Source organism: Daucus carota, chromosome 6, assembly GCF_001625215.2.
Source record: "Daucus carota subsp. sativus chromosome 6, DH1 v3.0, whole genome shotgun sequence".
Taxonomy (NCBI): Eukaryota; Viridiplantae; Streptophyta; class Magnoliopsida; order Apiales; family Apiaceae; genus Daucus; species Daucus carota.
In genome coordinates, this window is record NC_030386.2 from 20,571,284 (window position 1) to 20,693,179 (window position 121,896).

The window sequence follows — 121,896 nt, forward strand, 5'->3', positions numbered from 1 at the left end:
CCTGAACCATCTGGAGGAAGTATTGGCAACAATACAAATGATCATCATGGTCACAGTGGTCAAAGTGGAGGATCATCAAATAGGATATACATCAGCTCAGGGGGAGTAAGTCAAAGTGGATCCACTAGTCATCACACTCAACACAACTATGATTTTGGTGAATCATCAAGATTGAATCTGCCAAGACAAAGGGTATGGAGTAGAGACCATCCTGTTGAACAAATCATTGGTGATCCAGACACAGGAGTGCAGACTAGAAGAGCAACTCAGAATGAATGCAACTTTGCTGGATTCTTGTCTCAGATAGAACCAAAGAAAGTTGAAGAGGCTCTAAGTGATCCAGATTGGGTATCTGCAATGCAGGAAGAACTCAATCAATTCGAAAGGCAGAAAGTTTGGAAGCTAGTGCCAAGACCCAAAGGAAAATCTATAGTTGACACTAGATGGGTTTTTAGAAACAAACTGGATGAAGATGGTATTGTTACGAGGAATAAGGCAAGACTGGTTGCAAAGGGTTATTCACAACAAGAAGGAATTGATTATGATGAAACCTACGCTCCAGTTGCTAGGCTTGAAGCTATCAGGATGTTCTTAGCATTTGCTGCACACTCCAACTTCAAAGTATATCAGATGGATGTGAAAAGTGCATTCCTGAATGGTGATCTAGAAGAGGAAGTCTATGTTGAACAACCCCCTGGGTTTGAAGACAAAGAATTTGAAGACTTCGTATACTTTCTCTTCAAAGCACTCTATGGCCTGAAGCAAGCCCCTCGAACCTGGTATGACACTCTTTCCAAGTTCTTACTTGAAAATGGTTTCACCAGAGGTATCATCGATAAAACTCTTTTCCATAAAAAGCATAAGGATGATATAATTCTTGTACAAGTATATGTCGATGACATAATATTTGGTTCTACTAATGATCTTTTGTGCGAGAGATTTGCTAAGTTAATGCAGAGTAAGTATGAGATGAGCATGATGGGAGAATTGTCCTTCTTCCTAGGACTTCAAGTTATTCAGAAGCCTGACGGTATTTTTATCTGCCAATCTAAATACATCAAGGATCTTCTGAAGAAATATGGAATGGAAGAAGCATCTCCTGCCAAAACCCCTATGCCAACTGCTGTCAAACTTGATCAGGACAAATCTGGTAAGTCAGTTGACATCACGAAGTATCGAGGTATGATTGGCTCTCTCTTATACTTAACTGCTAGTAGACCAGATATCATGTTCGCAACTTGTTTATGTGCTAGATTCCAGGCTGATCCTAAAGAGTCACATCTTATAGCTGTTAAGCGTATTTTTAGGTATCTTAAGGGAACCCCCAATCTAGGGATTTGGTACCCTAAAGATACAGGTTTTAATCTAGTTGGCTATACAGATTCTGACTTTGCAGGATGTAAGATTGATAGGAAAAGTACTTCAGGAAGCTGTCAGTTTCTTGGACGAAGATTGGTGTCATGGTATAGCAAGAAGCAACACTCCGTGTCCACGTCTACAGCGGAAGCTGAATACATAGCTGCTGGAAGTTGCTGTGCTCAAATCTTGTGGATGAGGAATCAACTACAAGATTATGGACTCATGTTGGATAAAATTCCGATTCTGTGTGATAACACGAGTGCCATTGCCATTGCCAACAATCCTGTTCAACACTCCAGGACAAAGCATATTGATATCAGGTATCATTTCCTTCGCGAGCATGTCATGAATGGAACAGTAGAGTTACACTTTGTACCTACTGATCAACAAATTGCAGACATCTTCACTAAACCACTAGACGAATCCACTTTCTCTAGACTGGTTGGTGAACTTGGGATGTTAAATATGTCTAATTAATTAGACAAGAAATAACTGCAATTTGTTCGTAAGTTCACAAGTTTTAAAATGTACATATTTTCAGGACTTGTGAATTTACAAAGTGCATCCAGTATTTTACATAATTTTCTGATAATTAGTTTTAATTATTTGCCATAATTTATATGATTTGCATGATTCTATGTGAATATGTGATTAATTGCTAAATGGTAGATATTTAGAATTAATTTTCTTGAATTATTTAAGTGCTTATATTCAGAATGAATATTAGTGTTTATTTGATTCATATTTTAATTATATTTAATTAATGGATTTGAAGCAATTCAAATTATTTTAAGTTATCCATTGATTAAATCTTAATTAAAATATATGCAGCATTATTTATCAAATACTTGTTTACTGAATTCTGTTTAATTTAGTTAAAACCTTATTTGATTTAATTGTGATTTTCATTATCCTATTATTAAATTATTTTGAGTTAATCAGAATTCATTTAATAATATGGAAAATGTCAAATTTTTCTATGTACGCAAGTGTTCTCTGTTATATCTCGTAGCGCAAACTTTGACTTTCCCATAGTCAAAGGTTGCGCCACGGCTGATTCACTCTTGTGTATATGTATGTGACTTGGTTTTTCGACTAAGTCTAGACGAACTTGCGCCTCCACAGTGCTTACTATGGAGGGCAAGATCGTCATTTCACTGTGTGCGCCATTATCTTTCCTCTGTGTTATGAATTAGGGGCAAGTTAGTCATTTACTAACTTGCGCCCCGATCTCCTGTGGCTATATGTATATGACTTGGAGTTTTCGTTTGTTTCCTTTATTTCCTTCTCACCAGTCGTACACACATATACATACACAGACGCAAACCCTCTCTTCACTATTCAAACTGCCGAGTTCTTGAGTTTTTAAATCCACAAAACACACCTGAAACCTTGTCCATTTTGTGATTTGAGACCGGTTTTGAGATCCCCTTGCCGAGAGCTTTCTTTTCATACCAGAATATTAACGATCCGTCGTTACTTTTCGTAAGGGTTTTTTTGAGACTTTTAGACTTCTAGGCTTGGTTTGTACGTGATTCTTGTGTCGAAAATTTGCATAACCGATACCATAATTCTTAGAATTTCAAGGAGTATAACATACTGTAATTTCATCAAAATCTGAAATTCTTGAATTTACGGTTTTTCGGAGCGTTATTAATTAATTATTTTCGTGACATAAAGTGAATATTTGTTCGTGTTTATTCGTGAAACGAAATTTATAATCATTTTTAATTCTAAATTAAAAATGGCTGCAAATTTTGAGATTCCGAAAACAAATTTCACAATTGTTGAGAATAATAATTTAATTACGCAAGCGAATTATCGACGCTGGGTACGTTATATGTCTGAATTCTCGTATGCTAGGTTTGCTATGACAGAATCAGTTAACCTTAACAAATCTCTTCTACGAGAGTTTTTGTCTTCTCTTTCTGTTGTAAATGCAGGACAAGTACTCGGACTTACTTGCACAATTCAGGGACGTACACTTTCTATCACTGAGAATACCCTGAACACTGCACTTCAGCTACCTACAGAGAACTTTGAAGCTGTTCCTGACAGAGCTGAACGAACTAATTTTTTCTATGCTATCCACTGTCAGAGGGAGCCAAATGGTGATCTTCCAGCGAAGATGTATGTCAAGCACCTGCCTAGGGAATGGAATTTCTTCTTTAATTCCATCTCCCATGTGTTTGCCCCTAAAACTGGAGGATTCCATGGGATTACCAACTTCAATCAGGAGATTGGGATTGCCATTGCTCAAAACTCAAGAATCAATCTAGGACATCTGATTATGGGAGCTTTTCAGGACTCTCTGAGGAAGAACAGACATGTACTTCTATATCCTCGTTTCTTCCAGATTGTGCTGAATCAGATGCTGACACCTGCTGCACGTGCTGTCTATCCAAATATAGACAATGTCATCTGTTCCTTCATGACTACAAGGGTGATATCAATGCTGGAGAATCATCAAGGGTACACCAACAATGAACCAGTGGTGATCACTGAGGCCATGCAAGCATTTTTGAATCAAAATGTGCCTCCACCACCAATTCAACATATTGCTGCCCCTGTTGTTGCTGAAGAAGTCCCTGAAGAACAAGATGAACCAATCACTGAGCCACTCATTCAAGAAAACATTCCTGAGGCTCAAAATATTCCTGTAGAGGAAGAAGTGATTGTGGAAGATGCTGCAGATGACTCCTCTGAAGCTAATGATCAATCTGATGGAGAGGATTCACTACAGGACAACTCTACTGACTCTGAGGATGAAGCAAATAGTCCTGTACAATCCACTGTAGCTGCACCAACGGATGATGTAATGGTGGATGTTGATGAACTTTTCTCTAACACTTACAATCCACTACTACAGTCAGGTATTCCTTCTGACTCTGACAACTTGTCCTTTGATGCACCTGATTGGGTTCAGAATCTTTTGGATTCCAATCAGCTTTCACCACCTCTCACATGTGCCAGTGAATTTGAAATCCCCCAAATTCATAACCAAGGCACCACTTCCCAAACACTTGAAGCAGAAATATCTCAACCCCTCAGCCAACCACTTCAAATAATTGAGAGCGAGGGAGAAAGTGCCTTAGCTGCACCACATAAGGAGATTGTTTCTGAAACTGCAGCTCTGTCTCCTAGTCAAGAAAGGAGAATAGAACCTGAGACAACTGCAGATATGTCTATTTCTTCACCACCTCAGCCAAATACTATTCCAATACACAGTGAGGTTGCACACACAGTTGAAGAATTGACGGTTGCGAACACTTTGTCGTCCATGTCAGGGATAGACACTGTTGTTTCTGATCCTTTTCAGGGTCAATTGCCTTCACAGGCTTCTGGGGGAAACTTGGATGAATTGCCACATTCTACATCCTTGTCTACCCCCCTGGGAGGAACATTCCCAGATCCTTCAAAGGACTCTTCACCTCTCGAAGGTGAACGGCAATCTATTTCTGAGCCCTTCGTATCAGGAAGTGTGCCAGTTATAGAGGACTTGTCACAAAGTCTTTCGCCGTCAAAGGCAGTTGTGGGAAACCAGGGTGCTTCGCCAACTCAAGGATCAAATCCTTCGAGCCCTGTGTCTACCCACCCTGAGATTCCAACTCAGGATCCTTCAAAGGACTCACCACTTCCAAGTGGTCGGCAACTTGTTTCTTATGACTCAGATTCATCTGAAGAGGAAACCGAGGACGAAGGCTTACGAACCTTCATTGCACCTTCTGTGACCTCTCTAGAAGAGGCTAAGAAGATTTCACTTGCAGGTACATCAACAGATGCTGGAACTTCTTTGAGTGAGAGGGAAACACCAACAGAACTTGCTATACAGAAACCCTCTGACCCACTGAGTGTTCTAGCTTTGAGTGAAATGAGAGAAACACCTGCAGAACGTACTAGTGAGAACCCCACATCCCAACCTACAATTGAATCTGCCATTCCAACTGTATCTGTGACAGAATTTGAAGCTCTGAAATTCAAAGTTCAACACTTAGAAGCTGAGAATCTTGTTCTACGGGAGGAGTTGGTAGAAATAAAATCAACAATGGAGCAAAGGTTGGCTGCCCTGGAGGCTAAGTTGCTGGCATCTCAACCTTCCAGAGAGGATTACTCAACTGAGGGGGAGAGAGCAGCAGAAAAAGCAAAGGGAAAAAGGGTGATAACAGGGGTGTCTGAAGAACTGATTGATTCTGCTCTTAGGCATCAATTCAGTTACACTCATGATGAATACATCCCTGAGTTTGTGGATGACAGGGTGATTAGGATGGTTGGTGCTGAGAATGAAGATCTTGAAGAAGGAGAAATCCCAGACGCTGAAGTCTTTGCTGATGAACTTGCATATCACAATGACATCTTTCCTGCTGAAGAGTTTGAAATTGCAAATCCACAAGACATTGCTAATGTTGCTAGGGATTATGCTGAGCAAAAGAAAGCAAGGGAGAAGTTAGAAAACCAAAGACGGATTCGAAGGGAAAGGAGACTTGCCAACTTACATAAAGATGGAGCTGAATGGGATGCTGCTAGATCTGTGTTTGATTTTCCGGAGGTCACTCAAGACAATGATGATGACGAAGTAAAAGATATCTTTGACTCCTTCAGGAACAACTACAAGGATTTACATGATTATCACGAGGTGTTAAATGATATCATTTCTACTGTGTCTGTTGCTGTTCTTCCCAGGAGAGGATGGATGGTGAACATATCATTTGAGCTACAGAGAGAAGGCCATGGACTCAAGCATGTGTCAAGTCAATTTCTCAGAGATCTTTCTTTAACTGAGCTGTTTGTGGTAAGAAACAAGATCATCTCTACCGGCAGAAAACATAATGAAGTATTCAGAGATATGGTGGAAGAATGGATCACTGATATTGGAGTTGAAATTCATGACAAGCCCTCAGTTATTAAGTACTTCAAGGATGGTATGATTCAGAGTATAGGACTCACTGATGAAGCACTATCAACATACAATCCTCGTATACTGAAATATCTGGAAGCTCAAGTCAGAGAGAAGTGCTCAAGGACTAGCAAGGGAAGACTAACTGCTGAACTGCTATATGCCTATCGTCTGAACTTTGCTGCTCTGAGAGAATTAGACTTATCAGCCATCAATCGTCAACCACCGTATCCACTGCCTCCACTAGACCCTGAAGTTCCTGATATTCCAAATGCACCTGTTGTCACTTACAATCCTACATCTGTAATATTCAAGAAGAAGAAAGACTCTGAAGTCACTGCTATACCACTCACAGAGATTGGAAAACTCAATTCCAAAAGAATCACTCGTGCAGTTGCAGCTGTTAAGTGGTCAGTGGTAAAAGAAGACAAGAGTGTGCTCAAAGATTTGGTTGATCTTCTGGAGATAAGAAAAGCTGTAGAGACTGTCCACAACACTTCTAGAGTTCGTGCTCATCCATCAAGGATCATTATGAAAATTGAAGGAATGGAGATGAATGTCACTTTCAAGAAGTTGAAGAAGATGGTTCACCTGCAAACTTTAGAGAAGATGAAGAAAAATCTAGAGCAACCTCCACCTGAGAATACACTGGAGCAAGTGGCACTGAGTACCATTACAGCAAGGATTGAAGAGATTGAAAACAAACTTACTCAGAAGAGAGTAGAAGAAGCTGCAAAGAGGAAAGCTGAGCAGAAGCTGATTAATGCAAGAGCCAAGAAACCAAGGAAAGATTAGTTCAGGCTAGAGGAACAATGGCTGCTTGTATTTACTTTTGAATTCTGGAAATTGTAAGATATAATCCAGACTGTACTTAGTATTATTTTCTGTTTAAATTAGTATGCTTTTTCATTGTGTCAGTTGAGTTATCCTCTTAAAGGATTTGCTTGTCGAACTCTAACAATCAAATAGGGGGAGATTGTAAAGCATAATGTAACGTAACTGTAATTACGATAACTCAACACAACGAAAGACAGGAAACAATACGTAAGTATTATACAGGAATCTACAGGTTGGAGATTCGATACGAACAGACAAAGACAATCAAGATATCTGAGACGAGCATCCGTCCACTGGAAGAAGTTCATTAACATGTTCAAGCCTCAGTAAAGAATAAAGTTCAATATGTTTCTGCTATCAAGATTGCCTGAAGATCAAGTATCAAAGACCAGAAGATTCCAGTATATTTAATTTGATTATTTATAATCAAATTTATCGAAGCAACATCTAACCCGGAATGACTGATCAAGTAAATTATCAAGCAAAGGATTCAAGGAATTATTTCAGTTCGAGTCGTTCGTGAACCAGACCAATGCACAGGACGTCAGGACATACGAAAGTATTCAGTGGATTCGATCAACGAATTAATTGATCAAATCAATTAAGCTGATTCAGAAAGTGACTTCAAGGAATTGTATCTAAATGTATATATGTATATATATATATATATTTATATATGTGGTATTAATTGATCATTACTTGAATAAGAAATTAATTCAAGTAATTATTAAGTCAATTAATAATATATATAAATATATGTATATGATACACAAGACTACAAGGAGAAAAGGGGCGCAAGTTTACTACTTAGAAATATTTCTAAGTATCTATACTGTGAGGTGGTAGTACTCTGGAGGTCAAAGCGCAACCTTTGACTTAGTCAAGGTTTGCGCCTTTGACCCCCTAATGAAGAGAGGCGCAACTCTGGAATATTATCTAAGTACTCTACAGTTGGAGTCACCACAATATTGGGCGCAACCTTTGACTAGGTCAAAGGTTGCGACTCCCATCCTCTCTCAGAAATATTCTAAGTCACTTACTGGGACTCAGTGAAAGCTATAGTGAGCGCAACCTTTGACTCCAGTCAAAGTTTGCGCCTCACTCTCTCCTTGGGGCAAAGCACAAGTCTCTTCAAGTTTTTCTAAAGTACAGCTACAGGAAGACACTATATTGGCGCAACCTTTGACCAGTTGACCCCCTGTAAACAATGGATACATATTGGGCGCAACTTTCATGTATATATATGTGTTGATATATATGTATCTGAAAGTGGCGCCACTCCTTGTTTATATCTGAGTTAGTTTTATTTTTATAAAACGAATCCGTCCAGGACGAACTCAAGTCGTCCAGGACGAACTCGTTAACCATGGTTAGATTTTGTAAAGCCTATAAATAGAGGTTGATGTTTTCATTTGAAAACAACTACACACTTTGTAAGTGCACACACTATACACGTTCTCGAGAGTTCAATTAGAAGATCGTATTTATCGAGAGTTTGTAATAGAGTGATTGTAGTCTCTGCAGCCGACACTTGTGTTGGAATTTGTAGCACCCGAGGATTATTTCTAATACAAGAATATTCCCCGACTTGCTGGAGTTATTTATTTACGATTGATTTAACATGGACTGAAACAAAGATTATCCGCAATTAAATTAAATCGAAGAAATTGGTACGACGTATTCAACCCCCCCCTTCTACGTCTGATTGGACCTAACAATATATTTAAATATATGTATATATACATATTACTATATGTTTATATAAATATTATTTATATACATTTATATATATATCTTTATTTATACATATATTTATATAATATTATGAATATAATATAATATAAATATATGGATGGAGCATACTCAAGTCAATCTCAGTCAAAGGAGTGATAACAAGGAAAGCTCTTACTATGTGAGGAACAACATTTGACCGAAGTCAACAGCTCTTCCTCACTTAGAAAATTCTCTAAGTACCATCACAAGTGAAGACATGCACTCTTGAGGAGCAAACTTTGACCAAAGTCAAAGTTCGTCCCCAAGTGATGAGAGAGAACAAGGGAGCATCTTCACTATGGAGCTTGAATTGGACTTAGAATATTTTCTAAGTCACATACATACAACATGGGAGCAACTTCACTTGGAGAGCAAACTTTGACCAAGTCAAAGTTTGCGCCTCCAAGCCATTCCTTCAGTGGTACACTTTGGCTCATTTCTGGAAAATCTACTAAGGACATCTACACTGTACAAAGGCTTGGAGCGCAACATTTGACCCGGTCAAATGTTGCGCCTCCTATCTATCATCCATGGCGCAAGTTTGCCAATTCTTTATTTGGCTAAGTCACAAGCAACACAGTGGTGCTCGAGCGCAACCTTTGACCAAGTCAAAGGTTGCGACTCTGATTTGTCCAAAGCGCAACTTCAGCAATTTCTTCTAAAGCATGTATATGGAGCACTGTAGAGCGCAATGTTTGACCTGGTGGGCGCCAACTTTGACTCTCACAGGTGGAACAACTGTTATATACATTTACATGTATATAGAGCGCAACTTTCATATACATATACTTATATATATATATATATATATATATATGTATATGAAAGTGGCGCCATCTCTTGTGCCTATTGAAGTTAGATTTATTTTCTTAAAACGAATCCGTCCAGGACGAACTCAAGTCGTCCAGGACGAACTCGTTAACCATGGTTAGTTTATGAAATTCTATAAATATGTGATTGTGGTTCTCACAATTTACAACATCCTTCGGGATGGATGGCCAAGTGCTATGCACAAACTCTCTCAAATATACACATACCCTAGCCTAGTTTTGTACCATAAATATTTGTAGTGGATAGGGCTTGTAATATTTAGAGGAGTGGTCATTGTAGCCAACCTTCGGGTTTGGATTTGTAGCACCTTCGAGGTATTTATCAATATACAGATATACCTTGGAAAATATTGTGTGTTGGTTTAATATTTTCATATCCTCAGAAACCGACCTAATAATTATCCGGAACACGAAACCCATTACAGGACTGCAATTTGTTTATCCGCAAGATTCGAAAGAATTTTAAATTGTAGTGAGTATCGTATTCAACCCCCCTTTCTACGATACTTTGGACCTAACAGAGTCACGACTTATAAGTTATTAACGTGTTTGGATGTTGTGACTTGTAAATTTATATGTATTTTGATAATTTTACTTATATTTATTCTTTGTTGATTGTTTATAATTTGAATTTGTAAATTAATACTTTTCAAAATAAAAATCAACTTAGTTTAGACCAAAATTTTAGTAACAAATATATAATATTAAAAAATAATATTATAATATATATTATAAAATCGGGTTTATATATAAGCATCAAGACCTATTTAATGAATTAGTAGTTCTAGTAAACCCAGGGAGGCCTGACAAAAAAAAAAAAAAAAATTCAGGGAGGAAAAAAAAAGCTAGAAAACCTCACTTCCCAACTTCCCACTTCCGCTTATAAACTCTAAATAAACTTGCTGCTTATTTGTCCAGAGAAGTGACTTCTGAAGCTGATGAAAAAAGCTTCTACTTATTCTTATATGTAACCAAACACCCCCATAAAACAACACAGTCTAACATCCAACTATTATATAAGAAAATAATCAGTGTGTTTATTCAACAAAACATTTTTGATATTTACACTCGTTTTCATATGTATTAGATCAAGAGAATTTCCTGGATTCACGTCCAAAAGTTCACAAAATGAAAATTTCTTAAATTTATTTACGAAAGTTCATAATAAAACAAACTTGTTAATTTTTCAAAGTACATCAAACTCTTATAATACATACGTATCAAACTCTGCATTTTCTAATCCATCGCACCTAATGTCCTCAGAAAAATACCTTAGTCAAATATGTGTATAGCCGATAAAATAAATCTGCTTTGCATTGTTAAGTATACGGGGCCGATTTGACATGTACCAGGAACATTCCATGTATATGTTGGGTCATTGTGTATATCAGAGGACTTATATGATACTTCCTCCCTTTTAAAATGTTGGTCTTGTTAATCCCTCCGTTTTGAAATATAGGTCGCTTTTTAATATAATTTTTTAAAACATAATTTTGAACTTCTTTTTCCAAAATTGACCAGCTATAATAAATATTTAATGCTCTTTCTGAGATTTCATACTATCCGGTGAAAGTTGGTTTTAGAAATGTGTGCACTTCGTTATTTTTAAGGTTTACGATCAACAAAAAGTACTAAAAATAAAAAGAAAAACAAACATATTTAAGATACCTTAATATGTGTAAAAATAGCAAATAGGACTAACATCTTGAAACGGATGAAGTATATTGATTTGTAGATCGCCGGATGTATAATCAAATGGGTAAAATTATAACAAAATTTTATCATTTTCGATGTTTTTCTCACTGAACACATAACTATTTATTTCAGTGAAATTTGTATAGTATAATTTAGATAGCTATTCATTTGAGTGAAATTTCTACCGTCTAGTTAAAAAAAATATTTGAATAACTATATCGTTACTTTTTGGCATATTTTTTAAGGTTATCTTAAAGTATAGTTGCACAATTTTTTTAAAAAATTTCTTTTTTCCAAATAAAAATTTGATATTTAAACTTTTATTCGAAAATAGAAAATTTTAAAAAAAATATATTATGAATTATATTTTATTAGAGTTTCGAAACGCGTGCAAACAGTGAACGTATATATAGGATCGGGAGAGAGTATATTATATAAATTTGCCCGGATCAGATCAGTGACCCGTATTTTTTTATGCAGAACATGTCATGTTGTTAAAATGCTGGTACAGCTGAAAATGGAAAATCTTGAGATCAAAGTGAGCGAATCTGCAAGTAGATAGATTCGTGTTCAACTATTCTAGTCAATATTCTAATCAGAGAATAAAAAGTGATGCAAAATCAAACGCATAGATCTAAAACCCAACTTGGGCAAGCACAAAGAACCTGAAAAAGGGACTTTCATCGTAAAGGACCACCAACTCTAAAGTTTAAATTTTGTCTACAATTTAATCATTCAAAGATTCATAGATACATTTTTCAGTTTATCATTTGCTTTTTCTCAGAATAAAATAAAGACAGAATAAACAAAGTCCTCAGACCTTCCAATATCACCAAAAACCATGTTAATGTTTGGGTTTTTTCTTTCAGAAAAATAAATACGGTCTTTCTAATGTGTGCCCAAGGGCACACAATAAGCACCAACTTTTATGTAAATAGCTTATTTTGATTGGTGGAATTGATGTGAATGCAGAGGGGACATTTACATTTATTATCCATCTACCAATCAAAAGGTAGTATAGTCATGGATGTTAGTGACTATTGTGTGCCCTTGGGCACACCATAGAAAATTCGAAATAAATATACGGGTGACGAATAATATGAGATCGAATCCAATCATCTGTACAATTATTTATTTGTGACAAGTGGGTTTGGCATATCCTGCACGGCCACTCGAAGGATGCATATCTTGTGCAGTTGTGCTCCATTATTCTTTGAATAAAATACTAATTTATACATCATTCATGCATTTCAAAATATATATTTAAATTAAATGGATTAAAGAGATATAGTTTAGTTAAGATCAAATAGATTTAAAAAGATGAATTTTTGATATATCATCTAGATCAGGTTAAATATTGAGTAGGTGATTGGCTGTGTTTAAAAAATTGGGCTTTTTTTATTCATAACCACGTTTTCAATCTTATTTTCAAAAATACCATCTTCTCCAATCTTATTTTCAAAAATACTACCTATTCTAAAATATTTTCAAAAATACTGTGGTTGCATATGCAACCATGCAATTACAAATCCTAATTTCAAGTTACAGTTTTCAAATGTCATTTGACATTTGAAAAGTGGAACTTGAAATCAGGAATTCAGTTGCATATGAGGTTGTATTCAGTTGATTCTATTGTAATCTAATGGCCCCGCCAGGGGCACCCATACATCAGTTGCAACTTACAGTTTTCCGTTGCATATGAGGTTGCATATGAGGTTGCATGCAACCTCATATGCAATTAAATGCAACTGAAAACTGTAAGTTGCAACTGATGTATGGGTGCCCCTGGTGGGGCCATTAGATTGCAATAGAATCAACTGAATGCAACCTCATATGCAACTAAATGCAACCTCATATGCAACTACATGCAACTGAAAACTGTAAGTTACAACGGATGTATGGTGTGCCACTGGCGGGGCCATTAGATTGCAATAGAATCAACTGAATACAACCATATGCAACTGAATACAACCATATGCAACCACCGTATTTTCGGAAAATATTTTCAAAAAGGTAGTATTTTTGAAAATATTTTAGAGAAGGTAGTATTTTTGAAAATAAGATTGGAGAAGGTACTATTTTTGAAAATAAGATTGAAAAAACAGTATACAAAATAATTCCCCTAAAGAATTCAAATAGGCCACTCATTACAAATTTTATTTGAATTATTTATCAAAAAAATTAATTTGACCATTTTGTAGAATTGAGAATTGAAATTATCCAAATTAAAAAACAAATAGTAACATAGGATGATAGAGTTCATTTTGACCTTCAATATGATTACTAAAATTTGTTATTTTATTCATAAATTTTGATAAAATCCAATTTTATTGAACGTAATCAGTCACTTATTTGATTTCATATGTTTAGAATGTTCCGAATATATACAACAATATAAACATTATCTTAATTCCTTAATCTAATAAAAAAATATATTAAATTTTAATATAAATCCAATACTAAAAATTCTTTATAGATCGAATTGCACCGATATAAACTAAGGATAAGCATAAAGTAGGGAAAGCAAGTACTGCCTTACAAGAGTGCAGATTGCAGGGGTCAGTCTTTGTCCATGTAAGAAAGTGCGAAAAAACATAATATCTGATTTTCCATTGCACGATATCAATCCATTATAAAAAAATTGAAAAAATCAGCTTTCAAAAATCGACCATCATGCACATTTTCTATATAATACATATTTCACAAATTCATACTCCCTCCGTCCCCCTCATTTGTTTACATTGGGGGACGGGGGCTCGGCACGCATTCTAATGCTCTCATAAAACGTAGTTCGATAAATTATTTTGAACTTTTTTTTCTTCTGAATAAAAATTTGATGTTAAAATTTTTATACAAAAAAGAAAAAAATTAAAAATAACCTATAAAACTATGTTTTATATGCGTCTTAAAATGCGTGTCGAGCAGTGTGAAAAAACTGTAAACAAATGAGGGGGACATAGGGAGTATATTTCTACAAGATCCGTGAATTTGTACCCAGCTCCTAGATATATGCATCAGAGCATCAACGAACAGGGATCACTTTAATTTTCAAAACTGACATGCAGCTTTTGATTATGTAGTAATTTATCATTGAAGGGTCTTTTTCTTTGTAAAAAGTGTTGTACTTTATCATCAGCTTTATGTTTACGGTAGCTAGACCGGCTCTCTTTTTCGTCCTTGTATACATAGGAGTAAAATTTTATTGTCAGTTTTGCTTCCATCTGGTTTTTTGTAGTAAAAACTAAAGTGATGAGTCTGATTATTACGATGGAGGAGCAGAGCTGAGGGCTCCTTCACTTTTTTGGTCAATTTACTAAACGAGTTTGACAAACAAGTCGTGTGAATATGTACGCTTTTCGTTGATTAAATTGGTTATGTAAATTTTTTGACAAAAGATCAATGATTACTCAAATGCAATTATATATATATATATATAGAGTTAAGTTCTATGGAGTACATAAAAATATTGGAGTATTGGAGTACAAATCATAATTTTTTAGTTTGATCCTATATAATATTTTTGATTATCCAAATTTTGATATAATCTATCATTTATAAGTTGTCTTGCACATAATTGTCAATTAATCATTAATATCTTTCAACTTTAACAAGTATTAAGATTATTGTTCTGCTTATTAGTTATATTGTAGAACATAGATTCCTATGATTTATAAAAGTAATTATTCTACCATTTGAGCATGATGTTTATGTTGCAGAAGATGATGTGCAGGTTGTCAAATATTTATAAATATTATTGGACAAAAAAAATTGAAATTTAGATGACTAAATTACATTTTATCAAACTTTGTACTCCAATACTTCAATTTTTTTTGTACTCCATAGAACTTAACTCATATATATATTCATAATTATGTAAATTTATATTTAAAATCATTTTTAGATCAACAAATATAATCAACCAAACATGATTCATTATATTTTCGTTAAGAGAAAAGAGGGTTAGAGTTTTAAATTTTTTACATGATCTTTGAAAGTAACATGTAGAGTGCAGATGTCAAATAGACACCACATACATAATTTTAACTACGAATTTTTATCATCAGAGATCTCTTACATGTATAAAATATGACGAACACAACTTTTTGAATGGCCGAGTGATGATTACTAAAGAGCATCTCCAATAGTCTCCTTACACATTCTTAATTATAAACATGTGTTTGGCCGGGTTTAGAAGCCCGACTTCTGGGTTTATAAGTTAAAAACACTTATTTGTACTGTTTGTGTAAAAAGTCAAGAATCACTTATAAAAAGCTAGGAATGCTAGCTTTTGTTTCACGACTTCTACTTTTTTCCCAAACACTTTAATCACTTATAAGTCTTAACTTGCTTCTCACTTCTACTTCACTTCTTTACTTTAAGCAAGAAACACTTATTTTAAATTCAGCCAAACGCCCCCAATATAAAATATTAGACTCCTAGTAAGTTAATACAAATTTAAGAGTCTCAACTCTAATAATATTCTTTATATTTGCTCTTAAGTTAATATTTTATTCTTGTTTGGACTTGTATATGACACAAACTCAAATGTAATTGGAGGAAATGGATATTTTATTGTAAAAAATAAGTTAAGAACTTTGTAATGGCTCTTAACTTTGAGAAAAGAGGAGAGAGATCCAAGAGACTCTTAGTGATATTTAGAGATACTAAGAGTCTCTTGGAGCAAAAATTTCTTTCTCTCTCCTCAAATTTCAATTTAAGAGCATCTCCAAGAGACTATTCAATTAGGCTCTTAACTTGAGATTTGAGGAGGATGAGGAAAAACTTGCTCCAAAACACTCTTAGTGGTTTCTCAAATCACTAAGAGCCACTTATTTCTCTCTCCTCTCTCCTCAAAGTTAAGAGCCACCACATAGCTCTTAACTTAATTTTGCACAATAAAAAATTCCTTCACTTCCATTCATCTCCACCTTTCCCTCTCGTTTTGTTTTATAGTGGAGCCCAATATTAATAAAATATGAGATAGAGAAGAAATATAGAGAGTATTGTTAGAGTTTACGCTTTTAAATTTGTACTAAATTACTAAAAGCCACATTGTTTATATTATATTTAAGAGCCAACTAAGAGGTTCTTGGAGATGTTTTAAGAATCTATTGGAGATGTTCTAATGTATGTTGAAGACATACATGTCAAAAAAAAAAATGTTCAATCCTAACAAAAGTGAAGACAGTGTGGAATGCAAGACGTGTTCATCTCAATGAAGGGGCGAACACGTGGACTTCTTTTCTCTGTTTACACAGCTGCTTTCACCACATCATCACCGTTCAACATTTTTGCTAAACATTCAACCTCACCTCCAGAACTGATAAATACCACGCCGCATCTCACAGACGCCGTCAATCACCGTCGACGCGGACTGTCACCTCGCTCTGTCTGAGGTGTATTCTATTAAGGGATAAATATCAAGTTGGTGACTCGTTTCGTCCAAATGTATCAATTGAGTGACTGATTCCCAAATTGACTCAAATGAGACACTCATTAGAATAATTTGTATCAAAAATATCACTTTATCGTTAGTCGAAATTTTGAAAATATTATATATTGAGTTCCGCACATTTTTTATGAATGGTATTACATCCAAATGAAAGATTCTGAGTCCTACTATTTTTGCTAATATTTTTAGATTTTTAAAATTTTATCAACTATTTATTTTTAATTTTTTGATTGTTTTATTTGGTTTAAATAAAAATAAATAGGAGATAAATTTTTAAAAATCTTAAAATATTATCTAAAATACTAGAACTCGGAATCTTTCTTTAGATGTAATACCATTCATAAAGAATGTGCGAAACTCAATATATAATACTTTCAAAATTTCGACTAATGATAGAGTGATATTTTTGATACAAATTTTTCTAATGAGTGGCTTATTTGAGTCAATTTAGGAATCAGTCACTCAATTGATACATTTGGACGAAACGACTCCCCAACTTGATATTTATCCCATTCTATTAACCTCTCCGAAAACTCCCTCCATCCCAATTTAAATGAGCATTTTACTCATTTATGTATTAAATGATTATTCTTTTTTCCGCATCTGTTTATATTTATTATGTTGACTTTCTATAATATTAACAAAATGGTAGTATATTAGAAATGATAAATAAGAAAATGGAAGAACGGAAGACTGTTGATATATATGCATTGAAAAGAGAGGCTTTACTATTTTCGGACAAAGTTTTTTTCCGAAAGAATCATCTAATTTGGAATTAAAGAAATGATCCATACGAGCACGGTTAGATAGCTCAGTGGTAAAGAGCTTATCGTTTGTCGTCCCAAGTAAAACTATAAGCCATATTTGTCAAAAAAGATATAATCTATACGTATTAGAAAAATCATAAGTTTGACTCATTTTAATTAACTCTTACTCCATCTGATCCATTATATATGACGTTTGACTTTTTACACATAACTTTAATTGCTTGGACCGTATAACAAATATTAATATTTTTGTAATTTTTTTTTTCTAAATAAAAAATATAACATAAATGTTTTAATTCTGGAAAAAGAAAATTGTAAAAATACTTAGCATGTACTCGTTGACACACCAGACAAACCCAATAATCAATAATTAACCAATTTATATTTCTAAGTGTTGAATCAAGTTTCTCTAGCAAATTTTAGTCCAATTAAATTGATAATCACCCAAATAAATTTGAGAAAGGAGAAACAAGTCTGATATGGAAAAAACATGAAACTTCATATGTAATATCTGTATCTTTATTTCCTTTTTATACATCCCGACATCTAAAAGTAACCATATTCTGATATGATATACTAGTGCAATGCACCTTAATCAGGATGCATCTTCATCAGCAAGACCACGCGCGTGTTTCTCTATATTCCACAAATTTCGAATATAACCAAATTTACCGGTACTTGCCAGTATTTAGGCATGCAAAAATTATAAACTTATTGTCCCAGTGAATTCCTTTTTTCTACGTGAAGCTCTATATCCGAAAACCCAAACAATAATTTAAAATTTAACCCAGAATATGCTCTCGTATCAACCTCGATCAGTAAATTCAGTTAACTAACCGTTATTTTCGACCACTCACTCCCGCCCTACAAATAGCCCATCACAATTCACAACTCCTCACTCAAATCCTACCAACATTTCTAACCAAACCATACAACTCATTCCATAGCCAAGTATCAATGAGCAGCAATATCGAAAGCCTCTGGGTTTTTGCTCTAGCTTCTAAATATAAATCTTATACTAGTATCATCAATTTCTTGGTTCTTGTATCAGCTTCCGCTTTGGCTTGGCTTGTGATCACCCTTATTCACTGGGCTCACCCTGGAGGCCCTGCCTGGGGGAAACACAAATGGGTCGAGAAAAGGACTAATCATGGCTCGTGTTCTTCGGGCCGGGTGATACCTGGCCCGAAAGGCTTTCCGGTCATTGGAAGCATGAGTTTAATGACCGGATTAGCCCACCACAAGCTGTCTGCCATGGCTAAAGCCTGTGGAGCCACCAGTCTCATGGCTTTTAGCTTGGGGGAAACAAGGGTGATCATCACATCGAATCCTGATGTAGCCAAAGAGATTTTGAATAGCTCTGTGTTTGCTGACCGGCCTGTGAAGGAATCAGCTTACATGTTGATGTTCAACAGAGCTATTGGCTTCGCTCCTCACGGGGTTTACTGGACAAGTTTGAGGAGAATCGCGGCGAACCATTTGTTCTGTCCCAAGCAAATCAAGGCCTTTGGAAGCCAGAGGTTTGATCTTGCTCATCAGATGGTTAATATGTTTAGAAGCCAAGCAGACAAGGTGGTTACGGTTCGAGATGGATTGAGAAAGGCTGCTTTAAGTAACATGATGGCCTCTGTTTTTGGAAAAACTTATGGGCTTGATTCAGAGGAAGCAGAGTTAAGGAAGCTGGTTGATGAAGGGTATGAGCTCTTGGGCATGCTTAATTGGGCTGATCACCTCCCCTGGTTATCCGAATTCGACCTGCAGCATATTCGGGCTAGGTGTTCCTCTCTCGTGCCTAAGGTTGATTGCTTTGTCCGTCGGATTATATCACAACACCGCGAGAAGAACACCGGCTGTGACTTTGTAGACGTTCTGCTATCTCTACAAGGCCGTGAAAAGTTGTCGGAAGATGACATGGTTGCTGTCTTATGGGTAACTAACCTTGCATTCTACCATCATAGAATCACATTAGTTGCTACACTAAAATCTCGATTAATTAATAATTCATGAAAAATTAATATTTGAAGTACAGATTTTGGTCCTAACATAATAGGGACTGTACATATCTAATTTATAGAAAATTTAAAGGTCCCGACATTATTAATTTATAGAAGTTTTACTATACTCAGATATTAGAGCTTTTTTTTCTTGTTTTTTTCCGCTAAACGTTGAGTTTTGTATTGTTAATATACAGGAAATGATATTTAGAGGCACGGATACTGTGGCAGTTTTGATCGAGTGGGTGCTAGCGCGGATGGTGATTCATGCAGACATTCAATCAAAAGTACATGATGAACTCGACATGATAACGAGAAGGTCACGATCCGTGACCGAGGCTGACCTCTCCTCCATGGTGTATCTTCCAGCTGTAGTGAAGGAGGTGCTTAGGCTACACCCTCCGGGCCCGCTTCTCTCATGGGCCCGCCTGGCGATCACAGATACGATTGTTGATGGGCATCATGTTCCGGCAGGGACCACTGCTATGGTTAACATGTGGGCCATCACAAGGGACCCTCATGTCTGGGAGGACCCGCTGAGTTTTAAGCCCGAGAGGTTCCTGGACTGCGGATCCCCTGATGTGGAGTTCTCGGTTATGGGATCCGACCTGCGACTGGCACCGTTCGGATCCGGGAGACGGGCGTGCCCGGGGAAGGCTCTGGGGTTGGCCACAGTGACCTTCTGGGTGGCCACCCTGATGCAGGAGTTTGAGTGGTCTCAGGCTTCAGATTCGGGCGTGGATATGTCTGAGGTGCTGAAACTATCGTGTGAGATGGCTAAACCACTGGTTGCTAGAGTGGAGCCGAGGCGCGCAAACTATGTCTAGTGTGTCTTAATTTGAGTTCCTACACTAAACTTGTTCTTTTAGTTCTGCCTTCTATGTTAGACTCTGGATCTTCATTTGTATCTTTGTTTTGATCATGTTGTAGTAGTAAATACAGAAACCGTAATATGTTAATTATTTTTGTCCAATCTCGACCATGATATCCGGTATGACTATTAAAATATAACTTAAAGATCCATTTGACCATTCTCTAATACCTTAGGTTGTGTTCACTTGGAGTGAATGGAATGAATTTTGTACTCTAAAATGATGTTGATCAAAGAAAATGTATATAATTTTCATTCCTTTAATCATTTCAACTTTACTATTTTAACTATAACTCTAACCCACATGTTTTGGAAGGAATGCTCATTCCATTTGAACATCATGTTTCTTCACAATCTTTCTCACAAACAAATTAACTACTATATTCGTATTTTGTCATCATTATCTCATACTTTCTTCTTTCTCCTTAAAATTTTTATATAATTTTTTTCATTCCATTCTCCCCTCATTCCATTCCATGAAGTGAAAACAACCTTAGAGTTTTAGGTGGACTCGTTCTCAACATGACATCAAAGCTCCATTTGGAGTGGTTTTAGATAAACTCGTTCTCAACAAAGGCAGAAGAAAATCACAAACTGGGGAAAAAAATTGGAATTTAAATTTTTAAACAGGTTATTAACAAGAAAATCAGTAGTACAAGAGCCTTGAAGCCAGCAGATACAAATCAGGAGTCCAACAAGAGCAGGTTCTCTAATAGAGCCTTGCAAGCCTAATCCTTTTTGTAGATTTGAAATATACCGTAAGCTAATGCAATGATCAACAGAGGAAGCAAAACGCGAAAGATACCCACAGACTTCGACGTAGATATTTGTTTTGCTACTACTGAAATTGGATTGTACTGTTTTTTCGCAGGAAGAGAGGAGGTGTCAAGGTCACCAACATAGTACTTTTGCAAAATGCCTGTTGCCTCCCCACTATGGTTAACACCGTTATAATCTTCAGTGGCATCTCTTCCTACAAATAGTTCCACAAAGTTTCATTCCATTTAGCATCATTTAAATGATGTAAATTGAGCTTCATCAACAACGAGCCAAGTGTCTTACCAGTTGCTTTGAGTATGATATCCTCACCGCCAGGATGCTCATAGAGAAACGGGGTCACATCATACACCTGCAGTATCCCATATTTCCATACATTTAATCAGCTGGAATAAATAGAGCTTACCATTCATGTAAAAACAGAGAGCCCGAATCAAAATTATAACAGACAAGTACACATATGCTTAAAGAAGTACATATCCCGACAATCTCAGAGCGATAAGATATATCTATTACTAAATAAGTCACTTATTTCTGAAAAAATATTGACGATCCAAATATCCATTAAATACTTGATGCTAAAAAAATTATTTCTTTCGTCCAAAAATACATGTTTCTTTTGGAAAAAATATTTGTTCCAAAATACTTGTCCCTCTTCCTTTTCAAAGCAATTGTTTGAATATTTTTTCTTTGAATATCATTGAAATTCAATTTCTAATGTTTGACTAATATACACACGCAACTCAATTTAATTTATCACACATGTCAAGGATAGAAAAGAAAATTAAATGCTCAACTACCATTTTCCTAAGATGTGTAAATTTTCCAAAAGCGACATGTATTTTGGGACGGAGAGAGTATTATGTAAAGGTGAATTTTTTTTTCTAAAATAAGTCATTATTTTCGTCATTTAAGACGAAAATATTCAAGTAATTGTTTTGAAAAGGTAGAGGTATAAGTATCAATAGTAAATTAAATTGAGTTGTGTGTATATGTATATTAGTCGAACATTGAAAATTGAATTTCAATGATATTCAAAGAAAAAATATTCAAGTAATTATTTTGAAAAGGTAGAGGGACAAGTATTTTGTGATAATTTTTTTTCCTTAAAGCGATATGTATTTTGCGACGGAGGGAGTTACTACGTAAAGGTGAATTTTTTTTTTCCCGAAATAAGACATTATTTTCGTCATTTAAGACGGCCAAACATGCTCAAAGTAATGCATTGCAGATTTTAGTATGAAAGGCTGAAAAGTTCTTGCATAGATTGACGGTCTAGTATGGGTGTATGGCAGTGCAAACAAAATATATATGAAGAAAAGAATCACATTGATATGAATAAACACAGAGATAAATATGAGTCAAGCGATAAACAACCTTGTTGGAGATAATAAGCCAGCAATCAGACTTGTTGTTGTGGGTTGAGATATCTTGATAAGTTAGAAGTTTAGCTTCTGTAGTCGAACTCATATCTTCCCCTTCTCCTGCTCCCAAAAAACTAAGCGTGTCAAAACAAACTTAATAATATGATCACAGAAAGAAAATATGCACCGGATGCGATCAGAATTCCGAAACGAAGCAAAAAAGTACCTCTTCTTTAGTTGGAGATGAAGGGGGTCAGGAGAAGAAAGGAGCTGCTAAAAGTCTGTGGAATGAATAATTCTAGTAGTTGGTGAAATTGTATGAACTATGAAACCACAATTATATTGTGCTTGCACACAACATCACTACAGAGCTTACAATTTGTTTCTTTAAAACAAGTCCGACTTGACTGACTGTTAGGTGGTCAAATTTGTACACCCACGTGGACAATCTCCTTGTTATTGTGGCGGGCGGGGCTGGCTGGCGGGCTGCACTTTTACCTGTTTTATTCACGACTTGCTGTTGACTTTACCCAACTTATAAACTTTATTACTAAAACTTTATTTTTACCTAGGCAGTAAGACAAAAAAGAGAGAAAATAATATATAAAATAGTGGAAAAGAGAAAGAAAAGTGGGTAAAGTGGTGGAACTCATTGATTTTAATATAAAAGAGAGATGGTGGAGTTAAAATAGTGTGAAAAGGATGAAAAATGGGGAAAGTAGTGAGACTCATTAACTATTTTAGGAAAGTTTTGTAATGTAAAGAAACAGATGAGACGTAAAAAAAGAAACGGTAATGAATCTGATAGGAGTAGTTGTATGCCTTGTATTAAATGAATTTGAAATCATTCGAATAAGGTTGAAAATAATTAATTTGAAATATTAAAACTAAATTTTTTTGTCAATCAAAACGTCACAACATCAAATTACATCTTTTATCCTTTCTGAAAACAATTCCTTTAGCACTTCAAGTTTTTTATTAAACAATCTTGATTTACTGCCACGAGGGGGAATGACCATCAGTAGCCTAATCATACTTAAAATTTGAAAAGGAGGCTTCCTTCCTACTCGTTACTTATTGAAAATCGTCACAGAACTAAACCAAACCATCTAAGAAGATGTACTCATGAGCAGCAAAAGAGAAGTGTACAGTAAAGTGCAAATGTCATATCACTTATTACAGAAAATGATCTGCTGACATTTTTTAAAAAAAATACTATGGTTGACAATATTAGGCCCGACACTTCTACATATCATTGTTGTGTTCATCTTCAAACTCACCAGCTCCGCTTGTTCCATAATGATTCCATGGCAGTATCGATTCAAGTAGGACTGCCAATGCATTTCGGTTTGCTACTTCACGAGGAGCTCGTCCAACAGCAGGTGGGTTTATAGCCTGGTCTGCATTCTGCATTGCCATGGCCTGTGGGTCGAGAATAAAATTTTGTAAGTTATCAGGAGGCATAGTCTGCACAGAGTCTGAGAAATCAGACACCAGGAGATGGTCATACCTGCAGAAAACAAGATTTAGTTATATAAAATGTTCAACCGAGTAAAAACCTATTTTCATCATACATACTAGTAAAACAATTAGTGCATGTAGCACAAGTGAGTGCCGATTTCTAGGATACAAGTACGCACTCATTTTTCTCAGAAGAGAATGCTTCTTCTCTCACACAAGCCCAATCCTTAGCATCGCCTCTATTATGATCCAAGTCATCAATAACCTTCATTGCAGAATTCCTGAGAAACTTCTGCAGATCGGGAAGTCGCCAGATAATATAGCTCCTCTCAACATATATATTAATCAAATGGTCCAAGGATGGAACTCCTGTTCGATCAATAGAAAAAAACTTATGATTCAGTATGTTTGCCCACATCTGATCCTTCAGAGGTACTTTAGCTACTAATTTTTTTAACACTGGAGGATGAAGCATTAGTGCATGACACATGAGGTCAGTTGAGCTAGTTTTTTCAGCCTCGTTTGCATCAGTTGAGCCCTCAAGACAGAACCGGCTTATGGCAAGCGAAAATGAAAAATTTGGAAACAGCCATAGAGAATTATCGCTTTTGAATTCTTCTGAAAATCTTTCTAACCATGTATACTCTTCAGCCCTCAAAGCAAAATAGTCAATGCAGAACATAGCACCCATCGGATCATCTGAATCTAAAGAAAGCAGCAGTTTGCAAATTTCAAGTGCACAGCGATGGCATCCACGCCTATCCATGTTTTTCATGTGGGCAAAAAGAGTAGAAAAGAATGGCCTGTTAGTTTCATGGCTATATTTTAACTTACATTTGTCCTGTAAGGGACTGAACATGGGATGCCATGCACATTCCAGGGCATATAGACACTTAGATGTAGCATCAGCGGACATTTGATGTTCACCAGAGAATTTAAAATATTCGGCAAGAGTTATCAGTGAATCAACATGATAAGGGTGGTACAACAATATATTTGCTATGCCATTTAGATCATGTGTTGCTTTTGCAGATTCAAACGCAATTTGTGCTTGCTTGTAGGCAGATGATTGCACATACCTACATGAGATGAAACATAACAGATCAGACAATAATTAGGAAAAAGCAAAAACAGAGAAAGCAGGAACTACAGTATTGTCAAATCACAAACGTTACTATTGCAGCGAAAAAATAAGAAAGAATGTCATAAGGTGCAGGTAAACACATGTGTTCCCTTGCTAAAAAGAAAATCTGATAAGGTTGCATAGAAAGGGGCACTATTTTCTACAGAAACTTTTAGCCTGTTCTGATGTGATGGGGTATAAGCCATATATTAAACATTTAAGAGACATCGTTACTATAATGTCTTGTTCTAGGTATGTTCTTCACAGATTGCACTGAATCTTCATGCTTTCAAGTTATCCATGGGACACTATAGGGATCAGATGGATTATGAATAGAAGACATGCATAGAGACATTGAGTCCAAAGCATCAAAACAACTAAACGCTTAAAAGCAACATTAAGGGGAAGTGTGACAGTTTTGCAGCTTTGTCACCTAAAAGAAATATTTAGGGGAAGTGTGGCAATTTTTGCTGCTCAAAACAGCTATTTTAAAGCAAATCCCTTCTTGGGTATACGGCTCTAAAATTTGACACAGTGAATACCCAGGTTAGAATTAAGATATCCTCAAGATAATCTTGCTTCTTTCTATCATTTGTAATGCTTTTGAGATAATACAAGAAAAGACTTGATTTAGGGCTTACAATAGTATAGACCATATTCCAAGCTCAGGAAAGGGTGATATTTATTCTGGATGGTTTACTTGTGAAAGATCGAACTCTGGAAGATAACTTTTGTGCCGAATTAAAAAACTCTCAATCACATATAATTGGAACCACTTCCTCCCATAAACCCCAGATCAGAGAACCATTTTAGTAACCTACACTAGGTTAGGGAGGTTGCTCCATGGATATTACCCTTTATATCAACAACTGATCAAGCCAACCTATGTGCTATGTGAGTCCAAGTTTAATGGTTTTTGAGACACGATGTAGCATTTAACAGAACTCCACAAATTTATGACACCAACCAAATAAGAAACAAAAATTAAATGCTCAAATTAACAGTCAACAGGAAATTTTAGGTAAGCAAACCTAAAGTAATGATAATGATCTTTTGTTTCCAGATATTCCATGGAAAATGATCCATCCCAACGAGGCCAATGCTCTAATGGAGAGACAAGAATAGTCTTTCTGTGATTGTGGTTTCCACGTCTACCTCCACGGTTCTGTCTAGATGGTCCTGCTTGATGACTTCTTCCAAGAGAATTCACAACCTTGGAACCAAATATTCTTCGCAGCTCAGTTTCTGCATTAAGCATTTTTGGCTCAACTTGTAAAACTGACGATGACAAAGCACCAGAAGTTTCATTTTTTGGTATGGCTCCTGAAAGACCATATCTAGGACTGGAGGACTCCTCTCCAAACATTGACATATTTGACATCTTATAAGATGCACTCTCAATATTCTTTTTATCCAAAATTTTGTCCTCTTTCCCTTTCTTTTTTTTATTTTTCTTTGTTTTGGCATTAGATTGCGAAACTGTATCATTTAAAACTACTTTTTCCGTCAAGCTTTCTTCCACTTCAGGATATCCTGAACTGGAACCCCCTGCTATATCCAAATCATTCTCCTGCACCAAAAATATGATTATCAACCGACGATATATATGTATAGGCAAATGATCAAGTAGAAACAAATACTAGAATAGAAACTAGAAAAATCATTGATTAGCGTAGTTATAGTTAGTGATCATCACCAACTCAAAAGCCCCAACTACCACCACCACTGTCAACACCCCAACCCACCAGCCCCCATGGTGGTGATTGGAGATTGACTTGTATATATGCATTTATTTAAACATGAAAGCTGAAACAAAACATTAAATATTATTGTTCTAATCACTATATATATATATATATATATATATATATATATATATATATATATATATATATATATATATATATATATATATATATATATATATAAAAGGTATTACTCTAGTACAAACCTTCTTAAAATACAAATTACAAACTAAAATAAAAAAAATCTCCAAATCACATCGAAATATAGCACATATGGTATGCAAATTGATCGTTGGAAGACAAAGAAAATACAGTGAAATCAGATTTCAAAAAAGTTCCCCGATTGACGGGAAAATTCAAGTTAGAAACGGAGGGGATCTTGAGGGATCATGTATGGGAGGGTGTATATTAATTGTGTGTGATGAATTCTAGGGTGCTATTATATTAGATTCATCCAAGGGCTTATATTCTTGCCTTCTTATTTCTTATTGAGCCTTTAAATTGTGTGCTGAGATACGATAAAAAAGTAACTGAAGTAATGAAATTGTATGTATAAATGTACACCCTTATTAAAAATTTGGATTAGGGTTGCCTAGACACGTACTGAGCCTTTGTGGTGGATCGTTTTACTAGGATCGTCCACTTCATTCTTTGTAAAGACTGATTATGCTTTCAAATTGGCCTCTACATGCTATCCCTTACCATAGTTCTCGTCATGTTCATGAGCTACTTCTGGAGGACTCTCTGGAAGTTATTAGGGACTAGATTTAAATTCTACACCACAGATGGACGGATAGACTGAGGTCACTAATAAGAGCCTAGGTAAATATAATTAATATGAGTCTGGTTGGGATAAGGTTTGCCTATGGTTGAGTTTTGCATATTGCAGACGTCCTATTAGGGCCTAAAGTGGCATTCGGCCTAGTAAACCCATAGACTTGGTTCCTCTTTCACCATGTGTAAGTATTTTGCACATCACATTCATGATTTACATGATGAGATACTAGAAAAAATTAATTTAAACAATGAAAATTATAATTTTTCTTCACCCGTACATCCTTAATATGGATTTCAATATCATTTAACGGCTATCAAATATAATATGGATTTCAATATCAGTATCTTAATTCTTATATCAATATTGAAATGAATCTCTTTATTGGTGGATTGAGATCCATTACAATTCCCCCTTAGTAGTTAGTACCCATGGACTTGGACAGTCGATCGTCGCTGTTAATACATCCAATCAAGCATGCTTTTAGTATTTGCATCTCATATTAGTGTTATCAAGTTTTGTCCTCCGGAATTTACTACCAAAAACCAAGAGTTTGATTCATGAAAACTACAGGAGTAAAATAATATTAATATTGTAATTTTGTCACATGTCATGAGTTCAACTTCAATATTATGTCATTATATATAATAAGAACAAGGAGGATAATTTGATAGTTTGAAATAAAATGACAGAATAAATAACAATTGTCGGTTATTATTTAATAAAGGTTAAAATTATATGACAATAAATGATATTCAAATATAATATTTAAATACTACATATAATTTATACTTGTTATATCCTAAACTAAACATAAGTAGGTTTTTAAAATAGAATAGGATTATTTTTGGTTAAGATTATAAAAGATAGCTATATATAATATTTAAATACAAAATGCATTCTATATTTTTTATGTTCTAGATCAAATATAAGTAGTTTTCGTAAATAGATTAGGATTCTTATTATAAAATTCATAACTAATTTTCACTACTTTTTATTTTACTTCCTTTTTTTCAATTCAAATTAAAATATAGTTGTTTCATCATCACCAAGTAATATTATTTTTTAGTTTTATGTGTGGGTTGTAAAATCTTCTAAATCTCACATATAGAACTAAAGATATAAATAAAATACTACAGAGGACCTCTCAAGTCCAAGCTCTTTTTTTCTTAATTCAATTTTTCCTCTAATTAATTAATTAACGGTCTAATTTTAAAATTTTGATAACAAAATTATCTTGCGTTTCTTAGAAATTGCATTGTGTTTTCAGCTTCCCTGACAATGCAATAGAAAGATGAAACACACTTCATGTTGTTGCGTTTCTAAACACCCATCTTTAACGTAGTTTTGTTGTAATATTAAAGACCATTCTTATGACTTGTGATATTCAGGGCATAGCATTTTAACTTCAAATTGTGAGAATAAGGGCCAACACCTGTATTTATAAATGAAAAGTATAGCTGTATTTTTTTTGTGCTGGAAGAGACCTTGGTTTTGGACTCTCATTCCAAATTGTGCTTAAAATCTAGGATTCAAGTTCAAAAGTTTATGCCGCCGATAGCAAGCTCAAAAACGTGACAAGCTCAAACACACAAATATACAAACAAGTGAACAACATGTATGCTAAATAATTAAACCCTACTGAGAGAGAGAGAGAGAGACTGACATCCTGTGATTGGTCATCGAGGAGATCGAAGGGGTTGACGGAGGAGGCCAAGGGAGAGGTATTTGAAGATTCGGAGTCATCGTCGCTGTACAAATCCTTCTTCTCATGTTGTTGATTTGCTGCTTCTTGCTCCTTGAGAACTTTCTTCATCAACCGACCAGACATGTTTAACCCTGCCCAATCACTTCAATTTCGATCTGATTATCCCTCTCGTATTCTAGGGTTTGGTTTTTGTGTACCGTGCGCTTCACAATTAAAATCACCCCCGCACTCTAACCTTCGATCATCAATTATTCGATTCAATTTCAATACTCTCTCTTTTTTTTTGCTTGTTATAATAATAATAATAATATTATTATAATATTTGTTAACTTAATACATAACTATATAATAAATTATAAATGGTAAAGAAGGACTAACATAACACAAAAAAAATGGTAATTATATATTCTTATAATATAGTTTTTCTCAGAATAATAATGAAAAATATCATTATTGAGGAAGAATTAACCAATTTATTCATATTCAATATTTTTTATCATAGTCTCTGAATAGTTGATAATGTTTCAGAATAAATGATCGCATAGATGAAAGTGTGTTATTATATATGATAACAATTTTATAGAAAAGTGAAATTTTATGAAAAAATATATACTAAAAATATGCATGAGTACTCGTTCTGAAAATGTGTATTGTCAAAAAAAAATAAAATGAAAAGATGTATGTGATAGTGATATTTATTTCAAGAAGAAGAAAATTGGAATGGCCATATTAACCATGGGTTTCATAATTTTATATTCATCATCTACACAAAAATAGGGATTATAAAATGCAAATGGTTATTTCAATAATGTTTAATTAATTTTTAAGTTTCCTTTGAATAAGTAGAGAATAATTTGAAGTAAAATAAATTGAAATTTATTATTTTATGAATGAAAAAAATAAAAGTGAGTTCTTAAATTATAATATTAGAAAAGTTCCAAGTAAAATGTAGAGATGACTGGTCGACAAGTCAAGATGTTTATCCGAATATTGAATATCAAGAATTATCTTCACGTTTCATGTATATCATATTCTTAAATTATCGGAAACCCAATATTGTTGTCGAGTTTTCTCAAAATGTCTTATAAATTTCTACTGAGTTAAAACATCATTTTGATATATTTACTTTAACAACATGTCTGTCTTTTAAGCGTGTGCCGTATTATTAATAATAATTTGTTTGAATTAGTATCGGAGGAGAGTGAAAAAATAGGAGGAGAGATATATTGAAATAGAAGAAAGCTAATATTTTATTGAAAAAATTGATTTAAGACATGTCTAGTAGTGATTTAAGGTATCACCATGATATTGTTGGAGCACCACTTCACCAAATATGTTAGATTTGAGTTTAGAATATCAATTCAGGACATTGTTGGACACTTAGAGTTGATGTTATATGCTCATATGTGGGCATCAAAAAATGTTACAAAATTGGTTTGAATAATGCAATCACAGAATTGTAGTACCGAATTGTTATTTTTCCTACCTCAGTTTTTTAAAATAAGTTATTATGTGCTTCAACACAGCATTTCTAAAATAGACGAGATTCCCCGGCTTAAGCTAAAATAGAGTAATTTGGTCACACTGTAGAACATGTAAAGTGTAGAATGAATTTACTGACAATCTCGTTACAAGAAAAATGCATAATATTTATTTTTTAAATTTTGTTAATAGTCCCCATTTCTATTGTTTGTTACCTGTAAATTTGTCTTATATTAATTTTCTAATTTTGATGATCATCCATCTTATATTTAGTCTCAATTGGTAATACCTGTATTTGATGTCACTATTACACCTAATTTACACTTACATATATATTGATAAATACCAGGTATCATATTCCAGTTACAACTTCTTCCAACAATTATATTTAATAATTCCCTTTAGGATTAATCAGGTAAACTTTCAATATTTCTAGAAGTGTGCCTGAAACTGAAAGGGAAAAAACAACCCAAAAACAAGAGGATAATTGAGAGATTATTGTGTAAGCAAGCCGTGCAAGTATTTTACACATACACATAACTAAATAAGTTTGTGCAACATGGGTAGAAGAATAGTTATCAAAAATGAATTTCTCAGCACATTAAACAAATAAGCTCGTTTTCTCAATATTTTCTCTATATCCAAGAGAGAGACACTTCATCTCTCAGTATAATTGTAGACCACAATTCTGAGACCAGGTCATTACATCATAACTTTAGGATGACTAGCTCTATATACTGTAATACACTCGGGAAAATGAAGATGACTCTGTGTTTGTACTTATTTTAAAAAATTTAAATGTCTCCGCGGCAACATTGCTTTTCTCGAAAAATGAAACTAAACATAATTATGCATACCAATTGTTTAAAAGTTCCAAGAGAAGAACAGCAGCTGAATCTTTCGCTTTCTTGACACTTGGCATGGGCTCTCCTATACATTCATCAGTCCATCCCCTGTCTGAAGTGTTCACCCGAACAGCAAATGTAAACTTTTTAGCATGAGCTGGGCCACCCTCATTAACACACCTATATTCAAAAGTAGAGAGTACAATATAAATTGAACCTGATTAAAAAGAATGAAATAGCTCTCTATAGACAACAGGACTGTTGCAATTTAATGATGAACGACTTGTTAGTAGCTACATGTGGTATTAACCAAGTCTTTTCTTACCGATACGAAGGCATCGGCCAATTTCTGCGCAAGCATATATCATTTAATGTCTGCCTAGTAAATGTATGGCTTCCATTCCCCTTTTTCCCATCTTCGTCTCTTTTCTCGTCAGCTTCAATCGTTTCTTTTTCCTTCAGTGCGATAAGTGCATTCCTGGCAGCTAATTTTTGTGCCATCTTCTTTTGCTGATTCTGAGCAGCCCCAACCTGGACCCCATCAATATAAACTTCAACAGTTGCTACATTTCCACTTCGAGTAGCTTTGTACTCCAGACCTTCAGCCTGTTGCTGGCACCTTTCTTGCAGTTCTCGGACTGGATGCATGGGGAGTGTTTCTGGAGTGACCATTGGTTCTAATAATGGCTTGAAGACCTGAAACAAATTTGCAGAAATCAAAGGTTAGATGAATAGTTCTCCAAAAAGAGTTACATTGAGGAAACAAAAATCTTGAAATGCATAAGGTCCCACTTTACAGAAAAGGACTTCAGTTTCTGGATAAACTTGAAGTCAGGGTTTTTTTTACAGTTGTTGACAATTACTGTACTAGTTACTACTGCAGCAATATGTCATCCAATAAATGTAAAAAAATAATCCACGTGGGCCAACAGTTTTAAAAGGAAAAAAAGATAAATCATCCCATGTATGGTTTTACATTGGAATATTTTTTGCAAAGTACCTAGTCACATACCGTATTCACATCAACTGTAGCTCTATTTGCAGAAATTAGCAAGATTTTAGGGGTGGCAATGTTTAACACAGCTTAAAACACAACTTGAGCCCGACACCATACCCTATACAATTTACAAAGACAACCATGAAATGGTATGGACATATCCCGATTAACTCAAATATGACTTGTTTCCGAATAAATATCCTCTAAAGTTATGTTCATTTTATTTATTTTATATAAATTTTGGAAAGACACAGAATTGACTCATTTGCAAACACAAACATAAACGACGAATCCCGAAACTGCCATCCCTACCAGATGCCTGTGTTACAACCTCCAACAGTTGAAACTTGAATACTTGATCACCATGATTTACAAATTACAAGTTAATAAGGAAACATGTAAATTTACCTCTTCAAGTACACTATAAATATACACAGAATCAATTACATATTTCCATATCATATATTGTAAAGGAAATAAGATATCAGATTCTATGACAGAAACAAACCTGCCAAACAACTCCAGTATCATGTCCGCTATCTAAGAAAATGGAACCAGCAATTGACTCAACAATGTCGCCTAGAACTTTTGGTGCTTTGCAATCACCTAAGCCGAAACAGTTGAATCCTTGCTTTAATAGCTCATTTTGAACCTCTTTCACAAAGTCCCGTATCTGAACATGAAAGCAATATGTGATATATAACTATAACTGTTAACTATACCTTTGTCCCTTGTACTCATGACAAATAGAATTATATAGACAGAAAGTCAGAAAGAAATCAAAACCTGCTTTTCAAGCGCATTTGAACCGTGACGAAGGTGCACATGAAGATTATGTTTGACTGCAACACGAGCAAAGTTTTCATTGTTCACAGCAGCAGCTCGCAAGTCGGTTAAACGTCCAGGTGGGAGATCTGTATACGTAAAGAACAAGTGCCTTGTAATTAGATGATCTAGAACAGCATCTCCGACAAATTCCAACCGCTGATAACAAGATACTCCAGAAGATGGCCGTGAAGCATGAGTAATAGCTTCGATTAACAGGCCTCTGTCCTTAAACTTGAAATGTAATGCACCTTCCAAAGCTTCAAAGTTTACACTCTTAAGTACACTATCTGAAACATGGCTCACTTTACTTGAGAAATCTAACTCTTTGACATCAAAATCTACTTGTATACCGACCCATTTCATGAGATGGTTTGCAGCAATCTTCCCACCTTCAACATAATAGACTCCGATTAGTGCTTCAACAACATCAGCCAGTGTTTTGCTAGAGAGAACTCGGTAAGAGCTCAAATCACTCTCGAGTTCACCATCTTCCATTTCATCATCTTCAGAAATACCTTTAGAGGAGTCTATTCCTGATAAATATGTATCCAGCACCCTTTCTTGATCAGGAAAGGGCAGGTCTTCTTCCTTAGTATCCTCATCAAACACGGGCGGTACCCCCGGAGCAGACCATCTTGATGGAGCAAATCGATCTGCTTGAATATATGACTGAAGTCCCTTGTTTAATGCAAATTGGTACAGTACCATGTTACTCACCATCTGTTGTCTCATCCTAGTTAACTGGCCTTCATGCTTTTGGGGGTACTTAAGAAATAGGTACCGACTCACTACCCATTTTAGATAAGCATCTCCAAGTAGCTCTGCTCTTTCATAGCAAAAAGGCTCCTGACAAGAAGCTGCAGTCAAGGCTTCCAAGATCTGGACATAACAGACACAAACCATAGTTAACATATAAATATGTAAGCAGTGAAGCTAAGCTCTTATGAAAATCTTTACTTTTAAAGAAGGAACGGAATAGCCAATCATATTCTTGAGCTGGACTGCAAGCAGCATGCTCTCTACTCTTCTCATTATTGAGGGCAACCTTTGAGCACCTCGAACTAGTGAACCAGGAAGAGGATGTACGAAACATAACTCGGGAGGGAGGTAAACATAGTATGTTTTGTCCAAAGCCTCTTCAGATTCACCATCATGAGCTGTGAGAAGATAATAATCAGAATTTGTTTAAAATTATAGAATGAGGTAAGCTCAGAAGCAGACAACTACATGAGCAAGTTAAAAACATATAAAAACGGAAAGAGGGCAGACTGTACCTTCAGAATGTACAAATCGCGGGGAGAGAAGATTCTTGCAGTATGAAACACCTCGACATCTTAGCAGAGGTTGTTGCTTACACTTCAAGTCAACTCCATACCTGTTTGAAATGCGGACTGAATAGCTATAATGCACCATTGATGTGCATAGAAACATTTGAAACATATACAATCTTAAAGGTTTCACAAATCACCGAGACCCTTAAAATTGTTATAAGTTACAGTTTTCCATGCACATCAACCGAAGTGCACTGCAGCTGACCAGTCCTTTCATTTTTCATAAATAAATATTAGTAGCCGAACATGGAAATAACAATTTCTGTTCAAATAAGTAAGATATGTATCAGAATCGCACTTTTGCTTATAATAATCAGCATATGAGCTGTATTCTAGAGGACCAAGATATCCTTCTTTCCTTGGGAATGAGTTCTCCGCTGTCATATCAGAACGTACAGAATCGACATAAAACCTTTTCCCGGAATGAGCAGCAGTAACAATTCTTCCAACCAGATCTTCTGGAGTGGTGTACGAATCAGCCATCATCAACTTCACCTTGGTGAGATTCATATGATTTGGCATTTCAACAATACCTTGATTAGGAAGTAGGCCTGATGCTTTCACAACATCAAATTGTGCAACAGCTCCCCTTATACCATAGGTGGGATGATATTTCTGTCCAAATGCCATTCCATGGCGTAACTTCCCAAAACCATATTCCCTTCGATCTCCTCCAAGTGTTCGCTCATTTGTACCAAGGTAAACATCTGGCCGAGCTCTCTGAAGGGGATTGTTCCAGGCATCTGTCTTAACAATTTGTTCTACTAGATTCCAGTCGATCTCTTCACCTAGATTCCTACACTTGTTGCTCAATAATGGGACAAAAAGATATGCCTTGGCAGAATCCCATGGGGTGGTAGCCGGTTCAACATCCACATCCAGAACAATGCTCATTAGTCTTACATGAAAGCTCTTCAGAGATACCAACTACAAACAAACAAAAAATCTCCAACTTCAGAAAGAGCGGCAGAAAACAAACCATACAAAAGATGAAAGCAATGCAGTAACTGAACAAATTTTTAGGGTAACAAAAAGCCAACCTGGTTCTCTGTGATTTCTATAGGCCCTTGAAACACAAGAGATGCCTTGGTTATCATGGTTCGAGCAACAAAGAGATCCATTGACATCGATAACACCTAAAAAACATGAATAAGATTATGAAAACACTTATATGCCTGCTTTAGCTCTAAAATTATGATGATGAACACATTACCTCTGCATCCAGCTCTTTGCCGAAAATCACAGCAAACTCAGAAACATTGGTTATATGATTATCTTTTGAGGAACCAACATTTGAACATCTTAAAGCGTACATATAAAGGTGAACCAATTCTGAACTGTAACGGCCATCAGTGCCGGATAAGATCCATTGTCCCTGTATGCAAAAGTTGAATTTGCACACTTCATTACGATACAAGTATATAATTAAAAATATTCTAATGTTGTGTTTGGTTGGGGTGAATGAATAAAATAAAATTTGAACTATGTTATGCGCAGTTGTTTATAAATTCATTCCTTCCTCTATTCCATTCCTTAAACCCTATACTAGAGATCACACCCCTAATTTGGGAAGGAATGCTTCACTCCCTCCTATACTCAATTTCTTTTCGAATCTCATCATAACAATTTTGCACTCACTCAATTTTTTTCAAAACTTCCCTCTTACCTCTATTATTTTCATTTATTTTTAACCATTCCCTTCCATTCTCCCCAACCAAACACAACATAAATGTCCTAGCGTATTTTATATTTTTTTATAAAACAACGGAACTTGGTAATCATAGATCTAAAACTTGAAACAGATAAAGTGGGATAATCAAATTTTATTCATGTTCATTGTTAGCTGAAAGAGAGATGTATTGATGGAAAGACCAGCTCATAACTGCACAGAAACAGAGGTGACCAACTTAATTATGAATACAAGTTGGGGTATATGGGAAGGAGCACAGACCAGCCATTCCTGCCCAACACACCAAGAAATGACAAACAAGAGATTTAGAAACATGACATTATTTTAAATATATTTTTTCAGATATTTTAGGGAACATTTGGATTGAAAAATGTGATTCATATGAAGCACTCTTAAGGAAAAGATGCAAGATTTTACAGAAGAAATCTGCCTAGTTAATGTAGATAAACGGTCATATAATATGCCTGTCATATGACTAATCAACCCTACCAAGTATCTATCCAACAAAGAGCTTATAAAACAAAAAAGCACAAGGTTATCTTCAGTTCTTCAACCTATTATTCATCGAAAATTCAGGGGTCTATTCTTCCCCTATTGATCATTTTGTGAAACTGAAACTTGAAGGTATTTTACCTTCTTTCCATTACCCTACACATCTGTAGTGATAAACTCCGATGCAATTGGCTACTGTTTATATATGACATGCCGTTGAAACATGAGAACTATATCAATAGAAACGATCCTAAAAGAAAACGAGCATAGTTTACCAACATACGCCTACCAGGGTTCAGGTAGGGGTGTCATTATCAGATATAGGTGTGGATCCAATGACGGATACTAAGTGATAACTAATAAAAACAATATGATTCTTGGAAATGGATCCGGAATTGGACATAGTTCCAGGGACTCTACCCGTAAATCTAACATGTAACATGTTTCAAGACCCTAATTCACTGTACATACTGAAAATAGTGTCTGCTACCAATAAATAGAATACAATTAATTATATATGTCAAATTTATAGCATGAAATCAATAGGAGCTACAAAGTAGTAAAAAGTGTTCAATGACCTTGCTCTCTATAAACAAGTTGTCACGAGTCCTTACATCTAACTTTAAAATAATTTACTGAAAAATGCAGTGTCCAATTAAAATATGAAGGATCCAAGTCGGATCCCATACCACACCCATGTCATGTCATGTCATGTCAAAAGGGGTCTGGGGACAAAATTGAAAAGTATGGCTAGCGGAGCTCCCTATACAGCATACTAGCATAGACATAGAATGGGTTATTGTCAATGCAGAGAACTCTAATTACCATCAATATGAGCATGTACTAAAACATGATCAATTTTAAATAATAATGCATAGTTGTGTTAATCTACTGTACAGTAACATAATATAAAAAAGAAGTAAACCATCTAGCACTAGTAAAACTGACCTCAAGAATATTAGCTATGCCTTCAGGGTAGAATTCTCTATGCCTAGCAGTTCCAGGAAGAGCATCTTCATCATTTTGTTCTGGTTTTTCGCCATCTCCACCACTTCCCTTGTCGGGTAAGAGCATATCAGTAAATGCCCCCATCTCGTGGAGCTTCTTGCAAGCAAGCAGGCAAACGGCCTACATAGCAATCACCAAAAAATTAACAACTAATGCAAAATACCAAAGCAAATAAAAAAAAATTGTGCTAACATGCCTGTTGTGCAACACGCATTGAGATGCAAATAGGGCCCTCAAGGTTTTCAAATGGTGCATTGCAGGGGAGTTGAAGCCTGCAAGAATATTCAGGGGGACCTCCTAGCTTCTCATGACGCTCCATGATGAATTCTGGACGAAGTATTGAGTACCTGAAAACAGTTGTTTGTAAGTAAAGGACATATGGCAAAGGAGTATCAAATTCAATCTGACATTAGGTACATTATTACTAACAAGACCTGTCACTTGGCAGTTGGGAGCAGTAAAAATGGATAAGCCCAACAGCAGAATTCAAGCTTACGATGGCACCGGTAGATTCCACTTGGTAGAATGAACCTGGGGAGGAGTCAGCAGAAATTAATCTAGAGTTGTCTTTGAGATGACTGAGATCAGTTCTCTCGATTGCTTCTTTCCGTAAAGTCTCCTCACTGTTTCTGGCATTCCGTAGAAATGCTTCGTGTGACAAGTTTCCTCTAAAAAACAAAAGCAGTAAAATTAATATAAATTCATTATTCAACATCTCAAGTTGTAAAAGATAGTAAGGCTAAATACATATGTGACATGACAGCAGGTACCTCTCAGCCATCAATATGTAATCTGATCCGGGTTTTCTAGCACGCCCCCGTGATTGGATGTACGCCAAAACCGTTTTGGCAAGGTCAAATCGAATGACAACATTACATTGCCGAATATCAAGGCCTTCCTCAGCAACACTGGTGGCAACTAACAATGTCACCTGAATATAAAAATCAAAGAATTAAGTTACGATAATATTTAATCAGATGGCGCCTTTATTAGATAGAATTACGATAGCTACTCGTTAGATCACGATAAGACATACACGACCATCCCGAAATTTGGAAATAGTATCCTGCATCTGTGAAGTCCTCATCTCGTGACTATTGTTATGTCCAATTAAACTTGCTGACCTGATAAAACTTAAAGATGGAAGCTCTGCGAATACCTGCATATTTTAAACATCGGATAACAAAGTGTTCTAGAGTTAATCAATTTACAATTGGTTTTCAAATTAGAATCTAAACAATATGATGTACAACAATGAACCTTTGGAAGAACCAAGGCTGTAACTACACGCTCAACAAAGATGATTGCACGAAAATCGCCAGTGCTCTGATATCTATGAAGTATTTTAACTAACGACTGGACCTTTGGGGTTACTTTTCCATCAGCCACAGCACCTCCTATAATCACGTCTACATGCTCCCCACCAGAGACAACTGGGAACAGGAATGTAACAATTATATGTGAAGTCAAAGTACAGTATAAGCATAAAACTCGTAATCAAAAGATTTTAACAAATCTGTCAAAAATGAAAATAGACGATGTGAAAAACTTGTAACCAGGCCAGACTTGATTAACTACTAGTAAATCTGATAAAACAGATATACATTTATTAAGAATGCCAGAATACAAGTGTTTATAATACAAACATATATCAGGCAATAAGAAATTTGAATAGCACAAAATATCTATTTGAAAAAGCAAAGCGAAAAGAAATGGCCTAAGCCAAATAATTGAACACACCTTGAAGAGTAGTAGTCAGTAAGAGATGAAACATATGGTATATAATAATATGTCAGCTGCAGGTACATGGCACAATGTACCTGCTGCTCGTCACTTTAGCTAAATAAGTATTGGACACTACTCCAAGTATTAATTAATTTATTGTTATGAAAGGTCCAAACTCGCAAAACATACAAATTTACAAATTTACTGAAGCAAATCTGTTTCTGGTTCAAATAGTTAATGGCAACATCCCACATCCATAAATATCTTAGGTTTGAATGCATTCATAAGCACAAATCTATAATAAATGGGCACCAGAGATGCTAGCTTAGGCTAGTGTTGAGTTGGTCGAAGGATCCGGTACAGGTTTAACCCTCAGAGCTTGGAGTTTTGTTTCGTTAAATTTCGGGTCTTCAAAGTTTTAATCTTCCTCATCATCTTCATTTACAAGAGTAGGAATAAGCTTAATGGGATTACGCTTTGCACTGTGGAGAAAGGGAGACATTCTGTCCTTGGCTTTTTCTTTTGGGGACAATTCAGTAATTTCTGCATAAATTCACTAATTCTATGTAAAGGCAATAAGCAACAAGTAGTTAGAGGTCTAGAGTTGAGTTCAAGTAGAGTGCCATGGCAAGCACATCTTGTGAGCTTATGTGGAACAAAAATTTCTTTAACAGAGATGGGCTTTCGAAACTTAGCACCTATCCCTTCGTTATGACAAGTTGTTATCACACCCAATCTAGATTTGATGAACAAACAGAGCATATCAAAAGGAACAGTTACATTATCGGTATAATTATTCATGCCAAGATAGTTCTACCTAACATGTGCGTGTGTTGACTAAGTGGTCAGGTTGACATCAATACCTAGGAACTTCAACTTCACGGTAAGTATTCACAAGTGATGTTGTTTGGTTAACAAATCCAAAAAAAAAGAGGTTTAACTTCCCAGGGAGTGTGAATTATCATCCAACACGGGAAGTTGCTAGCCCACCCCATTTTGGTTACTTACACTTCCTAGAGACTTTTATAACTTAAATTCCTATATTCCAACCAAACAATTTTTTTTTATGAGTATAAAAAAGTCAATACTGAATACTGAATATCATACTGAGACATTGGGGCCGTTTGGGCAAGCTTAAAAGAAGTGACTTCTTGCTTAAACTAGAGAAGTGAAGCAGAAGTGAGAAGTAAATAAGTGAATAAAGTGTTTGGAAAAGAAGCAGAAGCTGTGAGAGAGAAGCTAGGATTCTCAACTTCTTAAAAGTGCTTCTACTTCTTTACACAAACGGGTCAAGAAAAGCAGAAGCCGCTTCTGGCAAACAAACAGGCCCATTGTTTTTGTTAATCTCCTTAAGAGCTTAAAGAAGTCAAATTAGCAACTTTCGGTATGAATGGATTACTAAATATAACGTTTTAACCTTTTGTACCATGTAAAGTCTAGAACACACTAGTGACTAGAGTTTCCTAAAATATAACAGAGGACAAAACTAAATGATTCTAAAAATGCAAGGACTCATTTGCAAATTTCAAAAGTTTGAGGACTTTTTTCCCAACTGTAGATTTTTGGGGACTGATCTCTAATTACTGAGAACAGAGTTGATCTGAAAGAGATGTTAATGTTGTGATTTGTGGAATCATTATTCTTCTCTGTACTATGTTTTTTTGCTCTTACCATTTCTCTTCTGTTTTCTACTCTTTTCTACAGTGGAGTTTGGTTTTTGGCTACCAAAGACTTAGAATTTGTATGATAATCATAATTTGGAGAATAAGACGATGCTAGATATAAAAAATAGGTACTTACTACAATCTACTTCTTCGTTCAATTACTTATCCCAAAACATTTTCTAGTTCTATAATACAAAGAGTAATCGCAGTATAATCTATTACAGCCAAATCATATAGGAACAATTTAATTACTTTACAAGATAATACATAAATATTTATATCAATTTAAACAACAGTAATGCCAGCCATATATAATTTTAACTACAAATAGAGGACATGTTACTCCAGATTTGACTAGCTGGAGAACTGAGGTTTCATAATTCTCTTTCATTATGTGATTTTATATTTATCTTAATTTCATTTGTAGACAGATGCAACAACTTGTTGCCATGTATATTGTAATTATTCTTCTACATATAATAGATCGAGTCCACAGAATCAAGAAGTTGAAAGTCTAGCCAGTAAACTGGGAATTGCTACAGAATTATAGCGAACCACCAATAGGGATAAAAAGAAGAGAAGAAGATGCATTGGATATTAAAATGTAACATCAAACTACGAAAAATCTAAAGAATCCAGCAACTTCACAGAATGTTCGCGACTTGTATTGGCATACTTAAGAATATCATAAATATTCATTACTCTAAACTTAATGACATCAAGTAGGGTAAATAAGTACTTGCCATGACTTGCAGGAAGCTCTCCTTCTTCTACCTCCTCATCAAGGCCACCTACATCCACTCCATTTTTAAGTGCATCTTCCAAGTTATCTGGTACAGCACCCTCTGATAGCTGGCACTGCAACAGAGAGACGACTTTGTCCAAATAAGTTTCCTGGAATTTCACATCAAGTTGGTAGTTTGCCCTTTCGTCATTTTGTAAAGCTGTCAAAAAAGATTGTGCGACCTGCAGAGATACTCACTGAGAAAAGAATCCATAAAAATATAGAATACCCAAAATATACAGCAACGGATGTCAGATATAGAACCTTAAAAGCACACCACTGCCCGAGTTCACCAAGTGCATAATTTATAGCTCTAAGCTTTTGAATCAAATTTGCAGCTCCATCACTCTCTGTTCTTTCAGAGACGCCATAAACTTGGCGAAGTTGTTCCTTGGCCCCGGCATCTCTTGCTCCCATAAATTGCCATTTACTTCTTCTGGAACTTGATAGAGCAGCTTGTTCAACTGCTACTTCCATTTGTTTTATTTGTTCATGGAGGTAGCACAAACTTGCTGCTTTGTCGTACAGCACTACAGTTTCTGAAGGCATCGGTACATGTTTTTCCAGCTCCTTGCGGTCTTTTATGGTGCACACAATGGAATCTAATTTGGTTTCAAGGTTACGTATTTTTATCGCACAATCCTCTTGGCTGGATACCCCTGCACAATTAGTAAAGAACATACAATACTGAATGCAGAAATAGCAAACTTATTACTTATAAAATGTTGTTGAGACAATAATACTATAAAAAAATCCATGCAACCAAAAAATAAAGAACAATTACCCTTCAAATTAACAGGAGAAGCAGTCATCCCAAAAACTGATGGCCTCTTCATCTTGGGTGTTGTGTGGTAGAACTCAGACATCACTAATGAATAGGGATGTTTCTTTACAGCATGATGACACTCGTCCAAAATCAAGAGATTAATAGACTCCATCTTTATTATGCTGTGCCTTAAAATATTCAAAAGGATCTGAGCTGTCATCACCAAAACCTGATAAAGCAAAGAAGCGACTATGAGTTAACCACACAGAAAATTACTGGAACGCTCCATCTTTAAACCCTTTCGTCATCTCAGTCACTAATAATATCAGTCCTTCACGAAACAATGTATTTCTAGGTAAACCGGGAATGTTAAGTCGGTAGATCTTTTGTCTAGATTGAGGACCCCATAAGTGAATGAGTATTGCTGATAGAGCATATATTTATTATATGTTTTTATATGATTTTATTCCAATAATTTTAGTATTTTGTAAATAATAGGGATGTTACTAATTGATTTTAAGTGTTTAATGGCAGGAAAATAAATATTCCTAAAGTTGAATTAAATCAAGTTTATTTGGGCTTAATCAGATGGAAATTCAGATTTTCAGGACAGCCTGCGAAGCAAATCTTGTTTGGGCCATAACTTGAGTTCTGGACATCAGAATTGGGCGATTCAACAGCCCGCGCGAAGATATCAGAATTTTCTACAAGTCTCAAGTGGTCCAGCAGTCAAAATCCAACTGGAACAGCCCAGAATCAGGCCTGAAAGTCAGCCTACGAATTTCTTTTCAGAATCCAACTTGTTTTAGGAAATTGGATTTGTTTTTCAAGGAAACCATTAAAAACACTATTATTATTAGGGTTGGTATTTTAGAGAGATATCGAATATTGTGTGTATTGAGAGAGAGAGGTAGAGAAAGCTTTGTGAGAGAACTTGAGCAAGGATTGAAGGGATTCGGTCCAAGTTCGAGAGATTTCGTCAAGTTGTATTTTCTTACTCTTGTACTCTTGTGACATGATTTCAGTAATATATATATTCGTGTTTTCTTTAATTGTTATGGGTAACTAATCCTCTAATCCGAGGATTGGGGAGTATTTGTTGGCTTAATATGTTTGTTTGATCGAATATTGTGATTTCTCTATTTATGCTAATCTGTCATTGAGCGCTTAACACAGTTATAGGAGTCGCGAACCTGTAATTGTATCTGTAGGATTTATAATGAATCGGGAGAGGATTTATATTTCTTGTACATGATATGACAGACATAACTCAATTAATTAATCGGGAGATTATTAGGCGAGTTGTGAAACAGAAAATCCTTGGTTCGTGATAGCTTATAATTTGGTTGATTGATCATGGGAGTGACTTCAAGGCTAAATTATAGGTATTATTTTGTATCTTGGGAGAGAACATTATAATCAATAGAAGGATTGTTTTTAGCATATCACGATTGATTGACATTCATTGTAGCCAGCAAAGAAACCTAATTCTTGGATTGCTTTTCTCATCGTTAATTCACACTTTTAATTGTTTTATTAGTTTAATTTAGTTGATAGTCAAAACACAACTTTTCTCCAAAACTTCTAAATAGAAAGGAATAATATACTTGAATTGATATTGTATTCAGTCCTTCCCTAAGAACGAACTTTACATAAATTTCACTACAACAATTGCCTCTGTATGAACATAATAAAACTTGAATACATATCTCTGCAAATGAATCTAACAGTTATACAGATTCCGATTCCTGTTGTCCAATTAATATAATGTACCCCGACTCTTTCAGTCCCGTTTTCATAACACAAAATCATTGATATAAATTAGCCAACAAACTGCTTAACAATAACAACAAGAACACTAAAATGGAATATACTCTTAAGTAAACTACATTACTACATTAATATGTATAATACTACTTTTGCAGTTATTGTTGCATAGAATTCATATTATAACTAATACATTTAATAGCACCAGTTATAGTAAAGGATGAAAAAATATGCAATATATAAGCACATTTGTACATATCGAATTATTTTAATTGTCAAAATTTCTACGCAATTGTATACTAATATGTATATTTGTGTGTAGTTATGAATCACAAATTGTAATCAGTGGTGATTATGTTGAAGTTGAACTACTAATTAACTTCATTTGTGTTTCTCTGTCTCTCCAGTGATTCCAATTTTCAAATTACCACACCATTATATAATTAGGGTCTTCTTCCGAAACAAACTAACAAGACGAGAATCCCTAAAGTTCAAAGAAATTATTTGGCGTTTTCACTACTACCTTATGTAACATTCAGTTTAAAAATCTATCGTTTGAAATAACTGTTCTTTATATATTTAGATATAATTTGTAACTGATATCTATCCATAATTACACAAACAGTAAAGAGATTCTACTTGTCGGGGTAAAAATATTTTTATCCAAGCGCCTTTAAAACACGGTTTTAGTGTTTTTTACACGCATCCAACCATACAGATGAAAAATATTACACAAAACTAAGGATACATACAAAATTTTGTAAAATTTACACGTTAAGTTAAGAATATAATAATTTAACATTGTAAATTGTATATATTTCAAAATAGTAATTTAAGGGTTCCGATTTTATGTTCATATGTGATTTAAAATTGCATCGTATATAATACCAAATACTATGTAACTTAGTATACTCACCATTTTTACGTGATCTATTTAGTTTTACAGTTGGATTTGCAAATAAATCATTGGATATGTGAATTTTAAGAGCACTTGGGTAAAAAAGTCGTCTACTTATAGTACCTCCAACCTCGAAAATTGATGATTTACACTTAACAGTAGAGAGCGTGCACATAAGATCAACTGGCAAAAGAGTAACTAGTCTAACATAAAATATATAACAGAAAAGGGAAAAACCACAAAATTACCTGTTTTGTTTCAAATTCATGCTGCCACCTACGTGCATCCCAGAAATCTTGACCCATCTCACCACAGTAATGACCAACTTGGTACCCAGTTCGGTCACGAATGACCTCAGCTTGCTGCAAAAGGATAAACAAATCTATGAATTCATTGGGATCAACTAATAGTGTGCAATGCCCAAGGAAAGTGAAATTTGGTCATGAATACACTTCACTCCAGCAAAACTGCTCAAGTTATTACCTGATAAACCAGAGGAACCTTGGGAACCAAAAATACTGCAAGAAATTTCTTGTTTATCTTTTGCAGTCGGCTGCAAAGGCTTTTGATAAGTAGTACAGCAATGAGGGTCTTACCGGCCCCAGTTTCCAAAAAAGCTATAGTATTCCTATTTTCAGCTTGTTGAAGAACATCTAACTGGTACTTGCGGGCATGCTCCTCTATAACTTTCTCTTTGGGCTCTATAGCTTTCTTGACTTCTCCACTATTGTCATGTGTTTTATTTGAGAGCGCCTTAAACTCTCTTGTTTGATCGGGTTCCCATGAACCAGGGCGATAAACCATCTCACCAGAACCCTTGGACCGATCCCTTTCCCAATAACCCCTGTTCTCCCTAAAATCCTTTTTGCCATTAACAGATCCATTGTTTCTTTCACTTCTCCGAATTCGAGACCTGTCTCTCCTATCAGATTCTTCCCAGTCACGGGACCTTTTCCTCTCTCTAGGATTGTGGTTATTATTTTTATTCTTTCTGGCCAGGTAGTGATCCTGCTGATGGTGAAGCTGGGGCTTTTTGTCAATTCTGTCCGCGCGGTGGATGATACCAGAGGAACGGTGGTGAGCTTCATCAGTCTGCCACTTGACACAATTCACATCTGGGGGATGAGTTGAAGAAACTTTATTATGGTCATTGTTTAGTACAGAAGAAGAATAACTTTCATGTGTTGATTTAACCGGCAGTGCCTTGCTTGTTGCAAGTGCATTATCATCGGGTAAGAAGCTGTGATTTAAGTGTATGATGGTTTCATCATTACTGTGAAACGACTTGTCCACCTCCTCCATCTCCAATTCATTGTTGAATTGGGATTGAGGGGGAGGAGGGGTAAAGCCAGCACCTTTCCTAATACTGTCAAGAATCCCATCTATGCCACCAAAGAAGCAAGGATCGAGAACGGAATCTTCTGGTTGCTGGTCTAAAGAAGAAGAGACAGGTGGAGGGGGAGGATGAAAATCACTAGGAAAAGTAATGAGATCATCACAACACATGTCCTCCTCGCAAGCATCTAGCCAGTAAGAGGATGATGCTATCTTCCTATTACTATTACTAGCTTCATCACCATTATCATCCATGATGTAAGAAGCAAGCAATTATCGTTGTTCCGTAGCCACACCACTTGATAAGCAAACTAATAAAAATGAATTGCCAAATGCATATACTGTATTAAGGTCAATAATGTAGACACCAATATCAATAAAAATCAATGTATATACATAAAATTAACCAGATAAGCAAATGGCAAGCATTAATTAATATATAAATGCACATATGAGTGTGTGAATGTGTGTACACTTGAGCATCAGCAAAAAAAATACTCATTTTATTCTTTATTGAATATTCATCAATTGTGTATTTGTGTGTGTGTAGAGAGAGAGAGAGGGAGAGGGGGAGGGAGGGAGGGAGGGAGGGGGGGAGAGAGAGAGAGAGAGAGAGAGGAACCTGTGAATAGAGACGAGGCAAGAAACAAAGATGGAAGTAAATGGGAAGGAGATTAGCGTTGGATAGACCGTAGAAAACACGCAGAAGAAGTGAAATTAGTAAGGCTGGGTGGGTGGGGCTTGTTGTATAGGGAGAATAACAGAATAAATAAAAAAGGAGAAGAATAGTTGGTAAAGAAGAGCAGAAAGCTAACAAGACACAGAAACAAAATCAAAACAGCAATTTGTGTGTGTGTGTGGAGATTCTTGATTCTGTACGGTCTATCTTACGCTATTCTGCCCCCCTTTTCTAACCTCCGGCTTGCTTTCCAGTCTCTCTGTCTGGTCTCTCCTCTCTCTGTGCCTGCTTCCAAATAATAATTCTAAGCTCTCTAACTATCCTTCTTTTATACTGCCGCACGAGGCCACGAGGGGAGCTAGGGTAATTTCATTGCATCTCTATTTTCCTTTAATTCTTTTTTCTTTGATATATAAGTGACGTGGTTTAGATGAGCTCTAAAATAACAGGGGTGTATTGGATTGGGATTTTAAAGCATTTTTTTGCATTCATGAATTCCGAGGGTATTCGATTGGGATTGTTTGAAATCCATTAAAATCTCGAGGTATTCAATTGGGATTTTAAATTATGTTACAAAATCTGGTGGTATTCAATTGAGATTTTAAATTATGCTTTAAAATCCGATGGTATTCAATTGGGATTGTTTAAAATCCATTAAAATCTAATGGTATTCAAATGCTGATGGATTTTTTTTCATTTCATAAAATGATGGATTTTGTGGCATTCTTCGGTGTATTTTAAGTTTTTTGAAATCTCACCAAAATCAATGGGATTTTGAAGCATTTTACTTAAATCCTATCAACTCTGCGACAATTTATCAAGAATCCACACAAAATCAAAATCCCATACAATCCATTAAAATCCATAGACTAAAAACAATCCATTAAAATCTCAATCGAATACACCCCCGTAAGTGTTTCTTGCTTAACGTCTGCTTCAATAAGTATTTCTTGCTTAACGCCTGCTCCCGAGTTATATAATTAGGGCGGAAAGCAAGTGAAAGGGAAGTAAAGTCGGAAAGCAAGTGAAAAGGAAGTAAAGTTGCAAGACTTTCACTCCTGTTTGTGCTCCCGAAGTTTTTAAAAGAAAGAAAATAAGTGGAAGTGTATGTATATATAACATATTTTCACTCTAATATTGGGAAGAAAGTGAAAGCATATTTAGAAACAAGTGTTTTCTCTCCTAAAAAACTCAGGAGTAAGGCCTAAGATAAAAAGTGAAGTAGAAATTGGAAACAAGTTAAGATTTATAAGTGATTAAAGTATTTGGTAAATAAGTAAAAGTCATGAAACAATAATTACTATTCTCAACTTCTTTTAAGTACTTCTTGACTTTTTATACATACAATACGAATAAGTGCTTTAAACTTATAAATTTAGAAACCGGGCTTTTACGCCGCGACCAAACACCCCTGTAATCTCCCCAAAATGGAGTGTTTGGCCGGGTTTAAAAAATCCGGTTTTTGGATTTATATGTTAAAAACAATTTTTTGTGCAGTTTGTGAAAAAAAATAAGAAGTATCTAGGAAGCTAAAAATACTAGGTTTTGTTTCATGACTGGTCGACTTCTACTTCTTTCTCGAACACTTTGATCACTTATAAGTTTCAACTTACTCAAACAAAAAACACTTAGATTAAACTCACTCAAACGGCCCCGTAATACTGTAACGATTTGAATAATAACTAGTAACTAAATATAGTCTTAACTTGCTTCTAACTTTTGTTTCATTTTTTTTAACTTTAAACGAGAATCGCTTAAACTCACTCAAACAATCCCTTAAATATCATGACATATTTAGTGATAACAACTAACCAAATATGTGTGTGAGAAGCTCAATAATGACAGAGGTAAAAATTTAATGGGCTTTTTTCATAACCACCTGACCTCTTAAAATTTTTTATAAAAATATCTTTGCAAACTTTCAATATTTTAAAAATATCATTTTTTTTTATAGATTATTTACAAAAATACAATTTACAACCTCAAATGCAACAACATTTTGCGATAGTTGCTAATAGTGGCAAATGAGAAATTAATTTGCAACAAATACAACTTGAAAATTCCGCAATCTCGTTTGTAAAGCCATTTGCAACAGTTGCAAATTAGAAATTTCATTAGCAACTTATGCGACTTCATTTGCAACCATTGCAAACTGATGTTGCAAATGAAGTTGCGGAAGTTGTAAGTTGTAAACTGATGTTGCAAATGAAGTTGCGGAAGTTGTAAGTTGTATTTTTGTAAATAATTTGGAAAAAAATTGTAGTTTTAAGAAAATCAACTTGACATTATTTTTATAAATAATTTGTAAAAAGTTGGTATATTTATAAATATTCCAAATTTAAATATGCCAAAAAAGTATATTATATTGTCAACATTGACGTTGACATAAATATATGATCATCATGGTGAAACATGAATACGATTTTGTTCATTCTGAATGATACATCATCTAATTACACACTATAAATTTGTTCACAAATATTTAAATAATATATTTTTTCCGTTCTCTTTTACATGTCTTTTTGGAGGAAAAAATTTGTCCCAAAATACTTGTCCTATTTCTCTTTTCAAAAGAGTTTTTAAAATGTTTCTCTTAAAGAATATCCTTTGAATACAAGTTTCCATATTTGACTACAACACATATACACATAAAATCAATTTACTAAAGTGCATTTGTCAGGAGTAGACAAAAAACTAAAATACTCAACTAATTTTTCCTTAAGATACAATTATAGTAGAAAATACAATTACTAATATACCGATTTAGTGTTGTTTGATTAATATTTAATAAGTAAATGGTCAAAATTTCAATATTATGTTGCTTTAGGTTAGTAGCATTTTTTTTTTTTTTGAAACAGGTTAGTAGCATTTTTTTGATATGTATAAGTCATAATAACTTTGAGCGGATGCGTGAGTACATCCTAAATCAAGATATAAAGAACATGATCAAAAATTGAGTTCCAAGAGGCTCTTAAAAAGCTTAAGAGCCTCTTCTCTCTCCTCTATTTTAGGAGCCATGTAGTAGCTCTTAACTTGTTTTTAATAATAAAAAATCCATTCCCTCCGCTACATGAATTTGAATCTTTGACATAGTGGGTTTAGATATGAATAAAATTTACAATATTGATAAGATATAGAGAGCATTGTTGGAGTTGTCACTCTTAAAATTACACTACATTACTAAAAGTCATATTTTTTATATTATATTTAGGAGCATATTAGGAGACTATTGGAGATGCTCTAATTAATTAAAATTTAACTTTTAAATTATGAAAGTTTATGAACTTTAAATTTTAGTATTTGATAAAATTTATGAACTGATATTTCTAATCATATCTTCTTACATAATCAATATCATATAAAATTTCAAAATTTTAGTCACTGATAAAATTAATGAACTGATATTTCTAATTATATCTTCTTACGTAATAAATATCATATAAAATTTCAAAATAAATTATGAGGAAAATATTATTTTAAATAAAATTACAAGAATATGTAGCATAGTAGTACAAAAATCAAACCAAACCTCCTCGGTGCATATAGTGTCTGAGGAGGGTAAACTGTAGGTATAATATCGAAAATCTAATTACCTAAATTTAATATCTTCAAATTAACAATTGTATTATTTTTTTTAATTTGACTAAGTACATACAATAAGAAACAAATTTTATACTTAACTTTATTAGAAGATTTTTCTTCAAAAAACTTTATTAGAAGATTTTTCTTCAAAAAACTTTATCAGAAGATTTTTTTGAATATGTTTATTAAATTTATACTTAATTAAGGTAAAAAGAAAAATATACAAAACCAGCACACGAGATATCGATTTGAGGAAGAAGAGAGTTCCGGTGTGGTTCACTCGCAGATAAATGAATCCTAATTGCTCTGTATTGTGTGTGTTTACATAAATCAGAGTGTGTGTATAGGTGAGAGAGAGATGGAGATGGCGTCGCCGTCATCCAAGCCCAACAACAACGGCCAATTGGAATCAGAACAAGAAGACGAATCATCAAGCGTGAAATTCGGGAACAGAGAAGCCGTGGAAGAGGTGCGCAAGCTAACAGACGTGGGAGCAATGACGCGTCTCCTCCACGAATGCATCGCCTATCAGCGCGCTCTGGATCTCGATCTCGACAACATCCTCTCGCACCGCTCAGATCTCGATAAGCACCTCTCGCTTCTTCACAAATCCTCCGATGTTCTCGATTTCGTCAAATCCGACTCGCATCTCATGCTCTCAAATGTGCGGTCTACTTGCGTTTTGGCTGATCAGGTTAGCGGTAAGGTCCGTGAACTCGATCTCGCTCAGTCTCGTGTTAATCACACTTTACTCCGTATTGATGCTATTGTTGAGCGTGCTAATTGTCTTGATGGTGTTAGAAAGGCTTTAGTTTCGGAAGATTTCGAGTCCGCTGCGCAGTTTGTGCAGACTTTTCTTCAGATTGATGATAAGTATAAGGATCCAGGGGGTTCTGATCAGAGAGATCAGTTACTTGCTGCTAAGAAACAGTTACAAACTATTATTAGGAAGAGATTGTCGGCTGCTATTGATCAGCGGGACCATCCGGTTATTCTCCGGTTTATTAAGCTGTTTTCGCCTTTAGGTCTAGAACACGAAGGATTGCAAGATTATGTTTCTTATCTCAAGAAAGTTATTTCTATGAGATCGAGACTTGAGTTTGAGCAATTGCTCCAGCTTATGGAACAACAAATCAGTCAGACGCCCCCGCCTGTTGTTAATTTTGTTGCTTGCTTGACTAATCTGTTTAAGGATATTGTTTTGGCAATTGAAGAAAATGATGAGATTCTCAGGAGTTTATGCGGAGAAGATGGTATTGTGTATGCTATAATTGAGCTTCAGGAAGAATGCGATTCTAGAGGTTCTCTCATTCTTAAAAAGTATATGGAATATAGAAAGCTAGCTAGATTAACTTCTCAAATTAATTCTTATAAAAGTGATCTGCTACCTGTTGGAGGAGTCGAGGGTCCGGACCCTAGGGAGATTGAAATGTTTCTGGAAGAGATCCTCACACTTACACAATTGGGCGAGGATTACACTGAGTACATGATTTCAAAAATTAGAGGCTTGAGCTCTGTTGACCCTGAGCTGGGTCCTCGAGCTACCAAGACTTTCAGAAGTGGTAATTTTAGTAAAGTTGCTCAAGATATCACTGGTTATTATGTTATTCTCGAGGGGTTCTTCATGGTGGAGAATGTTAGAAAGGCTATCAAAATTGATGAGCATGTGCTTGACAGTCTCACAACGTCGATGGTAGACGATGTGTTCTACGTTCTTCAGAGTTGTTGTCGTAGGTCAATATCCACTTCAAATATGAATTCTGTTATCCCTGTCCTCAGTAATGCAGTGAGTTTGTTGGGCAACGAGTATAAAGAAGCTTTGCAGCAAAAAATTGGAGAGCCTTACCTTGGTGGGAAACTATTCTTAGGTGGTGTTGGTGTGCATAAGATTGGGACAGAGGTTGCTACTTCACTTAATAACTTGGATGTCAGCAGCGAATATGCCCTCAAACTTCGACATGAGATTGAAGAGCAATGTTTAGAGGTGTGTGGCACACTGTCATTTAAATTACATGCTATTTTTTTTACACGAAGATGCATTGGGTCTTAGTATACTGCATTTAAGTTTTAGAATTCCTTTCAAAACTGCAAAAAGAAAGGCTTTAATTAATCAGGTAAATGGCCATAAGACTTGTGCTTTTCTCTGATACACGTGCTGCATGAAATGTTTTATATGCGATTATTTGACGTCTCTCGGTGACTTTTTGATGCCTCAACTGCTAACTATGATGTCATTCTATCTATTCTTGTGACCATATTCATAAATTTCTAGGTTAGAGAGTAGAATGCACTTATGCTCGATCTGCTCAAGCTAAGCTGATTCTTATTATATTTCACATGCGTTAGACATTTAGATTTTTACATATTTAAAAACAATATATGATAGGGTTAAATTGTATGAGGTTGTTTGGATTATCGATCAAAAATGGGAATCAAAATTTGGAATAGAATATATGAGAATGAGGACAGACGAGGATTACATTGATTTGAAAATCATAAGGATTATGTAGAAAATGATATGCCTAAGTGATGCTAATGAAGTTCTTATTGCATTCAACTAAATTACTCAGCCTAACACTGGCATGCAGAATTATGATTTTGATTCCTGTTAACCGAGCCATCTGTCACGAACCATCCGTTGGTCATGTGTGCCAATTGCATGGAATGTTTCAGATCGAAATAAATTGTAGCTAATAGACAGCCTATATGGAGTGAGCAAGAGTTTGTTACAATGAGTTAGTTTGTTTCTCAACTTGCTGCCGTGACTGAAGATTGTAAGATGCAGAGAACTCCTTGTTCTTCATTAATCAATCTTCAAAAAGAAAAAAAATAGTTTTACTGTAGTAGGTGTGTGCTTATTAATTGCATCAGTCTTAACTTAGAAGCAGTGCAACATGTTTGTTTATAAATTATATTATGGGTCTGGGTCTTTGGCAATTGATTGTTGTAGCAAACTATCCGCGTTTTTTTTTTCTGCGATAAAAAACCACGTATAGATTGTTGTTAACGATCACTTGTCGTGGACCATCTCCCTTGTAATATTGTGTTGTAGGTTTCACTTGATTTAGTGGATTTTGTAAACAGAAGGATTTAGTTGGTGGTCTTTCTCAATTAGTTAAAATCAGGAAATATTTGTTTTTTTTTTGCTAAGTAACCATGAAATATTTGACTGGGTACTGTGTGGTTGTTATATACCGATGAATTTGTTTCATACCCCCCCCCCCCCCCCACCCACCCACCCACCCACCCACCCACCCACCCACACACACACACACACATATATGTATGATATGTGATAATTCAAGCTTTCATGTTACCTGAGATAAATGGCATTTCGGTTAACTGAAACAAATGTTGTTATTAGGTTTTCTCTGCACCAGCTGATAGAGAGAGAGTAAAATCCTGTTTATCCGAATTGGGCGAGATGAGCAACAGTTTTAAGAAGGCCTTGAATGACAAAATGGAGCAGCTTGTTGCATCTGTGACACCTAGAATCCGTCCAGTGCTAGATAGTGTGGGAACAATCAGTTATGAGCTATCTGAGGCTGAGTATGCAGACAATGAAGTAAACGATCCATGGGTGCAGAGTCTTCTTCATGATGTTGAGACCAACATTGCATGGCTCCAACCTCTGATGACTGCCAACAATTATGATTTATTTGTTCATCTTGTCATCGACTTTATTGTTAAAAGGCTTGAAGTTATTATGATGCAAAAACGATTCAGTCAGCTGGGAGGTCTTCAACTCGACAGAGATGCTAGAGCTTTGGTTAGTCATTTCAATGGCATGACTCAAAGAACTGTCAGAGATAAATTTGCTCGCCTCACTCAAATGGCCACTATCTTGAACTTGGAGAAGGTATCTGAGATTCTGGATTTCTGGGGCGAGAATTCAGGACCTATGACTTGGAGATTAACACCAGCTGAGGTGAGGAGAGTGTTGAGTCTGCGAATTGATTTTAGACCTGAAGCCATTGCTGCATTAAAATTGTAATTTGTTTAAGTAATCTATAAGTTGATTTTGCTTTAATATTGTTGTAATTTCTATGACAAAATTTATGGGTTCTTTTGGTTATTACCGTCGAAGATTCAGAGATTTTTCTTTACAGGTGTTAGTATTTTAAGACTTCTATTACGAGTAAAGCAGCGTGAAGATTAATCAACCCAACTGATTTAATTGGCTAACCACTGTTTGCCGCGATTTATATCTAATCCCCTGCGACTTTGAATCATCCCCTTCCACTTGCTGAATAATAAACATCATTGTCTTTACTTCTATTTCTAGAGGATATCAAATGATTTTTTTAATATATAATTAATCAATATCATAAAAAGTGCTGATAAAATTACGACATAAGAATTAACTGAAAATTAACTAAAGCTGATCAAAATTTAACCGAATAATTAATAAACAATCGGAATTTTCAGAAAATACCACTTATCAAATATGAAAAGGAAAAATAAGTTGGTTGATGAAGATAAAAAGAATTGTTCCAACAACTGTCTGAATAAATTAATGTCAACAGACACGTCATCACCTCCTTTTTCTCCACACTAAACTCCAAGTCCTCTCCATCTCCTTCCAGCAATTCTTCAATCCAAGTCTGTGATGATCTTCAAAACTTGTACACATACATAAACACATCACAACAACAATAATAATGTCCGTCTCGGAGCTGAAAGAACGCCACACAGCAGCTACACAAACTGTTAATTCACTCCGTCAACAATTGAATCAGAAGCGATTGCTCCTGCTCGACACTGATGGTTCGTTAATTTCTACTCAGCAATTTGTTTATGAACTTGTGTTTGATTACAATTCATCTCTGTTTGTTTGATTTTGCAGTGGCAGGATATGCTAGGGCTCAGAACAAGGTTCCTGTTACTTTTACGCCGACGGATCTGGTTTGTTGCAGGACTCTGCAAGGCCACTCTGGAAAGGTTGTTGCTCCTTTTCGGTTATGTCTCGTATTCGTAGTCGTATATGTGTCTTTGATTTTAGTTGTGTGTTTATGTTTATATTTATACATGTAGTTTAGGTTGTAATTCTTATCATTTCATCCGTGAAGTTTATGTGTTTAGGTAATAATTTCTTTGTTGCGTGTATGATTTGGGTTGTGAATTCGTGTAGGCACTATTGTAATCGTAAATGGAAATGTAGAAGTTGTGTTATGTATTTCATTGTTATGCTTTCATGTGTTTGTGACAAGGCATTGATTAATTGTATCGATGTTGTATAATGGAGTTTCTGATTAAAATGAACAGGGATCGTAGGAATGTTATTTCATCCCTAAATTTGGTAGGAGCGAGTTCAGTTTTTAAGTTTACTAGTGGAATGTAAGAATGAATGGAAATTTTATACATACATACATACATATATATATATACATAGGATTGCACTCCAGAAAGAACACTTTAAAAAAAGAACAACAAAGAACACTATCATAACACTTCATTTTTTATAAAAAATGATTTGTTAAGATTATAATTACATGGTTAAACACCAATTAAACTTTATATATGAAATCTAACACCCCAAACTCATCCAAATTATTACTATGAAATATTATAGAATCCAGAATAGAATCAAGAACAGAATCCAGAATAGAATCATGTAGATATATCTTTTTCACGATTATTTTACATAGAATCATGTTATTTTTAATTTATATTTATTGTTAAACATGGTGGATACTGTTTTTATTCATAATAAAACGTTAATCACCTTAAAATTTGAATTTAATTCAAGTTTTTGATGAGATTCTACATTTGATTCTAAAGTGTTCTGTGTTGTTCTTTTTTTAAGAGTGTTCTGTTTTGAGCAATGGCCTATATATATATATATATATATATATATATATATATATATATAGGGTCTTACTCCAGTACAAACTCCTTACTGTACAAACGTACAAACCAGTGATTATGGCAATAATATTTAGTGATTAGCAGATTTTAATATAACAAATACATACATACATCCATCACCACCACCCCACCCACCACCACCAACCACCACTGCGCCTCTCTCTCTCCACCAACCACCACTGCCCAGCGCCTCTTTCTCTCACCACCCACCACCATCACCACCAGCGGCTCTCTCTGGTTGTTCGCTCACCGACCTGTGCTATACACACACATATTCACCACTGCTTTTCTCATCTCCCTCAATCGTGTCTCTCTGTCTCAATCGTGTTTCTAGCACTGCCCTCGCACCGATGTCGCGGCTGCCGCCGGCCGCGCTGCACCAGCACTCGGTTATGTCGCCCCGTAAGTGCTCCCCTCCCCTTATCTCTCCATCACACCCCCTGATAGATTTAGTGATTTTGTTCAATCATTTAGTGATTGTTTGTACGTTTGTACACTAAGGAGTTTGTATTTGAGCACTTGCCTATATATATATATATATAGGTCATTGCTCAAAACAGAACACTGTTAAAAAAAGAACAACACAGAACATTTTAGAATCAAATATAGAATCTCATCTAAAACTTGAATTACATTCAAATTTAAAGCTGAATAACGTTTTATTATGAATGATAATAGTATCTACCATGTTTAATAATAAATATTTATTAAAAATAACATGATTCTATGTAAAATAATCATGCAAAAAATATATTTATATGATTCTATTCTGGATTCGATTCTGGATTCTGTTCTGGATTCTATAATATTTCATATCAATAATTTGGATGAGTTTGGATGTTAGATTTAATATATTAAGTTTAATTAGTGTTTAGCTATGTAATTATAACTTTAACAAATAATTATTTGTGAAAAATGAAGTGTTATGACAGTGTTCTGTGTTGTTCTTTTTTTAAAGTGTTCTGTGTGGAGTGCAACCCTATATATATATATATATATATATATATATATATATATATATATATAGGGCATTGCTCAAAACAGAACACCCTTAAAAGAAGAACAAAGAAGAACACTTTGGAATCGAACATAGAATCTCATCTAAAACTTGAATTAAATTCTAACTTTAAGCTAATTAACCATTTATTATGAATAATAATAGTATCTCACATGTTTAACAACAAATATGGATTAAAAATAACATGATTCCATGTGATATTAATCATGGAAAGAATATATACATGATTCTATTATGGATTCTGTTCTGGATTCTATAATATTTCATATTAATAATTTGGATAGATTTGGATGTTAGATTTCATATATTAAGTTTAGTTAGTGCTTAACTATGTTATTATAATCATAACAAATCATTTTTTATGAAAAGAAAAAGTGTTATGATAGTGTTCTGTGTTGTTCTTTTTTTAAAGTGTTCTGTGTGGAGTGCAACCCTATATATATATATATATATATATATATATATATATATATATATGGCATTGCTCAAAACAGAACACCCTTAAAAGAAGAACAAAGAAGAACACTTTGGAATCGAACATAGAATCTCATCTAAAACTTGAATTAAATTCTAACTTTAAGCTAATTAACCATTTATTATGAATGATAATAGTATCTAGCATGTTTAACAACAATTATGGATTAAAAAATAACATGATTCTATGTGATATTAATCATGTAAAGAATATATACATGATTCTATTCTAGATTCTGTTTTGGATAATTTGGATAGATTTGGATGTTAGATTTCCTATATTAAGTTTAGTTAGTGCTTAACAATGTAATTATAATCATAACAAATCATTTTTTATGAAAGAAAAAGTGTTATGATAGCGTTTTGATAGTGTTCTGTGTTGTTCTTTTTTTAAAGTGTTCTGTGTGGAGTGCAACCCTATATATATATATATATATATATATATATATATATATATATATATATATGTATATGGTACAAATTTGTTTGAGCTCTACCTAATTTTATTTCTTTACAACCAAATGGAGCATTAATGTTTATACTATATTTTCTAGTCAACAACTTTTTATTAAATTTAAACTCCATGCAGTTTATCCTTTACGCCATGTTTGTTTGAAATTATCCTCGGACCACTACATTAATTTCTTTAAATTTCAAGGATTATAATCTTATCAGATTGTGTTGCAATCACCTTTTTAATTCATTTCTGTGTATTATAATGCTTTCTCTCCCAAGGGATTATAATCCTATGAAAATGAACTAAAAAAAGATTGAGATATAAATATATGAGATTATAATCATTTATATTTGAGATGAATAAGGTAATAATCAGGGAATTATAATCCTCTCAAACAAACATGGCCTTAGAGAGATCAATAAGGTTTGAATTTATGCAAGGAACAACTTTTAAAAATTAACAATTGTTCAGGTGTACTCACTAGACTGGACGCCTGAAAAAAATCGTATTGTCAGTGCATCTCAAGATGGGAGGTTGATAGTTTGGAACGCCCTCACCAGCCAGAAAACTCATGCCATTAAGTTGCCCTGTCCGTGGGTCATGACGTGTGCTTTCTCTCCTAGTGGACAATCTGTTGCATGTGGTGGCCTTGATAGCATTTGCTCCATTTTTAACCTAAATTCTTCCATGGACAAGGATGGAAATGTGCCTGTATCAAGAATGCTAAGTGGTCATAAGGGATATGTATCTTCATGTCAGTATGTTCCAGATGAAGATACTCACCTTATAACAAGTTCAGGTGATCATACATGTATTTTATGGGACATTACTACGGGCCTCAGGACTTCAGTTTTTGGTGGTGAATTTCAATCCGGGCACACTGCTGATGTACTAAGGTGTGTTATCTGTATTCTATTGTGCTAGCTACAGCTTTTAACTCTGGTTTTTCCATTTTTTGTACATTGACAGGAACACCCTTCTTTTGCTCATAATATTATACGTAATGTGTAGTGTGGAAGGAAATGTCTTCTAGTGGACTTTCTTCACTCATTGTGACTATTAAAAATCTATCTAGCTTGTCAAATCTGAATAAATCAAGTTATCTAAAAGGCACTACCAACCTCAATTGTTTTTATTTGAAAAAATTACTGCAAATTTGAGACTGAAATAAAGTCAATTTGATTATTAAAATAAAAAATGTGCGAAACCAATTAGCAATAAATAATATAGAGAATAAATGATCGTATCTTGGTTTCCTAAACCATAAGTATACCGTAAAGAGGTTCACATGCGACAAGTTCAAGGATGTTTGTATGGTGTTGGTTTAGTACATAAAGAGATTTGTATGCGATAAGTACATAAAGATTGTATCTTATTGTTGGTAATATATTGCTGACGTTACTGTGAGAAAAGGTCAGATATTGACATCTGTAACAGTTTCATGCATAACTCACTGTTTAATCTAGTGGAAGGTTTCGGCTTAGTTGTTGAAGAGAAAGTTGTTCAATAGTCAAGGCTCGTCTGTGAAGATTAATGCAGAGTCCACTAGGGCTAACCTCTTTTTAGTAATAAAGGCCATAATGCATTATACCTGCTTAACCTCTTGTGTCATGTTACAGAAGTGTAGTTTATGGTCCACGTAGTTAGATCGCTTATAAAATGATAGCTCTTTTAAAAGTATAAATGTATTCTATAAATGCGTCGCAACTCTGTCTGACACATCTAAATTTTTCTCTTTCTTAATAATGTTTTATTTTCCTCAGCGTTTCTATTAATGGGTCAAACTCAAGAATGTTCGTCTCTGGTTCTTGTGATGCAACTGCACGTCTGTGGGATACTCGTGTTGCAAGTCGAGCAGTCCGTACATTTCACGGTCATCAGGGCGATGTTAATTCTGTAAAGTACTTTCCAGATGGCAACCGATTTGGAACTGGTTCAGAGGATGGAACTTGCAGATTATTTGACATTAGAACGGGTCACCAACTCCAAGTATATAATCAGCCAAATTCCGATACTGATTTTGCACCAGTGAAGTCAATTGCGTTTTCCATATCAGGCCGACTTCTCTTTGCTGGTTATGCCAATGGCGATTGTTATGTATGGGATACTTTGTTGGCGCAGGTATATACTTATCTTCGTAGGGTTATTATTTGGATTGTATAAGGTTAGTTTGGTATCCTTGTGCATATTCTTTCTGTTTGTTCCGTCTGTCTTCCACTCTTAGAATAGATAAAGTCTATTCAGAGAAGTTATTATTAAATATATGGTAGCTGGATTAGAATTGAACTATGTGAAATCAAAACAGAATGCTGTTGGTTGATTTTGAATCGCTGCCTCCACCTTCTTACTACTGTTCCTTTTTCTTTTTTCTTTTTAATTATTATTTTGAATATTCATGTTTGTGTGTGTAGTCACGTCTTTATTTTACGATAATTCTGGTGGGCTAAATTCTTATTCATTTTTGTATTGCAGGTGGTTTTGAACTTGGGCTCTCTCCAAAACTCGCATGAGGGTCGGATCAGCTGTTTGGGCTTGTCAGCTGATGGGAGTGCTTTGTGTACGGGAAGTTGGGACTCAAACCTTAAGGTTAGTCAAATGTCTTGCTTGGCTTGAATCTTAGGATTAGAAGTGTGTGTGTGTGTGTGTGTGTCTAGAGGCTTGCTTGGCTTTTATCGTACAAAGTTACAAGTAGAAGTTTATATTGAAACTGAGTTATCTTCTATTTGGTTATTTCAGTTTGCCTGTCAAACAGATAATGTATAACATATAAATTATCAGAAGTAAAGAAATGAAAAGTTTTTGGAGTTACATGTTGTGAGGATAATATTGAATTTTATCCAATAGAGTACAATTGAAAAAAAGTCCAAAAAAACTACCTTACAGCCAGTGTGGCGCGTGGAGTCGCAAGATCCCACTAGATTTTCTAGTTTTTGTTGCCTACATATTTGTACTCCTATGTATTTGCTGTCTGCTGACCAGAGTGGGAGTTAAGAGAGTGCACAGTTTATAATTTCTTCAGTGATTTTTCATTTACTTTTTCTTCAGGTATAAATTCCAAGTCCTAGTGTATATCGATACATTATCCTTTTACTATCTGTGAATTACAACGTTTAATTGTTTTTGAGTGATATGTCAAATAAAATAATGTATGAAGATGAATAGAAATTATAAATGACTGAGGCAATTATTTATACACCTCTGTTTATTTGTATAATATATATTTTAAAAAATATAATAAACTATATTTTTGGGAACCTATATTACAATAGCTTTTAAAATGTTAATTATTTTCTAGTTTTTGATAGGTTTTTTTACTTGCACAACATTTTATTGAAATTTATAACTTGTAATATTTTGCCACAAACATATGAGCGATGAAAATGTTAATGCATAAATTATATGAATTCTAATAGGCTTGGTTATTAGTCCATATAATATTATCATATTTGAATAATATAAGTGCCCCCACTAGCCTTTCAGGCTAGATCCGCCACTGTAAGGCTGTTAATAACCCCAGCCACTCATGTGGTACGGCATGAGCTCAATAAAAGTTTGGTTCAATTTGGTTCATTTGTAGGTTAGCCGAGCAACTCAATTCACTGATGAGCTAACACTGAACATGTTTAAACTTCGCTTAATAGAGCCTGTAAGCTTGCTTATATGTATGTGAACAACTGAACGAGCTTGTGAGCAGGTTCAATTATTAGGCTCATGCAACATATTGAAATGTTCTATGTTTACCAGTAGTCTCTGCACTGGAATACTACAGTTGAATTTTTAACACCTGCGGTAGAACCAAACCTAACGTTGATGATGCAAAACAATGGTTATCAAGAGTGAAAGATAAGTTATATGAATTTATATATTATGTACAGAGGATCCTTCAATTTAGCTCGTAATCCCCTAGAAACTAGACTAATATGAGTAGTTGGGACTTCATTGCATGAACCTTTGAAGGGTTTATTGAGATCATTACCTTCAATTATACTACGTTTGTAATTAATTTTCTATTGGTAGCCTGGCAAATTTTTTTTAGATTATGATCACATATGCTATATGTGTGATATTCTTCAATATAAGATGATTTTAAAATATAGATTCTAATACACAGTGTGCAACTCTTTTGCAATCACAGATTTGGGCGTTTGGAGGGCATAGAAAAGTGACATAAGTATTCAGTCATCAGCTATATTCGAGTTCCCTTGCTCTTCAAGCCAGGGTATCTTGCCTTTTATTGTGCATTCCTTGTATCCCTGCTAGATGTAGTTTTGGTTGAGAGCTGTGTAATAGATACTGTTTGGTGCAATGCCAACAATTTATCTATGAAATTATGAAAGATTTTTTTAACTCTCAAGTCTTATCAACTCCTATATGGTTAATTTTATTATAATTGAATAATATTGCAACTTGATAATTTGAAATTAATATTCTCTTTAATCTTGAGACAAAACTTTAATATTTGGCTCTCTCTTTTAGTTGCATATTTAATGTTCAAAAATGTAAAAATTAACACCTCTCTTCTTTATAACAAAACTAGTTGAGAAACCGCGCGTTGCGGCGGCATATAAAATTTATATTAATGATTCAATTTTAATATTTGTAGAATAAAATAATTTTGTGGTTGTCTATAAAAAGTATATTAATGTTTCAAAATTAATATTATTAGGATAAAATAAATTTATATTATAAAAATCTTGATGTAATACCAATACAAATATATGAAATTGCAAAATTGGACTATAATTCATGGTGAAAAATGAAAATAATTTTATACACGTAATTAATAATTTAAAGCATGACGAATCTTAATTTTATTTTTTTTACATTGTTACCTTCCTCCAATTTTTTTTGGATTAATTGTGCAAAAATACATCTAACTTAAATCTGTGAGATAGCGGTCTATAACTACCCTTGCTTGTAACAACCTTTATTTTTTAATATTGTATAAAGAATCTTTATTTAAAAGTTGCTTGAATGGAGCAAACAGATAATGCATGGATAATTTTTTCCTGTATACAAAGTAAATCATATAAAAATTAACAACAACAAACATGTCCGATCATATAAAAATTAACAACAACAAACATGTCCGATGAACAAAACAAATATTATAAAAGAATAACCAACAAACATACATAACTAATAGTTAATTTATTGATATCAACCATCAATATCATGTCAAGACTATATTCTTTTGTCGTGTTTGGATTTGTCGACTCCAATATAGCAGTCTATAACTACATTTGCTTGCAACAACCTTTATTTTTGTAATACCGTATAAATAGCTTTCACTTATCGTTGCAGAAGAACGGCACCTCCGAGTTAGAAATCGAGCAAAAAACTATCATATCATCAGAGAGAGTTAGGGTTGTGGTATTAAGAGAGAAGATGTTGTGTTTAGATGATCCAAACCCTACAATCTATGGGAGTATTTATAGGTGCAGAGTGACTTGTGTGCTACTCTTTCCCATAATTAAATAATCTCAAACAAAATCAGATTAAAATTTTCAAGCTACTATATTTCATAAATAATTTGTCTTTCCCATAATTAAATAATCTGAAACAAAATCAGATTATAACTTTAAAGCTACTATATTCCATAAATAATTTGAAACAAAATCAGCTTCTGAAACTTGCTTCTAATATACCCGAAACTTAAAAAGGTAGTTATAATTTTTGATATTTTTCATCCAAAAATTCCAAAAAATTAGAAAAATAGAATGGAGCGATGTGAGAGGCGCCACATACACGCCCCTCGCTTCTCCTTTATATAAGTATATTATCTGAAACAAAATCAGATTATAACTTTAAAGCTACTATATTCCATAAATAATTTGAAACAAAATCAGCTTCTGAAACTTGCTTCTAATATACCCGAAACTTAAAAAGGTAGTTATAATTTTTGATATTTTTCATCAAAAAATTCCAAAAAATTAGAAAAATAGAATGGAGCGATGTGAGAGGCGCCACATACACGCCCCTCGCTTCTCCTTTATATAAATATATTGATTATTGATACTTGAGATAAATAGAGGGTCTTTTAGCAAAGTCTATATTCCGTTTCTTCCATTTTTAAAAGCAAACATTCATCAAGAAAGTTCCGCCACAAGTGACATAAATCTTTATTATTAGCTACCAAATTTATCAAAAAAAAAAAATCACTCACCAATTTAGGGATGATTTATAAACCTATTGTCTTTAATACCATTTACACCAGAATATTTTTATCATTTTGATAAAATATATAAAATGAAAGTGAGATCATAAATCATTCTTATAATGAGGGTGGTTAAAATGATGGTAGTGAGCTTTCATGAATAAGTAGTATGTATGATGTATATGAAGATTTGGTCGGTTTATTACATTAACCTGACTAGACAAAAAAAAAACTAAATATAAACTAAAAAGGCGCAAAACCAACTCTTCTGATAACTCGAAACTGGGTTAGCAATCCATAAACACAAGTAGGCTTAGAATTCCATAAACACCTTCTAGGATTGTTGGTTCAAGATTAATGAGCTCCATTAACAGTAAGTAGTATAACATCAAGTTTTTATATTTATATTAACAATTTAAGAGTTTCAATATTGTATTATGTATAGACTAGATACACGTGTATACTTTATACTATACACATAGTGAATTTAAATCTTCCTTTTTCTTCATATCATTCATGTGCTCTGCATGGTGCTTGGATGGATTATTTTTTGGAAAAAATCTATTCAGATGAGTTATAGGCTGGGTACAAATTATTATAGATGAGGATGATTTAATCTGATATCTAAAATACACACATGACTCAAGTTAGAACTTCATCTCATCAGCTTTTGCTCATAAACAAACTACATAAGATTTATTTATACACTAATTAGCAGCGTAGGATTCAGACCCAAGATTAAATTTACCGTTCTAAAATTTATTATGCCTAAACTCATTGAAACATCCATAACAATAAAACCAAATATTAACAATGAAGTAAATAGATTTGGGAAAAATATCAAGTTGGTCACCAGTTTAATCTAAATATATTAAATACATCATTACATTACAGATTATCTCAAGCTAATCATTCATTCCATTATTTTGTACCAGAGTATGAATCTTATCTTTTTTTTAGTCAATTACAACATTAAATGTTAATATTTTCATCAGTATTCAAATAAGAGTTATCATTACCACGTAGACTATAAAGTTGTGTTCACTTAGATGGAATGGAACGGAGGAGAATGAGATGAAAATTATAAATAAGTTTTATGGAGAAAGAGGAATGGTAGAAAATAATGAATAAATACGAGTGAGTCTAAATTTTCAATGATGAAGATTGTGGGGAAGCATGATATTGAAGTGGAATGAGCATTCTTTCCAAAACACGTGGGTTAGATTTTTAGTTCAAATAGTTTGGAATGGAATGCTTGAAGGAATGACAATTATATACATTTTCTTCGATCGCCACCAATTTGAAGTACAAATTTCATTCCATTCTCGCTCCTTTTCATTCCATCCAAGTGAATGCAGCCTAAGAGTCCATACTGGGAGCATATAATTTTTTTAAAGTCTCCATATGCATGTCACGCTACACTATTCACTTCCACATAGTACCACGTCGAAAACTAACAAAAATATTACTACTCCGTCCCATTAAATTATATACATTACTTTTTGGCACGTTTTTAAGACTCCTTTAAAGTATAGTTCCATAATATTTCAAACTTTTATGCAGATATTTTTTATAAATATTATGCAACTATACTATAAAAGAGTCTCAAAATACGTACAAACAGTAAACGTATACATCCCGATGGGACGGAAGGAGTATCGTTTAATGTTACTAAAAAAGAGAGTTGACTCTAGCAGCATGTGCAAAATAACAGAAAGAATGATTAATTTGAGTCAAATTGAAAGATAATGATCTACCTAATATATTTGGATGAAACGAGTGATTAATTATGTTTCCCAAATAGATTTATGATGAATTACTATCAAAGAGGAACTGCTATAAAAGAGCAACGTGAGAAGTTTATCCCAAGAAAGAGTGCTTGAATCTTATAATTGACCTTCATATTGATAACCAAGTAGTTCAAATTATAAATATCAGATCACCAAAGGTGTTACATGCACAACAGAAACTTTTGTATATCCAAAGAAAAATATATTTCGTCTTGAATTTAGGTGTTCCAGACATCTTCCTCTGAAACTAATTATTTGTGCTCAAAACTCTTCATAATTCACTAGGCATGAAATTACCCGTTAGCTCCATGTGCATATAGGTAGAGGTTAACTAGAGCAATTTCCGGGATCAACATCACCAGCTAACCGCTGCCTACTATTTCATGAATGGCATCACTGACAGAAATATCATCAGATCTAACAGCGAGCTTCATTGCCACCTCTTTATGTCCAACAATGCCAAATGACAATCGAACTAGTACCTTCACATTTCCTATGTATATGCCAGATAATAAACATGTGTGTGATCTAGCATTGTTTGGAATGACTTCTGTACCCTGTGAAGGACAAATAAGAATATAAAGCATAACATACAACAATCAAAAATCATTTTCAAAAGCAGGTGGAATGACTAAAAAATGCCTTGAGAACGGCTGGAAGATGAGGACAAAACTTGGAAGTGGTTCAAGGGCGTATCAAATTAAACAAATTTGAAAACAAAATTGCAGCTTAAATCACTCTGCTTCCCAGAAGGCCAAAAGCAATAGCAAGACAAGTTTTTAAGAATAAGATGAGCCACGATTAAGGTAAGCTACTGTATACAGGTAATAATTAAAAACAAAATGACATACCTCGCAAGGCTGCAAACCGAGAAGGTCCATCACAACACTAACAGCTTCTCCTAAGCTTTCCCGTGTACCAAGACCGTACTCCTCAACTCTTTCTGTATCTGGGTCCATGCTTTCCCAGGCATTTCTGAAATTGGAGACCCCCACTTTTAGTATGTAATCTGCTGCAACAACCTCAAGGTCTTCCAACTGGTACTCGTCTTCTACACCATCATCATCCACTTCTTCAGAAGAGGGATCAACCTGGGATAACCAAAATAACAAAGGGAAATCTCAAACACAACAAGCATCTTAACCACATTGATTATATTTCATATATAGAGTTATAAATGACAGCATCTCATCATAAATTAATTTCCTTTACCATTCAGTTTCACCAGTAAGAATAACACAATAAAATTAAAAGATATTTGGACAGGTAAAAAATCTCAGTATCTGGAAATTTGAAGTATAGCCAAATTTAAGATGACAAAAAACACAAAAGATGCCTCTATATAAATCTACCCAAAAATACCTCTTTGACAATAAATCTCAAAACGTTTGAAAATTTTCCAACAGAAGTGACACCTTCCCGTTTCTCAAACGCTACAAATGTCTGCCCTGGTGAATTGTATGGAAGGGAACTTAAAGGCTTGACCCCTACTTCAGAAAATTGTTCAGCTTCAGAAGCATCCACAATAACCGAAACCTGGCAACACACCCCTGTACTTGAGAAACTTCAATATGTTTGTAACTTGACAATATTAGTTGAGTAGTAAATCATTACATTTTCCAATAGCTGCTCAGGGATTGTATTCGTGCAATTGTATTGAACTACCACATGCCTGTCATATATGTGCTTAACTGCATTAACTGCATACTCCGTTTCAGCTTCTGTCAGCTCCACTGGTGCTGAGGACTAGTTTATAAGATGACAGATAACTAAACATCACCAAACAAATCATAAAAGAGATGCTTATAAGAGCATTGTATTGTGGAATGACCTTGAAAAGCTTCCCGAAGCCAGAAAACTCTGGGATAGAGGACAGTAGCTTTTCATACGTATCAATTGTGGATGTAGGAGCCGGTGGTGCATCTAGACCAGTGACCCTTTTTCCTGCTGCTTTCTTCTCTGCAAGTTGCTGAGATTTAACCTCCTTGGGAACAGAATTCACATCAAAAGGTTTTTCAGAAGGTTCCTGTAATAACAAATATATATGAGCCAGTCATAAACGATCCAGAATGATCAGAAGAGATCACTGAATCAAGAACACTAACATAGTTCTTCAAACTTAATTCCAAGTTGACAAGTGGTACATCAAGTGATCCAAAGAGAAATTCCTTCACATCTTTATCACTTTCAACAACTGTGCCATCACCTTCAAGTGTGCTGATATACAGTGTAGCTCTATCACGAACCTAATGAGGAAATATGAGGCTTTTCAGATGTTATATGGCATATTAAACTATTATCCATAAAATATGAAACACCTGTGATGCTAATGAATCTGAAATTCTCATCATAAAACCTCAACTATGAAGTTTAAGGTTTAGACACAGATAAGACAGAAGACAATGACATTAAAATAAATCAAGTACAGTATAAGTGCCAATAAGAAGAAGGTTCATATTCAAGGTACACAACGGCTAACACAAACAGTTGCTATCAATACTTCCTAATCTAATACAAATATACAAGCAACTACTTGATATCAATATCATCCTTTTGATACCCAACACAAAAATTATTCTGCTGCTAAGTGCAGACCCAATCAAAATAGTAGAAGAAAATGTTGTCAAAAAATAATATTTGACAATATGGATTAAGATTGTAAATTTTTGTCACGTGTATCTGGAAATACACATATCATTCCATGGTCAATCTAAAAACAATGACAACATATGCATACTTCACCATTCAAATTATGATAAGGAAAAAAAAGAACTCATATGATAATGCATAAAAATTACATGCTGGAAACTCAAAATGAAGTACAACCACTGACCTCATCATCACTGTCATAAAGACAGCGCCTCAACAAAGTAAAAATGCGTGGCTGCAATATAATGTGGAAATAATCATCTTTAGGTTTGTAGCTTTTATTTAAAAACAATTGACTGCAACAAAGAGATCAGAAGAAATTATACTTTAAGGGAATCAACCATAGCACCAATCTTAGCCAATGTGCTTACAGCACTGGCCCGAACAGTTGCATTTTCGAGTATCACTCTGTTGTAGATATACCTAATGTATTTGCTTGGGTCGGAGGTTTTTGGACCCTCATTTCCGAGAAAGTGTAGAATCTAACAGCAAATTGTATGATGAAATTTTAGTAAGCAGGTAGTTTAGACTGTTGTATCATGCTATAAGTCTATAACAGGAAATACATCAACGACAGTATGGGGAGAAACCAAGAACCTGCGTCGAAAGATATGTAAATTCACAGTCCTCAATAAATTCACAAAGGTGAAGCAAGCCACTTTCTTTTGCATCTGGGATGTCCCTTATTACGATCACGATCGAGTCAACTATAGCTTTCTTATACTCAAACCCACCTTCTTCCCTTAGTATATTGCTCAAGAAACTCATCCTTGTGTTCAGAAAAGAAATAGAAACAATACGCAATCACTCAATTTATTACCATTTGCTAAGAAAAGAAGCATGTTAACATATATCACAAGAAAGAAAAAGGAAAAGAAAAAACAGCATACTTACAGAGCTCTGTACTTTAGAGGGAACTTTAGACACAGAGACCTAATAGATTCCACTACAACTATCTTGAATTCATCAGCAATGTCGGACATAAAACTAGTTATTTGTTTCATTAAACGATCAACACTTGATTCATTGCCTGTTTTTAACAGCGTGGTGATAGCAAGAGTGGCAATGCTTCTATTCTGGTCAGAAATCAAGCTCTCCATATCTATATTACAGTTAGCCACAGCAAGAGGACGGGTCATAGCCACCTAATATTGTGTAACCAATAAAGACAGATAAGTCATTCATAATGGCCAAAACACTAATGCCTAGATTACACATAGCGATAGTGTTTCCATTACAAGTCACCTTGTTTAAAGTACGGACAGCAGCAAATCGAAGTACTGGCTTGGAAGAACTTAAAAAGAGTTGTATAACAGTAATTGCTGGAGTTAATTCCCGACTACTCACGTCATTCAACTCTGTTATTGCCCTAGCAGCTTCAAAGATAACCATTTCTGCTTTGTGACGAAGACAACTTTCAAGGTAGTCATAGAAAGGTCGATCACCAGTTTGGTTATTCACAGTTGCTTCTCTGATGACCTAAAGATTTTTTTACCTCATTGCTTGGTTAAAATATTTAAAGGCAAGTGCAGGAAAATATATTATAAGCCCAGGAAAACACCTGACTACTATAACGAATTAAGAGGCACTGGGCCAAAGGTGAGCGGACAGTTCCCCTAGTTAAGCTTGTAACCAGCTTGCTTGCAGCCAATCGATCATTTTGTCGTATCTAGATATAAGCAACATAAACATGAAATCAAAGCAATGTTGCATCATGTAAATGAATGACATTGCTATTAAACACATACATATTTTTATAGCAGTATAGTATAAAATTAATACTTTCGGTGCCGAAGTAGGTATAAATTTATTTCTTAGTTGTAATAAGTTAGATTTTAGATGGAGAATAAGAATAAGTAAATTTTAGATGGAGAATAAGGTGGTCGTCCTAAAGATACCAGCAAGTCAAAACTATGACTAAGCAAAGAGATTCCACTACTTCATATATGTATGTATCTTTCAACGAGTTATATGTTACCTTGTGGAGCAGTGCAAGTGCATGAAACTGTACAAGAGCAGCCCTTGATTGAACCGCCTCCTGCACCTCATTAGTCCACCTTTTCACAATTTCTGGGTTAGTCTGACAAATTATGGAAAATACAAAAACTAATATGTTAAGAACTTCAACCCAGACAAAATTAAAATAATTAATATGCTATCTTCTTAGAAGTACAGAAACCTGCAGCAAATGGATTCCACTAACAAGGGCTGCACTTGCAACTACAGGGTTTTTGTCAACAATAGCTTGCTTCAGGTATCTCTCAATTTGTGTGAGAAGAGGGCCATCAGTGATGCGACAGAGAACACGGATAGCATTTGCCCGATACATATCAGTCTTACTGTTCATGTCCTTCATAAGAGAGCTAGTAACAATAATAACCTTCAATGCAGCATAAAGGGTAAACATGTCATACAAATTCTTTAAGAGGCGCTGTATATAAATATGTAAAAGTATGGAAGTGTATAGATAACCTCGTCAGCTGAGGGGGAGAGTTCCTTTATCATCAAATATACCATTCTCCTTAAAACAAGATCTTTTGACTGGAATAGCTTAGTTACAGCAAAGAAAACATCTGTGGCTTCAAACTACAAAATAAGAGTATATAAAAATTAACTCATGGCAATCCATAAATACTAGAATATGTATGTTAACTGTTTCAGACATGTATACAAGGATTTGTGATGACAAAGAGGAACCAAGCTGGTCCAAGAAAAGGATGGATATATAAGCTTGAAAGGACATGAGCATGGTTTGCAAAGTTGACTTGCTTCTGAACAATATTTATAAATTTTCTTACAATAATACTTGCTTTGCCTAATCCTGGAAAACTATGGACAGATAGGAAACTCTGGTAGCCCACACAGTCTCTGGATCATCTGGTATATGCACCACATCAAATGCATTTTTATTGTTCTTTTTTCACTTTTTTTAGTATATTGAATAGAGACATAGGGCGTAAAGTTCACCTTTGTAAATGACTCCCCCTGATTCAGAAGATAGAGCAATTTTGTGATGACCTGAAAAAATGTAATGAAAAAGGCATGTATGTTGTTAACCAGTTCCTGAAAACATTGCTTATGGGGAGTGGAGTGGCTAAAGCAAATTATTACCTGCGAACATCTTCTTGGATCCAGCTGAGGGTCATTAAAAACTCTAGCTTCTTGAAGAACTGCTCCCTTCTCAAGTCCATGAAAAGGGGAGTACTCACCTGTGAGAAAGGAGAGTCCAGTATTAATATAAAGAACGTGCATGGGTACACCAATTATACAAAATGCAACAAACAAAGTCAGTTAACATTAGTCATGTTTGTACTGATATAAGGTTGTAGAATGTAAATTTTTTTTCAAGGATTCAAGGACTCAGTTATAGCTTTATAAGAAACTCCTTCTTGGATGAAAACTTTTGCTTTGTTGCAGAGGAAAAAAGAATAAAAGTAGGAAGAACTGCATTTTATTAGTCTTCTTATCTATGCACGAATTTTGAATCTTTCTAGTTTGTTAACAATTTTAAGTGGTTTATATGCATTATATTGTATGAGTAGTCAATACTTCAGATAATTTTGTATGCTTTATTATATTGCACAACATGACCATTTATTGTGGTGAATATTTGATACAACAGTGGTGTGTATTTTGTAATTGTGAAGAATAGTACACACTCCCTCCGTCCGACTCACTTATATACAGTTCTATAACTTATTTTTTAAATTTTATGTTTCTAAATAAAAATTTAAACATTATATTTTTATTCGGGAGATTTTTTTTTTCCAAACAATTTATGAAACTACATTTTATAAGAGTCTTAAATTGTGTGCCGAGTCCTCTCTTCCAAACGTATATAATTCACCGGGATGAAGGGAGTATTAATTATCAGTCACAAAATTAGTGTTAATGCTAGTAGGTGGTATATGAATATACAATATTAGAATATTACTAACTTAAAACCATGCGATGCACATGCCACTTTTAGAATTAAATTAAATAGAGTAATATGTAATTAATGATATTTGAACCCTCTTCAATTGTTTATAAATTTGAAAATAACAATATAAATATTTGATTTTAATAATGTCGTTCACAAGATTTAAACATGCAAAGATTGATAGTATCTTAATTATTATATATGGAATATTCTTTAGTATAATAACAATTACAGTTGTTATCTATTTAGCATGAAGATCCAACAACTAATATCACGGACTACTGACAACTAGACAATTATTATAAGGGACGAGTTATTAACCAAAAAACCCGGCGAACTTGTCTTTTTTTTGCCGAAAACCTTTATTTAATTAAAAAACTATTTTAACAAGAATATTAATTATTATATCTTTGTTTCATGTATAAAATAATAATATATAATATATACATTTTAAATTCCCTATAATTATTGATATATAAATATGTATCATAATTAAAAATTATAAAATATCAATACAACAAATTAACAATATATATATATATATATATAGTATTATTATTATCAATACTATTATTATTTTTAAGGTTAAAATAAAAATTAGAAATATAGTATTTAGTTACAAGTAGCTGTAAAAAGCGGGAATCAAGCTCAATCGGTGAAGACATGGAACAAGGATTACTCACAGATTAATTGAATTGATCGGATATTAGTCAGATGATTAATTGAATAATCAAAAATTTAATCAGTTCGGCGAGTTACGGAACAGGGTTAGGCGATGACTAATCGTGATTAATCACCGACTTTTAGAACAATGGACTTACAAATGTAAACCTCATATATTTAATTTTATAAATGTTACTTTATTTTTAGAATATAAGTAATACAAATGTAACTTCTTAACATCTAAATCACAAAACTATTTTAAAATGAAAACAATAATTAAAATGCCTCGTGCACCGTATATATGACCAAAAAAGTTCTAGAAGGTAATTAAAAATTAAAAATAAAAATATAATATATATATTTTAAAATAACATTCCAACTTAAAAATATATTAAAAAAATATAAAACATCTTAATAGAATAATGTTTAAACATTCAACTCTTTTAATAAGCAATAAAACAACTCTCTTAATGCATGATACTTTAACAAAAAAATTGAATATGATATATTATAATTTCATATTTCAATGACTTTATAATTGAGTTATTAATGATAAATTCTAAAAAAATATTTCAATTCTTGACAAATTCATGAAAATATGATAGGGCAGATTCATTAAATTTTTTAATTATTTGCATTACATATAATCAAAAGTATGTGGAAGGACCTTTATATTCCAAATACAAAAGAGTATATTTAGTACAAAACTACTAATATATCCAATTTAGAATTTCAATATTTAAAAAATTTACCTTACAAAATTATACAAACATATCTAACTCTAATCTACGATTGGATTCATCAAAGCGTAGGCCTAAGACAATTTGATGAAAAAAGACTACTCGAATAAAAGGTACAATTAACACTTCTTGCTTCACACTTTGAAAACTCTAAAAAGCACGAGAGGGACCAAACGACGTATATTTAGTGACTATATTATGTCATGGTGTGTCTTAAAATATTCCAGGTACACATTTATATATTTACTAGAATATCATCGTGTCACTAAAAACTTCAATTACATGAATTAATATAAAAAAATATAAAAAGAATCTAACTCCAACGATATTCCTCTGACACACCAAATCCAACAGACAAATAACAAAAAAGAATCCAACATGTTAACACGATATACAAAATAAAAAGAAATGTAAATTGTTATGTACAAGTGATCTAGACTGTAGTGAAAGAAAGAGCATACAATTGTAAACTGTAAATTAAGGAAAGAACATGATAACTTTAAAAAGAACATACATGGCTAAGTTAAGTTTATATATTTACTTTTTTTAGTTTGTACATCCCAACCCAACCCAAAGTATAGATATGAAGGTTGGGTTAGTGGATAACTTTTTTTTTTTATGACGGGTTAAAATATTATAAACCCGACCTAAATGGATTGGGTTGGTTAATTACAGGTAACCCGCCCTACCCGACCCTACAGCACCCCTATAATTAAGACAGATACATATCAAACTAAAGATATTAGAAAATTGAGGAGATAATGATCAATAATTAGGATTCCTAAAAATAAATAGACTCAAAATTTACATTTCTTCTAACATCAACAAAAAAATATGAGGTTACATTCATTTATGTTGATATCTAAGAATGTTATTAAAAATTCGAATTGCTCTCATAGTTTTGCAATATTTTAATTAAATCTAACATATATTTTAACATAATTTGAAACATTTTGCATGCATTATTTGTAATTATAATATTACCTAAACTAAAAGCTATTTACGAAAAAAAATTCTAACCTAGTCATGCAATTATTCAACACAAAATTTCAAATATTTTTGAAAAAAGTCTTGCAATAATTCCTCACTAGCCTCTGGATCATATCCACCCGCCCACAACAATAATAATACACAAATCGATATAGGTAAATTAAGTAACATACATAAAATCAAATCAAATAACACACACACACACACATTAATAAAAATATCTATAATAGAATTAATTTATATGTTAGCACGTAATTTGCTAATGATAACATGTAAACAATGTTGAAACTCTGAAGAACATATGTTAAACAAAAGATAATTATGTTTTATCTATGGATGTCTTGAGCAATAAATTTATTCAAGCTGATGCACAATAATGGAAATGTTAGAGCATCTCTAATGCTCCAATGCTATCAGGTAAACTGGTTAGCTAAAATATTACTCCCTCCATCCCACCTAAATGTTTACATTTGGGTTGGGCACGAATGTTAAGAAAAAATGTATAGCAGAGTGAAAAGTAAGAAAAGTGAGAGATAGTGGTGGGACTCGTTGATATTTAAATGTATAAAGTAAGTACAGTGGAGAAAATAATGGGGTTAGTTTTTTATATTATAAAATTTTACTATATTTGGTAAGTTTTGAAATGTAAAAATTGGATGGTACATCCAGAAAAAAATGTAAAAAAAATGGTTGGGACAGAGGGAATATATAATAGTAATTAGCTATATTATAGATAATGCAAAAGTGATTTTGCTCCAATTCTTTTAGTTATAACTGTTAGCTATATATGAAAAGTAATATGTTATTATTATAATTATTGGAGGGATATGAGTTAGATATGTAATAAGTATAAAATATTAATATAAAGTTGGAGGGAGATGAGGCATACATTTAAGATAACGAGAATGGATCAACAAATATAGAAGACCAAGTGAGGTTAGCTAAAAAATTTATTGCTAACAGATTATAGTTGAAGAAAGCAATTATGGCCCTGTTTGGAAGTTAGAGGTTTGAGGCAAAATTAGAGGTTTGGGGTGATTTAGAGGTTTGACCAATAGAATCCGCTAATATAAGTGTTTGGTAGTTAGCGGATTGAAATAGAGATTTGGACCCAAAAAGCTAATTTTGAAAAAGCTACTTTGGGGAGCTTTTTGGGTTAGAGGTTTTGGTTTGTGTCAGAAAAAGCTAATCAATCAGCTATTAACCAAACAGTTTTACGAGAAACAGCTAATTCAATCCGCTAGTCAAAACATCTATTTCAATCCGCTAGTCAAAACATCTAATTCAATCCGCTAACAGCTAATCCCCAAACAGGGCCGTATATTGGTTAACTAAATGAGGTGCCAACTAGGATTTAGCTAACATGTTTGTATGGATTGGAGAAGCTCTTAGCTTACAATACAGAGAAGAACATATAACAAGCGAATCAATAAACAAGATGGGAAGATCAAATTACTTGAAGAAGAAGCACATTAGCCGAAATTGCACTGAATCTAAAAATCATCAAATAAGGAGATAAAACAGTAGCAGTATTTTAACCTCAAACTCATGAAATCAAATATATTAACCAAAATTACTCGAGCGAAATTCACAAAATATAAATGAGCGATGGATCGCAATAGCAATTAAACAATGCAGATTCATGTTCAGATAATCACAAGTGTATATATGCTAACCTTCCTCGTCGCGATCATCATCTTTCTTCACAACGAGTGCCATTAGTGAAATTAATAATTACACCACCTCTTCCTCTGGTTTCGATTTACATATATGTATATGCAGTTGTGTATTCTCGTATCTGCGTGTGTCCAATGCAGATCTCCCCAAATTTTGAGTGAATGTCTTTCGAGGCTGGCAACAGAAATACGAAAATCAACCGAGGACTAGGACACGGACACTACTCAGAGTGCTCGGATCACAAATGAGCAACTCTCTCTTTGTATTAAAATTTTTAAGAAAAATGTCTATAAAATTAAAGTAAAATATTTATAAAATTATTAAAAGTTTAATGTGCAAATCTAATTATTTAACAGGTGAAGTTTATATAATTAATATCTTAATAGTTTAAATTAATAAAAAATATATTAATATATCTAAAATTTTATCACCGTACTTTTTACTTAGACTCCATACTCATTATGTGGAGGGGTCAACTTTAATAATTATTTAAAATTTCCGTATAATTCTTTTAACATTAAAAATATATTATTTTTAAGAACAAATATATATGATTTATCATTATGATTTACAGATCCATTTATCTCAAAACATATTTTAACTTATAATTGCCTAATTAAAGCATATTTAACATAATTCTATAATGTATTTATTTTTAACTTTATTTTAATAAGTCTAATTGTTAAAAATTCATATAGCAAATAATTTAACATAATTCCACAATTTCAAAGAAGGATTTTTATCTTTTATTAAATTTGGTTAATTGGTTTGTTTTTCTACATCTACATTATCGGGGCTTCCGGTTTATTTTTTTTATTCAATTCAATCGAAGTTTATCGGATTAGAGAGTTAATAGCCAATATTGTGGTTTGGACTATCGGAACTAAGGTTTTTTTTTTCAGTTTTTTTTTTCAATTTGTTTTTAGTTTGCTTTTATTTCGATTTTCGGATTGCATTTTCATGTTGTTTTCACTTGGTGAGACCTCTGTAAACGGGGTGTCTGATTTGGTGATAAAAATCTTGTATGAAATCGTAGTTTTGGTCGATAGTAAAGCATACGATGAAGAGGGTACCAGTTTAACGAGAATACATGAAGCCGATACTTGTATATATACATTATCTTCAAAATATCTTTTAACTGTCTCCTCAGGAAAACAGACGATTGCAACTTACTATTTGTTTGATTCGATCACTGTGGTAGATGCCCTATAATTTTTTTTTTTACTGATATGACTTATAGCATTACAATTTAAGTATATGTTCTAAGATATTGTCGAGATGAGCAAGAGTCGAACTCAGATTCTAGGCCAACATTAGGCTATCCAATTTTTTATTATTACATTAACACCTTTGTTTTAAAGAAAAACACATTAAAAATCCCTAATCGTTCAATTTCTTTCCTTTTCTTTTCTGGTAAAAAAACTCAGAAGCGGCAGCATTAGACAATTAGACCAGAAAGAAACTATATCCAGATACACACAGTCAGTCCTAATTCCTCTCTATATCTGCTGGTTGAGATCAGAACAAAAAACGAGCGAACAGCAGTCTAAAACATATAAGCTACTTAAGATACCATATACAATATTTCATTAATAAGAAATTATACAAGTTCACATAGAGTAGCATAAATTCCCACAAATTTCGAGTCCACTTGTGATCAATGTCCCAAATTCACCAGCCAATAGTCGCCTTCACCTTCATCTGTTTAAGCTCAGGCACATCTATACTAAGTGCACAGATACGTGCTCGTCGGATGATGATCAGATCATTGCTGCACTCGTACTCCTCGTGTATATAGCAGCTGAGATCACTTCTTTAGAAGACCGAATGTTTGTCAGTCATCAAGTTGCACAATGTTGGAAATTTAAGGTGAAACATTAAGCTCAAAGGGGAGGCATCCTGCTCCTGGACTCGCCACTCGATTGTCCACTCATATCACTGCTAGAGTACTCCTGACTTCCTCCGGCCTTTCTGAATTTCTTAATGTCAACACTGTATGAACCATCATAGTCAGAGCTGGCATTTGAACCTGTCAGTGGACCGTGCCCCGTTCTCACTCCTTCGTGCAAGTCCTCCAATGAGACGTCGCCTTCTAATGCACGAACAATCTGTTTTGTTTATAAACACAATCAGACAATTTAAAAAAAAATAAAAAATCTGACATTAGTAATGCTATAGATGAAACTGTTGTGTTGGGATTTTTTTGTACCTGGCTCATCTTTGGGCGTCTCCTAGCCGAATGTCTAATGCATGCAGCAGCACATGCCACCATCCGTAGCATCTCGTCAGGGTCATAGTTGTCCTGCAGGTGAGGATCCACCAGCTCGTTATAGTCGCCACCCTCCACTGCACGCATTAGAATAGGCCTCGCCTGTACATCCATAATAGCATTCATCAACAATCTTGATTTATAAATGCAAACAACCACATGCTTAATTTGGACTTGAACTCAATAACTGAAACTTGAAAGAGGGTGTTGGGGGCTTGCTTACCCAGTCAATCAAGGTATCATTCTCATCATCATCCATATCCACAGGGCGCTTTCCACTTATCAGTTCCAAGAGCATAACACCGTACGAATAAACATCAGATTTCTCAGTTAGCTTGCCACTTGACGCATACTCAGGTGCCAAGTATCTGCATCATTTACAAAATATTATCATTTATATTATCTAGTTAGGAAGTGCTAGCTTGTACTAGCAACTTATGTAGGAGGACAATCATAGTGGTACATATATTACCCAAATGTTCCCATGATTCGTGTAGACACATGAGTATAGTTTTCATTGGAGAGCTTGGCCAAGCCGAAATCTGCTACCTGTAAAAGTTGCATTCCAGTGTTATCAGCTACTTGAAGTGTATGATCTTCAACTTAGGTTTTTATACAACAAAATAGAGGGTAAAAATACCTTAGCTTCGTAATGATCATCAAGTAGAATGTTTGCAGTTTTAATGTCTCTGTGGATAATGCGAGGATGACCTGCAAATGGCAAACAAATACTCATTGATAACTAAAGGATTAGCATCATCTCTCTCTCTCTCTGTATATGTTCAAATCTAGAATGGGATAAATTTCACTAACAATCTTCGTGAAGATATGCAAAGCCTTTGGCTGATCCCATGGCAATTCGCATTCTTGTAGACCACTCCATCACTGGAACACCTTTACCTGCATATTTGACAAACTTCTCATGATTAAACCCTTAAATAATCATGACATAACAACAAAACAGAATACTAGTATCTAAATTAATATATAAATTAAGTTTGAGAAGAAGTGAAGTACCATGCAGGTGGTGCTCAAGGGTTTTGTTGGGAACAAATTCATAAACTAACAACCTCTGAGTTCCTGCAATACAATAACCAACCAAAGATACAAGGTGCCGATGATGGACACGGCTAATAATTTCAACCTCGGCTTGGAATTCACGTTCCCCTTGGCCACTATTTAATTTGAGACTTTTCACAGCAATCTCCTTCCCATTTGGTAATACACCTTTATGAACAAATCCAAAACCACCCTGTCCCAACATCTTAGACTGTGCAAATCCTCCAGTTGCAGCTGCTAATTCTTCATAAGTGAACGTGCTCTTGTTGAATCCAAGGGCTAGTGCTGGGTGGGGAGGTGGCATAGGAGGCTGCTGTGGGCCAGAGTAAGCAGAGCTCATGTCACTACTGTATCCCATGGGGGGTGGCGGTGGTGGAGCTGCCCAACCGTATTCAGAACTAACTGCACCACCCTGAGGCATCTTAAGATGATGTTCAGTAGATTGGTTGTTCATCCCATAACCATTCGGTCCACTATTGTAGTAGGCATTATCTGTGCATGTATGAGTGAATATGTTGTTAAAATGGAACAAATGAAAGGCAACGAAGAAGATGCATGAGCTTCACTCAAGAGAAAGATTTGAAGCAGAAAGGCAAAGTATCCTATATTACATATCTTAACAAGAATTTTCTCGTCGTATTGAAAAACCTTATAGCTAATGCAATTAAATTAATCAGAAGTTGCAGAGTAAACAAGACCCAGAAATTAAAAGGTATCAATCAGACAACATGTAGTAAACCTTTCATAGAGATGAACCAAAAGATATTAATATGTAACATCACAAGAAAACTAGTAATAGAACGATGTTGTAACTTTTTGATGTAGAGGAAATTTTGAAGAACCATATTCAACAGAGCATCTTGGCATATGCCTTGGATTTGTAGAATTAATATCATGAAAATAGTTACTAAAAACATCTCAGTGATATGAATTAGACTCAAAATGCAATTGGCATACACGAACATGCACAAACACAAACAACCAAAGATCTCATAAGTATTACTTTGGTTCCTTGGAGGATTGTCTGGGAAGTAATCAATAGTATCATGAGACTTTCTCTTCTTCTTTCTGCAACAACAGCAGATGCAAGCTATGACAAATAGGAGCAACAATACTGCCCCTCCAATAACTCCTCCCATGATGGCTTTCTTAGTAGTACTGTCCATGCCGCCTGAAGATTTTGCTTTATGATGTGGGGGTGAAAGTGCTTTTGAATGGGACTTTCCTGATGACGAATGTGATGGCGGTGAATTGTATGATTTTCTGTTAGGAGAAGGTGGTGGGGGCGGTGGTGGTGGGGGTGGGGGTGACTTATTATTGCTCCCATTTTGGTTATTTCCACTGTTATTGTTGCCGTTTTTGTTATTATTATTGCTGCCGTTGTTGTTGTTGTTGTTGTTGTTGCTGCCGTTGTTGTTGTTGTTGTTGTTGTTGTTGTTGTTGTTGTTGTTGTTGTTGTTTTTGTTGGAAGATGATGAGCCAGAATCTGAAGCCATCTTGTTAGCAAATTTTCTGGCAATGTTCCACGTGAAACGTGACTATGATCTATGTGAATCGTCTCAGCAGACCCTGCCACTCCTCCAAATAATAAAGCCTGCTGCTGATAATTCACAACACAAAATCAACTTATGAAAAAACAATTCGTTTTCAAAGAGAACACGCACACACGCGCATCACATTTTATCAACCTATCCATGCAGACTTTTAACAATCATTAAATTGCTACATTGATAATCTTTCCTCATATCTCCAAGCATCAAATTTAACTAAAAAAGAAGCAATTTGATGTCTATGTTAGGTAGAAAGAGAGAACAAATTAGGCGGGATAGAGAGAATGAGAGATGTTGAGAGGTTACCTGTAGGAGAAGGGCAGGGAGTACTCTGAAAGAAAGGAGAGAAAAAGAATGGTGCATTGTAATTATTTTTTTTCACACAGAAACCAAAAGCTACAATTAAGCGCCAAATTTTTGTACATACCATTTTTAGTAAACCAATGCAGGTCTCAACCTTTTAGTCATATTTTTAGCAAATCAGATTCCTCAAGGGTCTCTTAACAGATCATGCTTCATACATCAGAATTGTTATCTTAGATGCATTTTTATTACTCTCTTATCGTCTTTATACCACGACACTTTTTCTGTTTTCCTCTGAACATTTCATGTTTGCCGAACTGGCTCTTCCTGATCGATGGTCAGAATTACAATTCCTATCAATCTAATCAATTGATTGGTCTGCATCAGAGTCTGTAAGTGGCAGTTCCTCAACTCTGTTGATCACAGACTTGTTTGGAGAACTGTCTAGGCATTGCAAGGTTAAAATGTTAAAAGATACAGTATGTAGCTTTTGTACTAAAATGATAGTTAGGTAAGAATAAATTTGCAGTATGTTGGACTTTATTGCAAGAATTTTCATGAAAAATTCAGAAATACAGAAGTGTAGAACTAACTATCATCAGAACCCAAATTTCGCAAAGAAATAAAAAATCATCAGAACCCAAATTTCTGCATGGCGCATTATATAGATCTGATATCTAATGTAGTTATGTTACTGCTGCTAAATCGTCACTTGTAGAGCTTTCAACTTGATAAATCTTGAGAGAACGATATAAACAAAATAGAACCATATGATTATGACATGACCTAGAATACATGTCTATAGATTTTTAGTATTTGAAGTTTCAGATTCATACAAACAGTTATATTACGAACCAATATGGTGGTTATGGCCAGCTGCAGTGCTCGTCAACATCAAGTGTTGCAGACAAGGTGATTTGGGAATTGGGATAGTGATAGGGGCCTCCTAAAATATCAGATACTCCGCCCCGGAGACCACCTAGTACCCGCCAACTTCGTCACCCATTCCGCAGCCCGCTGTCCGGGACCTTGAAGCGGACATCAGCCTTGGACGCCCGCCATCTCCTCCCAACCGGGGGGCACGACACAGATCACATGAGGCTAGGCAGAAGCCGGGTTGAGGCCAGCAAGTATAAAGAAGAGAAGCGAAAGAGTAACCAAGTAAGTCCAAGTCTCTGGTCTAATTCTCTTCTCCTAAAAAGCTAAGACTAATTGTCACGCCGGAGGCGCGAATCGGACAACACCACCGATCGAGCGTTGTTTTGCAGGAACCCCACCCTGATATGTCCACCACACGATGCAAAGAAGAGGAGCAGTAAAGAGTCACCTGGGAGATACAAAAATGGCCTTATCATTTGGCGCGCCAGGAAGGGGTTTGGTCTGAGAAACTCTCTCCCGTGCCTCGTATGGTTTCTCTGAATGTTTGAGACTCGTTCAGGGAGCAGGAAAAAAGTGAATCCGTTCGGAAAGATGGCAAGACCAAAAAGTTCTAGATCTGAAAGAAAAAATCAAGTCAATTTGTAGCCAGCTCAATCTACTATCTAAATCAAGCTAGCACCGAAGCAGAAGCATAGCATATTCAGTTTTAAAGCCTGCATCGGAGCAAATGTGGACAAAAAAAGATGGTGCCTAGTTTCAATTAGGGTTCCAACCCGGGAACTCGGTTCCGACTCAGTGAGTCAACCCGGCACTAGAGGGAATTCAACGAGTACCATCGGGTTAACTCAGTAACTCTCTCCCTTTCTCCCTCTTTCTCCCCCTCACTCTCTCCATCTCTCCTTTATGAATTTACGTAATCCTATGATTTGTTGCAACTGGAGACATGATTTGTTGCACCTGGAGATTGTTATTTGCTATGCAAATATAATTTGACGTGTCCAACTTGCTATTTAGCTCTTCAAATAAACTTCTAGAAAAGAGATTACTATATATATGCTGTCTAATTTTATTTATATATGAATTACGTCTGAAGCTGCTTATACGCATATTGCTATCTTGTTTCTGTCTGCCCAGTTTGAATGCTTTACTTTTATAATTTGTGCTACTATAATTGAATCAAGCTAGATCTTTCTTAAGCAAGCAGTCAGGCAATACGTAATAATTTCCGAGGCGACGTAATATTTTTGAAAGTTTCAGAATGATCTCAACGAGGTAATATTCAGTTAGCTGACAACATTTTTGTGGGCTCGGCTCTCAATTAAAAGATACCAGGATACTAGGAAACAACTCTGTAATCCTGCGGTTACAACTCCAAGATGTATTTTAGTTACCGCGAGCATTAATCTCAAAAGCATGTTAGTCATTTTGACTTGCAATTTTTATTCATCTGTCCATGATTATACAATTTTATCTTTCCATCATCATCATGATAATTATTTCTTCTAACCAATTGCGCTTCTGTATTATCTCCTGGCTCTTGCTTTGTTGAGGGAAAAACAAGACAAAAGCTAAAATTCACACATCTAGGCAAGAGTATTCCAAGCTTCCTGGACTTGTCGAGGGAATTGCAAAGAGTCGACAGGGAGTCATGTGGTACAAGCAAACTCAGCTGATAAATCAAGAAGTCAGCTAGAGTTTAATCAAGATGGCAACAACAGCACTTTATGTTCTTAACTTGAACCGCTTATAGCATTCTGGAATCTGGACTCCCTGCACAAACAAATTATGGCATGACAACTAGCCATGGACACCAGGCTCTCATTTCCCGGCAGCAAGATGAATCTAAAACGGCTCCATTCTTCTTCCTAAATCTGTCAACAACAAATAATCAAGGGAGAATTGTATGACAAATTATACTTGCAGCCTCAAAGCCAGTCGATCATGGTAGATAGCTCAGAATTCCTCGCTATGCACCTAAGATGGCTCAGACTATCTAAAAAGAAAAAAGAAGAAGAAGAGCACCACATGAGCTTTTTGTCTGGAACAAACAATCCATCGGGTATTCTAAATAAACGGAGCAACATACATTGAGCCAGATGCAAGTTTGATAATGACATCGTGCAAATTCGAGGACTCAAGTCTCATCGGAAGATTACCAGGTCACTCTATCCTCTGCAAACAAATAAGATATACTATAGTCCGCTAAAGTATCCCTTTATAAAGTATTTTAATTGCTTAGAATCAGTCCTGCATGCTTCAATGTCTTGAAACAACCAATACTCTAAATAGCAAATGAGAATTTTGACAGTTTTTTTTAACTAGATAAAAGCATCAACTCTTGCGTTAACGTTAGTTACATGTGATTTGCAAAGACCTCATATAAAAATTCATATCTACAGCAAAATACGACACTGCTACACCAACTCACGTGCTATACTTGCTCTCGCTGAATTAATGTGCCAGACTATATATCTTTCTGTGAATATTCTTACTGCTAACTGTGCACATCACACTTGAAGTAGTATTTGTCCAATATATGATCTTACAATAAATCCGAGATAAATTCTGTAATCTCCTGATACTAGCTACAAGATTCTTCTAATTTACTCTTGCAAATATGGTTTTTATATGTCTTTAACCACTTAAAATTAATCATGCATGCCTATAAGTTGGTCCCTTCACCTACATGATGTCTTTGAGGCTATGATTAACATCAGCAATTGCAGAGACAAATTAACTCATAGTTACTGACTGATAATTTGCTTATATTGCGTACTTAAGAAAAACTCTTCATGATTCATTGCACTGTGGATTTTGCGTTATAATTGTTTTAGCAGAATAATTGCCTAACTTGGCGGAATAGATGATTTAGAAAATTCTCCTGTAATAAGTGAATGAAAATCTGATAAACTCTTTACCCGAGCTTAATACCAGTCCTCGCTCATTCTTTACATGATTAGTAGACTCTGAAAAATTATAATTAAAGTGCACACTTCTACAACTCAATATATATGCAAATTCATTATATATGTGCAAGTAAATGAGCATGAACAACGTGCTTCTACTGGAAATGGGTTCTCTGTCCTCTTTTTTCTTAAACACATATTAATGCTATTTGTTTATATGGCGTATATGTTGACACTGATATATGATGAAATATTTGAAAATTTGTATAAAACCAAGCAAAACAATTTGCAAAGGCCAGTCTGGTACACCTTCTTATCAGAATAACAACATTCTGCACTCCTGCAAGCACCATCTTTGATGCATTTCAATGCCTCTGACTACTTTTTCATGTCTAGCTATATCCCTAATTGTCATATGGCATCTATTTTTCCTTTGCTCTGCTTTATTTCAAGTGTTCAGAAGTGGCAGCAGAACCATATTGTCAAGGCGAAAAGAAGTACTTGTATGTTCAATTTCAACTCTCAGCAAATGAGAAAAGATAAAAGAAAAATCTACTGAGCCTCAGCCTCCTTGGTCCCAGGAGCTCCATTGCTTTGATGGTCGTTAAAGGAACTTCAATGCTTTGTGGATTCTTGGATATATTCACATCCCTTCTTTGTAGTGGCTTAAGTGACTCAGGATCTATCTGAATTAAAAGGCCCTCGTTTCAGGGAGTGTCAAATACTATGGATCTCTAGGATTGCTTGATTTACATGACGGATGATGACTTAGAAAAGCTTCAGCATGACTCCCATTCTTGGACAGCAAGAAGTCTTGTCAGTCTCCTCAATCTGCCCGACAAGAATCCTGCAGTACTGCTTCATTGACGATTTTGCTTCTGATTTCTTTTCAAGTCTTCAAAAACCTGGTTACTACTTTGATGCCAACTTGAGCAATAGATAATAATCAGCCTGGGACGACCTAACAAATATTACAGTACGAGTGATCAGTTTGTGTAACAGTGGGAATCAAGTGACACGAACCGAGACCAAACAATCACCTACAATTATTAATAAAAGGAGCAACATATAGTAAGCCATGGACAAGCCTGAGGATGACATTCAACACAAATTTGAAGACTCAAGTCTAGTTGAAAGAGCACCGGATGCAATGACAAGCGAAATGGAAAGCTTTACAGTCTCGAAAAGCTCCACCAAATCATATCTACAGGAATGGCCGAAATCGAGTTGTAAAATTATGCATCAAGTCCTAATTAAATCTGTGCCATCTCAGAAAGACTTTGTTGAATCAACTTATGAAGAAAACTGAAGCCCAAACCGGATACTTCATCTAATGGAATCAAGCCAACAAGAAAGGAATTGCGGATTTTTGAGCCCCCGTTTCCAAAACAACACAGATAAAGAAATTAAAGTTCTAGGAGCATCTACCAACTATTTAGAAAACAAGCCTCATTCAAACCCTCCGAGGTCGAGATAAAAGGAAAAAGAAGAAGAAGAAGGGAGAAGAATGACAATACTGCAGTAAACTGATGGATAACTTCTGGCGGAGAAACGACACCCGACAAAACTATCTCTCCAGGATCATCAACGACTACTCAGGCCAGATACAACATTTGTCGAGCTGCTGATAGAGCTTCGAGCATAGTATTCTTGTTGTTATAAGATAAGGAAAAAAGATTTCAACAAGTCGGAAGCTAGAGACGGAATTCAACAGCATCAACACAACATCCCAGAAAATAAGATGTGGAGCGGAACTGTTGGTTGTTAACTACAATCTATAGCGAAAGAATTGTGTTTGATAAATACCAGAATGACACATGAGTTCCAAATTAATGTCACGTCAGGTGATCTCGTAAGACATGGCCCCTGCAATTTTCTATGGGTTATCTGGCGTTATAATAAAAGCACCATCAGAGCATAAGTCTGAAGACAGGATCTTGCAAATCGGAGGGCTAAAATCTCGATAAAAGTATATCAGGCGACAAAGTCATCAAAAACAACAATGTCATGAAAGTCACAAGGTAACAAAGTCAAATAATATGGGACTTCAACCCCATACACAAACACAACACATGACGGACTATCCCGTTACTATCAAATAATATGGGACTTCACCCCCATACACAAACACAACATATGACGGACTATCCCGTTACTATCAAATAATATGGGACTTCACCCCCATACACAAACACAACACATGACGGACTATCCCGTTACTATCAAATAATATGGGACTTCAACCCCATACACAAACACAACACATGACGGACTATCCCGTTACTATCAAATAATATGGGACTTCACCCCATACACAAACACAACACATGACGGACTATCCCGTTACTATCAAATAATATGGGACTTCACCCCCATACACAAACACAACACATGACGGACTATCCCGTTACTATCAAATAATATGGGACTTCACCCCCATACACAAACACAACACATGACGGACTACATCCCGTTGGCACCTGCCTCCGCAGATCTTGTACTCAAAATTCGGATCAAAGCACCAAATCTAATTGCTTCCTTGAACCACTAAAGTAATTCAAAGAAGCAGGGGGGCAATGCTAGTACCTGCTATCATGAGTACCCGCTAACAGCCACCTAAACAATGGATTACGGAAACTATGCCCACCCGGAGACACGACAAGAATGCTTGAGAGCACGCGCCTATTAGCAACGGAGGTCATGTTACAACAGGTATCAATATCTACTATATATAGACATGAATCACTACACACCAACACAAACAATATTCTGGACAACATTATAATTATCTGCTTTTTACTGTTTTAAGATTTGCACAAAGCAGGGTAAGTTAAATGGTCAAGTCACACGTACACTTTTGACAGTATTCGTGATCAAGAAAAAAAAAATGCTAAAACACATCTTAAGTATCTTATACTCCTCCAACTCACTAAAGCAAGTTAAAGTAGTGGGGGGCAATGATAGTACCCCGCTTCCCCGTGGTCTTTTACCCGGTTCCTTTATATAATACCCGCCTCTCAGTCTGTTATCCGTTCTGCAATGCTTTTACCGTTACAATATATATATATTCTATCACACAAATAATGGGACAGAAAGATGACGAGACGAGATAGGCACTTTTTGTAAAAAGAATTCTCGAATAAAAAACGTATCCAAAGCAAGACCCGGAGTCCAGAAAAATTGTCCGTGATCCCCCTTCCGCTGTCACTAAAAATCCAACTTAACACATTATTTATACTTCCCCGTACCTATCAATAATAGCCAGGAGAAGCAGGGGGGCAATGATAGGGGCCTCCTAAAATATCAGATACTCCGCCCCGGAGACCACCTAGTACCCGCCAACTTCGTCACCCATTCCGCAGCCCGCTGTCCGGGACCTTGAAGCGGACATCAGCCTTGGACGCCCGCCATCTCCTCCCAACCGGGGGGCACGACACAGATCACATGAGGCTAGGCAGAAGCCGGGTTGAGGCCAGCAAGTATAAAGAAGAGAAGCGAAAGAGTAACCAAGTAAGTCCAAGTCTCTGGTCTAATTCTCTTCTCCTAAAAAGCTAAGACTAATTGTCACGCCGGAAGCGCGAATCGGACAACACCACCGATCGAGCGTTGTTTTGCAGGAACCCCACCCTGATATGTCCACCACACGATGCAAAGAAGAGGAGCAGTAAAGAGTCACCTGGGAGATACAAAAATGGCCTTATCAGATAGTTTGCGTGATGAAAAGATTAAAGTTTTCTGGGGAAAACTTGTTTGGTTCTCGAACTGCATCCCCAAGCACGCATTTCTTTTATGGTTAGCTGTCAAGAGGAAGCTGTCAACTCAGGATGGACTTCAGCTTTGTCAAGTTTATTCGGAATACTTATATTATTTGTTGGTTTCTATGACCTGTAACATAACATGCACAGGGTTCGATTGTGTTGCCTGTTAAGATGGCTGGATTGCGTTCCCGACTTGCGTTGATTTTTGTTTGTTTTCGGAGGGTGTTCTTTCAATTAACATGTTGAATTGAATTCTGGATTTGAGTTGATTTTTGTTTGTTTCTTCGAGGGTGTTCTTTCAAACTTGTACTCCATCAAACTTGTCGCACACTAGATTTGTTCATTCACTTTAATTTAATGTAGTTTTATAATTAGATTAAAAAACGAATAGTAAGTGGACAACATAAAATTGGGATCTTAACAAAATAAATAAGATGAAAAAAAATAGAATTATTCTACAAATTTGGAAACAATGAACACAAAAATCACAAAAACAATTAGGAAAAAAAATCACAAAAACAATTTATTTATTTACAAACTGGAAGTTAGATTTATAAAAATAAATAGAGTAACTTAGAAAAAAAACAAATAAAGTAAAAAAAAAGAGAGGCATAATTCAACACCAATCATGAATGACTGAGTTCTGTAAAAAAAAAAAAATCATGAATGACTGAGCAGTACAAACAGTTGTCTAGAAAGATCTTGCAACCGAAAAGTTGAAAACAGCACACAAATTCACATTAACAAACACAGTTAACAACACGACATAAAAATCATCATCAATAATTATAATCAAACATACATACACACACATACAGCCCAAAGACTGAAAAAGAGCGTAGATCCATCGATCGATCCAGGCAGGCAGGTTTTCAATTTGCAAAATCAAATCGATCATGCCTTCCCGTCGACGAACGCTTTTGAAAGTCATCATCCTCGGCGATAGCGGGTATTTGATCTATCTATTTCGTTACAACTCTCGATAAATAATAATTATTTAGTTTAATTTTTATTCGGTGTGATTTTGCAGTGTTGGCAAGACCTCGCTGATGAATCAGTATCCTTACAATTTTGATTATACAAGTTACTGTTAATTTTTGATTTTTTGAATTTATTACGAAGTTTTTCAAATTTAACTTGTTTAGTTGTTATGTGAATCTTCGTGCTGTCGTGTTTTTTCTTTAACGATTTGATTATAGATATGTGAACAAGAAGTTTAGTACTCAGTATAAGGCTACTATTGGAGCTGATTTCTTGACCAAGGAGATTCAGTTTGAGGATAGGCTCTTCACTCTTCAGGTTCTCGTTTCGGTTATTGTATATATTCATGGAATTGTTGTTTCTTCGGAAACGATTTTTTAGTTGTAGTATCTTTTATGTTACTCCCTCCGTCCCATTTTATGTGACCTTTTTTCCTTTTTGGGACGTCCCAAAAAGAATGAACCTAGAATACTTACTAGTTTTGAACACTACTTTTCACTATTACACCCACTAACTCTATATTTTATACTCTCTTACTGTTAAATAAACACTATTACACCCACTATTTTTCTCCACTATCTCAAATCTATTATTAAATATTGATAGGTCCCACCACTTTACCCACTTTTCAACTACATTTACTATCTTTTCTTAATCTCCGTGAAAATCAAACCCGTTCACATAAAATGGGACGGAGGTAGTATAAGATTGTAGTTTTTGGTGAGAGAACTGATTGTGAAATTTTCAGTTTACGTTGATATGACCTTCATTTAATTTGTTTATTCTTGGAGTTTTTGAGATTAAGACTTTTTAGCAGTCGGATTGTGGGCTTCTAAGTGAATATCTATGACTGTATTTGTCAACCACATAGTTTGGTAACGGAGATAATCCAAGACAATTTGCAGTTGATTGAGATGTTATTTAAATGCTAGCAGTTCATTTATGAATTACTGCTTGGTATTAGTATATTGTTCGTATGTTGGATTACTGTACCTTTTGGCTACTTTATGAATGTTCAGGATAGGCACTAGGATGGGCTGCTTTTTTCCTTTTTCTTTATGCATATGAATTGGGAGACAGACAAACCAAGAAGTGAGTTATTTATACCAAGCATTCTTCTTACGGCTAGATCCAATCTCCTGGTCCCTGCGGAAAGGAAAAATAATTTCAAGTATATTTAAGTATATAAGGGCTCTTGCGGTCTTTACACAACTAAACTGCTAATTTAATTAGCCCCTTTAGGTTCTTTAAATTCCGTGGGTGGTGTAGCTACCGAGAACTTTCGATCGATCCGGATACTTGGGATGCTATGGATGAAGACATGGTTTCTTTGGATCCCATTGAATTTCATTCGGATTATGAGAAGACAAAAACTTACAAAATCATCAAATTGCCAATTCCTCTCCATTCAACCTCACAACCCCTGTCCATCAGTCGTCGATGGAAGCCTTGAATTTCCTCATTGAAGCTGTCATTCTTGCAACTACTTTTAGTTACTTATGCAATCTCAATCTCTTGCCGCCACAACTGCCCTTTGTTGGAAGCCTGCACCTTTCCAGAAACCTCCACCACCTCTCCCTTGCCTGAAGCCTGTGCCACAGGTCACCGTCTCTCTTACTCCCAGCTCCTCAGGCAATTTTAATTCCTTGGCGCCACCACTACCTCACTGGTAAACTTCACTTTCTTCATCAACGCTGCCATGAGACAGTCTCTCACATTTTCTCCGGAAATTTCATTCTTTTGTCGCCATCACCACCACCGCCTCCAGTCCAGAATCCTCCACATTCCCCATTGCAGCCACCACTAGCTCTCTCTTCTCCTTCCATATCCTCTTGCAATCCCAATACTTCCCAGCTTCTTTTTCAGTCTCGCTTCCCTTCTCTCTCCAACAAAATACGAAACAGAGTTAATCTCATTTCTTTGCAATTTATTGGGTATCTAGGATCCGGAAGTTGTAGCACTGGAGTTAGGTTTGCAAAGAGTGCTTTTTATGTTTTCACCAAATGTTATTCTGAAAGTCTATAATCACAGCCAAATATGGAAAAACCAATATTTTTTGGGAAAAATATTTTCTAGAAGCTATATTCTGAAATCAAAGTAGTTTTACTTTATATAGTTTGCCAGTTTCCTGAATGTTGCATGATATTGGCTATGTAGGTGATCTGATCGTACTTTGTGTTATGTTATGGCCCTTGTGGGATAGTTTGGTGTCTGTTGTGAAGAAAGATCGATTGCTTGAGCTATTCTTTTTATTCTGCAGATCTGGGATACTGCTGGACAGGAACGCTTTCAGAGTCTTGGTGTTGCTTTCTATCGTGGTGCTGATTGTTGTGTTCTTGTATATGACGTAAATGTGATGAAGTCATTTGACAACCTAAACAATTGGAGGGAAGAGTTTCTTATTCAGGCACATTTCTTTCACCCTTTTGTATTTCTTAAAATTAACTTGATAATTTTGTTGGAAATTGGAAGTATGTTATCATTATTTTCAAAAACGCTCCCACAAGTTATATATCAAATGGAGTACATAGTATATGACATGATGTTTCTTTCTTCTTTTTTTTTTTTTTGGCAGGCAAGTCCTTCGGATCCAGAAAATTTCCCTTTTGTTGTTCTGGGAAACAAGACAGATGTAGATGGTGGAAACAGCAGAGTGGTATGGCTTTCTTTAAATTCTTCTATCACTTGCTTACAACCCGTGCTATGCACAGTTTTTTTTATATCCCATTGATATTTATATTGGTTATGTACTTTATTATTTTATTTATACAAATGTAATCTCTTTTCTTTCAACAATAATATTTAGTTACCTTTTGTTGTGTGGATCGAGCCTATGTTACATGATAATATTAATATTTTTTGACGATTTTACCCATGCCAGTAAGACGAACAACCATATTAATTCTCTTGTGCTAATTATATATATAGGATATAAATATATTTAAGTTTTTTTGCGAAATATATTGATTGGTCATTGTTTTTCTCTCTTTTGTGTTCATTGTCCTGGTCTGTTCAATTCATTACAGGTTTCTGAGAAAAAAGCAAGGGCGTGGTGTGCCTTAAAGGGTAATATTCCATACTTCGAGACCTCTGCTAAGGAGGGCATCAATGTGGAAGAAGCATTCCAATGCATAGCAAAGAATGCACTGAAGAGTGGAGAAGAAGAGGAAATGTAAGTTGCATTAAAGATCTTTTGTAATACATGCATAATTGGTGCTTTCTTTGTTATCAAAAAAGGGTATACATCTACATAATATATATTCTAACCTCTTGTTTTAAACAATACTTGAAGACTTTGTCGTCTATAAAGGTATATTTTGTGCTCTTATAATTGTGTGACGAGTAGTTTATCGTGAAGTATACAAGTGCGGAGGGGTTTGATTGGTGAATGCACAAATAAGAAACTTAAACTTCTAGTGGACATAGTTGCGTCTCAAAAATAAGATTTCCATTGTTAATTATTTTTAGCATACTAGAATTTATTAATTGTTTCTTTTATTAAATATAGTAGTAATAAGTATTAGGTAGTGGTTTTCACTTTGCCATTCTTTTAGGATTCCACTTGTTCTCTAAGCATTAGAATATATTTAATATAAAATTGTAATCATCTTTAATTATTAGAGATGAATTTATATCACTGAAGAAACTTGATAATTTATTTGTCGCGTCATATATCAAAGTGCCAACCTTTCTCATCAAAAACTATCAAGTGACTCCCTTCGGGGACTCATTTAAACCACTACAATAACTATATATATCACTCTGTTAAATCTTGAAAAAATATTAATGAAAAAGTTAAGGGAAAATTAAATTGCAGGTCCCTGAACTATTGACGTTTTATTGTCTAGGTCTCTGAACTAAAGATTCCGTATTTCAGGTCACTTAACTTTTTTGTTTTCTGATCTAAGTCCTTCCGTCAAAAAGATTCTAACAGTGTTAACTAGGGTTCTTGAGTTTCATACAGATCAAAGCAATTTTGAAGGTGTTAGTGATATCCAAATTCAAAGTTCAAGTAGTCAAATTGAAGTTTGTGTCGCTGGCGACACTCATATGACACCAATTTTCAAAAATTATGTTCAATTTAAAATTTTATAAATTTAGGTCACTAAATTCGATAAAGAACCCTAAATTTATGGTCAAATTTGGGGTTTTTTAAAATTAAATCTAATTTGTGAAAATTGTTGTCATATGAGTGTCGCTAGTGATTCAAGCTTCAATTTGACTATTTGAACTTTGAGTTTGGATATCACTAACACCTTCAAAATTGCTTTGATCTGTATGAAACTCAAGAACCCTAGTTAACACCGTTAGAATCTTTTTGACGGAAGGACTTAGATCAGAAAATAGAAAAGTTAAGTGACCTGAAATACGGAATCTTTAGTTCAGGGACCTAGACAATAAAACGTCAATAGTTCAAGGACCTATAAATTAATTTGCCCAAAAGTTAACAAACATATGATGTGTTTACTACAATCATTTCATCTATCTTTGTAATCTTCGGTTCTAGTTTTTTTTTAAAATTCATGTGGCTCACACATCATCTGTTGATTGGGATTCCATTAAGTTTTCAGTTAATTATTTTTCAAGATTTAACATAGTGATATATATAGTGATTTTAGTGGCTAAAATGAGCCCCCCTGGAAATCGGGTAGTCACTTGATAGTTTTGGCGAGAATGGTGGGCACTTTGATATAAAACCCTTTATTTGCCTAAATCTCCGCGGATATAGGTATCTATCTAATCTTTAAATTCTTTTTGTTAACTTGTTCTGCATCACCTCCCCTCACCCACTTCGACTTGATTCACCAGATATGTGTTTTCTGCCCAACCTGTATGATGTAGTATCTATATTACATTGGGTTAAATATTTGACCGCTACATATTTAGAAAAGTTTCAAATTTACCGCCAAAAAATTTGGGGTCTCAAATTGACCATTTTTAAGCCGGGTTAATTGTAACTCATCACAGAGGTCGTTCAATAATACCATCACTGATTTCCACGGGGACTCTGACTACTAATATGAATTAATGATATCTGGTCATTGTCGTTAAACTTATTCAAATTTCTGACATAAAACGTAACCAATGAGCCATGACGCTAACATGTGGCTTATATGGTGTGTGATGTGGTGTTGAGTTGGATATTGGACAAATAAAGACGGGAAATACATACTTGAAAATTAGTTAGGTTTTTAACACATTTACAAACTATAATCACATCAATTAAATGCTTTTTTTCTAGTCAAAATGCTTTTATTTTTTATGACAGAATGCTTTATTTTCTGTGTTCATTTGTCAAATATCCAACTCAGCACCAGATAACACATCATGTCAGTGCCATGGCCCATTCGTTACATTTCCTGTCTAAAATTTGAATGAGAATGAAGTTAACAAAGACCTATTTGGTATTATTAATTCATTTTAGTGAGTCGAGTGAGATACTGTGGAGATTAGTGACCTACTTGATGTTATTGAACGATTTTAATGATGAGTTTGATAATTGACTCTTTGAAGTTGGTGTTAAGCTAATTGACCACTTTTAAGTCGGTGTTAAGCATGAAGAATCTCAAACTTACCACTGAATATTAGCAATTTGGCCTTGGAAGTGACCAATTTGATAACCCAAATTTGTCGGTGGTAAATCAGAGACTTTTCTAATTATATAAGGGTCAATTTGATATTTAACCCATATTACATTAAACTTACTGTAGGTTATGAGGAAAACTAATTTTCACATGCTAATATTTTTTTGAATGTTTAAATATGTAACTAGTTTGACCAACATGATTTGACAGTTTTTTTTTTTGTTTTGTGTTTTTTTTAACTTTCAGATACTTGCCGGACACCATCGATGTTGGAAGCAGCAGTCAGCAGAGATCTACTGGATGCGAGTGCTGAAACATTAAAAAATTCAAACAAGTTTCTTTTTGATTCTTAATGCATTTGTGTATTCTGTATCAATGTAGCCACAAGGAGTATCTGGTGGGTTTATAGAGTTTCATCTGTACTTTGTCTGTTTGTGAAATCCTTTGATGATCATCTAGTGGTGGTTAAATTGTAGACTCAATTGTATAATTTGTACAATGCACTATATGTGGAGATGTTATCTTTGACTGCAAAAGGAAATGCTGAGATCGTATCTTTGATTGCAAAATGGAATGCATTTTTCATGATTGATATAAATTCATGAGCGTTCCCATTTTGGGGCAAGTCGGTGTCAAGAACTAAATTTCATGAAATGCTTGGTGTTCCAATTTTTTTTTTTTTTTTTGACATAAAACACTATATGTTTGTGGGAAAACCATTGCTTGCAGCTTGAAACACGAAATTTTCTAAGAGTTAGGTATGGAGACTTATTTATCATTCAGTGTTCGCATATGAATTGTCGCAGGTCCTTGGAATAATAATCGAAAATATATTTGGTCTTCGTTCAAAAATTTTGGAGCAATGTTTGATGTAAGCTTGAGATGTGAGGAATGGGAGTGATGTAAGCTTAAGATGTGAGGAGTGAGAACTAGGATTTTTTGTGCATCTTTCTCAACAAGATTGTTTTTATTTTTTGCAGTACCTTCTCAGTATGGCAATTGGTTTTATTGTCAAAATCATGCATATCGAGAAATTAGAATCACGTGAAAATATTAGTTTTTGACAACTTGACAGCATGAATGCTTATCTAAGCCTCCAGAGCTGGGCATATTGTCTTCTTTCAAGTGAAGGAAGAAAACTTTAGGATAACAATGCTAATAATCTGTCAAAGGATAGACCTCTCTACCCCTCCCAACAAGTTTTAGTAGGCTATAGAGAAATTTTCCAAGACCTGGATAATATAATGTTGATTCTAGTTTTAGCGGACTATATACAAAATTTCCAAGACCCGGATAGTATAATGCTGACACAATCAGTTTCTTATTTGAGTAAAGAAAAGCATATATTATCACTGTGCCATGTTATAATTAAAAGGATACCACCGAATTTTGAATATTAGCAACCCAGGAGTTATGTATCAACGAATACGTGTTATTTTATAGCAACTCAGGAGAGTTATGTATCAACGAATCTGTGTTATTCTATAACAACTCAAGAGTGATGTCTCAACAAAACAGTGTTATTCTATAACGCATAGCTTATAGCGACATGAGTTATTCTTACTACTCTAAGAAGGGCACATGACACATACAGCACAAAGACAACCATCTTATTTGTATTTCGCAGAGCTTTGTGGTCAACAAGGCTCATGCTTACACTATCCGTATTAAGCCACGGTGATCAGTAAAATCTGGTTATGGCTTAGGTTTACCCCCAACCTTCTTCTCTGCCCCAAAAAGAGGACCACCATATATGGGAAAATCTGGTCCAAATTCATCAACAGTCCTATTTTCCTGACCACCATATATGGGAAAATCTGGTCCAAATTCATCAACAGTCTTCTTTTCCTTGAAAAGAGGATCATCATACTCCTCGGTGAGACGCTGCTCTGGATAATGCACATTGGCCTCACCAAGTTTTTCTTTAGCATCACTCGTTAGTTTCTTGTTCAAACCAGAATTCCTTATCTCAGTGAGGTTTTGCTGCTTCAGCATTGCCTCGCCTTTCATCACATGAAGATAATGTTCCGGAGCAGGCCTGGCATATGAAGTGCTTGCAATCTGCATAAGAAACAAATAAAAAATTATAAAAAAGAAGCATCAAATGAAAATTACAAAGCTGAAGTATTCTTTATACTTACAAAGAGGAAGGCCAGAAGAGCCAAAAATGCAAGATTTGGTTGCATTTCTAGTTGAAAGAATGTATAATAATTCTTGATGTCTTGCTAGCTTCTAAGTTGCAAGGAAGCTTATGATCTAACAAGCTACTTATAGATGAATGAAAGCTCATTGTTGTCTTTAAAGAAGAATGAACAAGAATGAGAACATACATTTTCAAGAAATGAAGGAAGACTATCTACAGTTTCTATTGAAGAGTCTAGCAATTCCATTATTAGTAAGGTATTACTGTAGCTCAGTAGTTAATATTTTTCACCATGGTAGAATTAGAGATTCCAATTTTACCTTTTACCATTAATAGCACAACATGATTAGTAAGTTGTCACATCTAGCTGGAAGGTGAGAATTCTCAGAGATCAATATGGTCTCACCTTCAACAAAACACTGCTGGATCAAACCGAAGTTATCTAGTAGGATCTAGAGAGACTAAGTTATGGTTTAAATTTCGTGAAATATAATTGTTATGATTTTATATGTCTTATGTGGTCTATTAATTTCGAAATGAGACTACTGTTTTTACAAATTGCACCTGCATTGAGCATCATGTACTCAATAAACAGAATGCTCCTCAGTAAAAAAATTGAATCCAACCGTGCGAATTTGTTCCTGAAAATTCGGCCAATTCAATCCGGACTGAATAAAAAATTTATCTAGTCCAGTTCGTAGAAAAATAAACACAACTTAAAATATCTTTTTACAGAAAACAAAATACACGGATGTAGAACATGTGTTTATACAATTTTTAAATTTTTTTATATTTTCACGAAACACGCACGTGGAACATGCGTTTATGCAATTTTTAAATTTTTTATATTTTCACGAAACGCAATTCATACATGCATTATTAGTACATTCTTATACATAAACACATCACATAATGCTTTTTTCCTAAGCGTATGATACTTTTGCATTTTCATGTGATAGAAAGGATCAATTTTTCTGAATTGTATATTTTTGAACTTTTTTCTTGAAGTATGATAAAAAGGATCACTTATGTCTTCTTGTAAGTTGTTACTTGTAATTAAAATTAACTATGTGTCTGCCATGTCATTTGGATAAAAAATTTGGTAACAGTATTTAGGATCCGTAACATTACTCTTTATTTTCATATGGATAAAATGTATTTTTGGCCCTATAAGACAAATTTAAGAATGCTAAGGTAAAAAAAAAAACAGATTCACTGAATTCAGCTAAAACAAGAATCACACCAGAATTCAAAGTCAGGTACCTTAAGCACTTGAGTTTATGTTTTAATGATACAATGTCCTCACTAAATTCAGCCCATGGAGAGAATATTTACTCCTGTCCAAAATTATAGAAGCTGATCTAGAATCACTAACCACCTTGAAAATAAACTTCAATAAAAATCTTCATGAGGACCTCATTCAAGTACGTACATAGTTCTTGCTACTGCAGTGTCAAGCGAAGCAGCACGACATTGCCAGAGATGTTTTACCAGATCCGGATACAAAGCAGAATGGTGCATCATTATTCGCAGAACATAAACAAGTTCAGTGAATGTAAAACAAACTAGTTTAAATATATTAGATTACGTGTTTTATTAACTGAAAAATATACAAGTACAGATAAAATTCAAACCTTGTTCCAGTTTATAAAATCTACAGTAGGGTCCTATATACTAAATTGCCTATATTCACCCAGATTTATGACACTTAACCCAATTTAATGTATATATTTTGACTAATATAAAAAAAACCCTTGGTTAGAATCAATCAGTTGGACTCTTTACCAGTTTAAGCCTCCTCTTGTATATCTGCCGCTTCTGGCTAGCATACTCCCAGTAGTACCATCCAAAAGCATGATTCAACTGCTCCAAGAACTCCTTCTCCAAACCACCAGCATAAAAAGGAAATGCCTTATTATCAAAACTAGGATAGAATGTTTTCCTGACGATACTTCCATCTCGTTCAAAAGCAAGAAGTAAACATTGTTCAATCGGACGACAATGACGATTATTAAAATAAAAAATACTACTTTCCAACTCCTTTGAAAGTGAATAACCTTCACCATAATAATGCACCAACCATGGCATATCTTTAACATGCTTATTACGGGATGGTGATTTCTTGATGTGAATCACTTCAAACTCATCATCTGTACCTTTGTTTCGCAGATATATATCTTTCATCAACTGTAGTTTCTCTAAGTGGTTGTAATACTTACCCATCTCAAAATATATTAATAGTCTCTTCCCGTCAAACTGGGAGAATGGAACCTTTGTATCAGGAATCGTAAGTTTGAGAAGCGGATAAAAGTTGGGAAGAAACTGCAACATATATTATCCTTATCAGTACTGAATCCCTGGTTTGAAAGTAAATTTTTTAAAAAGTAAACTTATTTGCAACCAAAATTACAGCGGCGTACTGGGTTTTTGTCAATGACAGGTATTTTAGTTTGAAAGAAAGTAGTGAACGAAAAAAATTCCTAGATACAAAGAGATTTAACACATTTATTAGTGACAAAAAAAATCTCACCTCCGGCACATGTTTTACTATGACAAACATGAATGGATCCACGAGCATCTCCAGCTTCGATTTCATTATCTTTGACCTGTCTCTTTTTACTTTGAAAAAAGTGTTTGGATCGAAGAGCATCTCCAGCTTCAGTTCCTTTACCTTTTTAGTCTCTAACTTGGTAAGTCTATTCCGAGTGAACGGGTATGCAGAAATTCCGAATTCCATCAAGATGTCAGCGCCACAGGGCTCAACGACTTTACCATGAGGCCCAAAAATAACGAGTGTAGGAACTGGTTCTGGCCCGTGTAAGCTATTTGGATAACCGAAAATCCGTTTCAACTTCTTATGATTTGGGTCTTTAAACGGAAGGGCTAACCAAGGCATAGTTTTAAATACATTCCAAAATGATTCTTCATTTGTACTATGTATAGTACCGAGAGTGTCATAAAGATAAAGGAGTACAACCTCAAAATTTTCCTTATTTTTCGCCAACTCCTTATAAGCCATCTTAAGTTTTACAGTGAGCTCTTCATCAGTAAAACCATCTTCATAGAAATACAGAGCTACCACTTTATCTTTAAGGGTGTGGATAGGTACCTGTCAATTACAAGCATCAGAACGTCTATTGTAATCTGACTTCACCAGAATGCGCAAATGAAATTACATTATTTATGGGTAGAATAAATAATCATTTCACGAGTAAAGTTATCATAATCACATAATGTGCTCTTAAACTTTTAAGACATTACCCTTTCCTCCTTGTTTGAGATGACATAATCACGTACAGGAGAGCCAAGGAGTGTTTCCAAAGAGGGTTGCTTAGCTGCTCTATCATCTCCAGACTCCAGGTCTCTTATTCTTTCTTTGGTGAACGGATAACCTTGAGTACCATATCTTGTAAAATATGGACAAGCATTGCATGTCAAAACAATACCTTTTGAATCAAGAAGAAATGAAACAGTGCAATAAAAATCAAATTCTGAGATGCTAAATCTTCTTGCTATGCGTTTCTGTGATGCTATATCTGAGAACGGTATGGCAGTCCATGGCATTTGAGAAAACATTTCTTCAAAATTCTTTTGAGGGTCGCTTTGGAGATGAGACCTACTATAGCTAGCACAAAGATTATTAACTGCGACAAGGATGACTTCAAAATCATTGTTTGGCAGTGAATCATAGTATATGTCGACCAAAGATGTTGTATACTCCCTCTCAAATTCAGTAAGCTCAGAACATATTGGTACAAAGTATAAAAGTATAGCCTTTCCTACCAAGTGCTCAGCTTTTACCTACATAGAAAATACGGTATGTATAATCAAAAACAGATAAACCAGTCTGGCAATTCTTATATAAAGTAAAAAGATTTCAGAGGAGAGAATGTTCATGGACCCTAGTTCCAAGTATACAAAAAGGTAATATTCTTCAATTACTTTTGACGAGATGACAAAGAATGTTGAACCTAGACGCATCACATTATGAGAACAAAATGGCATCCTCAGTAAGAAAATATATGCTCAACAAAAAATATTTCGTGAAACTGAACATTTGCAACGACATTCCATATAAATACTGAATAGTACATACCTTTTGATCATCACTGTGTTTGACGAGATAATCCCTGTTCTCGGTAAACAGAAGGTCCGTTAAGTTAATAATATCTCCTTCTTTGACTTTAAGCTCTTCCTCGCCTCTGTCTCCACCTGCATCCTCTTTCTAATATAATTCATCCTTGGCATTAAGGGATTGGATACAGATCTTCCATTTGTATCCTTTATTTCCTGCTTTACTTTGTAGATCGTACTCAAAGGCTTTTCTGTTAATTTACATGTCTAAATGAGAATATTTTCGATCGTTAAAAGACTTGCCAACACTATTATTCAACTAACACTTTTTAGGATCAAGTGATTAAAAAAAAATAGTCCAAAGTCAGTAATTATAATTTTTAATCCGTGTAAAAAATGAATAAATGATGTAGGTACCACATCAGCAGTTTCAGTGTCCCTGTTTTCAGTTTTCTAAATTGTTGGCCCTTTTTCCCCTTGCATACGCCTTCTAAGTATATAGGAATCTATCACTAACCTTGTTTGTTCTTAAGCCTACTGATACTGTCTACTTGTGGGAAAATAAAGCCAGTGCTGTTTACAAATTTGAATAATCTGTATCAACTACACACACTTCAATTGAGTGATCGTAATACACATATCAACTCAGGTTATCTGAAACAAACGGAAAGAGTTTCATTTCACAAGATGCGCTCCTCTGAAATGCACGTAATAGATATGCATCCCGAAGATACATATTTGTGCGGCCAAAGGAACCCAAACATTCACAAGCGGTATTCAAGTTACTTCAATTTAAAAAAGAGTAAAAACAGCAAAGACCCGTAGGAAAAACATATATGATTATCAGATTATGATTCTCTGTACAAGCTCAAGTCCCTTTCCCCAGTCACCCTATAATATATCTAACATGAAAGTACACAAATTTCAATCTCATTACTAAATTTCAAGTATGCAAATGCAACTATGGCATGCCTTAAAAAGGTACTTCATCCGTCGTCCCAGTGAATTGTATACGTTCCCTGTTTGCACGCATTTCGATGCTCGTATAAAGTATAGTTTTATAATGATTTTTTAATATTTTCTTTTTTTTAATAAAAATTTAAACACCAAATATTATTCAGGAAAAAAATAATTTGAAGATATATTATGGAACTATCCTTTAAAAAAGTCTTAAAAAGCGTGCCAAAATCTGTCAAGCAATTAAAAAATGTTGCACGTATTAAAATTTTGTTATAATCATGGCCGCTCGATATTCATCCAACAGATTATGATGGTCAATTAAATGGTCTCTCGCGTACGACTGCTAGGGACCGGGATCCATAACAAAGTAGCTATAAAAACATGTATAACTAAAAAACAAACACAACGCTAACAACATGATCACACAAGTCTTACCTTTTTTTGGATTTGCTTCACTGCAATACTGCTTCGAAAACTTTATGCTCCGAGAAACAGAACCAGGTTCTGACTGTAACAATAAATTTCCCTCAACTGAAGTTACATATCCCCTCGTAAACCTCCGTAATCCACGACAAAAATATTCATTCCACACCGTGAAACATGCAATTCCTAGACCATGTCTGGCTGAGAGGACCATCTGGGTAATCAAATATAAAAACCCACAAATATTGTTACTAATTTTTATGAAAATAAGTGTTACCTACATACATACCTTTCTCGAGTACTTGTTCTTCCAAACACTATGTATATGTCTTTACGAACTTAAACCTAACACAAATCTTATAAGCTCTAGGGAGTCTAGAATGTCGACTTGTATATTCAAAGGGCTCGTTTGGTTGGGGGCTTGGAAGCTGGTTGCATGGATATATATTTAATTTATAAAAATTAAGTTATAAATTTATATAAAAAAATTATTATTTTATATATTTTTACATCATTAATTATTCTTATATTAAATATTATAGTCAAGTTCTATTATAACATCCCACATCGATTAGAGAGTATTTGGGACTTTATAAGCAAGTAAATAACGATGTATACCAATGCATCAAGTTGTGGGCTTGTTATGTTATAAATGGTATCAGACCCGGGCAGTGCTTTTGCACTTCCGGCCAGACATAGCTCTAATATCATTTATAACATCAAGTATGCAAACCGGATCCAACTACCCATCACAGGTCGACCCATGAGTGCTAGCAAATTGGTATACATTAATTATTTGTTTGTACTTATAAAGGCTCAAATACTCTCTTATCTAATCGATGTGGATTTTACATCAATGGATGTCCTCGGATGTTACATCCATTAATGTTTCACAAATAAAATATTTTGTAAAACATGTTATTTTGCAAAAACATGTCTTACGATCATTATTTCAATAAAACCTGACAAATCTCAAGTACAATATGTATGTTATGCAACATGCACATGTATGTTTTGTAAGCTAAGCATATTTTATAAAGTAATATATTTTATAATGTTCTACTTGTAAAATGTATAGGATCCGTAAGATTTTTTATATAATAATAATATTTACAGAATATCATTCGAAAAATAATATATTTTACAATATTTTAAGTTCTTACAGAACATAGTGTACTCCAATATTCCAATAAAAATGTAGAATTCATAAAACTTAACTCTCATGTATATAAAATGAAATGTTCAATGACAAATTCTGTTATGATGTATATGTTTTCGTCGTCTATCTAGTTTCGGATGAGATTATTGTCTTTACAAATTGTACATGCATGAAGTATGAAGCATTCAATGAACAAACATACTCCTTGGGTAAGAATCGAATCGAATCAAATCGTATGAATTCAGTCCAGTTCGGATCTAATTTTTTGAAAATTTGATTTATTCAATCGGACCGAATATCCCGAATAAAAATCTTTTGGTCTGATTCCTAAAATAAAATCAGTTCATAAACCAGATAATATATGGGGTTTTTTTTATACATAACCACGTTTTCAATCTTATTTTCAAAAATACTACTTTATCCAATCTTATTTTCAAAAATACTACCTTATCTAAAATATTTTCAAAAATACTGTAGTTGCATATGCAACCATATATGCAACTACAAATCCTGATTTCAAGTTTCAGTTTGAAAACTTGAAAACTGGAACTTGAAATCAGGAATTCAGTTGCATATATGGTTGCCTATGCAACCACAATAATTTTTGAAAATATTATAGAGAAGGTAGTACTTTTGAAAATAAGATTGGAGAAGGTAGTATTTTTGAAAATAAGATTGAAAAACAGTATACAAGATAATTCCCCTAATATATAATATAAATATAGATTTATATTATATATTACTCCATATATATATTATATCTCTTACGGCCAATAACTATAATATCTACTCCCTCCGTCCCTTTTTACATGTCCCTTTTGAAAAAAAATTTGTCCCAAATTACTTGTCCACTCCTCTTTTCAAAGCAATTTTTTGTATGTTTTTTCAAAATGTAACAATTTCCAATGTTTGACTAGCATATATATACACACAACTCTATCTAATTCATTACATTTATTAAGGATATGTATGAAAACAAGATATCCACTTAACATTTCGTTATTTTTTCAAAAGGGACAAGTAAAAAGGGACGGAAGGAGTACTTTGTAAATTGATTGGTTCATTAATTTTGATATATCATGATTTTAAATTTTATTTATAATATAACTTTTTATTAAAAAATTACAATCTTTTGGATTGGGCCAAATCTGGACCAAACCGAATTATTTCAAAAATTATATTGTTTCTTTTCGATTGAACCAGTGGTGGACCGGACCAAACCCGATTATATTTCAGAAACCATCCAGTCCTTGGTAGAATTTTGATCTAGTTCAGTCCCAAAAAAATGACATTTCGGTTCAATAACTTTATTGCTTTACAGGTTCACAATTCCGCACAGGATCAAAGTTGCCAACAAATAAACAATCAGGAAAGTTGTTAAACTGTTCGGCATTGAATTAATAGGCCTTGCCATCACAAAAAAATTGCGAAAGAAAAAAAAACAAATTACAAAGCACACTTTGGCAACTATCTCAAAACAATGATAGCCATTCTATAACTAAACAGATTAAACAGTTTGTTTCATATCAAGGGAGCTCGGACATTTAAACATCTGGTCTCTGACTACCAAAACTAGGAAATACCCATAACAAGGGTAACTTCAACTCATTCATTACTGATATTTCAGCTCTCATATTTTTGCTGCCATGCCTATGCCTACTGATTAATAGTTGACTCAACAGTTTTGCTCTTATGCGGCCTTTTTCTTTTCCGACTTCTGCTTCTCACTGTTTGTTCAGCATCCTTAGTTTCCTGTAATTGAATTTCCACATAAAATAGAGAAAATTTTGTTAGTCGTCTTTGGACTCATAATAATACATTATGCTATGAAGGAACTATTTATTTAGTCTCCTATATAATCACTATAATTATAAACACTTCACAAATCCATAAACACTCACCTTTTTTGGAGCATTATTCTGGGTTCCTTGGGTTTTCTTCTTCTTGCATGAAAGTGGGTTAGGGCCCTGGCAATTACAAGAGAGTAATCAGAAAAATTATCATAGTAAAGAAAATAACGTCATCAAATTGTGTAGTTACTAGTTAGCACTCCGCAACAGTAGATATACAGATGTAAATCCCTTAGTATACTAATAACCTAGTATATTCGCTCTTTTCTGGAGTATAATACTCCCTGAATATATAAGGTAATTCACTGTCAACACACCAGGTATCACACTGGTGAAGACATGAAGTGTCACATTAGAGCAAGTCCAATAGATTACTTATCTTATTACCTATTAATAATATAAAACAATACATCCTAGTGAGTCCTAGTGATTTAGGGAATATATTTTTAGTGTCAACTCTCCAATAGCAATCCGTATTTTTGTTCCTTATTATTATTTCAATAATAAATTTGAGGGAAAGGAGGGGGAAAGGAGGGAAAAGATAAAGAAAAAAGGAGGGGAATGAATTTTTTATTCATAAATATTGAATAGGTAATGACTAGAGGTTACCTAAAAAATAGGTAAAGGCTAGAAAATTTGGGGATGTGCTAGTGATTTAGGTAATCACTAGGATAGTGTTGGAGACTTGGAGTACAATTTTTTTTATACATTACCAAAATGTGAGTTTAGGAGTTCATTTAAGTAACCTACTGGACTTGCTCTTAGAAGTTTATTTCGAATTTTGTAAAATAGTGATTTGTTCACATATGTCAAATGAACTATGACCAGAGTAGGCAACAATGGGCAAGGCAAGAATTGGAAACAGGATGTTACCTTGGCTTTTTTCCTCTTGAACTGAACTTTATCCTTTGGGTCTATTTTCTTTTCCTCACCAAATAACTTAATGGGTTTGGACCCCATAATTTTATGGTCCATACCTTCATGCATATCAGGGGAATCCTCTTCTTTCAAAACTGGTCTACTATACTTTTTCATGTTCAACATTTTCAACTCCAAGTCATTTAGATGCAATCGTTCCTCTTCAGCAGATTTTGCAAAATGGCGTTGAGAATTTGACAATGGCTCAAGAAGTAGGGAGTTACGCAGGCCAAATATTAATGGCACACCAGGTATCTGCAATAAAAAAATTCAATATAATTAGATTCAAAATGCAGGCTGACCCACATAACAGATGATAGTTCCTAAGCACTAAGAGTGCATTACATTGCTTAAAGATAATAAGTTTGAATACTGTAATGCACATTTTACTACAAAGGAACCGCAGCTAGTAACAAGTCTGTGGCAATATCTTCTTAAAAGGTACTATCAATTATTGTCTCCGCAAATGTTATATGTATGCTTGTACGATTGGTATGTGAAAACACAACACGAGGAAAGAGACATAATAAACACGTGGGTATATCACTGCATATTGAAATGTTTCAGCAATATTATTAGAAAACAGAATTTATTCGCCGATCAAACGAGTTGCCAAAACTTATAGAGTACAGAATTTACTTCCCTTTCTCTAAACTTGCAAATACTAATCTTACTATGATTTCCATCAAGTTTTTTGTTTGTAATTTATAATTGCTACTATTTTTTATGTAAGAAATAACTTGCTTAATATTGAGAATATTCATAGCTTTAGCTTATAGGCTTATCAAATTATCCAAACATTGCAGGAAGCTTTGTCTAGCATATCAGATGTGTTGTATCCATATTAAAAGTACATAACAAGACAGCAACTTGTCGTTGATTAGTACATAACAAGACAGCAACTTGTCGTTGATTATGACAGCGAAGAGAATGACATCACTCTTCCCAAGCACAGTGCCCTGACACAAATATTTACAGAGCACTATCCAAGTAGTGCTCAAATATATTTAACATTTGCCCTACTCAAGAATGATTAAAAAAATCCACTTGTATACCCAACAATATCGTGACACGATAATCTACTTTTTGTGTTTACCATTAACGAACATAAAAGTACGTGGTCAGACTTGGTATCGTATTTAGGTTACTCTGAGGACACAACACGAAATAAATATATTTATATATCTCTATTACTATTTATTAAAAAATGGGGAAACAAAATTCTTTCGTCCTTAAACTGTATGTTGTTTTTGGTATAGGTCCATACAATTTTAAGTATTATATTGATACCTGAGGTCCTGAACTTTCAAATAATCTTGTTTTACATCCTTCCATCTTGACTAACAGACGTTAGTCTTTGCTGATGTGGATAATGAAAATTTTAAAAAAGAAATGGTTTGGAGACTGAGTGGCGGTAACATGAAAAGTAAAGTCACAAAATCTGCACATGTTTCTTTTTACCATTATATTACATACGATCTTGGCATATATTACATACAATCTCTAAATTGGGGATTAGGGTTCTTATATATAACATTTGGGGATTTTAATTCGCTAACAATTAGCATGACATCGAGTGCAAGTAGCAACACAAGTTGCTCATTGGCATCTCAAAAACTGCCAATAATATGCAAATGCAGGTTTGAGTGCCCGATGTGGACATCACAAAAGCCCCATAGTAGAGGTAAGAGGTTTTTTGGATGTCCATTTTACAACGTGAGAGAGAAGTCATGTGGTTTCTTTACATGGTATGATGATATTGATCAATCTTTGAGGACAGATGAAATGATGTATAGAGTTGCTGCACTGGAGGCAAGACTTGCGCTTTGGAGAAGATGGAGGTTAGAGATTTGGAACTCAAGTTGAAGATGAAAGAATAAAGATGCAGAAATTAGTCACTTAGAATTGTACAAATTTGGATTTGTAGTTTTTGTTTGTGCATTTGTCATGAGGTTGTGCTTGTAAAGAATCAAGTGCACTGAATTTTGTATCTCTATAAAAGTTCAATTCTGTATGCTCAGATAGTTTAACTAGTAAGTGAAAATGAACACAAGTGAATGGACATTGAATTAAAGATTCATACTAAATTGAGCACGAGTGAAATAACTATAATCCCCAATTCGAAGAAGCCTAATTTTCTTCCTGCACTTAACGTTGAGAAGAGATGATGAGGGGGAAAATATTGTTTTTGGGTTATATTGAGTATGGCGTGAGCTGTCCGTGCTTATTTTTGCCATGTAATTATCTACTCACAATTGAACTATTTTCTTCTATTTTTCTCACATTATCCTCATCAGTTGATCAAATTTAGACGGAAGGATATAATATAGAAAATTTGGAAGTTCAGGTATCGATATAATACTTAAAATTTGTACAGGGACCTATACCCAAAACAACATATAGTTTAAAAATGAAAGAATTTATTTTCCCTTGAAAAAATATATTCATTCAGACAAATATAAAGATTTTATATATTATCAATCAAATTACATGTTTATACACAATATATATTTGTAATATATATTGTAAATAATCTCATGGATGAGAGTCAGAAGCAGTGGGATGAAGATGTGATCAGCGATATTTTTAATGCCCGCAATAGGGGCTTGATTCGTAAGATACCGCTGCCACAAGTAAACAGAGATGATACATGGTTCTGGCCGTTGGAGGAGAAGGGTAAATTCACTGTGAGGAGTTGTTATAGGCATATACAAGGGGAGCAAGTATTTACTGAACGAAACTTTTGGCGGAAGATGTGGTCCCTAAATTTACCAGGGAAGGTTACAAATTTCCTCTGGCGTGCTTGTCGAGACTGCTTACCTACAGCGGAGGCCTTACATGCTAAGCGTGTTAACATAAATTTGGGATGTACATGGTGTCAATCTGGATTAGAAGATGCTGTTCACGTTCTGTTCCGGTGTGAATTTGCTCAAGAGATATGGAGTGGTACAGGTTTCGAGAGTATACTTACAGTATTACCTCAAGATACAGTAAAGACAATTTTGCAACGAGTCTTCAGTACAAAGAGTAAGGATCAATGTGCAATGGTGGGATTAATGTGTTGGGGATTGTGGTACAGACGTAATCAATGGGTGTGGGAACATGTTAATAAATCAGTGTTTGGATTGAAAGCAATGGTTTTTAATATGTTGACGGACTGGAAGCGTGTAAAGGAGGCTAGTGCCAAGACAATTTCACATCAGCAACTGGGCGACAGATTGTGGAGTAAACCACCTACAGGATGGGTTAAAATAAACATTGATGCTGCGTGTAATCAAAGCTCAGGATTGGCTGGTATGGGGTGTGTGATTCGGGACTCTCAAGGCCAGTTCCTTCGAGCGAGGTGCAATGCGTTAGAGGGTGATATACAACCTAGGATAGCTGAAGCTCTAAGTCTGCAGGAGGCTGTGATTTGGACGTCAAAGTGGCAATATACCAGGTGCAATTTTGAATCAGACTCCAAGCTTTTGGTCGATGCAGTGAATGGAAGTATCGGAAACTCTTACTTTGATACCATCGCTGCTAATTGTACAGAATTAATTAAACACTTTGAGGAAGTGTCAGTTGTTTTTGTTCATAGGTCTGCGAATACGGTTGCCCACTTCCTAGCAAAGGCCACGTATTCTGAATTAGGTCTGCAGGAGTGGCATCATACTGCTCCTGATTTCATTGCTTGTACTCTTGATTCTGAGAAAGTTTAATATATACAGGTTCATCTTTTCAAAAAAATATATATATATTTGTAATATATATTAAGTTCATATATCTATTTGTTAAATAATAAATTCTAGCTATTAATTGTCTGAACACATCACGGAGCACACAAACCCATATTGTGTCATGTATAACTTCACAAAAGTACATGACACACACACAAATTGCCAGGTCTAATGTATAGCAATGAGATCTATGGGCCATCTGAAAGAAAAATCTATAATAGTCTTAAGATAGATGTTGATTAAGATATCAATTAACAAGAAGACCTATAGAGAGTTGTTTTACACAATCACATCTATCCATTTACACAAAAAGTAAAAATCACAGCTTTCAATTATCAAGTTCATAGGATACCATCTACATGTAAAATCATCAGTATGCATTTTATTGGAAAGGCGAAAAAATGCACAAACCTCCTGCAACCCATTCCGCATATCAGCATCCTGCGTAGCAACAAAGAAGTGCTCTGCATTGTTTTCACCAATAATTTCAGTAATGCAATCCACTGCACTCTTTCTCTTATCATGGTCACATCTGAAAAAAAAAACCTCGATATCAGGTAAAACCAACAAGAAACAATCTTGTTCAAAGCAAAATACACAATATTTCAATTCACTCATTCACTCAATATCTCAATACAAGTAATTCCCCATCCCCTTGAAGCCGAAAAACATTTAAAGCTCTAACCTTGCAACCATAAAATTACGAGCTGCGCTAAGAGAATCACTATAAGCATTCCCCAGACGACCCAATTCGGCAAGAACACATCTAAGCAGCAAAACAACAAACAAACAGCTGAAATTAGCCAAGTAAACAAAAGGGTAACCCTAAAAATGAAATTTGAAACAAACCCAACATTAAAAAAGCGCAAAAAAGGACAGACCTAGTAGTAAAAAGCTTAACTTCAGCACCAAGTAGATTAGAGAGAGCAGTATCAACAGGATTGATATCATGAGCTACAAGATGATGAATAAAAGTGCCATCACAAAGAACCTTGAAAGGGTCTCTAAATCCAAAACAAGCTGTGAAAAACCTCACAGTCCTGCGGTGACGCTTCTGCCTCTTTAGCCTCATCAGCCTATGGGATTTGAAAATATAGATATAGATTATGTATGTATACTGAGCTGGTATTAGGGATTTGAAATTGGGATTTTGGGGTTTCAGCAGGCCGGGTACTGATTTAAAAATAGTTGGGCCTCTCCAGGAGCGCTCAAAACTTCAGCCTCTCACATCTTTAGTAGTTTACGTTTCACAATTCAAAAAAAAAAAAAAAGTACCCCCCTGTTTGGTAGTAACCGCCTAAATTACGGGCCCAAATTTTCAAGCCTAACTTCGCTCCTTACCTATTTAATATTAATAAAAAAAAAATCATTTTCCTCCATTTTCTTTACTTTTTCCTCTTCTCATTTTTCCCTCAAATTTATTATTAAAATAATAATATGTAACAAAAATAGAAATTACGATTAGAGTTGACACTGAAATAGATTTTCAAAATCACTAGGACTCATTATTTTATATTATTAATTGGTAATGAGATCCTTAAGATAATAAAAAATACTCTCTTTGTCCCAGCCATTTTTTTACAATTTCTTTTTTAGATGTCCCATAAAATTCTTTACATTTCAAAAGTTACCAAAATAGTTAATGGATCCCACCACTTTTTATATGTCACCGTTTGGCAAAAAAATCAATACAAAAATATGGACGGTAAAGTTTTTAAAAACAATAGAAAAACAAATGTATTTTTGCTGAAGTTTAAAGAAATAATGAATTTCTAGAAAAAACTTCATCTAAAAATTAATAGCCACAAACAATATATATTTAACATATATATTTCTTTATTTATCAATCAGACTATTCTGATTTTTAACTAATTATAAATATTCACTTTTCATATTTGGAAAGAGTATTTAATTGTTGGTTCAAACTATATTGTTGAAGAAAATTTACTAACGAAAATTAGATTGGAGTGTTGGGAGATGAAGAGTAGACGGGAAATTACTTAGTCTAGGGAGAGGGACAAACATTATATTATTGTAACGCTCTGGTCTTATATCAGACAATAACGTTGATATTAGTTTAGTTTATAAGCAGTGGCGAACCGACATTACACAACATATAAAAATTATTCATAATTTGTTGAAGGATGTATAATCATTTCGTCAGCACGCCGTGTAATTTTTTGTCCACACTTTTCACCATCTACTCTCTTCTTTCAAGGGCTGTGAATTTAGATTAATATTGATTAAATAAAATGAATTAGGTTAAATAAATTATTGGGTATTGGGAGCATCTTTAATTGATTAATAGGGTCACCCTCCTTTTTACTTTAAATTATAAATCAGTGGGACAAATTTCACTGAGGGCCCATCCCCCCACTACCTACACTATAAGTCCGTCTCTGTTTATAAGTACAATTACTACCATCAATTATATCAATATTTCATAATTTTTTGGGAAAATGTGATGGGTTTCTGGACACAAAAATTGGCGACATTATCCCACAATTTCATGATGGTTAGAGAGTTACTGTTTGGGCTTAGGAGTTATCCATTTTTACCTGACGAGGACGTTACGATATAAAATATTCATTCATATACAATATTAAGATAATTAAATATTAATTCTGAATGTATCTCGTATTAACAAAATCTAGAGATTTTCACATATTTTTTTTGTCACACTATATTTGTACCAACATTGAAACGAGACCTCATTGTTAATATAAAGCAAATTGAAAGAAAATCTAAGACTATATGAGTTGGTTATATTTTTATGATATGTAAAAAATTAGGAAAATCATAAATTCTTATTAACTTTTATTCAATAAAAGACGAACACACGCCAATTTTACAATTGGAATACATTTGCAATACAATTCTAAAAATGGTAATTCTTGTGGGTCTTGAATTGTTGCAGAGTGATTTTAGAATTCTGATGATGATTATGATTGTGGATCTTGAATTTCTGTGATTCAATATCGAATTTTGTTGGTGAGTGATCATTGTCGCGAGTCTTAAATTCTTGTGGAGAATCATCAAATTCTTTTTGGAGATAATATTTGTTACGTGTATAAAGAATCTGGGGTGTAGTTTTAAAATATTTTTGAAAATCATTGTTGTGAATTTCAAACATATGAGGTGTGGTTTTGAAATATTTTGAAGGATCATGTTTCAGATATGAGTATGGGGTGGTATCAGAACTTTTTAGGACATCTTCGGAGTTTGTCTTGAAATTTTGTGGTGAAGGAGAATGAGACTGTGATGCTGTATTTTTGTAGTAAAAATCTTGAATAGCCTGAGGCATCGGTTTTCCATTCATTATTCCATTCCAGTAGTCTTCAGGGTCTTTTCTCGCACAAATAAGACCTGAAAACTATATCAACAAATAGACATTTAATGATAGAATTGAGATTTTTATTGAATTTTTTGAAGTCTATATTGCAAGCAGAGCATTACAAAATATATTGTTATGCAAAATATATTTTGTTTGTTGAAAATATATTGTCTGCGGAATTTTCAATAAAATAGTGGCCTCTAGCCCTGTAGTAATATAATCATATAATACATCCGCTATAAAATTCTCAAGATTGAATGAATTGATACACTTACCAAAATGTGTAGAACACAAACGAAAGTGCCGAACTTCATTCTTCTGTATTGGATTGTTAAGATGATGTTTTGGGTGCTCAATTCTAAAACTTCTAACTGTTTATATGGGTAAAAGATAATTAAATGCTACTTCCCCAATTTCCAACAAGAAATAAATAATGATATCTCATGTGCATCTTTTTTCTTCAAAATTTATCTGTATCGATATCTACTAGATATTATAGTCTGATTAGGCTTCGGTAAGTCACATGTGGATTGAGTGAGGCAGTTAGTGACCTCAAGTGGATTATGTTGTATTAGGGATATATGATGACATATAGGGCGAGGTTTATCTTGATTTTTGTTTAATTTCTATTTTAAATATTTCTTGTTTAAATACTATATATAAGTCTTATTCTACTACAAACTACAAGCCCAACTAAAATATCACTAATTTCTAAAGTAAAAATACCACTGATTTCTCAACCAACCCCGCCTCCGCCTCTGCCTCCAGCTCCGGTAACTCCACCCCACCTCCACCGTGCCCCCGTCTTCATGTCCACCTCCATTATCTCTGCCACCACCAAATCCAACCCCACATTTGCTTTCTTATGTTTTTTTCAATAACCGCACTCTTTTAGATTTGCCAGCGTGAAATTGCATAGCCAGGAGAAATCTCTATCCATGAGTATCGCCATGCTTAAGTTTGTGTGAATCATCAATCCCAAAATTTCATGAATTTAATTAAAATTATTCATCGTCCTCGAATATTAAATTACTCCTACTTCTAGCATCAATTGTTAACAATGGATTTTGGTTAACACAGATTTTTGAGGTCTGACTGAATTAAAAGAGCGTGATATGCATTTATTGTTGTCGTTTTTCGGATTTTATGATTCGTCTAGAAAAGATGGGTTGGATTTACAAGTGTCTCGTATATCGGATGCGCTTTAATTAGCTATGAAGATATTTTTTGATTTATTGATTCTTTCTCATTTAAATTCGGAGCTAGTTATAAATGTAAAAAAGAAATTCTTTCTCATTTAAATTCGGAGCTAGTTATACATGTAAAAAAGAAAAAAGACAGAGGATACTCAATTGTCATTAAATTATTAATTATTAATTATTAATATGAATAAATGTTTGAAATTTACTGGTGATCAAATAATTAATTGTTATTCTTTTTTTTGTCACATAATTGTTATTCTTAATAATGTTTGAAATTGGAAAACTATTAGAAATATAGCAATGAAAAAAAATAAAGATACAGCGTACATAGATCTTCTGATTGTGCCAGAATTATTACAAACCAACCAAACATAACGACTAACAACACAAATCAGGCATGCAACAAAACATAAAAAACTTAAAGCAGAGACTGAAACTCGATTATTACAATTTCTGTTACTGTCTAATTAACGACAGGTGATGGGACCCAGACAAAGTTATCCGCAGGAAAGAAATGGCACACCGGAGAGGTCCCTGGCTCAATTTCAAGCACTTGGAATGACGGGTGGCTCGGGCTCCACTGAGAAGTGTCCAAGTGACAGACACCGATAGCTTCAACTCTGTCTCCGTTCTCGCCTACCAGCGGAACCTTAAACACTCTGCTCTTACTCTTTTGGTAATGACAGTAAAAAACTGCATAAGAGTATGGCAAAGTGTGACATGCCACCATCTTGGGAGCCAGAATTTCTTCAGGCACTTGACAAATTGTGTAGTCTTGAATCAGGGTTGGTGACTTTGTTTGATGCTTAGTGGCTAAAATTTTAATATTTACATCGAACCCGAAAATTGAACGAGTGAAATCAAGCATGGATTCTAGAGAAGTGGCGCAGAATTTTGTTTCTCCTTTGATTGGTTTGTTCTCACATTGCCTAAGCGTGTCTTCCATGGCTTTGGCTTGAGGCGAGTCTTGAACGAAGGAAAAGCGTTTGAGGAGGGAAGGGGATTGTGCTAGTGAGAAGGGGATGGACTCTGCTTTTTCTTTTGATAGCAAGTGAGGAGATCTTGAAGGGTCTCTCTTGGGGAAGTAGACTTGCATTGTGTTTCCCATCTTTAAATCTTCCAGTTTGAAGAACATGATTAGTGAAGAGTCCATGTGATGCATGTGGCTTGATGGATGACCTTGGACATCCATGCTATGGAGTTGTAAAACATTGGTTTCCTTGTCGATACCATCCGCCTGCACGGCTCTGCTTCCATGAGTTTGCTTAGATGTAATCTGTTAAAAAAATCTTGAACATTTAGTAGAAGTCGAGAAAGAGTGTTATTAGAATAACAGAAAGAGTTGGAACTCTAGTGTCTATCTAGCAGTCAAAATTTTGCAAGAAAAACATTTCTTCCTCGAGTCCCTTCATAATTAGGAACTATCAACTATGTGTCTGACCAAAAAATTGGTCTCCACAAGTATATCTATATAATAAGTTGAGTGGTAGAGTTCAGAAGATACCAGAAACAGCAGCAGATAAGGGAAGATAACATAATTAGCTACAAACTGCAGACCCATATTCTGTTACTTTGTTGAAACTGAGGAGGAAAGAATAAAGTGATCAGCAAGGAAAGAATGTCAGCATTTTTATTGCTCTGTATATTTTTCAAATGGTGAAAATGTAAGTGAAAGGAAATTGTATGATTAAATTAGATGACTATTGAATGTTTAGGCAAAAGTTATATGGTAATATGGAGATTACTATTTATTTAAGACATGAAAATTAAACATGTTTTGCACAATAATATATTTTTTCTAGCGAAACATATACAGTTCAGAGTCGCCGATGCCAAAGTGGTTTCCATGTAACTCAACCCGTTATGTTTATGTAATAGTAATTATAATGACTAGTTTGGTTGTAACTTATAACTCTGTCTGTACAGCACAGCTTAATTTTTCAAACGAAATGTATTGTTTTACCCTGAAAAGTGTAACTGTAGGTTACTGCACTGGACATACACAAGAAAATTGATTGAAAATTCTGCAGACTTTAGTGCTTAACTAGTGATGTGTGATCTTGTTTTTCTCTGTTCAGCTATTATTTTTTGTATCGGCTAGTGTTCAAACAAGAGCAGCCTGGCACAAGGGAGTGCAAGCCCGGGTTCAGGTCCTGGGGTAACCACCTTCTTATGAAACTGAACAATTATGTTTGTATCACTACATGTAAAATTTATTAACCTCTTGCTAAAGGAAGAAATAATTATGTGTAGACCATGTTGTAAAAAGTGAAATCAGTTTTAAACGTGAGGAAACTCTCTACTATATTTCATGTTCTTGTTTGATAGGCTGAGAGTATCCACTAGTTTTCAATAATATTTTTTAGTTGCCTTATTTTATAAATAATTCCACAAACATGGGGTTTCTCCTTTGTTGTAATCTGACTATGATAAAGAAAGTATAACGAGATCAGATAGATAACATTAATAATAAATCATTTAGCAAAAAAAACATTTATAGTAAACCTACTGCAATATCATCGAAACAGAGGCAAAATGGACCCTGCAATCTTTTCAAAATGGAACGCTATCTTCCTGTTCATCAAATCTAATCTTTTTATATGTTAAAGATGCAGGAATTCTATTTCAGTACACCAATTTGGATTGTACAAGCACATGATTTTGGTCATAGATGTAACTTTCACATTGTAAAATTTTCCATAAATGGGTAATGTTTCATTATATATTTCGAAAGAATGCAGAAAAAATAAAAAAACCATCATGGTCTCGATTGTGACTGACACTACAATGCAGAACAGTGTTCCAAAAATAGCAGACATTAGCAACTTGGCATCCTGATTCCTGCCGGTAATAATCTCTGGTGTGCTAATGCAGATAGAGACCCGACAAGAGATATTCAAGAATAGAATTCTGCTCCTGATGGCAACATGCTATTGACCGGTGATTTCGCTTATGGGGTCAAATTGATACGTTCTAAGAAGAAATATTTGAATATTAATCTCATCGATCTAATAATTTATCCTACCAAATCCCATTTGGCATGATTCTTGTGTTCTTGAGGTCCATGCCAATTGTTCAATTGTGCAGAAATTGTTTTGCAGTATATTAAAGAAATAAAAAAAAAAAAGAGGCTTTCATTATTTCTTCTATTATTCTTGTTGAAGCAACTAGGGTCATTTTATATAGGAAAAACAAGAGGTCTTTTGTTTTTCTTTTCTTGCTGTTTATTTAGGAAGAAGTTAAGCTAGGCAGATATTGAATGTGAGTAGAACAGAAGAACTAGTAAACTGTGGCACATGATATAGGTCACAAATGTTTGTTTCACACCTTTTACTTGTGTACTATTTTTTTCCACATATGTAAATCTCTTCAAACTTTTCGAAAGAATCAGAACAGAGATGAACTACTACGGCCTTCGAATTGTGACTATAAACATACAATGGACTAATGGAGAACATTATTGTTCAGCATGAGTAAAAATATCAACAATTTTCGCAGATCTGACTCTCAAAAAACATGCAGACCCTACAAGCTACGGATTAATCTGCTCTTACAGATAAGAAATATGCAGAAGATTTCAAAGATGAACAAAAAACTGAAAAGCATATGGCAGCCCTCACTATAAACATTTTTCAAGTATATCCCTTAACCAAACTCAATGACAGTGACAACCTTGGTCCATGTATACTATACAGGCTGCAATATCTGGATTCCATATAATTATGCTTATGGGCCAGTCTCATAAACTGCAAAATGAGAATGAATTCGAGAAGACCACTTTGTATGTGCAAAATGATGAACTAGAATAAGATCACATTCACTATCATAAGGTTTTAGGAGAGTCGGTGATTATCTAGCATATCGAGATCAGGTTCTTAGGTTGGAAGTTGGAACCACCATATTTTTTTAAGGCTCCGTTTGTTTATCATAAAAAGCGATGGATTTCAGGAAAATGACTTCCTCTTTTGAAAATGGGAAAATATTTTCCAAAATTAACCAAACCAAAACAAATCAAACATACCGCATTACCGCTTAAAGCGGGGTCTGGGAAGGTTAATATTTACACACTATACCCCTGCTCGTAAAAGAGTAAAAAGACTGTTTTCATGAAGACCCCGGCTTGATACACGACAAAATATAGTGAGTGCGATATATAGTAACATGATATAAGCATACACAAACATTTATAAAAATACATTAAAAAAGGTAAATTGTTTAAAAAAATCAAGAAGTACTTATAAGAAGTTGAAATACTAGTTTTTGTTTCATGTTTCCACTTCTTTCTCAAACACTTGAATTACTTACAAGTCTTAACTTGCTTCTAACTTCCACTTAACTTGTTTACTTTAAGCAAGAAGTACTTATTTTAAACTAACCCAAACGGACCCATAACATTAAGGACAAACTCTAGTTAAGGTATGGTCTCACTTTTCACGTTCTTCTTCTTTTTTATATGTTTCCACTTTAAGTGTAACCATTCATCTGATAGGATGGTGGAATGCTCCTGTCCGATGCGTCTCGTTATTGTAACATTATTACATGAACCAATCATACCTGTGCATCTTCGTATTTACTACGAAGAATTGCGCTTGATGTCAAATTTGCTACAACATAAACAGAGTAAAAGTCATCTGACCTATTGTGCCCGATTAAGCAGTATATCTAGCCGATTTTCCCTATAGTATACGTCTTCCTGTAATTGCTGCGGTTTGGATTGCATGTAAAATGAGGAGTACTTACAGAACATTGCAGCACATGTATAAAATTTTGAGTATTCTGTAAGTGTTGGCTAATACACTCACCGATGCGTTTCTTAGAGCATCTCCAATGACGTTGGCTATAATCGTTGACCAAATTGGACCTATAACACATTATGTAAAATTTGCTAAACCTAAAAGTTATTGTGCTTCAATGGTATTAGCTACATTGGTTAGCTATAATTTAAAAATAATATGTTATTAATATGTAGATAGTTATAAATAGAATATATCAGTTTAATATGGTAATAAATAATTTGTAATCAGCGGGAAGTAAGAAAATAAACTGCGGGAGATGACGTAGAATTCACTACAGATCTGTAGTGGTTCGACAATATAGTCATCCATAGGCGGATGACTATAA

At 34.5% G+C, this 121,896-nt stretch overlaps 14 protein-coding genes across 15 annotated transcripts; 4 read left to right on the forward strand and 10 right to left on the reverse strand.

Moving 5' to 3' along the window:
* The first annotated feature begins 18,495 nt into the window (after positions 1-18,495).
* Positions 18,496-20,574, forward strand: LOC108227614 (cytochrome P450 78A6). Its single transcript, XM_017402857.2, has 2 exons — positions 18,496-19,536; positions 19,799-20,574. Exons 1-2 carry the CDS (start codon positions 18,565-18,567, stop codon positions 20,426-20,428), a joined length of 1,602 nt encoding a protein of 533 aa, XP_017258346.1. The 5' UTR covers positions 18,496-18,564; the 3' UTR covers positions 20,429-20,574.
* A 493-nt stretch (positions 20,575-21,067) lies between these two features.
* Positions 21,068-22,999, reverse strand: LOC108227615 (cytochrome b5-like). Of its 2 annotated transcripts, none has more exons than XM_017402859.2 (4): positions 22,840-22,999; positions 22,627-22,747; positions 21,535-21,601; positions 21,068-21,445 (listed from the first exon to the last, which is right to left on the reverse strand). In XM_017402859.2, exons 2-4 carry the CDS (start codon positions 22,717-22,719, stop codon positions 21,201-21,203), a joined length of 405 nt encoding a protein of 134 aa, XP_017258348.1. In that variant the 5' UTR covers positions 22,720-22,747; positions 22,840-22,999; the 3' UTR covers positions 21,068-21,200. The 2 variants fall into 2 exon arrangements, with proteins under 2 accessions (XP_017258348.1, XP_017258347.1); XM_017402858.2 differs by having other exon boundaries at positions 22,627-22,733; positions 22,840-22,998.
* Positions 23,000-23,705: 706 nt separating this feature from the next.
* On the reverse strand, positions 23,706-29,694 carry LOC108227612 (uncharacterized). The gene is made up of 4 exons (XM_017402856.2): positions 29,384-29,694; positions 26,229-26,767; positions 24,254-25,153; positions 23,706-24,123 (listed from the first exon to the last, which is right to left on the reverse strand). Exons 1-4 carry the CDS (start codon positions 29,546-29,548, stop codon positions 23,859-23,861), a joined length of 1,869 nt encoding a protein of 622 aa, XP_017258345.2. The 5' UTR covers positions 29,549-29,694; the 3' UTR covers positions 23,706-23,858.
* Positions 29,695-31,482: 1,788 nt separating this feature from the next.
* LOC108227325 (endoribonuclease Dicer homolog 1) lies at positions 31,483-48,028 on the reverse strand. Its single transcript, XM_064079435.1, has 21 exons — positions 47,660-48,028; positions 46,186-47,348; positions 45,951-46,064; positions 43,056-43,266; positions 42,536-42,930; positions 42,231-42,453; positions 39,359-39,531; positions 39,135-39,257; positions 38,869-39,029; positions 38,533-38,766; positions 38,295-38,445; positions 38,039-38,218; positions 36,122-36,283; positions 35,949-36,044; positions 35,207-35,835; positions 34,852-34,952; positions 34,535-34,734; positions 33,536-34,456; positions 33,258-33,422; positions 32,078-32,448; positions 31,483-31,932 (listed from the first exon to the last, which is right to left on the reverse strand). The coding sequence occupies exons 2-21, from the start codon at positions 47,290-47,292 to the stop codon at positions 31,755-31,757; spliced, it is 5,895 nt and encodes a 1,964-aa protein (XP_063935505.1). The 5' UTR covers positions 47,293-47,348; positions 47,660-48,028; the 3' UTR covers positions 31,483-31,754.
* Positions 48,029-51,510: 3,482 nt separating this feature from the next.
* Positions 51,511-55,404, forward strand: LOC108192334 (conserved oligomeric Golgi complex subunit 4). The gene is made up of 2 exons (XM_017373343.2): positions 51,511-53,282; positions 54,663-55,404. Exons 1-2 carry the CDS (start codon positions 51,657-51,659, stop codon positions 55,290-55,292), a joined length of 2,256 nt encoding a protein of 751 aa, XP_017228832.1. The 5' UTR covers positions 51,511-51,656; the 3' UTR covers positions 55,293-55,404.
* Positions 55,405-55,749: 345 nt separating this feature from the next.
* LOC108226038 (guanine nucleotide-binding protein subunit beta-1) lies at positions 55,750-63,462 on the forward strand. The gene is made up of 6 exons (XM_064080004.1): positions 55,750-56,065; positions 56,145-56,239; positions 59,587-60,011; positions 60,879-61,236; positions 61,588-61,701; positions 63,251-63,462. The coding sequence occupies exons 1-6, from the start codon at positions 55,960-55,962 to the stop codon at positions 63,284-63,286; spliced, it is 1,134 nt and encodes a 377-aa protein (XP_063936074.1). The 5' UTR covers positions 55,750-55,959; the 3' UTR covers positions 63,287-63,462.
* A 3,689-nt stretch (positions 63,463-67,151) lies between these two features.
* Positions 67,152-77,951, reverse strand: LOC108224491 (coatomer subunit gamma-2). Its single transcript, XM_017399132.2, has 18 exons — positions 77,703-77,951; positions 72,823-72,920; positions 72,679-72,729; positions 72,184-72,297; positions 71,891-72,091; positions 71,690-71,791; positions 71,273-71,380; positions 70,957-71,190; positions 70,606-70,856; positions 70,309-70,480; positions 70,038-70,193; positions 69,896-69,946; positions 69,168-69,308; positions 68,894-69,088; positions 68,677-68,808; positions 68,425-68,598; positions 67,914-68,153; positions 67,152-67,619 (listed from the first exon to the last, which is right to left on the reverse strand). The coding sequence occupies exons 1-18, from the start codon at positions 77,743-77,745 to the stop codon at positions 67,425-67,427; spliced, it is 2,658 nt and encodes an 885-aa protein (XP_017254621.1). The 5' UTR covers positions 77,746-77,951; the 3' UTR covers positions 67,152-67,424.
* A 1,136-nt stretch (positions 77,952-79,087) lies between these two features.
* On the reverse strand, positions 79,088-82,947 carry LOC108227332 (putative proline-rich receptor-like protein kinase PERK6). The gene is made up of 9 exons (XM_017402418.2): positions 82,888-82,947; positions 82,035-82,631; positions 80,990-81,523; positions 80,786-80,872; positions 80,613-80,683; positions 80,445-80,521; positions 80,196-80,340; positions 79,913-80,074; positions 79,088-79,811 (listed from the first exon to the last, which is right to left on the reverse strand). Exons 2-9 carry the CDS (start codon positions 82,525-82,527, stop codon positions 79,587-79,589), a joined length of 1,794 nt encoding a protein of 597 aa, XP_017257907.1. The 5' UTR covers positions 82,528-82,631; positions 82,888-82,947; the 3' UTR covers positions 79,088-79,586.
* Positions 82,948-91,109: 8,162 nt separating this feature from the next.
* On the forward strand, positions 91,110-97,562 carry LOC108227334 (ras-related protein Rab7). The gene is made up of 7 exons (XM_017402422.2): positions 91,110-91,376; positions 91,458-91,484; positions 91,627-91,726; positions 93,669-93,815; positions 93,984-94,064; positions 94,435-94,580; positions 97,240-97,562. Exons 1-7 carry the CDS (start codon positions 91,324-91,326, stop codon positions 97,304-97,306), a joined length of 621 nt encoding a protein of 206 aa, XP_017257911.1. The 5' UTR covers positions 91,110-91,323; the 3' UTR covers positions 97,307-97,562.
* Positions 97,563-98,484: 922 nt separating this feature from the next.
* Positions 98,485-99,341, reverse strand: LOC108227051 (uncharacterized). Its single transcript, XM_017402050.2, has 2 exons — positions 99,135-99,341; positions 98,485-99,054 (listed from the first exon to the last, which is right to left on the reverse strand). The coding sequence occupies exons 1-2, from the start codon at positions 99,177-99,179 to the stop codon at positions 98,689-98,691; spliced, it is 411 nt and encodes a 136-aa protein (XP_017257539.1). The 5' UTR covers positions 99,180-99,341; the 3' UTR covers positions 98,485-98,688.
* Positions 99,342-100,900: 1,559 nt separating this feature from the next.
* LOC135147243 (probable nucleoredoxin 1) lies at positions 100,901-102,155 on the reverse strand. Its single transcript, XM_064080125.1, has 2 exons — positions 101,667-102,155; positions 100,901-101,458 (listed from the first exon to the last, which is right to left on the reverse strand). The coding sequence occupies exons 1-2, from the start codon at positions 102,153-102,155 to the stop codon at positions 100,901-100,903; spliced, it is 1,047 nt and encodes a 348-aa protein (XP_063936195.1).
* A 122-nt stretch (positions 102,156-102,277) lies between these two features.
* LOC108226039 (probable nucleoredoxin 1) lies at positions 102,278-104,807 on the reverse strand. Its single transcript, XM_017400995.2, has 3 exons — positions 104,606-104,807; positions 103,233-103,348; positions 102,278-102,937 (listed from the first exon to the last, which is right to left on the reverse strand). Exons 1-3 carry the CDS (start codon positions 104,805-104,807, stop codon positions 102,386-102,388), a joined length of 870 nt encoding a protein of 289 aa, XP_017256484.2. The 3' UTR covers positions 102,278-102,385.
* Positions 104,808-107,125: 2,318 nt separating this feature from the next.
* LOC108224962 (uncharacterized) lies at positions 107,126-113,473 on the reverse strand. The gene is made up of 6 exons (XM_017399735.2): positions 113,121-113,473; positions 112,925-113,005; positions 112,651-112,771; positions 108,476-108,775; positions 107,654-107,719; positions 107,126-107,504 (listed from the first exon to the last, which is right to left on the reverse strand). Exons 1-6 carry the CDS (start codon positions 113,309-113,311, stop codon positions 107,409-107,411), a joined length of 855 nt encoding a protein of 284 aa, XP_017255224.1. The 5' UTR covers positions 113,312-113,473; the 3' UTR covers positions 107,126-107,408.
* Positions 113,474-117,076: 3,603 nt separating this feature from the next.
* Positions 117,077-118,441, reverse strand: LOC108225520 (BURP domain protein USPL1). Its single transcript, XM_017400407.2, has 2 exons — positions 118,280-118,441; positions 117,077-118,051 (listed from the first exon to the last, which is right to left on the reverse strand). Exons 1-2 carry the CDS (start codon positions 118,334-118,336, stop codon positions 117,239-117,241), a joined length of 870 nt encoding a protein of 289 aa, XP_017255896.1. The 5' UTR covers positions 118,337-118,441; the 3' UTR covers positions 117,077-117,238.
* Positions 118,442-121,896: the final 3,455 nt, after the last annotated feature.

Excerpts from the sequence above, each read along its gene's own strand:
- LOC108227325 (XM_064079435.1), bottom strand. The coding sequence starts at position 47,292 with ATGGATGATAATGGTGATGAAGCTAGTAATAGTAATAGGAAGATAGCA. Across the intron at positions 42,931-43,055 it reads TTCTCCTGTTAATTTGAAGG|GGGTATCCAGCCAAGAGGAT; the intron begins GTAATTGTTCTT and ends CTAATTGTGCAG. Across the intron at positions 39,258-39,358 it reads CAGCCTTGGTTCTTCCAAAG|GTATTCGCAGAGCTTCCATC; the intron begins GTTCATTGTTGT and ends TAAAATATGCAG.
- LOC135147243 (XM_064080125.1), bottom strand. The coding sequence starts at position 102,155 with ATGGCTTATAAGGAGTTGGCGAAAAATAAGGAAAATTTTGAGGTTGTA. Across the intron at positions 101,459-101,666 it reads TAGTAAAACATGTGCCGGAG|TTTCTTCCCAACTTTTATCC; the intron begins GTGAGATTTTTT and ends TATATGTTGCAG.
- LOC108224491 (XM_017399132.2), bottom strand. The coding sequence starts at position 77,745 with ATGGCACTCGTTGTGAAGAAAGATGATGATCGCGACGAGGAAG. Across the intron at positions 72,730-72,822 it reads ATCCAAGAAGATGTTCGCAG|GTCATCACAAAATTGCTCTA; the intron begins GTAATAATTTGC and ends ACATTTTTTCAG. Across the intron at positions 69,089-69,167 it reads AATTAAGTTTGAAGAACTAT|GAACCTTCTGAAAAACCTTT; the intron begins GTTAGTGTTCTT and ends TTGTTATTACAG.
- LOC108227334 (XM_017402422.2), top strand. The coding sequence starts at position 91,324 with ATGCCTTCCCGTCGACGAACGCTTTTGAAAGTCATCATCCTCGGCGAT. Across the intron at positions 91,377-91,457 it reads ATCATCCTCGGCGATAGCGG|TGTTGGCAAGACCTCGCTGA; the intron begins GTATTTGATCTA and ends GTGATTTTGCAG. Across the intron at positions 94,065-94,434 it reads ATGGTGGAAACAGCAGAGTG|GTTTCTGAGAAAAAAGCAAG; the intron begins GTATGGCTTTCT and ends AATTCATTACAG.
- LOC108225520 (XM_017400407.2), bottom strand. The coding sequence starts at position 118,336 with ATGGGTCTGCAGTTTGTAGCTAATTATGTTATCTTCCCTTATCTGCTG. Across the intron at positions 118,052-118,279 it reads CTTATCTGCTGCTGTTTCTG|ATTACATCTAAGCAAACTCA; the intron begins GTATCTTCTGAA and ends TTTTTTTAACAG.
- LOC108226038 (XM_064080004.1), top strand. The coding sequence starts at position 55,960 with ATGTCCGTCTCGGAGCTGAAAGAACGCCACACAGCAGCTACACAAACT. Across the intron at positions 60,012-60,878 it reads CACACTGCTGATGTACTAAG|CGTTTCTATTAATGGGTCAA; the intron begins GTGTGTTATCTG and ends TATTTTCCTCAG. Across the intron at positions 61,702-63,250 it reads GTTGGGACTCAAACCTTAAG|ATTTGGGCGTTTGGAGGGCA; the intron begins GTTAGTCAAATG and ends TTGCAATCACAG.
- LOC108227051 (XM_017402050.2), bottom strand. The coding sequence starts at position 99,179 with ATGCAACCAAATCTTGCATTTTTGGCTCTTCTGGCCTTCCTCTTT. Across the intron at positions 99,055-99,134 it reads CTCTTCTGGCCTTCCTCTTT|ATTGCAAGCACTTCATATGC; the intron begins GTAAGTATAAAG and ends TTTCTTATGCAG.
- LOC108224962 (XM_017399735.2), bottom strand. The coding sequence starts at position 113,311 with ATGAGGCTAAAGAGGCAGAAGCGTCACCGCAGGACTGTGAGGTTTTTC. Across the intron at positions 113,006-113,120 it reads GTTAAGCTTTTTACTACTAG|ATGTGTTCTTGCCGAATTGG; the intron begins GTCTGTCCTTTT and ends TTTGCTGCTTAG. Across the intron at positions 107,720-108,475 it reads TCAAGAGGAAAAAAGCCAAG|GGCCCTAACCCACTTTCATG; the intron begins GTAACATCCTGT and ends TGTAATTGCCAG.
- LOC108192334 (XM_017373343.2), top strand. The coding sequence starts at position 51,657 with ATGGAGATGGCGTCGCCGTCATCCAAGCCCAACAACAACGGCCAATTG. Across the intron at positions 53,283-54,662 it reads TTGAAGAGCAATGTTTAGAG|GTTTTCTCTGCACCAGCTGA; the intron begins GTGTGTGGCACA and ends TGTTGTTATTAG.
- LOC108226039 (XM_017400995.2), bottom strand. The coding sequence starts at position 104,807 with ATGGTCCTCTCAGCCAGACATGGTCTAGGAATTGCATGTTTCACGGTG. Across the intron at positions 103,349-104,605 it reads TGAAGCAAATCCAAAAAAAG|GTGGAGACAGAGGCGAGGAA; the intron begins GTAAGACTTGTG and ends AAGAGGATGCAG. Across the intron at positions 102,938-103,232 it reads AACACAGTGATGATCAAAAG|GTAAAAGCTGAGCACTTGGT; the intron begins GTATGTACTATT and ends TTTTCTATGTAG.
- LOC108227615 (XM_017402859.2), bottom strand. The coding sequence starts at position 22,719 with ATGAGTTCGACTACAGAAGCTAAACTTCTAACTTATCAAGATATCTCA. Across the intron at positions 21,602-22,626 it reads GGCTTATTATCTCCAACAAG|GTGTATGATGTGACCCCGTT; the intron begins GTTGTTTATCGC and ends GGGATACTGCAG. Across the intron at positions 21,446-21,534 it reads TATCATACTCAAAGCAACTG|GAAGAGATGCCACTGAAGAT; the intron begins GTAAGACACTTG and ends AACTATTTGTAG.
- LOC108227332 (XM_017402418.2), bottom strand. The coding sequence starts at position 82,527 with ATGGCTTCAGATTCTGGCTCATCATCTTCCAACAAAAACAACAACAAC. Across the intron at positions 81,524-82,034 it reads CAATCCTCCAAGGAACCAAA|ATAATGCCTACTACAATAGT; the intron begins GTAATACTTATG and ends ATACATGCACAG. Across the intron at positions 80,684-80,785 it reads TGCATATCTTCACGAAGATT|GTCATCCTCGCATTATCCAC; the intron begins GTTAGTGAAATT and ends TGCCATTTGCAG.
- LOC108227612 (XM_017402856.2), bottom strand. The coding sequence starts at position 29,548 with ATGTCTGGTCGGTTGATGAAGAAAGTTCTCAAGGAGCAAGAAGCAGCA. Across the intron at positions 25,154-26,228 it reads GATCATTATCATTACTTTAG|GTATGTGCAATCATCTGCCT; the intron begins GTTTGCTTACCT and ends CATCTCATGTAG. Across the intron at positions 24,124-24,253 it reads TTCTCTTCTGAGAAAAATGA|GTATGACCATCTCCTGGTGT; the intron begins GTGCGTACTTGT and ends TGTTTTCTGCAG.
- LOC108227614 (XM_017402857.2), top strand. The coding sequence starts at position 18,565 with ATGAGCAGCAATATCGAAAGCCTCTGGGTTTTTGCTCTAGCTTCTAAA. Across the intron at positions 19,537-19,798 it reads ACATGGTTGCTGTCTTATGG|GAAATGATATTTAGAGGCAC; the intron begins GTAACTAACCTT and ends GTTAATATACAG.